The sequence below is a fragment of the Ascaphus truei genome, chromosome 16 (assembly GCF_040206685.1).
Source record: "Ascaphus truei isolate aAscTru1 chromosome 16, aAscTru1.hap1, whole genome shotgun sequence".
NCBI classification, from domain to species: domain Eukaryota; kingdom Metazoa; phylum Chordata; class Amphibia; order Anura; family Ascaphidae; genus Ascaphus; species Ascaphus truei.
In genome coordinates, this window is record NC_134498.1 from 21,350,441 (window position 1) to 21,474,976 (window position 124,536).

The 124,536-nt window shown below is 46.0% G+C and overlaps 1 protein-coding gene across 4 annotated transcripts; it reads left to right on the forward strand.

Moving 5' to 3' along the window:
• Positions 1-5,216: 5,216 nt before the first annotated feature.
• On the forward strand, positions 5,217-71,105 carry XPNPEP2 (X-prolyl aminopeptidase 2). Of its 4 annotated transcripts, XM_075572827.1 has the most exons (25): positions 5,217-5,302; positions 5,828-6,298; positions 7,863-7,929; positions 9,170-9,334; positions 15,508-15,581; positions 17,292-17,359; positions 18,554-18,664; positions 19,912-19,975; positions 22,183-22,287; positions 29,222-29,308; positions 30,142-30,288; positions 31,682-31,783; positions 35,397-35,478; positions 36,522-36,717; positions 40,917-41,006; positions 42,909-43,018; positions 46,514-46,591; positions 48,946-49,017; positions 50,512-50,572; positions 58,886-58,955; positions 60,580-60,684; positions 64,148-64,207; positions 65,019-65,095; positions 65,894-65,992; positions 70,837-71,105. In XM_075572827.1, exons 5-25 carry the CDS (start codon positions 15,533-15,535, stop codon positions 71,035-71,037), a joined length of 2,034 nt encoding a protein of 677 aa, XP_075428942.1. In that variant the 5' UTR covers positions 5,217-5,302; positions 5,828-6,298; positions 7,863-7,929; positions 9,170-9,334; positions 15,508-15,532; the 3' UTR covers positions 71,038-71,105. The 4 variants fall into 4 exon arrangements, 3 of the variants coding, with proteins under 3 accessions (XP_075428942.1, XP_075428941.1, XP_075428943.1); XR_012788358.1 differs by lacking the exon at positions 65,019-65,095 and having other exon boundaries at positions 5,222-5,302; positions 70,837-70,972; XM_075572826.1 differs by lacking the exons at positions 5,217-5,302; positions 5,828-6,298; positions 7,863-7,929 and having other exon boundaries at positions 9,167-9,334.
• Positions 71,106-124,536: the final 53,431 nt, after the last annotated feature.

Here is a 124,536-nt window from a genome sequence, read left to right on the forward strand (position 1 = left end):
TCAGGGCCCCTAGAATACCCCTGTATCTACGCCCTGGCTCCTCTGCTACCTGCTCCTGGCTTCTTCTCCGCCTAAAAAAGGTGAAGCAGCAGATCTGTCCGCACCTCTCGTATTCTCCTACCTGCTCCTGGGGTCTTCTCCTCCGCCTAAAAAAGGTGAAGCAGCAGATCCGGCCACACCTGTCGTATGCTCCATGGTCATCGTACACCACGTCTGCGTCATCGGCCGCCTTGTAGCCCACCTCATTGTTCCACTTGACGCCCGCTTTGTCGTATGCCTCGTCGTCCGCCTCGTAGCCCGCCTCGTCGTATGGTGGCACAAAGGGCACCACCTTCGTGCGTGTCCTGATCTGCAGGAGACATGAAGTGTTTGTAACCAGGGACAGTGATACTCTGTATCGCAAGAACTCCTGTGCCACTTATACCCCATCCCCAATACCACGTTATACCGCCCTCCACAGGGCAAATACCCGTTATACCCACCTCCCCAGGCCCAGTACCCAGTTATACAACCCTCCCAAGGCCCAGTACCCTGTTATACGCCCCTCCCCAGGCCCAGTACTCGTTATACCCACCTCACCAGGCCCAGTATCCGTTATATCCACCTCACCAGGCCCAGTACCCATTATATACCCCTCCCCAGAAGGTCATGTTTCTATTTATCAAAAATACATTGAGTTACCTCTGGTTTTCAGGCATGTCCTGGGGGAGTTATCACAGAGACACAGAAACGTCGCTGAGTTTGGGTTAGTAACTCCCTTAACCTCTCAGCAGTTGAATTCCCCATTAGGCGCTTAGCACGTTAAAAACAAGCGTTGCTATTTCTCTGCATGAAGTTGCAGGTAATTGGAAGAGTTACACAGTGACGGCTATTTCATCACTCACCTTCTTCCCCCGAAACGGTCTTTTCTGTCTTATTTCCGGCTTCACATCGGATATCCATATCCATTCTTGGCCTCTGATCTGTATGCAAGGCAATGCTTTAAGACAGGGTTGCACAACCTTTTCCCCCTGCTCCCCCCTCCACCTTCCCCACCTTGTCTCCGACGTTCTGATGTAACGACGTCATGTGATATCACGTTGCTATGGCAATGCCACATCATGTGACGCCATGTTGCTGTCGCCAGAAGCCGCCGGAGACAAGGAAAGGGAACTTACAGAGGCCTTGCGCGCGATCTCCAGCATTTAATTTAAATGCTGTGGGGAAGAGCGAGGGGCCTCTGTAAGCGCCGAGCCCCTCCTCCCAAGAAAATGTCGTGCCCCTCGATTTGCGCACCCCTGCTTTAAGAAATATTCTGGGACCCTCCAACTCCTCCATCGGACCCTTCCTCATATTGACTGACCTTGCAGTGCTCTGCACTGACTTGCACTGACCTGCTATGGTGCCTCTCAAAATACCATGCTAACTTATTCTGAACATATATGTGTCCTTTCTACATGTTACTCAGCTTGTATGAACCACAGACAGCTTTCCCTGGGTCCAGGACTAGTTTCCACCGGAGACACTCACCCATGGGTCCGCGACTTTGCGAGAACCCACCCCCCCATCCTGTTTTCTCTTGCACTGCCATAGACAACAACATTTCGGCCTGCTGGTCTTTCTCAGGTAAAGTGGCTAAACCCACTAAATCCAGCAAATAAAGGCCAGCAGCCGAAACATTGTAGTCTGTGGCACAATAAATTATCTTTTTTTATTCAAATCCATGTGCCCTTTCCCATCAATCATATTGTATCCATTGGACGAAATGCCGGTCTTCCCTGAGACTAAGGGGCACCGGTTAAAGTATCACTACTTATTGTTTTTTTTTGGTGTGCAGCAAATCCCCATCATTTTTGCGTTCTCTTGCTCTGCCCCAATCTGACACACCACCTTGCTCTCTCACCCCCCTCTTAGACTCCCCCGTCACCCTTTCCTTCCTCAAAGGTTGTCCTTTAATCAGATCTTACCCAAATTGTCTCCATCTCCCTTGGAAATGTTCTGTCTTTAAGCTGTGCGGCTCCTCTTGATCCGAACTTTCTTAGCTGACCCCTTTAGGTTTCGGCTCCGAGGGTCTAAAAATAAGCGACTCCGAAAAGATGTGAAATATGCGCACGGGTCCTAATGGGGCACTGAGGGGGAGACTTAAATACTAGTAAATATAATCTACTGTGCTAACAAATATAATCTATTAACTAACAAATATAACTTATTAAACTAAGAAATATAATTTATTAAACTAACAAATATAACTTATTAAACTAAGAAATATAACTTATTAAACTAAGAAATATAATTTATTAAACTAAGAAATATAACTTATTAAACTAAGAAATATAATTTATTAAACTAAGAAATATAACTTATTAAACTAAGAAATATAACTTATTAAACTTAGAAATATAATCTATTAAACTAAATAAATATCTATTCAACTAAATAAATATCTATTCAACTAAATAAATATAATCTATTTAAAAACAATACAATAAAAAGCTGGAGAAATGATACGTCAACCAAGCCACAGATGTGATGCCAATGAGCGTTGAACTCCTTGCAGATCCACCGTCAGCTGGTTGTGGCAGAAAGTGGTGACATACAGTAGAACAGAGTGGTTGAGCTGTAACCACGGCAGTCAGGTCAGAAATCAACACAATATTTTTTGAAATTTAGAATGAGAATGTTCTGTATGTCACATTCTGGGCTCAGACTCTGAGCCCTGTCACATGTTAGCAGCTTGTGATAATAGAAAGTATCCATATACTGGGATGTGATAAGAAACATGAAGGTCATTTTATACTGGGTCCCATAACCTGCTTTATATGAAGTATCATTTTACACTAATTAGTAGAGATGTTACATTTTGAAAAATAGCACTTCTGGTGACATTGTTCATTTTCTCTACAAATGATAAATGAAAAAGTTGGATTAAACGTTATATGTGTGTGTGTGTGTGTGTGTGCGCGCGCAATATATATATATAGAGGTATCAGTACCATGTTAGCCGAGCTTCAATAATCAAAAAATAAATAGATGATACCGTTCTGTGGCTAACGAAATGCTTTTATTTGTGCGAGCTTTCGAGATACACTGATCTCTTCTTCCGGCGATGTTACAATGAATGAAGCAAGCAAAAGGTATACTTAAAAACAGTGTCTCTTGGAATGTTATCTGTGCTGGTCCTTCCCCCGGTGTGGATGTGTTTTATGCCTAGAGGTGTCAAAAGGTTCCTGAAAGCAAGTGATGAAAGAGTGTGTATGTGTATCAGTGTGAATGAAAATGAATGGAGAGCCCACAGTATATACAGTGCTTTACAAAAGGTGTGTGTGGAGTGGGAGTGGATATAAATGGTGTGGGTGGGTGTGGAAATGTGAGAGTTTGTAGCACAACTAAAAGTGTGTGTGGATACTTTGTGGTCCCTATTGGTATATAGGGATGGAAAAACAGTATTTGTATGTGTAAGAGACAGCTGTGTGTTCATACATATAGAACAGTATGTTAAATTACGCCGCGGGGTCATGTGACGTCACCCTCGTCAAATGCCGCTGCAGGTCACGTGACGCCGCATCAAGGTAAGGGGGGGGGGGCGCGAGCACCAGCAGAGGGAAGGCAGGGGGGCGAGCTGCAAAAGTTTGTGCTCCCCTGGTATAACCAATAAATAATATAGCTGATATAACAATTTGGTTGTGGCTAGAGAGAGATTATAATGGCAGTGAGAATTAGTGGTCAGAATTAATAACAGTGCAATTACTAAAAAGTAGCTGTAATAAAATAATAATAAACACTATGCCTAAACACAATAAAAGTCCAGAAACGTAGCTCTAATAGCTATGTTATAACTCAATCATAAAAGGATCCAATTCGGGCGTCCTCTGGAGCCCTGGCAGCTCTCTTCAGGGAAACAACCACCTCCTCGACAGATATCTAAACAAAAAAAAGAAGAGAAAGCGCCCGCTCCAAGTGTAAATTCGGTTTAACAATTTCATTTCCTGGACAAGATAAAAATAGCAAACTCACAAACATCCGTTTGGTAAAAGCATTGTGTGAGACAGGCTCGTGCTCCGTGGTAATCCGGTGGTCAATCCGCAGCTCCAGACTTTGGACGATGACCGGGAAACTCGATAGGCTGCGCCCCTCGCAGTGTGGTCCTCCAGCAATCTGTGGTATGTTGTGGTTCCACTGTAAATCCGGTGTCTCGTCTTGGTCGCGTACCAACTTCCCTTCCGGCGTCAGGACGTATAGTGTGGCAATAGCAACGAGAAGAAAGTACTGAGGTGGGGTTGGATCCCCCTCGGTTATTTCTTGTTTTATTAATAAATAATTTACTATATTTTAATCTCTGGTGCGCATTGTGTGCATTTTTCTTCTTGTCTGCACAGTGCTTCAGATGCTGCATCTGAAAAAATGCCGGTGGATCGGGATGTGAGGTAGGGAAGTGACGTCCGCGCCGGAACGTTATTGCCACGCCTCCATATATTTATTGCCACGCCCCCAATCGCACCCGCTGCATACCCTGCAAAGCCATAAAAAAGCTCAGGCTTCAGCAAGTGTATTGCAGCGTGTGTGCCTTCCCTCCGTCTGAAATACTATAGACGCAGCCTTATCGACGCTTACTAAATAGGCCCGTGTCTCTCTCTCTCTCTCTCTGTGTCTCTGTCTCTCTCTGTGTGTCTCTGTCTCTCTCTGTGTGTCTCTGTCTCTCTCTGTGTCTCTGTCTCTCTGTGTCTCTGTCTCTCTCTGTGTGTCTCTGTCTCTCTCTGTGTGTCTCTGTTTCTCTCTGTGTGTCTCTGTGTGTGTCTCTGTATCTCTGTCTCTCTGTGTCTCTGTGTGTGTCTCTGTGTCTCTCAAATCAAATCAGCTTTATTGGCATGTCAAAAGAACATTTCAGTATTGCCAAAGCGTGAGTAATAGGGGGTGTGGGACAATGATTACACGAATACTAGGGGGTACGGTATAATGGTTATAAAGTATATTACTTTTGTCTCTCTCTCTCTCTGTGTCTGTCTCTCTCTCTGTGTCTCTCTCTCCCTATGTCCCTCTCTGTCTCTCTCTCATTCTCTGTCTCTCTCTCTCTGTGTCTCTCTCTCATTCTCTGTCTCTCTCTCTCATTCTCTGTCTCTCTCTCATTCTCTGTCTCTCTCTCATTCTCTGTCTCTCTCTCTCATCCCTGTATGATAGGTATGTTCCAACTCTATTATTTGCTCTTCTTTTCCGTTTGAGAGGAGGGAGTCCCTCACCTCTTCAGCCACACACCAGGAACGCTGGATTGCTTTCAGACGCTCGGAGAGGCGGATACAGTCGTGGATTGCAGGCACTGATTTATCTGGTAAGTACCGCAAACATGCTTGAACAAGGGCCGTAGACATTTTATTTGACGGTTTAGATTATCATTGTCTGTGGTTGTTAGTTATTGGTATTACAGTTTTTTGATGTTGTTACGAATCAAATACATTTTGAAGTAGTAATCCCCTCCGAACTGGGCATTCCTGGCCAATAATGCCCTGGCTGTAAGAGTTGAAGGGCCCAAGCAAAGCCCCCACTTCTATACACACTAACACTGCAGGGGCATCAGAGTGTCTTGTTGTCATGGCAACGAGGAGCGTCGCGTGATGTCATTTGTTTAATAAATAATTTTTTAAGGTGTCTCGGTTTTTAATTTTTGAAATCTGGTCACCCTATATATATACACACACAGTATATATACACACAGTATATATACACACACACACAGTATATATGCACACAGTATATATACACACATATGCACACAGTATATATACACACATATCCCTGACGAAGAAACCTTCTATTTGGAGTCTCGAAACGCGTTGGAGGTTTTTTGGCATCGCAGGGACACCGTAGCAGTGAAATCTGAGTGGTGACGTCAGCAGAGGAGTTGATCGACCAGACTCTGGCAGCAAGCAGACTCCGAGCATAGAAGGTGATCCTCCTTCAGTGACTGGCGTAATTCACCCCACGGCGAGCGGTTTACCTGGCGAAAAGACCCCAAAACAAATGCGCATGTCCTAGTCACTTTTGGTGAGTAGGATTCTAATTTTTATTGAGGCGGAGCAAGTTTCAAGATTCATTGTGCAAGTGCAGAGGCACATGGAAGTTTTTATTGTAGTTATTGTGTTTTTTATAATGTATGGTCCAATTGTCTCATATTAAACTGCTCTCTTTATTTATAATCCATTGTTGTCCCTGGGTAATGCACCATTGCAGTGTTGTCTGCATGTTTTGTCATTTTTTCTTGAGGTAATCATCCAAGAGAAGAACTCTGTCTACAATTCTATCCTTATCCGCGCGTCAGCCACAGAAGGTTTTTTTCTTCCACACATATGCACACAGTATATATACACACATATGCACACAGTATATATACACACTTATGCACACAGTATATATACACACTTATGCACACAGTATATATACACACAGTATATATACACACACATATGCAACACAGTATATATACACACTTATGCACACAGTATATATACACACTTATGCACACAGTATATATACACACATATGCACACAGTATATATACACACTTATGCACACAGTATATATACACACTTATGCACACAGTATATATACACACAGTATATATACACACACATATGCACACAGTATATATACACACTTATGCACACAGTATATATACACACAGTATATATACACACTTATGCACACAGTATATATACACACTTATGCACACAGTATATATACACACAGTATATATACACACATATGCACACAGTATATATACACACTTATGCATACAGTATATATACACACAGTATATATACACACATATGCACACAGTATATATACACACTTATGCACACAGTATATATGCACACTTATGCACACAGTATATATACACACAGTATATATACACACATATGCACACAGTATATATACACACTTATGCACACAGTATATATACACACTTATGCACACAGTATATATGCACACTTATGCACACAGTATATATACACACAGTATATATACACACATATGCACACAGTATATATACACACTTATGCACACAGTATATATACACACAGTATATATACACACGTATGCACACAGTATCTATACACACATATGCACATAGTATATATACACACACATTTACACACAGTATATATACACACAGTATATATATACACATACACACAGTATATATACACACACAGTATATACAGTACACACACACACACACACACACACACAAAGTATATACACACACACACACAGTATATATACACACAGTATATATATACACACACACACACACACACATACATATATATCAAATAGATTTAAAAAAAAATCCCAATACATATAAAAATTCCCCCAAGCCCCCCAATACATATAAAAATTCCCCCAAGCCCCCCAATACATATTAAAAAAAAAAGACTTACCTTGTGGATGATCAGGCCGGTAGGGGTGGGGGGAGGAAGGTTGGATGCCGGTGGGGGTGTTGTGAGGAGCCGGCTGCATGAGGCTGGGGAGGGCCGCTGCTGCAGGGAGTGGCCTGGTGCTGCAGGGGGGGCCATATTGCAGGGGGTGGCACAGTCCTGCAGGTATGGGGGGGGGGCATCTCATTGGACTGAGGTGGAGTGACGGGCCAAAGGTCCAATGTGATTGCCCCTAGACACAGGGACATACAATGTTTTCAAAAATATTTATATATACAGTAGATAGATATTACACTTACAAATAAAGTCTTCCAGTAATCCTTCCGTTTTCCTAACATTCTTGATGCCTACGTATGAATACAATGGGTATCCACACATTTTCACAAGATGACTTAATGTAAATTGCGTTGGCCTCTTGACAAAATATATCTCCCCCCCCCCCCCCCCCCCCAGATTCTTCATGTATATTCGCCGGGAGCGGCTTGCAGAATCGCAGGCCAGGGGAGAGCGTGGGAGCTTGGTAAGCGAGGGGACCAGTGCAGTCGCAACTGATGGAACTGCCATCAAGCCAGCCCTGGAGGCCTTCTATACTATGAATCCATACAGTATATACAGTAAACGCTAAGCTGTTGTCTAACATTCCTATTTCTAAGATCGGCAATAAGCGATGCTGAGCTGGTTCGTGGTTTTTATTATAAGTCAGGTTAGTAACTGGTAAATTTGTTCTAGGAATCGCTTAAAGCAGGGGTCTCAACGCCAGTCCTCAAGGGCCACCAACAGGACAGGTTTTCAGGATATCCCTGCTCCAGCACAGGTGGCTCAATCAGTGACTAAGCCACCTGTGCTGAAGCAGGGATATCCTTAACTGCTTGTTGGCCATAGTATAGACGTTTGAATGTAGGATAACAGATGGGGAACTGTTGTATAAAGTAACCTCTATTCACAAGCCCGAGTCACCTCATGGAATTAAGAGCGTCTCCGCAAATGAAGACGGGCGAAGATTACATTTCGTATACATATATAATCTCTGTATTCAGTTGGACCTTTATTTTATTTAATGTTACTTTCTCTGTGTTTTCTCTATAAAAAATAAACCAAGAATGTATTTTTCTTTCACTCCTATTATGTGAAGTCCACTAATTTGAGCAGCGTAGAGATTGGTGACATAATATAGAATGCAGCTTGCAATACAAACAGAAGCGCAAATATGTATATTACATGATGGGGGAAAAGGCCCCTATACAATATCACATCAAACTGCTTCTTCGTGTCCGGAAAATCTGCGAGCCCCATTCAGTCTTTGACTGAGCCACAGATTGAGCCACCTGTGCTGAAGCAGGGATATCCTGGAAACTTGACTTGTTGGTAGCTGTTGTGGACTGGAGTTGGATATCCCCGATCTAGAATATGAAAACCAGTGATTAATGTATTTAATAACAAGTTATACACACACGAATGTATTAAAATAATGTTGATTTTCATTTCAATAAGAAAAACCAGTTTTCCCTGAAACCGATACAGGGCCTTTAATATCTAATGGTTAACGTGGCAGAAAGGCCGTTACATGTTATTTCTGCCCTGAGCGGCCTTGTTTCAACTGCAGTTTCCCAAGTAATCCTGCTGTAGTTTACTTATTAAAAATGTAATTTACAGAGCATTTCGTTGTCTTAACGCAGTGCCCTGGCTGTGCCAGCAGCAGTTGCTTTTTGGCGTTAAACTCTCTCTGACTAGTTCAGTTATTATTATTATTCTTTAAGCAGGAATATTCACTGCGGACACAGAAAACAAGACTTCTTTCAAAGTAATGAGATCAGGATTTCTAGTCGAAATGCACAGTCTGTCGCTCCGCGCCAGTGTGCAGCTTTTGGCACCGAGAAGTGAGCCGTCTCTCAGCTGTCGGGTCAAGCGAATGCTGGCCAATCGAGGTAATTTAACCCCTGCCACGCCAGAGGGACCCACAACGCATTACAAAGCAATGTCCTACTTTCTCTCATTAACTGCCCATGTAGCAGTTTCATTAAGTTGCACTTTGGCCTGTCTGTGTTGATAGTTTTCTAATGCTAAGCAAAGTGTGTTGATCTGTTACAGATACATGTGAAAGGGTTCCTACTGAAAATATTAAGATTAATACCAAATGATATATCTGTCTCTCGCTCTCTCGCTCTCTCTCGCTCTCGTGTAACATGGAAACAACACACAGTGTGAGGACATTCATATGCAGGGCAATATGACCAATCTTAATGATGCACGACTGTTCTGTTTCATGGCTAATTGTATGATCTGTTTAATGCAGGCTAAAGCTTTGGGACAATACCTGTAAAAGGGGATACATGTAATGTGCACATTTGCTGCTCAACATCTGCAATTTAAAGGAGCATTCAATGCACTAGCCTACGTGTTTTTTTTTTTTTAATAAATCAGTTCAGTAGTATTAGATAATACATACTAACTTTTTAAAAATGATTATGCAACTCTTAATGCCATTTTTAATGTGTTTTAATATACTGTGCATCCTTTGCTTTCTATAAAAGGGTTTAGCCACCTCGCCAGCAGTGCAAGAGCTTTGCAACATGTTCCTGTTGCCAATCTTCCCAGCAGTGTGAGCTGCAAACTGTAACAATAGATAATGTTACCGTAGTAATATAAGAATACATTGTAGCTGTTGAGTTGTACTGACTGAAGGATTGATTGAAACTGAAAGGTGGATATTTTAGTGAACCTTGGGGAAGCAGGATCTTTGCTGATCGACCACGGGAGAACAAATCGATCGGCAGCTTGGTAATTTGTTTTCAATAAAGGTAATCAAATGCTGCACATGTTAAAACCAAATATATATATTTTGTTAAAGTGCCGCTTGGTTGCCTCTTTAAACACTTGTATGAAGTTGAGGAGCTTTGGGCAGTTTTAGGGCACATTCAATATTGATTTGAATGGGGGCCGCTGCTTAGAATTAGGCTGCGGTCCCAGTCACTGCCTCAGCGTGCTCAGTGCGTGTAAGCACCGCCCCTCAATGGAGAAGGGCCCAGTACTCACCTTCCCGCTGAAGGTGCAGCCGCGCCGTACTGCAAGGTTTTTTAAACTCAATTGAAATTGAAATCCCCGACCACGCCCCCTCCCGTCGCAAGCTCCCTCTCTCCCGGAGATCGCGGTTAGCGCTGTGCACGCGCCGCCCCCCCCCCCCGCGGGCGCGCTTGTCACAGTCATGACTGGGACCGCAGCCTTAGGCCTAGGACATAGTAAAATCAGCATCGCTGAGGCGGGCTGAACAGATGCACAAATCCCCTGCATCTGTAATCAGTGCAGCTATAGTTTCTCCCTCCGCATGCGTGCTGATGCGTGCGGAGGCTGAGAAAATCAGAAGAGACAGGCAAGTTTGAAATGTTGCCGCTTGGGGGAGCGGAGGAGCGGTCACGTGACTGCTCCCATCCAATGGGGCTGCAGCCGGCATTTTACCTACTGTGTCGGTGAGATAGCAGAGCCACCAGACCAGACAGAGTAGAGGCAGCACAGAGGTGGGTGTGTGTGTCACTGTGTGTGTGTCACTGTGTGTGTGTCACTGTGTGTGTGTGTGTCACTGTGTGTGTGTGTCACTGTGTGTGTGTGTGTGTCACTGTATGTGTGTGTGTGTCACTGTGTGTGTGTGTGTGTCACTGTATGTGTGTGTGTGTCACTGTATGTGTGTGTCACTGTGTGTGTGTGTCACTGTGTGTGTGTGTGTGTGTGTGTGTGTGTGTGTGTGTGTGTGTGTGTGTGTGTGTGTGTGTGTGTGTGTGTGTGTGTGTGTGTGTGTCACTGTATGTGTGTGTGTCACTGTGTGTGTGTGTCACTGTGTGTGTGTGTGTGTGTGTGTCACTGTATGTGTGTGTGTCACTGTGTGTGTGTGTGTGTGTGTGTGTGTCACTGTGTGTGTCACTGTGTCACTGTGTGTGTGTGTGTGTATGTGTGTGAATATATTTATCAAAGTTGCACAATGTTAATAAAAAATTTATTCTCACAAAATGTCTTTTTTTTAATTTTTTAAATATTATATAATATACACACACACACACATACACAGACACAGGTTCCCCAGTGACACACAAACACACAGACCACTTCAAAGTGACACACACAGTTACCCAATGACACACACACACACACTGACAGCTACCAAGTGACACACACACAGACAGTGATACCCGCCTCCCAAGCGCGCTTGCTGTCTCCTCTGCCAGGACAGCAAAAAGCTCCTGGTAGAGCGAGCGGCAGCAAGCGAGAGTGAGCAGCAGCACCACCAAATTCTTTACTATGTCCCAGGTCTTAGATTGAATTAACTCCTTAGAGATCATACATGGAACATGGTGTCTTAAGTGTTCTACTGTGGAATGTTTTGATACCTTTTTACCCATCTCCACCTTTTCGTCTGGTTGGTATATCTCCTCTGAGATGTATTAATGATTATTCTTTTATGGCAGGCATGTAGTTTGAACATTTGACATCAGAACTTTATTATCCAGCTGTTATTAAAGCCATAGGGCTATTAAAAGTTAATCAGTCAGTGGTGAGAAGTGCTTGAACTTTACCTGAAAGGTGGATCTTTGAACTTTGTAACAAGAAAATACCCCCCCCCCCTTATAATCAGTAAGTAATACAATCGTGGAATCTGCTGAAAGAGATGATGGGGATTGCTGATTCCACCTGGATCGTAGGACTGAATTGTGTTCCTTGAGGAAAGTGTTATAATCAAGTTTAAAATACGTATATAAATATATAGATTTGTTTAATGTTCTTCTATATCAGGGGTGGCCAACTCCAGTTCTCAACTGCCACCAACAGGTCAGGTTTTAAGGATATCCCTGCTTCAGAGGCTGTCATTGACTGAGTCACCTGTGCTGAAGCAGGGATATCCTTAAACTCTAACCTGTTGGTTTCTCTGGAGGACTGGAGTTGGTCACTCCTGCTCTACTGTATATGAATGCATACATGTTTCTTAGGGTAAAAGAAAGGCTTACAAATAGGGTGACCAGGTCGGGACAGTCCCGTTTTTTAATGGCTGTCCCGGTTTTTTAGTCTTTGTCCCGGCTGCCCCGCATTCTGTAACATTTCCTGTTTTTTTGTGGCTGTCCCGCTTTTGACCATCAAAGCAGGAGGGGGGGGGGGGAGGCAGCAGAGAGCAGACAATGCAGGGAGGAGAGCGAGGGGCGGGTCTGAGCTGCGGAGCCCCAGCAGTGAGAACTTCCGGTGTTTGCTGCCAGGGCTCAAGATGGCTTCCCCCACCCATGCAGGTATGGTCCAGAATGGGAGACACAGACACAGAGAGAGGCACAGGCACAGCATTGGGAGAGACACAGAGAGAGGCACAGGCACAGCATGGGGAGAGGCACAGGCACAGCATGGGGAGAGACAGAGAGAGGCACAAGCACAGCATGGGGAGAGACAGAGAGAGAGGCACAGGCACAGCATGGGGAGAGGCACAAGCACAGCATGGGGAGAGGCACAGGCACAGTATGGGGAGAGGCACAAGCACAGCATGGGGAGAGACAGAGAGAGAGGCACAGGCACAGCATGGGGAGAGGCACAGGCACAGTATGGGGAGAGGCACAAGCACAGCATGGGGAGAGACAGAGAGAGAGGCACAGGCACAGCATGGGGGAGGCAGAGAGAGAGAGGCACAGGCACAGCATGGGGAGAGGCAGAGAGAGAGAGGCACAGGCACAGCATGGGGAGAGGCAGAGAGAGAGGCACAGGCACAGCATGGAGAGAGGCACAGGCACAGCATGGGGAGAGACAGGCACAGCATGGGGAGAGACAGAGAGAGAGGCACAGGCACAGGATGGGGAGAGGCACAGGCACAGCATGGGGAGGCACAGGCACAGCATGGAGAGAGAGAGAGAGAGGCACAGGCACAGCATGGGGAGAGAGAGAGGCACAGCATGGGGAGAGACAGAGAGAGGCACAGGCACAGCATGGGGAGAGGCACAGGCACAGCATGGGGAGAGACAGAGAGGCACAAGCATAGCATGGAGAGAGACACAGAGAGAGGCACAGGCACAGCATGGGGAGAGGCACAGCATGGGGAGAGGCACAGGCACAGCATGGGGAGAGGCACAGGCACAGCATGGGGAGAGACACAGGCACAGCATGGGGAGAGGCACAGGCACAGCATGGGGAGAGGCACAGGCACAGCATGGGGAGAGAGAGGCACAGCATGGGGAGAGGCACAGGAACAGCATGGGGAGAGGCACAGCATGGGGAGGGACAGAGAGAGGCACAGGCACAGCATGGGGAGAGACAGGCACAGCATGGGGAGAGGCACAGAGAGAGGCACAGGTACAGGTACAGCGTGGGGAGAGGGGCACAGCATGGGGAGAGGCACAGCATGGGGAGAGGCACAGGTACAGCGTGGGGAGAGGGGCACAGCATGGGGAGAGGCACAGAGAGAGGCACAGCATGGGGAGAGGCACAGAGAGAGGCACAGGCACAGCATGGGGAGAGACACAGAGAGAGGCACAGGTACAGTGTGGGGAGAGGGGCACAGCGTGGGGAGAGGGGCACAGAGTGGGGGGGGAGAGAGATGGGGGAGAGAGAGAGACACAGAATAGGGGGAGACAGAGACACAAAGAATGGGAGGAGAGAGAGACACACAAACAATGGGGGGAGAGAGAGACACACAAACAATGGGGGGAGAGAGAGACACACAAACAATGGGGGGAGAGAGACAGAGAATGGGGGGAGAGAGACAGAGAATGGGGGGAGAGAGACAGAATGGGGGAGAGAGACAGAGAATGGGGGAGAGACACAGAAAATGGGGGAGAGAGACAGAGAATGGGGGAGAGAGACAGAATGGTGGGGAGAGAGAGAGAGAGACAGAGAATGGGGGGGGGAGAGACAAAGAATGGGGCAGAGAGAGACACACAGAATGGGGGGAGAGAGAGACAAAGAATGGGGAGAGAGAGAGACAGAATGGGATGGGGGAGAGAGAGAGAGACAGACAGAGAATGGGGGGGAGAGAGAGACGAGAATAGGGGGTGGGGGAGAGAGACAGAAAATAGAGGAGACAGAGAATGGGGGGGGGAGAGAGAGAGAATGCGGGGGGGGAGAGCATGGAGAGTAGGAAGAGAGAATGGGGGAGGAGAGAGAGAATGGGGGGGGGGAGAGAGAGACGAGAATGGGGGGGGAGAGAGAGACGAGAATGGGGGTGGAGAGAGAGCCAGGGAATGGGGGGGGGAGAGAGACAGAGAATGGGGGGGGGAGAGACAGAAAATGGAGGAGAGACACAGAGAATGGGAGAGGGAGAGGGGAGGGGAGAGGAGGAGGGGGAGAGAAGGAGAAAATGGGAGGAGAGGGAGAGAATGAGAGGGAGAGAGAGAGAGAGAGAGAGAGGGAGAGAGAGAGAGAATATGGGGGAGGGAGAATGGGGGGGGAGAGAGAGAGAAGGGTGGAATGAGAATGTATTGGTGGGGGGAGGGAGAACGAGAATAGAGGGATATGGGAAGAGGGAGAGAGAAAGGGGTGTGTGTGTGAGAGAGGGGGGGACAGAGCGGGGCAGAGAGACATAAAGGAGAAGGGGCGCAGTTGGTGATATCATTTGTTTTATAAAAAATTTTTTTAATGTGTCCCGGTTTTTACTTTTGTAAATCTGGTCCCCCTACTTACAAATGCTTTCTTTCAATACAAATATTTGGGTGTTAGCAAATTATTCTAGGTTTTCTATTCACTGTTCAATGAGCATAGATTGGATTTGGATCAATATAATCGCATTATAGCGCAAACAGACCAAAATGTAACTTCATGGATCCAGATTCTATTTATGCAGCACAACAGTATCATTTTGGGACCTCAAGTTGTCCCCTTGAAATATACTCTTTGTAACATCTGGCACCGGGGAAGAAAATGCAACAAACCTTTCACCAGATCTCCCTCTGGGAAATGGAATAAATGAATGCTAAAATGAAAATATATGTTTATGTGAAACACCTTCCTGCTGGAGACGGGTTGTTAGAGGTCATTAAGCTGGGTGGTGCTGGCTGCGGAATGAGTGGGAGGGTTGGACTGAGATAGAGGGATGAGTTGATATCTAAAGCAGATACCGGAGTTACTTTTTGTCTCTCTGCTGCAGGCTTCTGACCAGATTTGGGGTTGACATGGCGATATTCCTCTGGACCTTTGGCACATGGATCTTCCTGCACTATGGTATGTTCAGTTTGTCATGCGGGCTGAAAGAAGTCTGCTCTTCAGCCAACAGTGGGCAATCTATGGAGAAAGGACCTTATTTAACCCTTTGAGAGCCACAATCCCTCCACCACATTGGGCTCACCTGACCACTCCTCGCGTCACTGACGATGGGAATGGAAGAGGAGAAGTCCTCTCCGGCCAGCTAGATCGCGCTCCGCGATCTCCTCTAGAAAACGGTCCGGAAAAGCCCTTAATGCAACTACATCATCCCAGTGGCCCCCGGCAGTGCCAAACCCCATGAGGTGGAGACAAAGTTATTGAGTCACTCAAAGGGTTAATATTTTCTGTGAAGCTGATTATCAAAGTCAGGGTAGCTCTGTGCTTCCTTGATGTTAATGGAGCGCAGAGCTTCCATGACATGGATAAGTGTCTTCATAGCATATTGAATTAAAGGGTTGTGCCCAACGACCATGTGGAAAACCTGTTTTTTCAATATGTTCTTTTCTTTCTTTGTTTATTTTGAAATCAAACATTCATGGTGCCACAGTTTGTGCTGTATTCCTTTTTTTAATGTGAGTGTAGTATTTTGGTTTGTTCTTTGTGGTATTTAAGGATTGCTCCAGGATCCGTTAAAGAGGGAATCCAAGCGTTTTTTTTGTTTTACATTCGTTGTAATTTTTTTTTTTTAACACCGAATTGAAGCAGGGGGTCTCCGGAGCTGAACCCCTGAATTTTAGCTCTGGGGCTCCCTGCTACTAGAGATACAGACCTTAGTAGTGGGTGCTACTAAGCCCCTCCAGCTGGGTTCACATTATGGCCGCTTTTCAAAGCTCCCACATCCTGCGGTCCAATAGTAAACCGTGATGTCATCCGGTGCTGCTTCCTATTGGTCCATGTGACGTGGGAGCTTTAAAAAGACGAGAGATACTGACGTCCCCTTTTGGAGGTAAGTATCTCGGGAAGCAGTGGGTCCCCACAGCTGATATTAATAGGGTTCAGCTCCGGAGACCACCTGCTTCAATCATGTGTAAAAAAATAAGCACTTGACTTGCTCCTTTAAAGGACCAGTTCCCCGCACATTTATTTTAAAGTATTTCTTCACAATACTGCATTGTAGTTTTTTTTCTGCTCGCTGTTTTTTGTTTTTTTTTCCCTTCAAACTGTGTAATTTACTCCTCAAGCAATTAGCCCCAAACTTTCATTTAGTATGGCTGACCATTACGCTGAATCCACGGGTTGTATCCAATGGGGGATTTTGATGAATCCTCGTGGATTAAAACAGCCGAAATCCGTTTGCGGATTTTACACTGCGAAACGAATTTTGGGGGGGACAATGCGAGAAAATCTGGGAAGCGGATTTGGGCGGGTTCGTCATCTACTCATGGATCCTCTTTCACATTTAATTTAGGTATAAGTCCCTGTTACAACGACTTAGTGATCTTACTATTAGTGATGGGTCAATTTTGGGGGGCAGATTCAGATCCGCAGCGGAACGGCCGGTTCCTTTGGTCTGCGGATTTCAGCGGATCAATGTCAAAAAGGGCGATTCGCGTTTTGCAGATTTTTTTTCTTTATCTGGGAAATGGATTAAGGCGGATTCACCCATCTTTACTTACTACCTATACATGGGCTGATATGCAGTAGGATAGCCACACCAGCACAGCATCATAATCTGATAAACCAGTTTTAAATGGATTCCACTTAACTATTAACACCCTCTGATTACAGGATACACGGCCGGATTTCCCAAGGAGCCCCGAGACATGACTGTGCGGAACTGTACCATTAACCCACCGGTGAGACCCTATTGCATAGATACAATAAACAAAGACACCCAAATGCACATCCAATAGGATAAATTATTTAGTACATTAGTATATGTTTTTTCTTTATTTGTTCTTCTCATTAGTACGGGTCATTTAGTGCAATTGTTTCGCCAAAACATTTCAAGCCTGCAACCATGTCAAGGTGACCCTATCAGCAAGGTGACCCTATCAGGAAGGTGACCCTATCAGCAAGGTGACCCTATCAGCAAGGTGACCCTATCAGCAAGGTGACCCTATCAGCAAGGTGACCCTATCAGCAAGGTGACCCTATCAGCAAGGTAGACCCTATCGTGCTAGTCCTCCTGAATAGATATGCATATTCGAGACAAGTCATCTTCTTGACGGCATTCCATTGAATATTGATCTGGAAGACATTTTTATATGAACTTAATTTCTCCACGGGGGTCCCCAAATCCTATTTACCCTGGAAAAGGAATTCTACAAAAATAAACCACGTACAGTATTTCAAATGGTAGAGTTTGTTGTTATATTGGTTATGGAGTTATTCATCTTGAGCAAACAAAGAAGAACAGAACCCATAGTCTGCACCATATCTAAACGCCACAAATCAGAAAGAGGTGTGTTAAAGCATGTAAGATTAAGGTTTGTGTGTGTACAAATTAGTGATTTATCTATTCCTGCTATGCTTCAGTAAGAGAAAAAAAAACAAAAGAAAATGGATAGTTCCATTTTGGACTTAATGATTTGTAAATGCATGTGGAGTTTTCCGCTCCTTGCTGTGAATGCTGGCTATGTGTTTTTTTACTTATTTTAGTGTAAGAGATCCGTTCTTTCCCTATTCCAACGCTGTTTTTATATTTGAAATCCAATGCTTCCTTTAGGACATATAAGGGTGAAATATTAAGTGTCTGGGTGGTTAAAATGGAGCTCTCCTTGGAGCCCAGTCTGAAATTGCCATGACAATCTCAGATGCTGCAAATGAGGAAAATTATTATTTTTAACAGACACCGGTGTTTTTGTTATTATTTTTAGAGCAGGACACGTTTAAGGGGGCAAGATACATATACTGTATAGGCATCAGGGAGGGTGTTGCTGCTTTTGAATGAATACACCAATCACGTAATATTGTTGTTGTCCCAGAATGGTTTTGTTTTAGGGGTCTCTCTTTTATAAGTATTCTTATGTATTCTTCTGTGCCATCAGTATATTCCATCCACTGCAAAAATTACCACCCAACTACTGAACAGTATTCGACAGCAGATGACAGATTACAACATCAGCGCATACATTATTCCTGCTACAGATGCACATTTGGTAAGAGTTTTATTCAAACTGTTGGCCGCATGTTGTTGATGTGTATTCCAGTTGCTGTTCTCGTGTGCTTCTTCAGAGTAACGAGCAAGACGTTAAACAGTAAGAATTTAAACAGTCGCGAAAATATCTAAGGAGAGATTTCTCAGATATAGCCAACGTTGGTGGTGACGCAGGATATCATTCCCAGGGCCACCGTTACTACCATTAACTTGAATGGCTGTTAATACCAGATTGGGGTATGATAACCCACATTGCGACTTAGTGCCACTCTCAATTCACCAGTCCTGAGCTTGTGTGTCAAGTGACAAATTTCATGCATTTGCCGCTAACGCAGATAGGAGCAAAAGAAAATGTTTCCACCTCCTAATGGTGGAAATTGATATAATCTCAATACAGTTCTTATCTTCTCCTGCAGAGAAAGGATTTGGAGGTTTTTAGGAGAAGAATTCATCTTCTTAAAATAGAAAATCAGACAATGAAACTTGAGCCTGACTTTAAAAAACACATGTGTATATCACAGGCACATAAAAGGAAACATGGATTTATAACAACATTTCCAACGCTCCTGATAAAAAAAAAAATAGATGGCAAATGGCTGAAGTGATTGAACTGGGACTAAATGTAAAGCTTTTTGTATGTATGCAAGTCTTTATTTATATAACGCCATTAGAGTACATAGCGCTTCACCGTAGTAATACACGTGACAATCATATAAATAACAAATAATACAAATAACAGATCATGGGAATAAGGGCTTCAGACATAAAAGTAAACTTTCAGAAGAGGAGTCCCTGCTCCGAGGAGCTTACAATCAATTGGTGGGGAGAACGTACAAAGACAGTAGGAGGGCATTCAGGTAAGTGCGTCTGCAGAGGGCCAAGCTTTATGTATGGTGTATAGTATTAGCCACGGGGCTACTCATATGCTTTTTTAAGCAGGTGGGTCTTAAGGTGGGTCTTAAAGGTGGATAGAGAGGGTGCTAGGCGGGTATTGATGGGAAGGGCATTCCAGAGGTGCGGGGCAGTCAGTGAGAAAGGTTTAAGGCGGGAGAGGGCTTTAGATACAAAGTGGGTAGAGAGAAGACATCCTTGAGCAGAACGCAAAAGTTCAAATAGAAGGCTGAATTTCAGTGTTCCCATTCAATGAAAAATAAAATAGCATTTTTCATGGCAGTTTGACAGATCTGATAATGACAGTGTATTTGATCTCAGCTGCTCTCTTAATCTATTATCGTTCTGTATAATCAGGGTGAATACATTGCCGAACGGGAAAAAAGGAGAGTATGGTTGACTGGCTTCACAGGATCCTCAGGTACAAAATCCTTCTAATGAATAAATACAATGGCTACATAACAATTCTCTCCATTCCAATAACTTTTGATTCATTCGGCAGGCTATTGATATTTGAGGTTTAATGTTCTTTTGAATCCCAGATAACTTTCTTGGTATTGGCTTCTGAGGTTTAGGACAACATATTATCTTACAAATAGAGATTGGCGAATTATCCGCCAAAGTTTGAATTAGCTGAAAAAACAGCATTTGTTGGCATATGCAGATATTCGGGAATTCGGCCAAAAAAATTAACTTCAAAGAACTACTGGAGGAACCACGGAGATTGTAGAATCTAACGTAAGATTTGAGCACATTTACAGATATATATTCATACAGGGAACTCTGGTCTTATTAAAAAAAATGGCATCAGCTTGGAACAAATTGAACCTTTGATGGTAGACTGATAAACCGTATCACTATAAAATAAAGGGTATTATTTTCCCTGGTGTTTATACAAAGTGCAATTGTATGACAACCAAGGACCCAAACTCCATCAATGATTTACAGAGCAGCTGCGTGATCAGTGCTTTTAGGGTTATATTTGTATGTAAAGGTTTGATTTTGCGTATCACAAAGGCAATCATGTTGTCTATAAAGATAATAGTATAGATAAACAGTTTGTATTTAACTAAAGTGATAAGAATTATTTTGGCCTTGCTTGTATAAGTACTGTAGGACATTTAAAGAGAAGTCTATGATTAGTTTATTCTCTTTCGGATCATCTATTGCTGGATTTTGTGCATGTCTGAAGCCAATAATGTTTTTCCAGTTTCACCTTGAGATTAACAGGATGGTTTCCAGAAGTACAGCCTGTTCGTAAGTGTTAGATAATAATAAAAAAACATTAAATTACGATCTACGCACTGATACCAGGTAATCTGGCTCATACATTCAATCTGAGCAATTATACTGCTTAGCATTTCAGTTGCTTGTCATTGTGTCTCATCTTCCCTGTGCTTTTCAAAATGAGGTCTTCGGGATCCGTGACAACTGTCTTAACAATGTTATGTGAAAACGTCACTAATGTACCTTACTTTTGGTTCTTAGTTCTGTACAGTAACTGTTTATTTATTTTTTTACCATTAAACAGAAATGATCTTGTAGCTCCCAATTTCATTTATATGTATATATCACGCCCCTGACTAGTTAACTGCTGTCTTCATTTTGGCCAACCACGTTCCAATAGTGGGAATTGTGTGTAGCACCCTGTGGGAGTCTACTCAGTTAAGGATTAAATAGGAAGGTACTATAAGAGATAATTTCCTGCAGTAACCCTCTGCTACAATGTTGCAGAGTAGTCAGGCAAGGGCTTGTTGACTTCTAGAAAGTGCGGGAATAGTCGCATGTCTAAGTGACTTAGCATCTAGGCTATTCTGCCCAGTGATAGGGAAAGGGAGTAGGTTATACATAAGAAGAACAGAAAAAGTGACAGAGGTCACAGCAGTCCCTTATTAATTGCATTCTAGCAGAATGATGGGATACCTAACTCATTGGAAGGAAACACATAAAATGTAATGTGTATATATGATAACCCCTAAAACGTGTCACGTTCAAGACACATCAAATTAGCTAATCCTAACAGATATGTGCCTTCCTAAATATATCAGGAAACGAGTCAATAGTACCACTCATCAATAATTAACAGACCTATTGAAGATCTATGGCACACAAAGGCGTTAACCTCCAAAAAGATATAGGTATCCTCAGTAAGAAGTAAGTAGCAACATACAATTAAGTACCATGAAGTCCGTGGATCGCAGTTCACTGTGCCTTCAATCAGAAGAGACGCTAGGGTGATGTGATGTCCGCGCGCTAGGACTGGTTTGGTGTTTGTCGGCGATTCTCCACTTCCGGGTTGTGTCTCAGCGCGGAGGCTCGAACATTTCTGGTTCATCATCATCAGGGAACCCCTAACGAAGAACGGAAATGTTCTAAACGCTTAGCGGACATAGCACAGCTGATCTTTGATCACTCTCTGCCACAGTGTCTGACGGAGCCTTTCTGGAGACATGCCTGTCTCCTACATGCTGAGCCTCCCACTGAGATACAACTCGGAGGTGCAGAATCACTAGTGTATGTTACATACGTTTCCATAAATCCAGATAAGCAATCGGGGACTCGTATAAAGTGAATAGTTGATTCTTGTATCTCTCTAACATAAATAACAAATGAATGGTTTGTTTCTAGGGACGGCTGTGGTGACACTGACTCGAGCAGCTGTGTGGACAGATAGTCGATACTGGATTCAAGCAGAGCGAGAAATGGACTGCAATTGGGAGTTGCAAAAGACACGTTAGTGGACCACTTGTTATACAACTAGAGATACCTTTTAGAGTTTGACAAAGATGTAAAAATGTAGATAGGCATTTCTACTAAATCAGCCCATGTGCAGGTGAATATAAGAAGGATTCTGCCACAAACACTTTGCTGACATTACAAATCTGTTTGCAAGGACATCCAGTTCTCAGATATCAACGTGGATCCCAAATAGTATGCACTCCTCCAAACTCTGTATGATAATTTGCCAGATACCAATGTGGCAGCCGTCATTGCTCACAATGGCTCGTAATAGCGGGCAGATACAACACCGTTCCAGCAGGAACAGACGTCAATGTGTTTTAATTAGGTGTGTGCAAAAGAGGGACGGGGTTAATGCATTATTGCACCCGCAAACCCACTAACGCTGCTACACCTGTACATTAACAGTTTCCTTGGTAGCTCCAAATGTGTATTACATTAACATTTTTCCCACAGGAAATCATTTTCCCAAATTCATGATTTATACAAAAAATATTCACATTGATTAATTGGTTACAGTACAGAAAAAAAGTATTTTTTTTATCTCTAGTGCTCCCTACAATCGCTATCAGCTGTTTAATTCAGCAGGCAAAAGCTCCAGAAAATCCATGCAATATACAGTGAATCGGAAGCTAAAAGTGACCTGGTTACTGAGTGCTCAGTTGCATGTCACTAGCCAGAATCCTTTTCTGCAGCCAAACCACTGTATGAAGTAATGATGTCAATTAATCAGGTTTGAGGTTCTGTGCAAAGTACAGTATGCAAACACTCTCATTTTATATAATATCTTTACCTTATAATACAATAAAGCTCATTCTTAAAAAAATATATTAGTTAAAAAAATAAAAAAGCACTGCTGACTTCCAAAGCCGTTTATTCTTCCTGAATGTTTTTTTTACCAACCCATATGAGTTGAAATTGGCAAATACAGTAATATGTTTTCACACAATCCTCAAGCTCAGTTCTCATACAATAGTACCAAATTAGCTACCCCAAATCTTCACCATTTTTTCCAGTAAAGGATTTAACATAGTAATCGAAGTAATCTGTCATTTATAATAATGTCCTGTCACTTTAATACCGCTTGTATTAAACTGGTAAGCTAAAGATTTTCCAACACCAGGTCACTATAAGCTTTCAAACCCCACTAGTGTTCAGAAGTTTGTTTGATATAGATGTAGAGTTGGCGCGGATTGTATCCACGTTCAATGAGTTTCATTCCAAAAATAGCCAAACTGAACAACTGCTTGGCCTTGCTTTTTCTAGAATTGCCTTTATGGATCATATCAGATATTTTCTTTCAAAAAAACATAGATGTATTTGCTGCAAAATTAAAGAGAAAGAGGTCTCGTGTGTGTGTGGGGGGGGGGGGGGGAAGGTTTACTGGCTATGCATCTTAACCCAGGCTGTGCTCAAAGCTGAGAAATGCAGCAAGCATAAGCTTATAGGGGACGATGTTAAATGATTTTGAAGCAAACGGTGGCACTGTGTGCTCATTTGCATGTAATTTCCCAGAATCCGTTGCTGCAGTGGAAGTGCTGGGTGATAATGGTGAAAGGCGGGGTTGCAGACCTGTCTAAGACATGCAAATGAGCATGCAGTAATATTTCCATTTGCTATATTTACAGTATATATAGACAGTGGTAGACAAATCACCCAAAAATCTGCTCGCCACCTAGTCCCGACCCCGCCCTAGTCCCGCTCCCAACCCTGCCCTAGTCCCGCCCCCAACCCCGCCCTAGTCCCGCTCCCAACCCTGCCCTAGTCCCGCCCCCGCCCTAGTCCCGCTCCCAACCCTGCCTAGTCCCGCCCCCAGGCCCGCTTTAAAAAAAATTAATTGAATAAATTCCTAGTAGAACAACATTCGTTTTTGACATAAGTTTTTTTATTGTATTACATTATACTACAATTAGTCCTGGTTACGTGGGTGTGTGCGCACGCATGCGTGTGTGTGTGTGTGTGCGTGCGTGCGTGCGTGTGTGTGCGTGTGTATGTAAATGTCGGATTTACAAAAAAAAGTCAGGTGTGAATGACTAGTTTCCTGCACCCTTTATCCAGTGTCTGGATGCCCCCGCTTCACAATATCTAAAGCAGCAATCCAAGCTGGGATCTTACCTGATCCGCAGTCCCTCTATGTCCAGGTACCTCATTCCCGCAATGTTATATGTTGGAGGGGAGGTGATCCCTACCTGTCTTCTGGGTTAGGGGGGATTCCGATGCCTCCCATCTGAAGCTTGAGAGTCAGATCTGGAAGAAAGCAGTATAGTTATTTCGGTGTAGGTATAGGGCAGTTAAGATATACAGGGTAAATAAGATATCCAGAAACAGAGAGGAGGGAGGGGAGACAGACAGAGAGAGGATGGAGGGGAGACAGAGAGACAGAGAGAGGAGGGAGGGGCGACAGAGAGAAGGGAGGGGAGACAGAGAGGATGGAGGGGAGACAGAGAGACAGAGGAGGGTGGGGAGACAGAGAGACAGAGGAGGGTGGGGAGACAGAGAGAGGAGGGAGGGGAGACAGAGAGGAGGGAGGGGAGACAGAGAGGAGGGAGGGGAGACAGAGAGGAGGGAGGGGAGACAGAGAGGAGGGAGGGGAGACTGAGAGAGGAGGGTGGGGAGACAGAGAGGAGGGAGGGGAGACAGAGAGAGGAGGGAGGGGAGACAGAGAGAGGAGGGAGGGGAGACAGAGAGAGGAGGGAGGGGAGACAGAGAGGAGGGAGGGGAGACAGAGAGGAGGGAGGGGAGACAGAGGGGCGGGAGAGGCCTGGGGTGGAAGCGGGGCCTGGGGGGGAACACTCCCGCTACCATCTCCCACCTTGCGGGTAGACACGGGAACCTGGAGGGAAGCAAGGACTGGGGGGGGGAGGGGGAACACCCCCGCGAACCATCACGCACCCCGCGGGCAGAAACGGGGACAGGGAGGGGAAGCGGGGACCGGGAGACGCAGTGGAATACTGTACTAACCTCTTCAAGCAGCAGGAAGAGGATGCGCCTGCGTGGCCTTAGCATGGATGGGGGAAAAAACTTGGCAGCCCGCCAAGTCCTGTCAGCCAATCAGGCTGCTGGATTTAAAAAAATTTTTTTTTAGCGCGAGCAGGGAAAATGAAAAAAAAAAACACGTGCGCTGCTTGGGCGGCCATAAGGAGCTCGCCACGAGGTCAAATCCACTCGCCCCGGGCGTGCGGGGGAATAGGTTTGTCGAACACTGTATATAGATATATCTATATATATCACTAGCTGAGAGCCCCGGCGTTGCCCGGGATGTTTGTGGTGTGGGTGTGGCATTTGGGTGAGGAGTGGTCAACGCGGCCCATGTGCGGTGGTAGTGCTGCTGTGGCTGTACTGATGGTGATTGTATCGGTGTGCTGATTTTGGAGGGTTTGGTGCTGATGTGGGGGTGCGGATGTGGGGGTGCGGATGTGGGTGTGCCGATGGGGGAGGTGCAAAGGTGCCGATGTGTGGGTGCTGATGGTGTTGATGGGGGCTGGGAATGGCGGGGAGCCGAGAATGCCAGTGTGCTGGGGGGGCATGGGATAGCGGTGTGCTGATGTGGTTTTGCTGGGGATAGTGTGTGTGTGTGTATACGTGTGTGTGTATACACACGTGTGTGTGTATACACGTGTGTGTGTATACATGTTTGTGTGTGTGTATACATGTTTGTGTGTATACATTGTATGTGTGTGTACGTGTGTGTGTGTATACGTGTGTGTATACGTGTGTGTATACACATGTGTGTGTATACACATGTGTGTATAGACGTGTATACACATGTGTGTGTAGACATTGTGTGTATGTATATATTGTGTGTGTGTGTATACATGTGTACGTGTGTGTATACACATGTGTGTATACACATGTGTATACACATGTGTGTATACATGTTTGTGTGTGTCTATACATGTTTGTGTGTATACATAGTATGTGTGTGTGTGTGTGTGTACATGTGTGTGTGTGTACATTTGTGTGTGTGTACATTTGTGTGTGTATACATTTGTGTGTGTGTATACATGTTTGTGTGTGTGTATACATGTTTGTGTGTGTGTATACGTGTGTGTATACATGTGTGTGTATACACGTGTGTGTGTGTGTATACATGTGTGTGTGTATACAGTATGTGTACATGTGCGTGTGTGTATGTCTCCATGTGTGTGTATACACATGTGTATACATGTTTGTGTGTATACATAGTATGTGTGTGTGTGTGTATACATGTGTGTGTGTACATTTGTGTGTATACATGTTTGTGTGTGTATACACGTGTGTATGTGTGTGTGTGTGTGTGTGTGTGTGTATACATGTGTGTGTGTATACATGTGTGTGTGTATACATTATGTGTATGTATACATGTGTGTGTGTGTGTACGTGTGTGTGTGTGTACATGTGCGTGTGTGTATGTCTCCATGTGTGTGTGTATGTCTCCATGTGTGTGTGTACGTGTACATGTGTGTGAGTATACGTGTACATGTGTGTGTGTGTACGTGTCTACGTGTACATGTGTGTGTGTGTGTCTACGTGTACATGTGTGTGTGTCTACGTGCGTGTGTATACGTGTGTGTGTGTCTACGTGTGTGTGTACGTGTGTGTGTGTATACGTGTGTGTGCGTATACGTGTGTATGTGTGTCTACGTGTGTGTGTGTGTCTACGTGTGTGTGCGTATACGTGTGTGTGTGTGTCTACGTCTGTGTGTGTGTCTACGTGTGTGTGTACACGTGTGTCTACGTGTGTGTTTGTACGTGTGTGTTTGTACGTGTGTGTATGTCTACGTGTGTGTGTGTGTGTGTGTGTGTGTGTGTATACGTGTGTGTACGTGTGTGTGTGTGTAAACGTGTGTGTCTGTGTGTATACGTGTGTGTCTGTGTGTATAGGTGTGTGTGTGTGTGTATAGGTGTGTGTGTGTGTGTGTATAGGTGTGTGTCTGTGTGTATAGGTGTGTCTGTGTGTCTACGTGTGTCTGTGTGTCTACGTGTTTCTTTGTGTCTACGTGTGTCTGTGTGTCTACGTGTGCCTGTGTGTATACGTGTGTGTGTGTATACGTGTGTCTGTATAGGTGTGTGTGTGTGTGTGTGCGTGTGTGTCTGTCTACGTGTGTGTGTGTGTGTCTGTCTACATGTGTGTGTGTGTCTACATGTGTGTGTCTGTGGACGTGTGTGTGTGCCTACATGTGTGTGTGTGTGTGTGTGTGTGTGCCTACATGTGTGTGTGTGCGCCTACATGTGTGTGTGTGTGTGTGGTCTCTGTGTGTGTGTGTCTCTGTGTATGTGTATGTATATATATATATATATATATATATATATATATATATATATATATATATATATATATAGTGTGTGTGTGTGTGTGTATGGAGGGTTGAGGCTGGCAATGAAGGAATGGGGGGGTGTGGGGGGAGAGCTGCTTACCTTGCAGTCGGCAGCATGTTCCTCGAGGTGAGGCCTCCTGCAGGGCGGGAGCCCCCCCGGCAGGGCGGGAGCCCCCCCACTGCCCTCCGGCTCGAGGTGAGGCCTCCTGCAGGGCGGGAGCCCCCCCGCTGCCTCCGGCTCGAGGTGAGGCCTCCTGCAGGGCGGGAGCCCCCCCGCTGCCCTCTGGCTCGAGGTGAGGCCTCCTGCAGGGCGGGAGCCCCCCCGCTGGCCTCCGGCTCGAGGTGAGGCCTCCTGCAGGGCGGGAGCCCCCCCCGCAGCCCCCCGGCTCGAGGTGAGGCCTCCTGCAGGGCGGGAGCCCCCCCCGCTGCCTCCGGCTCGAGGTGAGGCCTCCTGCAGGGCGGGAGCCCCCCCGCTGCCCACCGGCTCGAGGTGAAGCCTCCTGCAGGGCGGGAGCCCCCCCGCTCGAGGTGAGGCCTCCTGCAGGGCGGGAGCCCCCCCGCTGCCCTCCGGCTCGAGGTGAGGCGGCGGTGCCGAGGAGCGTTGCAGGCGGCGCCGGGTAGGCTGGTCTTTGCTGTGAGGGGGGTGGGAGAGGTGAGCCGGTGCCGAGGAGCGTGCGGCGAGGCCCGTGGGTATGCTGCCTCACCCATCCGGCCGCTCCCACGTGGATGTGAGGCGGGAGGCAGCGTGTTGTGGCCGCTCCCCCGCGTGTGTCCCGGGCGCTCGCTCCGCTCCCCCGCTGACTGTAGCGGCGCCGGGGTGTGAGCTTGGGGGGGGGGGGGGGTGAGCTTGGGGGGGGGGGTAAGCTTGGGGGGGGGTGAGGTGTGTGTGAGCTTGGGGGGGTGGGAATGTGTGTGTGTGTGTGTGTTTTTTTTTTTTTTTTTTTTGTGGACCTTTGGCCCGTCACTCCGCCTCAGGGGCGGGCCAAGGGGGTGGTGTGAGTGTGTGAGGCCAATGAGAGGTGTGCGGGGGCGGGCGGCCCAAGGGACCAATGAGATTGCCGCTAGGGACACCGGACATCCAGGCAGGCAAACATACAGTGCTTTCACTAATATACTATAGTATAAGATATAAGATATAAGATTAACTCCAGCCGTTGTCGATCCACTGCTGGATGAAGGCCTCCCCCATGATCTTTTAGCACCCACTGCCTTCTTCCTGAATGCTGTGACGGCCAAAGACAATCCAACCTCCAGGGAATGAGGGCCGTTGCTTTTTGGTGCATTCCATATTTGAGGGTTGAGGTCTTACTTGACATGCCAGCCTCATTTGCATGTTTGCACGTACCTTTCCCACTTTACTGTAGCTGGGTATATAAGTGGCACTATACATCTTCTTGAACACCTGGTGCTACCTTTCTCCACTATGAGGCAGTGAGTAAGGATAGGAGGGAAATATATATATATATATATATATATATATATATATATATATATATATATATATATATACTATATACTATATACTATATACATATATACACACACATACACATACATACACATCTATGAAAATGTATGTTATAGAGGAAACATTCCCAAGAAATTCATTGTGATTAATTCTTTCTCTACAGTGTCAGGGAGTGCGATTGTAGAGTGGATTCTGGAAGAGTTAAACACAGGAGATGTAATCGGCTTTGATCCCTTCCTCTTCTCAATTGGTACGTTTCATTTTGACTCAACATATGACAAGATACTCTAGCGTTTGCCATTACTTTTGCCCTAAAAAAATATTTATGATCATTATTTATGGTTTTTGCTTGGTGATTTATTTCTTGCAACAGCATGGATAATTACAATAGAATTTGTTCTGTCTTATACACATTCTGGCTTACAGTATGCTGGGAAACACTAAGGTGTGATACAGGTTATCCTACTGTGATCCTGTGTTAACGTCCATTATTTGAATGCTAGTTAAGGCAGGATAACTGTGCGATAACCTACATTGTGTCACAGCATGCCTCCTTAGTTACATGTCATTTAATGACAGGTAGCAGTCATTAAACTCAGTGGAGTTGTAATATATTAAGAGTTTCAGCAAGGTACATGAAGGAAGCATATTTTAGACAATAAAGTGCTTGAGCAAGAGGTCATAGGCTGAAACTGGAGAGTGGCAGGCTCAGGGGAATGGTGAGAAAAGTACTTCTACATAAAAAGAGTGGGGGGCTAGTGGAATAGTCTCCCAACCTGGGAGCTAGAGGCTGATACAGTAAAGGAGTCACAAAATGCTTGTGATAGATATAAGCGTCTCCTGAACATGAAAGAAAGCCAATGATCAACAGGCAGGAAATGGGCATACTAAGTGGGCAAGTGGTTTTAACAACAATCAAATTCTATGGTTTCTGCGTTTCTATTTCATAGAATCCGATCCATAATATATTAGGGAATAGACCTAAAGTACAACAAAGGTTTCTTAACAGCTTGCTATATATTTATTCATTTATATGTATATACAGTATATATCATAATTTTTTTTATTTCATTTTTTTTACAGATGACTGGGAGATGTATTCCAAATTATTGCAAGATTCTGGGAGGATTTTGCATTCCATACCTAACAACCTGGTAGACTTGGTATGGGGTAATCAGCGCCCCGCTCTGCCTGACACTGACATTTATTCACTAAGCAATGAATTCATCGGTAATGTATGTCTTGTCTGTGTCCACAATCAAACTTTGAAGCTTAAGTAATTATGAGATGAAGAAAAAAACAATCCTGTGCTGAAAATGGAAGATGAAGGCCTTTCTGCTCTCGTCATTCCTATGTTATGGGTGTATGTAACAGTTACAAACAAGATTAAAATGTGAGACTGTTGAAGTCTTGAGGAACTCAGCTCTGCTCCAAAAAACTGCATGAAAACATACCTTTCTCTGCATTGATAATTTCTTTAGACAGGTAGTAAAAAATAAAAAGTTAAAAAACGAGTGAACTTATTAACAGGGCAAAGTTATTCCTAAAAATGTGATGATGTTGGAGAGACAAATTACACAGTTATCTACAACTTATCAGAAAGCATTCTTCCTAACACTGGATATAAAACCATTAAAGAGGAAAGAGAGCTGCAATAAATAGGAGGTGGGTTTTTAAACTGCTGGTAGCATGTGGATGTAGCTATTTGTAGTGCTATGGTGATATACGTTGGCTGGAGAGGTTTGCCTGACAAGTTCTAGCGCAGCAACAGAGTCCAGTTATGGTAGCTGAAGAAAGTTGTGGTCGTACCAGGTAGTCACAAGGTTGAGGTCCAAAGGGCAAAGAAGGTACATGGTCAGAAAGCAAGCGGAAGTCAAATGTCTAGGAGGTCACAGGAAAACAGGAACAGCGCAAGAACCAAACAGGACAAGTAATATGGGAGATGGAAACAAGATTCAGAGGTAACTTTAGTACACAGTAGAGATGGGCAAATTGTTTTAGCGAATTTGGATCCGCAGCAGATCGGCTGGTTCCTTTGGTCCACGAATTTCAGCGAATCAATGTCAAAAAAGACGATTTGCAGGTTTTTTATTATTACCAATTCACTGCGCGGATTCCGCAAGCCTTGGCGGATTCTTAAGGCGGATTGCTGAATCCGCAGAGTGAATTCTACAAATCTATCCACGGGTTGTATCCAATGGCTTTTTGTTTATGAATCCGCACGAATTAAAAACTGTCCAAATACGTTTTGCGAATTTTACACCGCAGAACGGATTTTGGGGGGAACATCGGCGAAAAATCTGGGAAACGGATTTCGGCAGATACACCCATCTCTACTAAGCAGGACAGCTGTCACTGAGAACCGAAATCCTGGGTTCAATTCCCAGAGTCCTTACAATAAGACTTGGTATAATCATTTAGCTTACACCTTAAATGTATTTTGCATTATGTAATAAACATATTATTTTACTGTTCACCATCACTGTTCCTATTTACTTGTTTTCATTTGCATTGTGTGTACTGTTCGAGTCACCAATGTTTTAATGTAATTGATCCAGGCTGATGGCATACAGTCTGGTCCCTTCCTTAACCTCTTTACCCTACCTCTCTCCTTACAATTCAGGCAGCACCTGGCAGGAGAAAGTGTCTGATATCCGTAGCCAGATGAATAAACATTCCCAAAAACCAACTGCTGTGCTACTATCTGCTCTGGAAGAAACCGCATGTAAGTAGCAATACATTTATTGAAACACAGTATTACAGCTTCATGACACATGCAGAGAAGACATTCAACATGCTCTGTACAGGCAGTCCTCGGTTATCCGACACAATGCGTTACTCAAAATGGCGTTGTAAAGCGAAACGTTGTAAAGCGAAACACGTTTTCCCATAGGAACACTGTTTAAATGAAAGGTTCCGTTCCTGAAGGCATTTTTAACACTAAAATACACCAAATATTTTATGCCGGCAATAAGATATGCAGCACACACATAAATTATATACTGTATATACTGTATTATATATATAATATAACATAATAAATAATATATTATATAGTATAATATAATATTATATAGTATAATATTATATATATATACGCTCTTACGACGCTTTGCAACGTTGTTTATGTGAATGTGTATATATATATACACACATACACAACGTTGCAAAGCATCTTAAGAGCGTTGGATAAGCCATTTTGGCGTTGTAAAAATGAATATAGGTATGCATTGCATAGCGTTGGATAAGCCATTCGTTGTAAAGTGAAGCGTTGTAAAACGAGGACTGTCTGTACTTCTAGGAATGAACCTTGGTAAGTCACTAAATTACAATAAAGGACAGCTAGAAAATAAGTGAAGGGAAATAAAAATATCTAGGGATGAAAATAAGCCTTATAAAGAGTATTTAAAGAGGCAACAAGCGGCACTTTGAATAAATCGGCAGTTTTTTTTGTTTAATTTTTTTATTCTCCCATGATCGATCAGTAAAAATCCTGCTTCCCCGGGTTCACTAAATGGCTGCCTTTCAGTTTCAATCAATTCTTCATTGAGTGCACCTCAGCAGCTACAATCTATTCTTATATTACAAAGATAACATTATCTATTGGTACAGTTGGTAGCTCAAACTGCTGGAAACATTAGCAACACATTATCACAAACAGGAAAGTGTTGCAAAGATCTTGCACTGCTGGGGAAGTGTGTTTAACCCTGCTATAGAAATCATAGGGTGCTCAGTATAAGAAAATTCATAAAAAAAATGGCATTAACAGTTGAATATTTGTTTTTAGTAAAACACCACATGTAGGATATTGCATGGATTGCACCTTAAAAAATGTTATTCACTAGGTTCATCCTCACAGTGTAAATATGAAATCCTCTTATTTCTATACTAAATCCAAGTTACACAGTGCCGTGCATTGGTAAATATAGTGCCTGGGTATAAAGATTGATCTTTAATTTTGGTATTTTCAGTCAAACTTTCCCCACTGTCCTGAAATATCTGCTGTTGACATATTGTATCTTTGTCGGCTTCATCAAACGGACTTACTTTCCTGTGTTCAGTCTCATTAATCCAATTTGTTGTGGGGGAAATAGCTTGAGGAAGTAGAACATCCCTGTATAAATCTATGCTCTGTGGTTATTCTGTGGCATATTTTACATACAGTATGAAATGAAATGTTTTGCAAGACATGATTAATAATAGAGATATGCAAACTTCTCGTCTAACTTTGCTAACCTGTCAACATTTTTTGTTTTTGTTAAACTTCGAAAATATAACTATTTCGCAAATTAAAATCTCCACCGTGGATGGGAGAAGAAGAGAAAGACCTATTTAGTAGGTGGCCCATTAACTTCTACACCTCCCCAAACCCTTCTCTATACAACACTTGGAGAGTTATCTGAGACCTGGCAAATATGCTCATTTAAAGCATTTGAATATACTTTGCATATTCAAATTCACTTATGTCCCCTGTATCTCAGGAGGATGTGTTCATAGGTACCTCTCCACTTGTTGGTTTGGGAGGTATACGTCCATGATTACTCTCCTCCCTCTTTTCTAGAAAAACCCATATGTCTGGGTATTTTCTATTTTTGCGAAATTCAAAAACGTTGTTCAAGATTTTGCTTCCACTTGTGAATTTCAGCCCTAGTTTTTTCTGTGAAAAAGTTGTATTGAATTTTTGGGGTGAATTATTGAATATTTGAGTGAAACAGGCAAAGTTAATTTGGACAAGTAAGCACATCTCTAATCAGTAACCCTCTGCGCAAACACTTTATCTGAACTCAGTAGACACATGCTTATCTTACACGTGTCATAAACAATATAAGATAAATACCATAGTGTTCTTGCGGCAGTATGATGAGTTTTAAAATTCAAGTAGTGATCCAGCTTCTTACGATAAATATGAAACTGTAGTGGTATTTTTGTAGGGGAAAAGGTGTCTGGACTCTAAGCAAACATTATTCATCTGAACTAAATAAATAATGCATTTTTATATCAAGAAATGTGGTGGCAAATAGAGACGGGTGAAAGTGTCAAAAATCCATTTTGCAGAATTTCCCGAGCATTCCATTCAAAATCCGTTCCGCGGTGTGAAATCAGTCCATGGATTGTTCCAATTTCAATTCATGCCGATTATTAAAAAACCGCCATTTGATACAATCTGCAGATTCCGCAATTCTTAAAATCCACCAGCGGATTGTGCAATCCGCGGATTGGTTTGTCAATGATATTTAAAAATTCCGGAAAAGGCGGATCGCCCCTTTTGTTCGAGATTGATCCGCGGACCAAAGGAACAGTCCGATTCCTGGCAGATGCAAATCCGCCCCCAAAATTCACCCATCTCTAGCACAACATTTATCCACCCCTATGAATTAGTTTTGCAGCCTCATTCCTAATAACTCATAATCAATCACTATATGGATTTTGTTATTGATTAGGTACATGTGAAACGTTTGCACAGCTGAACAAATGCTGTCAAATTTACCAATTTAAAATTTTCACATGGAACATTTAGCAAGAAAAAACATTCATTTTGCCCCAGTAAATTTGTAAGAGGTTTTACAATTGTGAAAAAATTCAGGAAAAGAAGTAGGGGGAAATGTACATTTGGATCAGATCGCACATGTGTATTGTTGACCCCTATTAATAAGTGCAAGAACATTGGGGATCCATAGTTCTCCCGAGTGAGTTCCCCAAAAAGATGGCTCTGAGGAAAAAATAAAGAAAATAAGGGAATCGTCTCAGTATCAGGGATTGGACTTCGGCTCGAGTGGCTCCCAGTGGCAGGAACAGCAGTGAGCGTGGTAGGGGTCTCAAGCAGAGGTCAGAGGCAGGCGGCAGATAGCGTAGTCAGGTAACAAGCAGAGGTCAGAGGCAGGCGGCAGGTAGCGTAGTCAGGTAACAAGCAGAGGTCAGAGGCCGGCGGCAGATAGCGTAGTCAGGTAACAAGCAGAGTTCGGCAACGAGGAGACTGGAACAGGACAATAGCAAAAGCTAGCACAGCAGTAAACACAGGAAGCTTGCAGGAGCTAAGGAACCAGTATAAACAGGCAAGGGAGGAACAGGAAAGGGAGGTTTATATATGCAGACTGAGAGGTGGAGCACAGGTGCAATGGTGTCAGGTTTCAAGGTCTGGAATGTTCCTTAGTTTAGCAGCAGCAATCCCGGTGGACAAGTATAGGCACTGCAGGCTAGAACAAGACATTGAGAGAGCCGCAGCAATCCCGGTGGCCAAGCATGGGTACAGCAGGCTAGAATATGACACTCAGAAAGTTATAATATGAAACCAACAGAAACACAATTATTACAATTTACTGACACTTTATATCTCTTAGGGCTTTTCAATCTTCGTGGACAGGACATTCCTTATAACCCTTTCTTCTACTCTTACACCTTGCTGACTGTGGACTCCATCAGGTATGTTGTGTCTCCATGATGTCCCTTTGGAAGCCCAAAGGCATACATAGCTACTATGGGCTCTAGCACTCGACATGTTCCCTGTTGTAGTAGCTACTTCAATCAATAAATTCATTTACTAATTGCTTCTTTTTGTAGGACTCCTCTTTTCTTCCAACATCGGTGACAAAGAGATCACGGGATTGGTAGTGCTGGAGGGGCTGTAGCACTCTATTACCACGGGCCCTCTGGCACTCAAAGGGTTAAAGCTTTAGGTACCAGAGGGGCTCTGCAATGCATAGCGGGTCCCTCTGACAGCAAAAGGGTTAGGCTTGGACCCCACTGGCTGCAACAGCGCTCGCTATGGTAGCGGCGCTGCGGGGACAAGAGCCGCCTCTCAATGGGGCCGGGCCCGCTGCGAGGGGGGGGCGCCGCGTTGCACGGCTAATTTTTTTTCCAGACCCGAAAATTGAGATGGGCGACGGAGCGCCAGGCCACGCCTCCCGACGGTTCAGCTAATGAGGGCGAACCTGCCGGGTGATGTCATGGCCGTGCCCCCGTCACTCCTCCGCCACGCCCTCCCCGTCTTTCCCCTGCACCTCACTGCAGACCTGGGAATTCGGCTGCACGCACTGCCAGCCTCGCAGGCGTGCGTGCAGCGCAGGCAGCGGGGCCGTAGCCTTAGAGTTTGAAGCGCAGGTCCCAAGTTGTGCATTCGATGCCATAAAGAGTAAAAAAATTATTTTGTTTTTACATAAAAAGAATAGCCATATTGCAGCAATAATGGTAGCGAGACCTGATCTTTGCTTCAGTGTTTTGTCTATTTGTCTGTAGTTCAATGCATACCAGACCATATAACTCATTATTAAAAAAATATATAAGAACTTGCAGATGGAATTTGTGGGAGCCTAAGCCTATAAGACTTGGTAGCGATCCTTGGATCAAAACGTACTGTACATATGCAGAGCAGAAAAGATGACAGAGTTCAAAGTTCAAATTAATATGGCTGTATACCTACTTGAAGACGATGTATGCATCTTGTGTAACTCATGTCTCCAATGTAGGTTGTTTGTTAATGTGAGCCGAATAACCCCTGAGGTTCGTGGGTATCTGAACACAAACTGCCCAGAGTCAACATGTGTCCAGATTCTGGAATACCATCAGGTCCGGGACAATGTGATAAACTATGTGACGGGAAGCGTGAAAATCTGGATTGGGACAAAATACACCAATTATGGAATATATGACGTGATACCGAAGGTAAAAATAATATGGACTTTTGTATTGTTTTGAAGTGAAACTTCTTTGGTGGCACTGGCATCCAGAAAAATCTGCTAGGGAAAAAACTCAAAACTGGAACACAAATAATAACGGAAATGAATGACTGCGCATGCGCAAAATTGTCCTGCACAAGTAACCAATGCTGCCTTCACATGCGTACCAGTAATATTGAGATGTATAAAAAAAAGGGGATGGTGCTCAAGTGCTAGGTCTCTGTTATAAATTCCTTATTCCAATGCATAATCAAGGAAGAAAACCATTTGTGGGGTCTATGAATAATAATCTAATGAGTCCAGTGATACCAAAGCACGTAGTGAGGGCAAAACACTCCCTGAAGGTAGAGGATGGAATATGAAATACCCTCCCCTTTCCTCATTGGGATAGCCTGTTCAATAAAGCAATAGGTTTAACTCGCGTATCTTCACCCCACCTGTATCTTCAGGCGTGCAGCCGTACCAGGGTCCAGAGATATTCAAAAAAGAGTAGTGTATTCAGCGCACAGCAACAGAGAGCCAGGTCATAGGAAAATGAAAACTTTATTTGAGCTGGATACAACAATTTTTTGGGTACCAGTAAAATTACCTGTCGGCAGTCTGCCCATGCGCACATGGGTCCGTTCCTCATTTATGAGCGCATGCGCAGAACAGTGCGCATGCATAGATGGCTCCATTCATCATTCATGGCCGCATGCATATACACTCTGCACAATGGTCAGTTCCTTCTTCAAGGATGCCTACGCAACACTCAGCGCATGCGTGGAAGACTCCGCTCGTCAGTCATGGCAGCATGCACAGCTATGGCCATTTACTGTTCTGAATGCATACACATCTGTGCATGCGCAGATTAATCCATTCCAAATAAATGAACACTTGCACATAACGTGGCGCATGCGTAGATTACTCCATTCAACATTTTTGTGTGCTTGCGCATCCAAGGTCTTTCACCGTACTATATGCATACGCAGATGGCTACGTCTATCATTACTTCCCACATGCGCAGACTCGTCCATTTGAAGCATTTTCTCTATGGGCAGCTACACCTCATTACGTCATATCACTACACATCTCAATGTAACTCCTCCACAACTCTGTAAAGCCATGGTTCCAGTCTGCACTGTGCATGTGTTTGTAACGATCGTGCTCACCACAAAATGGTACCGGACCGTGGGGCTGAGGTGGGGATGTATAAACACCGACCTTAGGCCACAAAGTCAGGTCCTGAGTGTGGATTCCATGGTCAGACATAGCCAGGTCAGGATTGGAGAAAACAGGGTTAACGTTATCCAGGCAGAGGTCAAGGCAGGCGGCACAGGAGCGGTGGTTGAGGAAACAAGCTGAGGTCATCAACGGGCAATCTTGGGTGAAGCACTTCAGTGGAGACACTTCAGCGAAGGTGCTGCAGCGCGTTGGGGAAAAGGCCAGGATTCACAGGGACAAGAAGCTTAGGCATAGCAGGCCAAACAGAGAGTCTGTAACAAGCACAGTTACTTGCAACAGAGATTGCAAAGTCTATGTCCAGCAACTTCCTGAGGGCGGGGCAGGAACTAAATAGCACAGGAGGCCAATCAGGCCAGAGCTGCACAGGAGGCAGCAAGAGGCAGGTGATTGCAGAAGCAGGGAATAGTTTGTTTGGAACCTGCAAAGCTCCGGATGGTTGAGCACCAGCCAAACCCAGGAGTGGATTCCTGACAATGTTGAAACCGCGACCTTCGGTTTCACCTATGAAGGAAGACTTTTGACTGAACGTGCGTTGAGGGGCGTGGCTAAAATAAGCAGCGCTATGATTGGCTGCTAGTTCCTGTGGTCTGATTGGCTAGGGAAAGCTGCAATATGATTGGTCCTCCCGGACACACATGACGCTTCGCTAGGGCTAAACACAATTCTCTTGCCTGCTTGTAAATCTGTCGTGCATCGCAGGGGGAATTTGCGCGCCAAAGTATGTATTAGGCCCGGCCATATTGAGGGGAGGTACTTGTTCATGCAGCGCACGCTGAGCTGCAAGCTGTAGAACGTACTGGGGACATAGCCTAACCACTCGAGACAGGCAGAAATAGATAGGGGCGTATCACTACTGTTGCCTGCCAAGACGTGTGCCATAAACACTACAGCAACTAAACTGCCCACAACATTCAAACCTGTGTCCTAACTATGTGGACCCAGACACACTGTACACTATGCATTTTATAGTCAACATGTATCCAACCTCACATATTACAATCCTTACACACTAAAACTCAAACTACACACATCTTTAATACTTACCCTCCATATTACAAAACTTTTTATTTCAATTACACAAGTCAGAGAAGTTTCATTTGCATCACATGTGCTTGCCACACACTGCGCTTGGTTTATTTACTCATACGCAGACAGAAGATCATATGGCTTTAGGATTCAAGTTTTGAATTTGTATAACACTTAATTACAGTAAATATTGGAAGGCCCACTAGGCTGTCCAAGACCCTTAGTCAATATGCTGCTGAACTGATTCCTGGTGCTACGGAAGAGATCAGCTCCAATCAAATGAATAGGATGAACATTTTCTTTGGAATGGTGAAGTAGCTTCAGTACATACCATATTGAATAATGCAGAGGTTCCCAACTCCAGCCCTCAAGGACCCTAACCTAACAGTACAGGTTTTAAGGATGGATATCCCTGCTTGAGCAAGGGTGGTTCAGTCAAAATGATTGGACGTCCTGTGCTAATGAGAGGATACCCTTAAAACCTGCAGTGTTAGTCTTCCTTGAGGACGAGTTGGGGACCTCTGAAATAATGGGATGAAACTACATTTGACTTGGTTCTTAAGAACCATGATCACTGGTGTAAAAGAGACACGAGGATGTAAAAGAAGATTGTGTTTCCCACTGGATATGACCAGAGTTAGAAGATCAGAAATGAATAAGATGTGAATGAAGAGTATGCAATGAGAGATCGCACTTACAATGCAGAAGGGCAGAGGCGTTGGGGTATGTACCACCTTCCCACAGTGACAAACACATACAGTAGATCACAAATAATAAGTCCTCCACCACTTTGTATGAGGAATACATTTTACTGGACCGTAGTAAAAGTAATGCAATCAGTAGTCAGAATTTAAGTCACCCAAGTACACCCAATATACAGCAAGCCTTTTATTTACATCGGATAACGTGTGTTAAGCCCAGACTAGTCCTTCTTCCAGTCTCTTTGCTGTCTGATTTAAATGTATGGTTTGGTTTTACCATGGCTACTTCTGCCTATTGACTGAGATACTCTCCCTACAGTACAAATTAATGCTGAATGTGTAAGACTTTCTTGTTTGAGACATACACTTTCATTTCACATGTATTAAACGTATGCCAAGAAGACAAATATCCATGTTAAAAACAAAAAAACATTTGACCACTTACAGTACATGATTAAATAAGATTGATTTAGATAAAAGTAAAAAATCAGAACACAGTCGTCTTCCTGAACTGGATGAAATACATTTGCGGATAGAAAGGAATGCATCCAGCGCCACAGCAATCCGTCAAAGTTAACTTCCACTCCGGTGATACAAAAGGCTTTATTGAGAAATTACACACACTAAAAACAACAGGCTACACCACAACCTCCTCTACCTTCGTCTTGGAGAAGCGCTGTTATAGCGTGAAACGCGTAGAGGAGGAGGTTGTGGCGTAGCCTGTTGTTTTTAGTGTGTGTAACTTCTCAATAAAGCCTTTTGTATCCCCGGAGTGGAAGTTAACTTTGACGGATTGCTGTGGCACCGGATGCATTCCTTTCTATCCGCATATCTCCCCTGCCGGACGCACGATGTGGGAACTGGAACCTAGGAGAGGCAGGATCCAAGACGGATGAGCTGACAGAGGTAAGCTACGTGCCCCTGAGCCCCGGCTGTTACTGTGGTCCCTTCACACTCTCCGTTTGCTGTTTCCCTCTTGTCATTATACTTACTGTACACCTTTGGTGTTAACATATCCAGCCTCACGCCTGAGCGCATGACAGTAATAGATCTCTTAAATACATTTGCGGCACAATTAAAACATTTAAAGGACAGTGTTTTAAGTTCCTCAAATGGTTGTTAGAATTGTTCTTTCCATAATACACTGCATTGGTCCATCCAGTAGTTATAAATGCAGGCCATTTCATTGATAAATACTGACCCAGGTATTCTAATTGTATTTCTCTGTTTGTAGGAAAAACTTTTAACCGAGGACTACTCTCCAGCCATAAAGGCTAAGGCAGTGAAAAGTGCCAAAGATCAGGAATTGCTAAAGAAATGTCACGTGAGTGCATGTATTTGAAAATATTGCCTTCACACCAAACAATTAGGATTTTTTTTTTGTTTATATAAGCAGACACAAGATAAGATAAGGAGAGTAAAAAAGTGACAAAAGCCCTCCACGCATACATTGGGCAGCAAATACAAATCCCACGTGTGAGCACATTCACATGTCTCAGACAGGTCTGCAACCCTGCCCTTCCTCATTATCTCTTAGCGTATACAATTGCAAAAATGTGTATAAAGCAAACTGCAAGATATTCACACATCTCTGCTAGCACCATCACACTAACCATTGCGTATGCAGCATACACAACCAGTTGTGTTTCTAAGTAATTGTTGATATCTGAGAAACAAGTTATTGTGACTTTGTGGAACCCCAGCCAACTTATCTTATGAGATACAAATAATATTATTGTGGTATGGCTCTTATTTTTATTTTAATACACTTTCAACGTTCACTACACACAGAAACATAGAATGTGACGGTAGATAAGAACCAGTTGGCGCCCTGTGTCTGCCACTTTTCCTATTTGTTGACCCTATTTGATCCTTGGCTTTCTTTTATTTTTGGAATTGCCTTTTGTCTATCCCAAGCATGTTTGCATTCCCTTACCCTATTAGCCCTTACCTCCTATGCTGGGAGGCTGTGCCACTAATCCACCACCCTTTCCATCGAGACATACTTCTACTCTTTAGCCTGCCACCCTCCTACTTCAGAGCATGATCGCTTGTTCTAGAACTACTGTATATATCATTTATAACAATATACTCAGGGGCATAGCTATAGCCCGGGTTATGCCCGGGGGCCCGGCTCTTGGGGTCCCACTCTGCAAACTCCGGTCGGCAAGTGCTTGTCGCACATGCGCACTAGCAGCGAACAAGTTCCGATCGCGCATGCGTTCTAGCAGCCAGAAAGAGACGATCACGTATGCGCACTAGCAGACGGAAAGGGCAGATCGCGTATGCGCCGTCGCCAAGTGCATGAGCAGCCAGTATGCTGATTGTGCATGAGCAAAATGAGAAGTGGTTGTGCATGGACAATCTTACCTGGGAAGAGGAGAGAAGGGCCAGGGCGTATGAAATTAGCTTTCCTGGGGAGGAGGATGTAGACATCGTGCCAAGAGAGAGAGGATGGCTCTCTTTTGGTAAACAAATTGCACTATTGTTTTTTTTTTGTTCTCTTCTCACCCCTTTTTTATTTTGATCTCTATCATTTCTGTTACATGTGAGTTTGTCGGTATGTCAACTCTACCAGCAGAAAGCGCACTCATATGAACTTTTATGGACTTATTTACCTAACAGTGGATGGTAGATTTTTGATTTGCTGCACCAGCTGATCATGATTGAAAGCCATCAATTGGTGTTTTATATACAGTAGCTGTGTTTTTTTAGTTGTGGTATTCACATCACACATATTCACTATCACATTAATGTATTTATATTATACATATTATTATTGCACTTTATAATTTAGTGGAATAGCGCTCTTTGAATAGTTTTATATAGTTATAGGAGAGAAAAGCTGTCTGGAGGGATAGCGTGCCCGTAGCTAAGAGGGAGGAGGAGGGGGAGGAACCAGGTGTGGGCCCGGGGAAAGGGCAGCAGGCAGCACGCCCAACCCAGTAAGGCAACACGGTCAGATACAGACCCAAGCCAACTAGCAGCCATAAATGTTTCAGCGCTGAAGCTTAACGCGTGCGCTGAGTGTGCGTGAGCATTCTGATTGTACAGTTAGCAAACGTTACTAGGAAGTGTGATATTTGCAGGCGCAGATCAGCGGGGATTAGTTCATTGGTGCCCATGTCACATACAGGAATAGTCTTCCAATTATTGTTTTTTTTACTTCATTCATAGGATACAACTTCAGTTCCTTATTCACTTCCCTCATTCCCATGTTTCCCAGATCCGTGATGCGGTGGCGGTAATTCAGTACTTAGTTTGGCTGGAGAAGAATGTACCCAAAGGAACGGTCAGTGAAGCAACTGGAGCACAATATGTAGATGGACTCAGGGAGTAAGTATTACTTTAAATATTCTGTTTGTTTTAAAAAAAAAAAATATATATATATATATATGGGACCATGTTAATGGTTTTGAAGCAAAAGGTGGCACTGTGTGCTCATTTGCATGTCATTTCCCAGAATCCCTTGCTGCGGTGGAAGCATTGTAAGCTGGGTGATAATGGTGAAAGGCAGGGTTGCAGACCTGTCTATGACATGCAAATGAGCACACAGTAATATTTACAGTTGCTATAAGCTTTGCTGTGGAGGGTTTTTGTCACTATTTTACCCACCATAACTTACATATACATGTATGTATGTGTGCGTGCGTGCGTGCGTATATATATATTTGCCACAGAACGGTATCATCTATTCATTTTTGATTATTAAGCTCAGCTAACATGGTAGAGATACCTCTACACACACACAATATATATATATATATATATATATATATATATATATATATAAAATATATATATTGTGTGTGTGTAGAGGTATCTCTTCCATGTTAGCTGAGCCGTTCTGTGGCTAACGAAATGCTTTTATTTGTGCGAGCTTTCGAGATACACTGATTTCTTCTGGCGGTGTTAATGTCAGGATCGCCGCCAGGCTCCGCCCCCAGCACGCGTCACGCGGCTGTACCTCTGACATTCACAGACCGCTCGGTGCGCACGCAACTGCGCAATGCTTCATCCGCGGAGGCGCGCTCCCGCAGTATCACCACGGCACCCACTCTGCGTCGCACTCCTCGTACGCGCGCACACCAACGAACACTAGCAGCATCACCTGTGTTACACCAGCAGCCAATCCTGCACTACCCTATCGGCTCTTGGCTTATGTGTGAGGTCATTGTCTGCTAGTTCCTGATTGGTGCATTCCCCTTTAAATACCTTCCTGTTTCACTTTCACTTTGCTGAACATAAACACTGTTGTGCTGTGCTTGCTGCTTCTTGGATCTTGCCTGTTCCTGTGCCTTGCCTGACTCGTGTTGTGACCCCTGCTCGTACCTGGACCTGTCTCTTCTCTACCCCTGGACTTCGGCTTGTTATTGGACCCCCGCTTTCTCCTCTCCTCGATCACGGCTTCGGATAACGACCATTCTTCTCTCTCCAACCCCGGATCACGGCTTCGGATAACGACCATTCTTCTCTCTCCAACCCCGGATCACTGCAAGTACCACGACTTCCCCGAACTCTCCTACCCCGACCCAGCTCCACGACTCCGACTACGCATTCCGGACCTGGCTCCGTGGTTGTAGGGCGGCGGTTATATACATCCCCACCTCAGCCCCGCGGTCTAGTCCTGTTTGTGGTGGGCGCAGCGTGACAGTTACAATGAATAAAGCAAGGTTTAACTTAAAAACAGTGCATCTTTAAACCGATGTAAACAAAAGATCAGAATGTGTGGATGACAACCTCCTATGGCGCTGAGGAAAGAATGGACGCTGATTCTTGTGCAACAGTTCTTTTCTTTGTGCTGGAAAAACCTCAGAAAAGAAAGACAAAGAAAGGCAAAAAACACTGCAATAGTGTGTTACCCAGGGATATGCTATGGTTTACAAATTGAGAGCATTTATTAAAATTAAACAATTATAACATAATTATAACATGGAATATGAATCAATTAATAGATCAATCGAATAAGAATGATAACACTTCCAAGCACTGAAGCTATAGGAAGGTGTGCTGCTCCGCCGTAGGTAAAATTGAAATCCTACTCACCGGACATGAGTAGGGCATGTGCAAAGGTTTAGGGTCTTTTCCTCCAGAAGACACCGCTCGCTGTGGGGTGTGGGGTGCACACACGCCTACTGATGCCTGCCCCATAGAGACCTGTACTTGGTGTGCGGCGTACCCGCCGTCGCATGCGCAGCTGTAGCCACCAGGGAATCAGCCTTAAACTGCACCACCTGTGCTGAAGCAGGGATATCCTGCAGACCTGATCTGTTGGTGGCCCTTGAGGACTGGAGTTGTCCTTCCTTACTCTAATCCCTTGAACATCAAAAAGGAATTGCATCCTGCATGTGCAGGTTATCAGAATACACTATGGCCTCTTTCCAAGATGGCTGAAATAATCAATCATGTCTAACACCAAATTAGCACCGGGTATATTATTAAATAATTTGTGTTATAATTTGCCCTAGTTTTGGGCCAGGAGACCTAACCCACAATGTCCTTATACACCACATGACGTCAAGAAATAATCTACATTAAAGCATATACAAATTTATGTCTGGTTGTGGTTGCACTCTATTATGCACACAATAATTAGTGAATAGAAAATTATCATTTGGAAAATATGCCTACAGATCTGCCTTATGTTACATTACCAACATTTTATTTCTGTTAAGTGAGACGCAGAATTCATACGGACACACACAATTAAAACTGTAATCATAGTTTAGATTGTAATCTCTCCGGGGCAGGGATTTATTTTCCTATTGTCTGACTTTGATTATAATTCCCTGTAACGTATTGCGTTTGTAAAGCCCTGCGTACACTGTGGGCGCTGTATAAATAAAGATATACATACATCACACGTGCCCAGTTCACGTGGCCTAATCTCATAAGAACTGTCATCTCAGAGCTCATACTCCACCTTCTGGTCAAAATGTAGCACCATTTCATATACTCCACAAATATAAATGTGTATTGTTCGTAACATGATATACCTGTGTCTCAGTATACATGAAATGAGGATTATTAATTCATATTAAAATGTATGATCAAAGCGGAAGTTTAGCTGAAAGAGATGACTCCATCTAAGCTGTGATAGCGAAATCCAAATGATTGTGCATTGTCCACCACTGCATGTGATCTACTGTGTATTATCATCTGAATAGAGTAGTAACAAAGGAGGGAGAGGGAGTTGGGGATATGATACCTTTTATTGGACCAACAAATGTTAGAAGCTTTCCAACCTCTCTGGGTCAGGGTCACCCAATGAAGGACCCTGAGAGGTTGGAAAGCTTGTAGGATCTCAACTACTTGTTGGTCCTCCTCCCTCTCCCTCCTTTGTTACTACACGGAAGAAAGGACCAACACGCCCCCCCCCCCTTCTTTGCTGAATAGAGTAGACACTTTTTAAGCCACTTTAGGTTTAAACGTCAGTTATATCTAATTATCAGAAGAAGAAAAATGCAGCAATGTGATACTGTACATACTTTAGGAAACAGTTCACTTTATTCATTTGTTCCTTTAAAGTAGTTTCACGTCTTTCAAACAGAGCTATCCAAAGCCAGAAGTCATTGCAGTAATCGTAATAACTACTTTTGTACATTAATAATTGTTCATATATATTACAATAACTAAGATTTCAGTTTAATGGTATCTTTATAATCCTAACGTAAAGAAGACTACATTGGAATAGACTTATATTTCCAATTCATGCTTTTCTGGAAATATATGAATATTGTGTTCTTTATGGATTCATATATTATTTTATCTTTGTCCCACTCAAAAGCAAAGGAAAAATAATCAAAACACATTTTCCTTCCCATTTTTTAGGAAACAGGAATATTTTAAAGGACCGAGTTTTGCTACTATTTCGGCCAGTGGCTTGAATGCAGCTCTTGCTCACTACAGGTAGTATCATTTTGCAGTAACACAGTATTTGTTTCCTATACAATCAGTGATTTACTACTGGTTACATATGAAGTTAAACATTTTAGGGATCATTTAGAAGGTGTAGAGGCTCTAGAACAGCAGTGGGCAATTCCGGTCCTCAAGGGCCACCAACTGGTCAGGTTTCAATGATATCCATGCTTCAGCACAGGTGGCTCAATCAGTGGCTCCATCAACAACTGAGCCCCCTGTGCTGAAGCAGGGCTATCCAGAAAACCTGACCTTTTGGTGGTCCTTGGGGACTGGAGTTATTGCCACCCTGGTGTAGAGGGTATGCGATTAGAAGAATGTAATGTTCTATGTAGCACATTATCAAGTCCGGCACTGGGGAAGTTCTGTAACTTTACCTTACTGTGTCATCAAAACGCTCTTTACAAAGGATATATTCCATTCACTTTACTGAAGGTATTTATCAGTTATTATTACCAATAGTTTATTGGTAAACCAGACCTGTATCCTCAAAGTAATACATTCTTCATACAAAATGACTTCATCTTGTCTCTGTAGAGCAGTGTTTCTCAACCAGGGTCTCAACCAGTCCCAGGGGTTCCGCCTAGCCGCCCGCACTCACTGTGTGGCCCGCTGCGGCTTTCCTGGCTCTCCCTTGGGCTCTCCCCCTCCTCCCCCCAGCTCTCCCCCTCCTCCCCCCAGCTCTCCCCCTCCCCCCCCCCCCCAGAAGCCGCTCACAGGACTGCACTTCCGCTGCCTGCTGTTAGCTAGAGTGCGCGCGTGCATGCAGTCCTGCATGCCCTGTAGTTAGCTACCACCTCATCCTGCCCACCGCCTCCCGCCGCTGCATGTGCTGCCACCGCCTCCTGCCCACCGTTGCCTGAGGTAGGCATATGGGGGGGAGGGAGTTGGGGGGGGAGGTAGATGTGAGATATAGTGGGGGGGGTAGTGATGTGAGATGCATGGGGTGGGTATATGATGATGATGAAGGTTGCGGGGGGAAATATATGGAGGATGATGATGAAAGGTGCTGGTGGAGATATATGAGGAGGAGGATGATGATGAAGGGTGCTGGGGGAGATATATAAGTGCTGATGAGGGGTACATTTTTTTTAAATATGTATTGGGGGTGGGGATCTTTTAAAAATGTATTGGGGCGGTGGGGTCTTTTTAATATGTATTGGGGTGGGGGTCTTTTTAAAATGTATTGGGGCGGCGGGGGTCTTTTTAAAATGTTTTGGGACAGTGGGGGGTCTTTTTAAAATGTATTGGGGCGGTGGGGGTCTTTTTAAAATGTATTGGGGTGATGGGGGTCTTTAAAATGTATTGGGACAGTGGGGGGTCTTTTTAAAATGTATTGGGGCGGCGGGGGTCTTTTTAAAATGTTTTGGGACAGTGGGGGGTCTTTTTAAAATGTATTGGGGCTGTGGGGGTCTTTTAAAAATGTATTGGGACAGTGGGGGGTCTTTTTAAAATGTATTGGGGCGGCGGGGGTCTTTTTAAAATGTATTGGGGCGGCGGGGTCTTTTTAAAATTTATTGGGGCGGCGGGGTCTTTTTAAAATGTATTGGGGCGGCGGGGTCTTTTTAAAATTTATTGGGGCGGCGGGGTCTTTTTAAAATGTATTGGGGCGGCGGGGTCTTTTTAAAATGTATTGGGGCGGCGGGGTCTTTTTAAAATGTATTGGGGTGGAGGAGGTCTTTTTAAATTGTATTGAGGCGTGGGGGCATTTTTAATATGTATTGGCGGGAGTAAGAGTGAGACGTAGGAGAGAGAAATACATGTGAGGCGGGAGATTGAGTGAGACGGAGGGGAGAGAAATACATGGGTAGAGGGTGAGAAATAGAGGGGGCTCGTGAGGTGTGAAATTAACCTAATATGTGTCGGCCATTTAGGGGTTCCCAGAGATTTTTCAAAAAACTTCAAGGGTTCCTCCAAACAAAAAAGGTTGGGAATCACTGCTGTAGAAAGTTACATGTAAATATCAACACCATTATCCTTCTCTTTTTTTTTTTTTTTTCAAAAATGGTGATGGTGTTTTTAATGGTTATTTAAGATATACAGCGTGCCCTATACAACATAAGCACTTAGCAGCGGGAGCTCCTGTAATCAATGCAATACAGCTCAAACTGTACTGTACATAGACAAAAAGAGTCGATATAAAGGCATGTATTGTACCATCTTGTTAGGTGTAGCAGAGTGTATACGTGAATGCATTTGGTGTAGGAGAGTGGATTATGTCTCCATTTGAATGTTATTGAAATGCTTTCTCGAAGGCGGTTTTTGTTCTTTGGAGACTTCCGAGAGACTGGGGGTGGCACTCTCATTGTTACCATGTTAATCTCAATGCCTGTTTTGTTTCACAGACCAACGAATGAAACCAACCGTAAACTAACCGTGACTGAAATGTACCTTGTTGATTCAGGAGGCCAATATCTGTGAGTAGGCACAGATTGTACTGTAGCTTGTTTATTGATCTCTCCTTACTTTTAATGAGTTGAAGTATATGATAGGTTGGGTATTTATCTAATGTTTACTTTAGTACATTTGATTTATTAAACAAATTATATTTAACCAGTAACAATATGTTTGACACTTTCAAGTACAGTATGTCTTCAATATCAGATTTATTTATTACACACAAGACAATGCACATTCTATTCTAACAGGCAAACCGTGCCCATGATTTTCTCTAACATATTACCACTTCGCCAAGTTATAAAGCCCCAATTCAATAAGCTCCATTAAAGCAGCGGTCCAAGCTGCCAATTTCCTTAATATGTGCATCAATACAATCCACACAATGATAAGAAATTAGCTAAGTTGCTGATCGATCCGTTCTCCTGTGATCACTCGGCAAAGATTCGGCCGGGGGGTTCACTAAATGGCTGTCAGTGCAACAGAAGAGGACCAAAGATGCAAAGTTCTGTGAGAAAGATCATGTGATCAGGTAGTCACTAGATACATTTGGTGCACTGCTAGAGAGAGGGCAGTGTTCAACAAAGGGTGTGCTAGAGTCTGTTTCAGAAGAGGAAGGGGATGTGACTTTGTAAATAGTCACTATAGAAATAAAAATGCTTGTTACACTATAATACATTACAAATGTAATTCAGAGTTGTTTTTAAAAAAAATGCTACAAGTGTATTTTCTCATAGTACAGAACTGATTTATTAGAAAAAACACATAATAATGTAGGATATTGCTTGGTCTGCATCTTTAAGCTATTTAATCCAGACCCTGAAAATAGGGCTTTTAAGAGGAGAGAAGTGGCAGAGAGATAGATCGTATTACAGTAGCTTGTTTCCCAGGTCTCTGTTGTGTTCTCAGGTATCTCACCCAGTGAAGTATAGTTGACTATTTGGAGATAGATAAGTAAATAGTGCAAACAAGAATAAGCAAAAGGGCTTCACGAATAAAAAGTGATAAATATATACGTATGAAATATACAACCCCTGTGGAATGCTGCTCCAGTTATAAAACTTTCCAAGGTGGGCCTAAAGGACTATGGAACAGGGCGAATGTGCTCACAAGTGATATTTTTATTTGCTGTACACTGTACGGTGTAGGGTGTTTGTCACTTTTTTACCCACCATAACTTATATAAAGTATGGTTGAAACCTATTCCAACTTCACATTCAAACAAACCTCACATTGATGAGACCCCAAATAGCTGTCTGTGAGTAGGGTTACTGGTTTTGCACTTCTTTAACCCAGGCTTTGCTGAAAAGCTGTGTAATACGGCAGGCATAAGTTTATAGGGATGAATTTTAAAATGGACACAAAATAAACAGGTGATACTGTGTGTCATTTCCCAGAATCCCTGGCTGCAGTGGAAGTATTGTATGCTAAGAGATAATGGTGAAAATCGTGGCTGCTGACCTGTCTGAGACGTGCAAATCTGCTCACAAGTGATATTTTTATTTGCTTTTCAGTGATGGAACAACAGACATTACAAGGACTGTTCACTGGGGTACACCATCTGACTTTGAAAAGGTGAGTGTGTATCCTATAGTCTTATGGTCAGAATCTACCTATAAATAGAGATGAGCGGACTGTCCTTAATTCCCTTCCCGAATGTTGCCAGGTTTTTCATTCAAAATCTGATCAGTCCGTTTAAATCTGACTTCAGATTGTACCAGCTTTTATCCACGCAGATTATTTACAATCCGTCCTTAAAGCTTGTATTCTCCGATTTTAAGTAATTCAGCATCTGATTTAACATTAATCCAGTACTCTGAATGTGTTAATATCGAATCCGACGTTGGATTGCAAGGAAAAAAAGCCATCGGATTAATCTCCAGCCAAACATCCAAACCGGAGGTATACAATATAATTATTACTGTAAATATAGGTTAGTGCACAAAATAAAGCAAATTGGACTCAGTAAAAATACTTGCACCTGGATTTAAAACTGGTTAAAGGACAGACAACAGAGAGTTGTAATAAATGGAACTTTTTCAGGTTGAGCTAAAGTTGTGAGTGGAATACATCAGGGATCGGTACTGGGACCCCTGCTTTTTAACTTGTATTGTATTGTATGTCTTTATTTATATAGCGCCATAAATGTACATAGCGCTTCACAGTAGTAATACATATCATATAAATAACAAATAATATAAATAACAGATCATGGGAATAATCCGAGGAGCTTACAATCTAATTGGTAGGTAGGGAGAACGTACAGAGACAGTAGGAGGGAATTCTAGTAAGTGCGTCTGCAGGGGGCCAAACTTTATGTATCATGTGTCCATGATTATCCAGTGCTATTCATATGCTTCTTTAAGCAGATGTGTCTTAAGGTGAGTCTTAAAGGTGGATAGCGAGGGGGCTAGTCGGGTATTGAGAGGAAGGGCATTCCAGAGGTGTGGGGCAGAAAGTGAGAAAGGTTTAAGGCGGGAGAGAGCTTTAGATACAAAGCGGGTAGAAAGAAGACATCCTTGAGAAGAACGCAAGAGTCGGGATGGTGCATAGCGAGAAATTAGGGCTGAGATGTAAGGAGGGGCAGAAGAATGTAAAGCTTTAAAAGTGAGCAGGAGAATTGAGTGTGAGATACGGGATTTAATCGGAAGCCAGGAGAGGGATTTCAGGAGGGAAGATGCGGAGACAGATTTAGGAAAGAGTAGAGTGATTCTGGCAGCAGCGTATAGGATAGATTGTAGGGGAGACAGGTGAGAGGTAGGAAGGCCGGACAGCAGGAGGTTGCAGTAATCGAGACGGGAGAGAATGAGGGCCTGAGTCAGAGTTTTAGCAGTCGAGTAACAGAGGAAAGGGCATATCTTTGTGATATTGCGGAGGAAAAAACGACAAGTTTTAGAAACGTTTTGAATATGAGAGGAGAATGTGAGAGAGGAAACAAGTGTAACCCCTAGGCAGCGTGCTTGGGCTACTGGGTGAATGATCGTATTTCCAATAGCAATGTGGAAGGAGGTAGTAGGGCCAGGTTTGGGAGGAAGTATAAGGAGCTCTGTTTTTGCCATGTTAAGTTTCAGTCGGCGGATGGCCATCCAGGATGATATTCCAGAGAGGCATTCAGAAACTTTGGTCTGTATAGCAGTGTAAGGTCAGGGGTTGAAAGGTAAATTTGTGTGTCGTCAGCATAGAGGTGATATTTAAACCCAAAAGATGTGATTAGGTCACCAAGAGAGAGTGTGTAAAGAGAAAAGAGAAGGGGTCCCAGGACAGAGCCCTGGGGTACCCCCACAGAGAGATCAATAGAGGAGGAGGAGGTGTTAGCAAAAGAGACACTGAAAGTACGATGGGAGAGGTAAGAGGAGATCCAGGATAAAGCTTTGTTCCGAATACCAAGAGTATGGAGAAGGTGAAGGAAAAGAGTGTGGTCCACGGTATCGAATGCTGCAGAGAGGTCGAGTAATATGAGCAGAGTGTAATGACCTCTGTCTTTGGCAGCATGGAGGTCGTCAGTTATTTTAGTGAGGGCTGTTTCAGTAGAGTGAGCAGTGCGGAAGCCAGATTGTAGAGGGTCTAGGACAGAATAGGTGTTGAGAAAGTGTAGCAATCGAGAGAATACAAGACGTTCAAGGAGTTTGGAGGCAAAAGGCAGGAGGGAGACAGGTCGAGAGTTAGAAGGACAGGTAGGGTCAAGCTTGCTGTTTTTGAGTAATGGTATAACTGTTGCATGCTTGAAGGAGGATGGAAAGGTACCAGAGTAGAGGGAAGAGTTAAAGATCTGTGTGAGCATAGGGATTATAGAAGGAGCAAGAGGTTTTAGGAGATGGGAGGGAATGGGATCAAGAGGGCAAGTGGTAGAGGGAGAAGAGGAGATCAGCAGTGACACATCCTCCTCCGAGATAGCGGAAAAAGAGTCAAGAAAGGCAGGAGGAGAGTTGGGAAGCATTGTGGGATGAGAGGAGGCAGCAGATGGGATGTTCTGCCATATGGATTCCATCTTTTCCTTAAAAAAGTCAGCAAAGTCCTGAGGTGAGATGGAGGAAGAAGAGGAGGCAGCTGAGGGTGGTCTGAGTAGACAGAAAAGAGACGGCGTGGGTTAGACTTGTGTGTGTTGATTAGTGATGAAAAGCAGGTTTGTTTAGCCTGAGAGAGGGCAGAGTTGAAACAGGATAGCATAAATGTGTAGTGAATGAAGTCTGCGAGCGTATGAGATTTCCTCCAGAGGCGTTCAGAGGAACGAGTGGATTAACGCAGCATGCGTGTGTGGGAGTTTAGCCAGGGTCTGGGGTTAGAAGGGCGAGGACGGCAGAGAGAAAGCGGGGCATGAAGATCAAGAGAGGAAGATAAGGCAGAGTTGTAGTTCCTGACCAGGTTGTCAGGGTGTGAAGCAGAACTGAGAGAGGAGAGGGAGGAGCGTAAAGTGGAATCAAGAGCTGGTAGGTTAATAGAGCGCAGGTTTCTGCAAAAACGAGGGCAAGATGGAGATGGAGAGAAGCGAGAGAGAGAAAATGAGATGAGGTGATGGTCAGAGAGAGGAAAAGGGGAAATGGAGAAATCGGAGAGAGAGAAGTTTTTAGTGAAAACCAGGTCTAGGTAGTGTCCATCCTTGTGGGTGCTGGCTTCAGTCCACTGTTGAAGGCCAAAAGAAGAGGTTAGAGAAAGAAAGCGGGAAGCCCAAGGGAGAGAGGGGTCATCAATGTGGCAATTGAAGTCCCCAAGGAGAAGAACAGGGGAGTCTGAGGAGAGAAAGAAAGAGAGCCAGGATTCAAAGTGAGAGAGAAAGGCAGAAGGGGGATGAGTAGAGGAAGGTGGGCGATAGATGACGCCACATGGACCGGGAGAGGAGAGAAGATCTGGACTGTGAACCTCAAAGGAGGGAAAAGCAAGAGAGGGAGGAATAGGAACGGTTCGGTAGCAGCAGAGAGAGGAGAGCAGGAGCCCCACGCCTCCACCCCTGCCATCAGGGCGTGGAGTGTGGGAGAAGGAAAGGCCACCATAAGAGAGGGCAGCTTCCAGAGCAGAGTCAGACTGAGTGAGCCAGGTTTCAGTTATGGCAAATAGGAGCAGAGAGTGAGAGAGAAATAAGTCATGCACAGAGAGGAACTTGTTAGAGAGGGAGCGAGCCTTCCAACGGGCACAGGAGAAAGGGAGAGAGGAGGGAGGGTGGCAGGGGATGGGTATGAGGTTGGAGGGGTTTACACCACAAGGAGTAGAAGTTGCATGTGGAAGGCGAGGACGAGAGCAAGTAGAAATAAGGCAGGGACCAGGATTGGGAGAGATATCCCCAGAAGCGAGGAGGAGAAGCATGGACAGAAAGAGAATGTGTGAGGATGATTTGTAGGGGTGTGTTTTAGTGCAGGAGGTAAAGCTGTGTGGTGACAGAGGGCGCAGATAAGAGAGGAGTTCATGTGAACTGAGAAGTGGTGAAGTAAGGAGAGATGGCGAAATATGAATAGAGTTAGAGACATGATGAGGCTGGTGGAAGGAAGTGCATAAATTGAAAATAAGTGAGGTTACAGCAAATATAAAAAGTAAAGGCGGCATCACAGCAATAGTAATGTGTTGAGATGTGCAGTATGGGATGACTTGTTTATTAATGACCTTTAGGTTGGCAGAGAGAGCAAAGTCTCCATCTTTGCTGATGACACTAAATTGTTAAAGGTAATAGAATCAGAGCAGGATGTAATTTCTCTCCAGAAGGACTTGGAGAGACTGGAAACGTGGGCAGGTAAATGACAGATGAGGTTTAATAAAGATAAATGTAAGGTTAAAACAGGCGATTTACAAATTAAATGGGGATAATTTGGGAAATCCTTGATGGAGAAGGATTTAGGAGTGCTTGTAGACAGCAGGCTTAGCAATAGTACCCAAAGTCATGCAGAAGCTGCAAAGGCAAACAAGATCTAATCGTGCATTAAACGGGCAACAGATGGAATGGAAGTAAACATAATTATGCCCCTTTATAAAGTATTAGTAAGACCACACCTTGAATATGGAATACAATTTTGGGCACCAATGCTTAGAAAATACATTATGAAACTAGAGAGAGTGCAGAGAAGAGCCACAAAACTAATAAAGGGAATGGACAACCTGGCTTATGAGAAGAGGCTAGCTAAATTAGATTTATTTACATTAGAAAAGAGGCGTCTAAGAGGGGATATGATAACTATATACACCTATATTCGGGAACAGTACAAGGAGCTTTCAAAATAACTATTCATTCCAAGGGCAGTACAAAGGACACAAGTTCATCCCTTAAGGTTGGAGGAAAGGACATTTCACCAGCAACAAAGGAAAGGTTTCTTTACAGTAAGGGCAGTTAAAATGTGGAATCCATTACCCATTGAGACTGTGATGGCAGATACAATAGATTTGTTCAAAAAAATGTTGGACATCTTTTTAGAAAAGAAAGGTATACAGGGATATACCAAATAAGTAAACATGGGAAGGGTGTTGATACAGGGAGTAATCTGATTGCCAATTCTTAGAGTCAGGAAGGAATTTATTTTCCCCTTATATGTCGTCTAAATTTAGCATACTGTAGGTTGAATTTGATGGTCGCATCTTTTTTCAACCTCATCTACTATTTAACTATGTAATATACTGCTATTTACAAGATAATAATGTGTACAAGTTAATACCTGTCCCTGCAAATAATTCACCATAGTAAATGTTCTGGAATATTAAGATTATTTAAGATTAATATTAATAAACTGCTATATACAAGTTCATATACTACAACCAAAAACATGTACAGGACGGAGCCCAAAGGCCCAGGCAAGTGTCACTCACTAGTAGTACTACGGTACTCCAGTAAATCACAGGTTAATGGCTCAGCATAAAGAAGACAAAGCAGCGATTTATGATTGGGAATAAGCAAATCATTGCACTCAAACAAGACGATGTATCAACAATAAAAGACAGTGCACTTATAGAGGGTTAGGACTTCTACATGAAATTGTACGAGAACATAGATGACACAGGACATAATCCATTAGATGAAGAATAATGTACCATGCATGCTTCCATAATAAGTGGCATGGCTGATAAAATTCACGAAGAATGGGAAGGCTCCCGGGGAAGATGGAATTACGACTGAAATATTGAAAAATATTGGGGAAGAAAGAAGTAGAGAAAATGCTTGCAAAACTCTTTACATGCTGCTTTAACAGGAAAATCCCAGAGCAATGATGTAATGCCATAGTTATCCTCAGCCACAAGATTGAGACAGAGAAGACATCAAGAACTACAGACCAATCAGTCTACTTCCCATGACTTTTATGAAGATATTGGCTAATCGACTGAAACAGACCCTGGACTTTGACCAACCTAGAGAACAAGCAGGATTTCGCAGGGGATATAATACAGTGGACCACATCCAAGTCATACAAGAAGTGATTTTATGAAGTAATGAATATGATTTACCACTAGGATTCGTAGATTACAAAAAAAGCATTTGATTCTGTGCACACCTCTGCAGTTTTAATTGTAAGGAATCGGGGAACACGTCCTTTGCAACATGTTTCCTCCTTACTTGTCATATCTCAGACCTCCGCTCGGCACCAGCGCGTGCACGCACCCCCGCTCTGCTTACAGAGCGCACGTGCAGCTCTTCTCAAGTGCCACAGAGCTTAGCTCCGCCCCGTCAGACAGGCCGCGCTACTCTCACGCACACGGCGCGCACACGTGACGACGTGCACCGCTCCCCAGCTGCGTGGCAAGTACTCGTTTAGCCCACTTGTCTCCTGCAGCCAATCCTTGCCTTTGCGGAGGCCGCGCCTCCGCTCCACCCTGCAGTTCCTTTCCTACCTTGCTGAGCATAACTTGTTGTAGCCTTGAGCTCCTGCGTCTGTTGTGCCTTGCTCCTTGTCCTGTGTTCTTTCCTGCAGTTTGACTCTTCGTGTACCGACCCGGCTTGACTTTGGAACCCCTCTGGTTATTGACCCCGGCTTACCCTCGACTCTGCGGACCCCTCCAACCCAGACCACGGCTATACGGACTTTGACTATTCTGACCTCTCCATTCCAAGACCTTGGCAAGTATCAACTAACCCACTCTCTCCAACCCAGACCAGCTACGTTTGACAATCCGCCTGCCAGGCACGCTTCCACTGCTGTGGGTGCGTGGTTTACTACTTCCCCACCTCAGTACCGGGGTCTGGTCTTGCTCGTGGGCAGCGCAAGGGTTACATAAATGCATTAAGGAAACAAAATGTTGAAGAAGCGTACTGTACATTGATATTATAAAGAACATTTTCGAGAATGTCACAACCATTAGATTAAATGAACATATAAACAAGATAAATCTCAACAAGGGAGTGCGGCAGGGAGACGCCATGTCACAAAAACCTTTCACGGCAGCTTGAAGAATTGTTCAAGTCATTAGCTTGGGAAGAAAAAGGAATTAAAGTCAGCGGTGAAAACTTTAGTCACCTGCGAATTGCAGTTGACTGTTATTTTGCCACAAGTCCAGAAGACCTCCAGCTACAAATCAGGGAACTCACCAAAGCAAGTTAGAAAGTGGGCCTCCGTATGAATCTCAGCAAAACCAAACTGATGTTCAACAAATGTGTCAACTCTGCAAAGAGTTTCACTCCTATGTATCAAGTAGATCCCAACGTGTGCCAATCTCGGTCTCTAACTCCAACCCCATGGATGTAACCTGCAGTTTCCTGTAAGCCTCTGTTCTGAGGCCCCTACTCTATTCAGTTTTCATCAATGATCTACCTACAGCTTGTAAGGGAGCTTCAATGTACATGTATTCGGATGACACAATCTTGTATGCACACAGCGCTAGCCTCTCTGACCTTGGACATGTACTGTAATATGATTTTTCTAGACTTTAGAAACTGGAATTCACAAAACAAGCTGTTTTTAAACACTGACAAATCTGTAACAATGGTATTTGGGACCAACGCTAAATCTCTTAAGCTACCAATGACGGAGCTACAGATCACAATCAACTAACACTATTCCAGCCCCTGTTTTAAATATCTGGACATATGGTTTGACTTCCATTTAACATTTGGGTTGCACATTGATACCCTGACATCCAAAACTATGCCAAACTAGGTGTACTTTATAAGAACAAATCCTCCCTATGTCTGCTGGTCAGAAAGCGCAAGAGAGAGGAAAATGAATGAATGGGTTAAAAATCAAACAAAATGTGTGTGATGTTATCACACTGGTGAAGAAATTAAAATAGTGTGGGTCAGAAATATCACAAGAAGAAATAACCATAATTGGACAAAGATCGTACTCGACTCTATTCCACAGAAAAATAATATACCACAATGAGAGGAATGCCTGGAATATTATTGGGGAGGCCTTCATCCAGCAGTGGACCAAAAAGGGTGGGATATATATATATCAGAAAGAAGTGAAAGAATCCCACCAAAAGCACACTAGCAATAATAAATGATGATAGAATTTATTCAATGAAAACACATGAATTATACAGAAAAATTAAAACAGTCCCCTTGGAACCTCAAAAAACATAAATTCTGGTTGATACACAAAATTGTAATACATACTGCAATGAATGATAGTCAAAATGAAAGGGTTAATGGAATGAGGACACTAAATCTATCTAGATAGATAGTACCACTAAACAACCAGCAGCAAATTGGTAATGTGTGAGGTAAACACAATACATGAAGCTTATTTGTGTGTTCAATATTATATATTTATATTTTTATCTACATAGAGAGAGCTTGCTAAACATTTTAGCATATCACTGCAATTGGTTCAATTTTATTCTACTGTATCTGTCTGCATCCTAGTTGAATGAGAGATGTTTAGCTCATTGTTATACGTGTGTACTGATGTAATCTAATGAATACAGTATATTAATGCTCCACAGTTTAGTTTTCTGATGTTATGCCATTTATTTTAATAGGAAGCATACACCCGCGTTCTGATGGGAAATATTGACCTTACCAGACTAATTTTTCCTTCACAAACCTCTGGTATGTTAATATTGTTGATCATATTTATGTTCTAGTGGTAAACCTAATTATGTGTTTCTAGTCCTAATAATACAGTGCATACAAGTTTTTGGACGGCCCAGATGTTGATATTACCAAACCATATGTTTGCATGATCATTGATCTTATACAGTAGCAATGCATGCTTTTGATAGTTAAGCCTTACATACTGAATGGTTAACTGCAGCCTTTACTAAAGCTGCAAGCACATATCCTGTATTCCTGTGTTTTATTTTAATAATGTAATTTTGGGGTATGGCTGAGTTCTGAGCATTTACATTGTGCTAAACGTCCTAGCTGAAAAGTAGACACATTAAATAAAAATTAAAATAAAAACATTGTTGGATATGTTTAAAAAGATTTCTCTCACTTCTCCCTCTCTCTCTCTCTCTAACTCCCCCCTCTCTCTCTCTAACTCCCACCCCCTCTCTCTCTAACTCCCCCCTCTCTCTCTCTAACTCCCCCCTCTCTCTCTCTCTAACTCCCCCCTCTCTCTCGCGCTCACCCCTCACTCTCTCTCGCTCCCCTCTCACTCTCTCTCGCTCCCCCTCACTCTATCTCTATTTCTCACACCACCCTCTCTCACTCCCCCCTCTCTTTTGCCCCACTCTCACTCACTCCACCCTCTGTCTCTTTTTCTCCCACCCTCTCTTTTGCTCCCACCGTCTCTCTCTTTTGCTCCCACATTCTCTCTCTGGCTCCCAAGCTCTCTCTCTCTCTGGCTCCCACCATCTCTCTATCTCTGCTCCCACCCTCTCTTTCTCTCTCTCCCGCCCTCTCTAGCTCTCACTCTGATCCTCTCCCTCTCTCTTGCTTCCACCCTCTCTCGCTCCCATCCTCTCTCTCTCGCTCCCTTTGTCTTTCACTCTCTCAAACTAACTTACCCACTCTCACACTCCCCCTCCCCCCACTCTTTCACTCTCTCCACTATCCCCCTACTCTCTAATATTTGCCCCCTCTCTCTCACACTCTTGTCCCTTCTCTTTTGCACTCCTCCCTATATCGCTCTAATTTCCCCTTTCTCTCTCGTTCTCCCCTCTCTCTCACTCCCCTACTTTCACTGTTCCCAGCTCTCATTCACTGTCCCTCACTCTCTCTTTTCCCCACCTCTTCCCAAGCCCTAACTGTTGAGCAGGCGTGAGGGTTCCAGTCCCTACCTGTTAGCAAGGCAGAGGCTCACCCAGGCTGCTGATAGTAGAAGATGGGCCTAACTTCTAACGTTGGATAGCCGGGGGTTGGTCCTCATCCGCTGCCAAGCCAGGGACAGTTGTGCCACTGCGACCCCCATTCCCTGTCGGCAGCCTTGCTTACTAGTGAAGTTTGCAGCTCAAACTGCTAGGAATATTGTCAACAAAGTATCACAAACAGCAAAGTTTTACAAATATTTTGCACTGCTGGGGAGGTGGGCTAAAGCCTGCTATAGAAATCAAAGGATGCTCAGCATATTAAAACTAATTTAAAATGGCAATAAGAGTTGAATTTAAAAAAAAAAGTAGTATTATCTAATACTACAGACTGATTTATTAAAAAAAAAAACAGTAAGAAGAGTGCTGCTTTAAGTCTGATGTTGTGATGGGAACTTCTTTCTTTTCTCCTCCTTCCCTAGGAAGAGCAGTAGAGTCATTTGCCAGGAAAGCCCTATGGGAATCAGGACTGAATTATGGTCACGGCACCGGTCATGGGATAGGCAACTTCTTCTCAGTCCATGAATGTAGGTAGCTCTACTCTAACCGCAAGTGCCCCTGTGCGTTCTGCATAAACTCCAGTATTCAGATTTCTCTGTATCTGGTGGGTTTCAAGGCTTCATTGTGTTTGTACTGTATATATTGTCATCTACAAGCCAGGAATCGTGGGGAAGTGATTCACATTGCTGCAGTTTATCAATAATCTTAATTTTAATAATGAAAGATAGTTATTGCAGTGATCTAGGCAAAAAAAAAACAACCCAATAAATAATTATGTAGGTTCTTGTTCATTGCGACTTGATGGATATTTACGATTTGGAAGGACATGGGATGTTAAAGGGATTTAATATATATTTTTTACTCTTATATTGCCCTGACACTATGCAGCACTGTACGAATACTGGCCTCAAAGAGCGTGCAATCTAATTTTGCTGCCTGGAATACACAGAGATAAAGTGTCAAGGTCACAAGGTGTCAGACACCAGACACAATGTGCTGTCAGGCACTGGATCGCAGCGCTTTCCACGTCAGGGAGTGGACTCTGATAGTTGGTCTGGACCCGAGGCATAATGTAGCAGGAGAGGCCAATCAGAATCGACAGGCAAGCACAGTACCACAAGAGGAAGTGGGAGCAAAGTCAGGCAGGCCAAAGACAAGGCAAAGGGCAGGCCAAAGGCAAGGCCAAGGTCAGGCAGGCCAAAGACAAGGCTGCGGTGAGGCAGGACAAAGACAAGGCAAAGGTGAGGCAGGCCAAAGACAAGGTCACGGTGGCAGGCTGAAGAAAAGGCAAAAGGACAGACAGGCCAAGGTCAGGCAGGCCAAAGACAAGGCAAAGATCAGGCAGGCCAAAGACCAGGTCAAGATCAGGCTGACCAAAGACCAGGCCAAGGTCAGGCCGGCCAAAGACAAGGTCAAGGTGAGGCAGGTCAAGGTGAGGCAGGTCAAAGACAAGGCAAAGGTCAGACAGGCTAAAGACAAGGCAAAGGTCAGGCAGGCCAAAGACAAGGCCATGGTCAGGCAGGCCAAAGATCAGGCCAAGGTCAGGCTGTCCGAAGACAAGGCCAAGGTCAGGCAGGCCAAGGTCTGGGCAGGCAGCAAGTCAGATAAGTCTGGAAACTATGCACATTGAGGAAAGAGAGCAGTCTGCTTACATAGGAAACTAATGGGTTTGTCTACAGAGCTAAGTGGAAACAGGTTCCAGCAGCAGCAGGCTGTCCAGGTAGAGTTTAGAAGTGTAATGGAGCTATCCAGCAGCCACTTATAGTTTGGCTCACTGCCAGAGCTACTGTCCTTTATCACTGAGGTCGTGGGTTCACGTCACTTATGACCTGACACAAGGGAGAGCTGACATTGGAATGCGAACGGAGTTCCACCATGCAATTTGCAAAACTAGCCAGTACTATTGTAGATTTGTACTATGAGATTGCTAAGGAAATGAATATGTTTGAAAAGAGTGGAAAATATGATCATGGCCTTTATCTTTCCCCTTGGACTTTCTAGACTACATCATTTAATCCAACGACTCCATCTGTCCTTAGTATTGTTAGTATGTTTTATCTCTTGGATGTGCTTTTTCTCTTTGTCCTTTGCTCTGCCACTGATTCCCTCCCTGAGTATACTTTTGAAGTGAAACTTCTTTAGTGGCACCTATTCTGATGGGGTAAAACTGGAGAGTTGGAGACGAAATGTGAAACGGAAGTGACGTCACGGCTCCCTCTCCCCTCCCCCCCCCCCCCCACAGCGCCGCTCCTAACGGCCGCTGCTCCCCCCACACACCCGCTGTGACATGCCGGCGCTGCTCCTAACAGCAGCCGTTACCTCCACACGTCCGCTGCCATGGGTATTCCAAGATGGCTGGCGCAGAGCTTCTGGTGCTTCGGGTTTAGTAAGATGGCGGAAGCCCCGCAAGTCCTCCGGCTGTGAGAGGAGGAGCCGCTGCTCAGCCTCTCTCCTCCCTCTTCTCTACCTCTGCTTCCCCTTCCCTGTGTCCCGCTGACTGAGCGCCGCCGGAGGAGGGGAGGAGCCCCGGGATCATGGAGGGTAACCGGGACGATATCGCCGCCGGCGCCGCTCCTAACCCGTTGCGGGCGCAGCGACTTCGCTCTCTGCCAGAGCTGCCGTGAGCCGCTGCTTGCGGGAGATCGGGGCGTTGCCCGGGGTCACTCATGAACGTGCCGGGCACATGTCCCCTGCGGCTCAGGAGGGGGTGGGAGGTGGTGCGCAGAATTTGTGGAGGGGAGTGTGGTGACCCGGCCGGGTGTGACCCTCCGCCCCGGGGGGGTCCCGTGATATGCTGGGTCCCAGAGCCGTGAGCCCACTACGGGCTGCGCTGTGTACAGGGGCCGGTTGCAATGTTACACCCCGCCCCTGGGCAGAGCGCATGGAGCAGCACACCCCTCTGTCTGACCCCTCCCCTGCCATGCGGGGCTGTGCAGTGATGCCGAGTATCTCCCCTCCCCTGAGTGGGTATGCTGCACTGGAAAGTGACACTGAGTATCTCCCCTCCCCTGAGGGCAGGACAAGGGTGCTGGGGGCAGGACAAGGGTGCTGGGGGCAGGACAAAGACAGAGACATACACATCACACACAAAGAGACACACACACATACACACACACACACATACACACACTGACACGCGCACGCACACACTGACACGCGCACGCACACTGACTGACACACACACACCCCAGTGATGCGCCAAACACCGCCCCTGCATGATGTGCCTATTTCCCCCCCCCCTGTGAGCTCCCCCACCCGCTCAACATCCATGATGCCGGTACTGCTGCCACTGCACTCCTGCCAATAAACATGACCCCGCCAATCAAATTTACTCATGCTCTAAGCAGTAATAATATTATTGTTACTTTATATGTTGCTGACAACACACAAAGAAGTTTCACTTACTATGCACGTGCACAGCACACACACACAGAAGTCTCACTTACTATGCGCGTGCACAGCACACACACACAGAAGTTTCACTTACTATGCGCGTGCACAGCACACACAGCTTTTCTTTTTTTCCTGAGTCATTCATTCTAAGAAGTAAATTTTTATCTACAGTACGTACAATTGTGTTTGGGTTTAACTGAGAAGATATTAACAGAGATCTACAGAAGTTCCCTCAACGTTTTCAAGGAATTTGTGAAGACAAACTCGATTTGCAGGGTTACAAATGCATACAGCACTTACATATATTTTTTTCTATGCCATTTTGTGTGAAATGTGCAAATTGTAGCTATTATTTGTTAAATTATGATTACTTTTGCAAAAACAAATTCACAAAAGTTGCGGTGTAATGATTTATAACAAATGTTCAGATCTTTACTACTTTAAATATTATCTGCATGATGTTGTATCTTTTACAATCTCCTATTTGCCTTTTCTCATAGATATATTACGTTTACACTACACATTCAATATTTTTTTTGTTAAAATATAAATAAAGCGGCTGACTTTTCTCGATTAACATATTTTTGTTCTGTTCAGGGCCCGTTGGTTTTCAGTCCAACAATATTCCGTTGACCAAGGGGATGTTCACGTCTATAGGTACGTGCTCAGATACTGTATGTAACAACATAAAGATAAGGGGGAATAGAAGTTTGTCTTGGCGCACTGCTCCATTTTCTGTGTGCATACATGTAACAAATGGGGTTTCTTTATAAACAATTGATAAGCAGGAAAGTTTACGCTGCTTTAGACGCGGTGGATTTTGTGGACGCCAACACAAGATAAATAAATGACGCATAGAGACGTAGATGATGATACATCTCATTATAATCTGTGACGTGAAATAAGCGCAAATTAATTATAAACCGTGCAATAAGTGAATAAATATAAACGTAATTTGTTGTGGTGCAGCTCCCAAAAGACAAGGTGTATTTTGTCTGTGTAAATACAAAAAATCAAAAAATTCGGGCACCAACACGAACAAAAAAATTGTGTAACGGTGCGTGTTCAAAAAAGCTGATAAATGTGGGAAAAAAAGCAGGTGTCTCAAACTCTGTCCTCAAGGGCCACCCTTGACTGAGCCACTGATTGAACCTCCTGTGCTGAAGCATGGAATATCCATAAAGGCTGGCCTGTTGGTGGCCCTTAAGGGCTGAGTTTAAGACCCCAGGATTAAAGGGTCACTCTCTCTTAGTCCAAAGTGACCTAATGACTAAAGTTTAAAGTGAAGACACAGACCACCAGAAACAGACGGACTTTGGACTTTTGGGAGCTTCCTCAACTTTGGAACATGTTTTGCTGTACACGGGAAATCCCAGTGCAACGGACTTTAAATGCACTTGTTTAATAATGCCTAGAATTAACTGTTGACCCTGAATGACTAGGTGTTTCTTATTGGTTTCCTCTGTAGAACCGGGATACTATCATGATGGATACTTTGGGATTCGTATTGAGGATATAGCATTGGTAGTGGAAGCAGAGACGGGGGTACTTCTCTTCTTATGTTATAATTGCCTACATTTTTTGAGTGAGCAGTTGTATAATAAAACCAATAATGTCTCTTGGTAGATTAGATTAAAGTGTGCAGAGCTTTGAAAACCTCATAGATGTTTATAACTAAAATTGTATCTATGAAGAAACCTAATATTGGTCCCGGAAAAGGTAGCAAAACCTACGACTAATCTACATTTTGGGCTGTGAACAACATCTTTTGTTGTTTTAAAATACGTGCTTTTAAATATATTCTTCACATATATTGAAGAAAACATAACGTGTTACCAAACATGTATTATAAGGCCACTTATGCAAGAACACAGGTTCTTTTCTATACCTCTTTGCTCGTTTCACATGGGCTCTTAACGTGTCTTTGACACCAGCAGTATGTACTGTATAGCGCAGGACTGGCCAACTCCAGTCCTCAAGGACTATCAACAGGTCTGGTTTTCAGGATATCACTGCTTCAGCAAAGGCAGCTCAATCAGTGATTGAGCCACCTGTGCTGAAGCAGGGATATCATGAAAACCAGACCTGTTGGTGGACCTTGAGGGCTACAGTTGGCCACCCCTGGTATAGTGCAATTCAGAATTGGGTGTTTGTGTGTACACTTGTAAGCTGTTAAAAAGCTATTAGACAGCCTATATTGTTGAACAGAGAGGTTGTTACACGGCTGGTTGCTATTACTGTCCATTATTGCTAACCCAATACATGTTCCATTGCAATTATCTTTCTTTATTCCCTGTCCGTAATCTTCGCTACCTCTAATTCTCTCTCTCCCTCTGGATGTAGCATACATTTGGAGGTCAGCCCTATCTCACTTTTGAGACCGTCTCCTTAGTCCCCTATGACAAAAATCTGATTGATATCGGTATCATGACAGGGATTCAGGTGAGTAATCAGACAGCACATGTCACAACAATTCCTTGTTGCAGGCTATGCGTCTATTCCAGCCTTTATCCGCTGTCAGCATCCAGATAGATTACTTGTAAAGAAATATGATGTTTTGAAATGTTCAGTAATGCACTCAGTCCTACCCTGATACAGTATGTGCAAACATTTTACCCAAATTGGAGAACTTTGCAAAATGTGATTTAAAAAATAAATGTTTACTTCCAAAAATCTAACTTTGTAGATGTACAGCTCAACCCCCCCTTATAACGCTCTGCTTGGGGTCCAAAGAATCACATCACGTTATAAGCGGATCACGTTAGAAATAATGTACAATTGTATGCATTGTACAATAAAGTATTTAAGACACCAATAATCGTGTTGTAAAGTATCCATAAATACGAAAATTGGGAGCCGCGCCTGCATCGCGTTATAAGCGGATTCGCGTTTTAACGGATCACGTTATAATGGGGTTGAGCTGTATCTCTACAATATAGGCTTTGCTGGAGAGGTGGAACTTATTAGAGAATCCCTGGAACCTATATGCAGGTACCTCCCAAAACACTAATCTATACCTCATTTGAAAATGCAAAGAGTATTCAAATGATTTAATGCGCATATTCGCCAGGTCCTTCGGGGATGTCCTCGGGTATCTCTCTATATCTCATATACATTAGTGCAGGGGGCGGGGGGGAACTCGAGTCCTCAAAGGCCACCAACAGGTCAGGTTTTCAGGATATCCCTGCTTCAGCACAGGTGGCTCAGTCAAAGACTGAGCCACTGATTGAGCCATGTGCGTTGAAGCAGGGATATTCTGAAAGCCTGACCTGTTGGTGGCCCTTGAGGACTGAAGTTTGCCACTCTTGGATTGGTGTATTGAAAGCTTTATGTCAATGGGTACTCTGTTAAATAGGACATTCTCCCTCTCACTTTACCCTTATCTTCCCCCCTATTGTAAGTCTCCTCTCTATCCCCCCTCTTTCCTCCTTTTCTCTCTCACCCCCAGCCCCTCTCTCTACCTCCCCCCTTTCTCTCCCCTTCCTAGATCTTTCCCTCTCTCTCCCAAAACCCATATTTAGCATATAATATTCTCTGTTGAAATGTAACCATCACAAATTTTGTTGCGACTTGTCAATTTCGCGCCACCTTTTGGGGCTAAAACATTCTATTGAACTATTTCATGAATTTGAAAACTTTTTTTGTGGTAAAGTGAATTTGAATACGTTCTCATATCTCTGTACCTACTTCTTGTTCTGCTCATGTTTCACTTCATTCTTCATGTGGATTTTTATTTGCTTCCTGTTTGAAAGTGAAAGAGTGATGTTGAAGCGCAAATAGACACCTCTGTGAAAGATCAATAAATTGACTATATTTTTTTTGGGGGGGGGGGGAGAAGTGTTGAAGGAATATATTACAAAATATGTAGCCTTATTCCAAAAGGCAATGGAAATGGACATCAGAGAACAGAGTCCTGAAGAGTAACATGAAACTATGAAACTTTGGAGTTACATCTGATTGGGCACACACACACACACACACACACACACACACACACACACACACTCCCCTCCCGGTGCCCCTCACTCTCCCCCGTCAGCTGGACCGCACCTCAACTTCCACACCCCCTCCACCCTCCCTGTGCCCGAACTTACCCGGAGTCCCGTGTACACACACACACACACATGTAGGCACACACACACACACATGTAGGCACACACACACACACATGTAGGCACACACACACACATGTAGGCACACACACACACACACACATGTAGGCACACACACACACGTCCACAGACACATACATGTAGACACACACACACATGTAGACAGACACACACACACACGTCCACAGACACACACATGTAGACACACACACACATGTAGACACACACACATGTAGACAGACACACACACACACATGTAGACAGACACACACACACACACGTAGACAGACACACACACACACACGTACACAGACACACACACACACACACACACCTATACATACACACACCTATACAGACACACGTATACACACAGACACACACGTATACACACACACACACGTATACACACACACACACGTATACACACACACGTATACACACAGACACACGTAGACACACAGACACACGTAGACACACAGACACACGTATACACACAGACACACGTATACACACAGACACACGTATACACACAGACACACGTAAACACACAGACACACGTATACACACAGACACACGTATACACACAGACACACGTATACACACAGACACACGTTTACACACACACGTATACACACGTATACACACAGACACACGTATATACACACACGTACACACACACGTACACACACACACACGTACACACACGTATACACACACACACACACGTAGGCGCATGCATACACACACACGTAGACACACGTATACACACACACATGTAGACACACACACGTAGACACACGTAGACACACGTGTAGACACACACGTACACACACGTATACACACACACACACACGTAGGCGCATGCATACACACACACGTAGACACACGTATACACACACACATGTAGACACACACACGTAGACACACGTAGACACACGTGTAGACACACACGTAGACACACGTATATACACAGGCACACGTAGACACGCAGACACACGTAGACACGCAGACACACGTAGACACGCAGACACACGTAGACACGCAGACACACGTAGACACGTAGACACGCAGACACACACACACGCAGACACACACACACACGTAGACACACACACGTAGACACACACACACGTAGACACACACACACACACACACACACACGTAGACACACACACACACGTAGACACACACACACACGTAGACACACACACACGTAGACACACACACACACACACGTAGACACACACACACACGTAGACACACACACACATAGACACACACACACACATAGACACACACACGTAGACACACACACATGTAGACACACACACGTAGACACACACACACGTAGACACACACACACACACACGTAGACACACACACACACACGTAGACACACACACACACGTAGACACACACACACACACGTAGACACACACACACGTACACACACACACGTAGACACACACACACACAGACGTAGACACACACACGTATACACACACACACGTAGACACACACACACACGTAGACACACACACACACACACGTAGACACACACACACACGTAGACACACACACACACGTAGACACACACACACGTAGACACACACACACACACACGTAGACACACACACACACGTAGACACACACACACATAGACACACACACACACATAGACACACACACGTAGACACACACACATGTAGACACACACACGTAGACACACACACACGTAGACACACACACGTATACACACATGTATACACACACACACACACGTATACGCACACACACGTATACACACACGTATACACACACACACATAGACACACACACACACATTGACACACACACACACGTAGACACACACACACATAGACACACACACACGTAGACACACACACACACACGTACACACACACACACGTACACACACGTAGACACACACACACGCGTACACACACGCACGTAGACACACACATGTACACGTAGACACACACACACATGTACACGTAGACACGTACACACACACATGTACACGTATACTCACACACATGTACACGTACACACACACATGTAGACATACACACACACACATGTAGACATACACACACACGTATACACACACACACACACACACGTATACATACACATAATATATACACAAACACATGTATACACACACGTATACACACACTCACACGTGTATTTACACACACATGTATACACACACATGTATACACACGCATACACACACACACACACACACACGTGTATACACACACACAAACATGTATACACACACATGTATACACACACAAATGTACACATACACACACACACATGTATACACACACATACTATGTATACACACAAACATGTATACACACACACAAACATGTATACACACACGTGTATACACACACGTGTATACACACATGTGTATACACACATGTGTATACACACACATGTATACACACACACACACATGTATACACACACACACAATATATACATACACACAATGTCTACACACACATGTGTATACACACACATGTGTATACACACACACGTACACACACACACGTACACATGTATACACACACACACACACATACAATGTATACACACAAACATGTATACACACACACACAAACATGTATACACACACACACACGTGTGTATACACACACACGTGTGTATACACACACACGTATTCACACACACACACACACTATCCCCAGCACCACCACATCAGCACACCGCTATCCCATGCCCCCCAGCACACTGGCATTCTCGGCTCCCCGTCATTCCCAGCCCCCATCAACACCATCAGCACCCACACATCGGCACCTTTGCACCTCCCCCATCGGCACACCCACATCCGCACCCCCACATCAGCACCAAACCCTCCCAAATCAGCACCCCGATACAATCACCATCAGTACAGCCACAGCAGCACTACCACCGCACATGGGCGCGTTGACCACTCCTCACCCAAATGCCACACCCACACCACAAACATCCCGGGCAACGCCGGGGCTCTCAGCTAGTAAATAATATAAGTCAAAACTAACAGAGTTTTGAAATGTCTGAATAATCAAATTAATCAGCCATACCAAGACACATTTTACAGCCTAACTTTCTTTGTCGCCTGTGCCCTATTAGATCAACCATGTGGACAGACACTACAAGAACATCAGAAATACCATTGGGCCTGAATTACAGAAACAAAATTTTCATGAAGAATACAACTGGTTGATGAAGAACACAGAACCATTATCACATGGGACATTCACGACCGCTTCCTTGGGCATGTTGATCATAACTTTTTTAGCAAATCGGTTCCTACAGCAGATATCCATGTGAACAATGATTTCCAATGTGAATAGTCCATGTATAACCAGTCAAATAAATTCCAATTTGTTTATTAAGAAGATTCTGATTGACTATAAATATGAGAAAAACAACTCTACAGTTGAACTACTTCAAAACCCACTCTTGTCTGTATTTCTTTAACTTGTACCGTCACAAAGACTGATAAGAATCTTCTTCTTCATGGTGTATATCACGCTTTCTGTGCAATGTGTGGGAGTGACACTCATTTGATAGCTATCAGCATATTTAGTGTTGCTACAGGAAATATCCATAGTTGATGCTACAGTATATCATAACTTTTTTAAACTACTTTACTAGAACTACATGCCGTTTCCCTCTTTGTTCATTCCACGGTACCTCGGTGGGAGAGGGAAACGAAAGATGGTGAATACTTGTAGTCATTTCTTTTTGACTGTTCCAATCATAGCCTCGTAATATCGCAGTGAGGATTACTTTGAATAATCAGGCTGTTGAAGAGTCTTTTATGGCCCTGTCAGACATACGCATTATACATTGTTAGATAATGTTTTTGTAAGTAATTTCATTGGTGAATACTGACGTAATGTGTAGAACAGGGGTGGCCAACTCCAGTCCTCAAGGGCCACCAACCGGTAAGGTTTTCAGGATATGCCTGCTTCAGCACAGGTGGCTCAGTCGAAGATGATAATGGCATGCAATTTATATGCAAATTAAGTGTTATTATCAGAGCATCGCCAATCATATAACGTTTGTTAAGGTGAACACAGTGGCTTTACATTATGCTAGTGAGGTCACAACTTAATCCAGACACTGAAATACGACAGTTGTCGTGTTTTCTTGCAGTTAATCTCCAAGCCACCAGATTTGTAACACTGGCTCCATTTGTTAGCATTGCGGACAGGGTTTTTGCATAGAAATACAGTAGCTTTGAGAACACCATGTTAACTCAGGGAACATAACATCCAATTCTAGTTTCTTAACATCGCGTTATATTCTCTGACTTAATAGAGCTTTGTGGATCAAGGCCTAAAATGACTATAAGGGAATTATTCTATACGCTTTGAAGCCATGTCCTGTGAAGATTACCAAATTGGCATAGTAAACCAAGCCGTTTGTCACCTTATAATAACATAGAAATTCAACGGAAATCAAGAGGGGTTTTTTTTTTCCTTGAAGCCTATGTGGTTTACATAAAAGTATTTTTTATAACTGTAATGTGACCTGAAAAACAGTATGAAGTAAAAGAACATTTCCTGTAATTTAATCTACATGTGAACAGAGGCCATGTAGGCCATTCCATTAAAAGCATTTAAAAAACTAGAAATAACAAAGGAGTTATCCCATCTATTATAAGGAGACCCGTCTGTCACGGTGGAACAGAACTTATATATAATAACCGGGCCAGATTGAACAAGATTAGAATATAGTAAACTGAATGAGTTTATTTCTTATGAGCAGAACAAACAATACGTTAAGCAAATAACATTACAGAAATATTTACACTTACTGGGTTGGATAATGAGATATTCAGTCGAGTAGTATTTACAGTCGAGTAGCTCCTTAGTTACAGTCATGACAAGCACAGGAATAAGGGGTGCAATCAATTATATAGATGCAGGACCCCATTCCTAACATGGCAGTTCAGTTATTGGTGAACAATTACCTGGTCCCAATCACAAGTTGACAGGTAACGCGAGAAGCAGGGTTTACCCAGCCCCTCATTAATACACCCCTCCCCTGGTCCTACTTGGCCAGACCATTTATAAAAAAATATGACAAGAGGCCTGGGTGCCATTATGTCTAGTAAAATGCTTATTGGGGCAGGAACCCTTCCTGTAGGGGTGTTACATTTAACAGGTCACAATGGTTAGTGTCCATCCGTGATACTTGGCTGCATATGCAATGAGGGCGAGTCACCTCCATTGATGTACAGGTCTTTCTCACCTCTGGCTAACTTCTCTACAGGGCACCGGAGGAGTACAGTACATCACAAAGCCTTTCAAGGAGCTACCTTTGATTGTACAATTACATATCAAAGCTGCCATTTGGCAAGCTATCAAACCTATATCCAAACTTATTGGAAAACCAGAGATAACTCATAACTATATTTCCCAGGTAGTGATCAGATTAATGATATGTATGCAACATGTGTTCTTGGCATAGTAAAACATATCCTAATGTCACCTTTCTAGCATACAGTAAACACATACGGAGATATGATTCTATGAGGTTTACATTCTAACAAATACACGGTTAACCCCTATCTCCACAATGACTCGCCTTGATTGCCTCATTAACACATCAGAGGACTCATGTAACTCGCACTGCCTTTTTGAATAAAAATATGGCATAAACTATTACATGGTGAAATCATACTTTCTATTAGTATGAAGGGGTTAACAATCCCTGGGCCGCCTGCTATAGGTGGGATTTAACGTGTGTCCAAATATCACCTTTGTTCCATGTTTACAGCAAAAGTTATAATGTTTACACATTATCCATTGTCAGGGATACAATACCATTCTCCCCCTCTCCATGTTAATACATAACATAGCAATTAACACACAGTACTGCTGGGAAAATACATCTAAGACCTGTGACAATTCTGCTGAAGCGGGGGAATGCAGCTCAACATATACACAGTTCCCATTAATCCCTCGTGTCCCGCATGATTGCATGGACTGCCGGCTGGGTGTGACCCCTTTACACCCCAGACTGCCGGCTGGGTGTGACCCCTTTACACCCCAGACTGCCGGCTGGGTGTGACCGCAGCCTGGCAGCTGCTCTCATGACACCGTCTGTAATACTTAATTCACTGACAAACATGCCAACAGAGATGAAGACAATGACCTGGGTAAAAAGGTAAATAACAGGTGTATCCTAGGGTTATCTAGTTTATTTTAAGAACGTCTTCTTGTTGAGCATATACATAAATATCATGTACAATGTCCACACGTATTGATGTGTATTTGTAAATCACCCCCATATGCACATGGTTAATATTGCACTTCCTCATGTAGAATAAAAAGATGAAAGGAAAAGTACACACTTGGACAATACTATATTTGCAGGCTATATGAAGTGAATATGGCTAATTGATACATTCACGGAGGTTGATGTGAGGTATTGCGTGCCGATCCTACGTTGGCTGCCATTCCAGTCCATTGAGGTTAATACCGGATGAGGGTGCGATACCTCTCATTGACTCTTTGTGAATCCTGGAGATAGAGGACATGTCACCTATAAGTACTTTATTTAAGCTCCCAGTGGAGGAAGTGGGAACCTGCTCTCTGAGGAAGTGGCAAATGGCCATGAAACACAACTCTGTGGTTTGAGCGATGAACCGAAGTTTGTAATGAAATTTAAAAAAGGATCAAGTTTAAAAGTATTACTGCAATTTTCAAGGCTGTAGGATTTACCATCACATTGTAAATTATGGTTGGTGAAAAAGGCAAGAAGAAACCTCCACAGTATGGGATATACAGATGTAGCCTGTTTGTGTCCAGGGTTTTCCTGAACCGAGCCTGTCCCTTATGTGAGATGCCCCAAAAAATGTACGCGAGTTATCTGTGATTTAACCTTCGCAAGTTAGTGTGTCCCCTCCCGTCTAGCGTGTGTAATCTCCTAATCTGTTCCACTTCGCAATTGAATGTTATCTTGTTTCGAAGGCTAATCCTGTCTTGGTGATAATGCACATGTGTGCGTGCGAGGTATGCAGTGTTACAAACCTCACAAACCTCACATTTTGTTCTCTCAGGTACGGGGGAGGGAGTTTGGCTGGCTGGTGATGGGGGTTGGTGGTTTGTGGATGTCATTTAATTGTGTATACAGTATGCAGAGTAGGCTAAAGAGGTTCAAGTACTGTAGGCATCACGGAAGGAGACAATGTGGAGGCTATGCACAGCTTGATCCATGAACCTTAACATCAAAAAGAAAGATGGAGCACAAACAATGCAATAAAAAAAAATGTTAAAGTATATGTGTACACTTTGACTTTAGTCAGACTTGTATACGTGTGTACTGGATACACACAGATTGCAGTAAGTTTTCATATAATGAAAAATACGTTTTGTTTAATAAAATGTTCACTGGTTTTATTGTTTTAAGATGTTTTTACTCTTTAGCAGTACATTGAATACACTTACAATAGTACTGGACATAGGGCCTTATTCAGAGAGTGTTCATAAAAAAAATCGCCAGGGAATTGAAAATTGCGTTATTTTGGGCGTTGCTATCACGGTATTCAGAAAGGCTCGAATACCAGTGATAGCAAAATGCCCAAAACTGGCGAGTTGCTGCCAGCGAGAGCATCGAGCCTCTGAAAAGGCAAAAACCAGCGATTCATTTCTGCTGCAGAGAGAGCGGCTCTGAGAGAGGTGCCGCTCCCAGCTGAAATGTCGCACAAAAAATATTTATTTTAATATATATTTCTTTAATAGTGTAGAGGTGCAGGGGGTCTCCGGAGCTGAACCACGTTGGTTGTATGTCCGGGGACCCCCTGCTTCCCGAGATACAGGCCCCTTTATGGGGTGCTGGTATCTTCTATGCAAGGAAATGTCCCAGTCACGTGACACGAGACACAAGAGAGCCAAGCCGAAGCAGACAGCACCAAGGTACAGGAGCTATGCAGAGCATTGTGGGAATGGAGAGACCAGGCTAAATAGTGGGCTGGGACCTATCAGGGGAAAGGGAGGAGCGGAGGTGCGGTCCAGGGGTTAGCCCTGATAGGGGAGAGAAGCCTGGGGGCGGACCAGGTGGAGCAGGGGCAGGAAATGGAGGAGGCGGGACCAGGCTCCTGGCACCATGAAATAGAAGCCTGGGTCCACGGTGACCCGGAAGTGAGGAGACAGCCGCGGAGGATATGCCGAGGGCCGGGGGTTAGAGGCAGCGGGAAAGAGAGGTAAGGAAGCGCCGATAGCGGGAGTCCCCGCAGCGCGGGCCCTTACAGTACCCCCACCCCCTTGAGGGTAGGACTCTGGACGATCCATCCAAGGTCTGAGGGGAAATTTTTGGTGGAATCGTTTGAGTAGGGACGGAGCGTGGAGATCAGCATGCGAGACCCAAGAATGATCCTGAGGTCCGTATCCTTTCCAGTGGACCAAAAACTGGAGTTTGCCCCTGGAGATGCGAGAGTCAATGATGGACTGAACTTCAAATTCCTGTTGTCCTGGTACAATGGCGGGAGGAGGTCGAAGGGAAGGATGAGCAAATCGTGTGCCTTGGATGAACGGTTTCAAGAGTGAGACATGGAAGACGGGTGAAATCTTCATAGAGGGGGGCAACCAAAGCTGATAGGCCACAGGATTAATTTGTCTCAGAATGGAGAAAGGGCCCAGGAACCTGGGAGACAGTTTAGGGGTTGGGGCCTTCAGTTTAATGTTTTTTGAAGAAAGCCAGACCTTCTCTCCAGGTACGAACTTGTGAGCCTCCCGACGAAGCCTATCTGCTTGTCTCTTCTGTCTTAGGACAGATTCCTGTAAAGCAGTTTGAATCCTCCTCCATGACTCCTGTAAGGTGGTTACCCTATCATCTGCTGCAGGAACTCCGGACCTGGATGAATGCATAGGTAGGCGGGTGGGATGAAATCCATAGTTTACAAAAAACGGTGATTCTTGAGTGGACTCATTCTTGAGAGAGTTAATCGCAAATTCCGCCCAAGGAAGTAATTCTGCCCAATTATCCTGACAATCGGAAGAAAAACAACGCAAATACTGTTCGAGGGACTGGTTCATGCGTTCAGTCTGCCCATTAGTTTGGGGATGATAGCCTGAGGAATAAAGAAGAGTAATGCCCAGCCTCTGAAAATGCACGCCAGAACTTCGAAACAAATTGAGTACCATGAATACGCAAAAATTATTTTACAAATATATCAGCTAGAGTACTAGAATTGGGTAGACCCTTGAGTTGAACAAAATGAGCTTGCTTGGAGAATCTGTCAATGACCACTAGAATAGTAGTCATACCGTTAGAAGGGGAAGGTTCACGATGAAGTCCATGGCAATGTGACTCCAAGGACGGTCCGGGACCGGGAGAGGTTGTAGTAGACCGGAAGGCTTTTGACAGACTGATTTATTTTGGGCGCAGACTGGGCAAGAGGAGATGAAAGCTCTAATGTCCTTTACCATATTGGGCCACCAAAAAGATCGCCGGATCAGGTCCGTAGTCTTCTTAAAGCCGGTATTGGCCGGCAGATCTGGAGAAGTGACCCCATTCAAGAATTTTAAGATGAAAACGTGGGGGTGCGTAAAGACGTCCATCAGTGACCTCTAGTCCTTCTGGGACCTGTGCTTGAGACTCCAAAATTTTATCCAGTATGTCAAAGGAAGCGGCAGAGATAAACAATCGGGGGGACAGAATACTCTCCGGGATGTCCTGTGACCTCTCCTCAATGTTGAACTGACGAGACAATGCATCAGCTTTGATATTCTTTGTCCCAGGAATATAAGAGATGATGAAGTTAAACCTTGAGAAGAACAACGCCCAACGGGCCTGACGGGGCCCAAGGGGACGAGCACCCCCAATGTAAGAAAGATTTTTGTGATCCGTGAGGATCAGAATGGGTTCCTTGGTTCCTTCTAGAAGATGTCTCCATTCTTGTAATGCCATCTTGATGGCCAACAACTCCCTATTCCCCACGTCGTAATTTCTTTCTGCTGAAGAAAACTTCTTGGAACAAAACCCACAGGGGTGAAGTTTATCTTCGGGGTGGTTCTTTGAGAGAGAACCGCACCGGCTCCCACGTCGGAAGCGTCAACTTCTAGTGTAAAGGGGAGGGTGGGGACGGGATGTCGCAGAATTGGGGCAGAGACAAAGGTTCTTTTGAGAGACTCAAAGGCACGACTGGCCTCCAATGGCCAAGAGGAAGGATCAGCCCCTTTTTTGGTAAGGGCTGTAATGTGTGGTACCAAAGTAGAAAAACCAGCAATGAATTTCCTATAATAATTTGCAAAGCCAAGGAAGCGCTGAATCGCCTTTAAGGAGTTGGGTTGTGGCCATTTGAGTATAGAATAGAGCAGGGCTGCACAACATGCGGCCCCCTGGCCTCTCTGTGCGGCCCTCGATGAGATTTAAAAAAAAAAAAAAAACTTTAAAAAAAAAACTTTGAAAACATAAAATGGCGGCGATTCCCCGCGGTCCCGGCGCGCATGCGCAGGGCCTGCTCCCGCTCCTTGCTCCCTTTCCCCCCCCACCCCCCGCTCGCAACGTGGGACGGAGGGGGAAGTCACAGCCAGCTGAGCTCTTCTGCGGCCGTTCCCCCCCTGATCCCAACGTGGATATGTGCAGGGGGGTGCATTGAGGTGAGGTGCAGGGGGGTGAGGTGCATTGAGGTGAGGTGCAGGGGGGTGAGCTGCAGGGGGGTGAGGTGAGGTGCATTGAGGTGAGGTGCAGGGGTGATTGGAGGTGTAGGGGGGTGATTGGAGGTGCAGGGGGGTGATTGGAGGTGCAGGGGGGTGAGGTGCAGGGGATGTGATGTGCAGGAGGGGGGAGGTGATGTGCAGGAGGGGTGATGTGAGGTGCAGGGGGTGAGGTGCAGGGGTGATTGGAGGTGCAGGGGTGATTGGAGGTGCAAGGGGGTGATTGGAGGTGCAGGGGGGTGATTGGAGGTGCAGGGGGGTGATTCGAGGTGCATGGTGGTGATTGGAGGTGCAGGGGGGTGAGGTGCATTGAGGTGAGGTGCATGGGGGTGAGCTGCATTGAGGTGAGCTGCAGGGGGGTGAGGTGAGGTGCATTGAGGTGAGGTGCAGGGGGGGGTGAGGTGCAGGGGTGATTGGAGGTGTAGGGGGGTGATTGGAGGTGCAGGGGGGTGATTGGAGGTGCAGGGGGGTGAGGTGCAGGGGATGTGATGTGCAGGAGGGGGGAGGTGATGTGCAGGAGGGGTGAGGTGCAGGGGGTGAGGTGCAGGGGTGATTGGAGGTGCAGGGGTGATTGGAGGTGCAAGGGGGTGATTGGAGGTGCAGGGGGGTGATTGGAGGTGCAGGGGGGTGATTCGAGGTGCATGGGGGTGATTGGAGGTGCAGGGGGGTGAGGTGCAGGGGATGTGATGTGCAGGAGGGGGGAGGTGATGTGCAGGAGGGGTGATGTGAGGTGCAGGGGGTGAGGTGCAGGCTTGATTGGAGGTGCAGGGGTGATTGGAGGTGCAGGAGAGAGTGATGTGAGGTGCAAGGGGAGAGAGTGATGTGAGGTGCAAGGGGGGAGAGTGATGTGAGGTGCAAGGGGAGAGAGTGATGTGAGGTGAAGGGGGGGAGAGTGATGTGAGGTGCAGGGGGGGGAGAGTGATGTGAGGTGCAGGGGGGGAGAATGATGTGAGCTGCAGGGGGGCAGAGTGGTGTGAGGTGCAGTGGGGGAGAGTGGTGTGAGGTGCAGGGGGGAAGAGTGGTGTGAGGTGCAGGGGGGCAGAGTGGTGTGAAGTGCAGGGGGAGAGTGGTGTGAGGTGCAGGGGGGGAGAGTGGTGTGAGGTGCAGGGGGAGAGTGGTGTGTGGTGCAGGGGGGGAGAGTGGTGTGAGGTGCAGGGGGGAGAGTGGTGTGAGGTGCAGGGGGGGAGAGTGGTGTGAGGTGCAGGGGGGAGAGTGGTGTGAGGTGCAGGGGGGGGAGAGTGGTGTGAGGTGGAGGGGGGGAGAGTGGTGTGAGGTGCAGGGGGGGAGAGTGGTGTGAGGTGCAGGGGGGTAGAGTGGTGTGAGGTGCTGGGGGGGAGAAGGATGTGAGGTGCAGGGGGGTGGGATGTGTGTGGTGTGCAGGGGGGTATTGTGTGTTTGATGTGAAGAGGGAGTATTATGTGTGTGGGTGAGGGGGAGATGGGGGTATGGGAGATAGATGGGGAGTATCGCAAAGGTTGATAGTGAGGGGTTCTGGGGGAGATATAAAGATGATGAGGGGTGCTGGAGGAGATATATGAGGATGATGATGATGATGGTGAGAGGTGCTGGAGGAGAGATGATGATGATGATGATGATTTTACCCGTGCGGCCCAATTTTTTTTTCCTTGGAGCAGTTCGGCCCTTCTCGCTTTACGAGTTGTGCAGGCCTGGAATAGAGCTTCTCCAGATCCATGGTGAACCCCTGGTCCGAGACAATGTATCCCAGGAAAGTGGTTGAGGATTGATGAAAGACACACTTCTCCATCTTGGCGTAGAGCTTGTTGGCCCGTAGACGAGAGAGCACCATCTTGGTATGGAGAATGTGTTCCTCGAGGGTCTTGGAAAAGATCAGGATATCATCCAAATAGATAATCATAAATAAATTCGACAGATCATGGAAAACCTAATTCATAAAGTCTTGGAAAACTGCAGGGGCATTGCACAACCCAAACGGCATCACCAGGTACTCATAGTGACCACTGCGCATGTTGAACGCGGTCTTCCACTCGTCTCCACTGCGGATGCGTATAAGGTTATAGGCCCCCGTAAATCAAGTTTAGAAAAGATCGTTGAGCCTTGCAACCTATCGAAGAGCTCATGGATAAGAGGCAAAGGGTAGCAATTCTTGATGGTAATCTTATTTAGCCCATGGAAATCGATACACGGGCGAAGCGTCCCATCTTTCTTTTTTACAAAAAAAAAGTCCTGCTCCAGCGGGGGCGGTGGATTTCCGGATAAAGCCTTTTTGAAGGTTCTCCGTGATATACTCGGCCATGGCCTCCGTCTCAGGCAAAGATAGTGGATATGACCTGGCTTTGGGAAAAGGGGCACCCGGAATTAAGTCAATCGGGCAGTCGGAAGGTCGAGGAGGTGGGAGCTCCTTGGATTTCGCCTTACTGAAGACGTCCAGGAACTCCGAATAAACCTCCGGTAGGGTGGCGTCTTGTGGGGGGAAAGTTTCCAAGACGGCCAATACCGTAGAGGACGGAGGAGGCACTTCCACATGGGGTATCTCCATTGGACGGGGAACTCGGCAGTCCAATCGATAATGGGATTGTGAAGTTGTAGCCACGGTAGGCCCAGGATGAGTTGAACCGAAGGGGAATGGATGACATCAAAAGAAATGAATTCCAAATGTCCATCCTTCATAGAAAGTTCAATGGGAAGTGTCTCCAAGGAGATAAAGGCTGGCTGAAGAGGTCGACCATCGATATCCTCCAACCCGACCGGAATGGCCTTCTCCCGGAGAGGAAAGTTGTACTGGATAGCAAAAGCATGATTCATGAAGTTCCCTCCGGATCCAGAACCGAGGAAGGCCAGGGCAGGGATTTGGATGCTGACGTACTTAAGGAGGACAGGAAGTAAGATGCGCTTGGGGAGATCCTGTGCGGGAGAGGGGAAAGAAGAGATAGTACCCCGTGAAATCCCCTCATACCTCACTGGGTGTTGGTGTTTCCCGGCCTCAAGGGACAACGCGGCAAGATGTGCCCAGGAGATCCGCAATAGAAGCACAGGCCCTCATTCCTCCGACGTAGTCGCTCCGTAGAAGAAAGTTGATGGCTGCCCAGTTGAATGGGTTCAGGAGCGTCCAATGCCGGTAAGGCAGGAGCAGGATACCTGGAAGCGGAAGGCATAGAAACAGGAGTACGAGGACGTTAACGTTCAGCCCGCCTTTCTAGAAGTCGTTGATCCACCCTGATGCACAAAGCAATCAAGGCCTCCAATGAGGATGGCCTTTCACGAGCTGCCAGTTCATCCTTTAAGGATTCCAAAAGGCCCTGCCAGAAAGCCGCGGAAAGTGCACCATCGTTCCAGTCAGTCTCAGCCACGATTGTCCGGAATTCCAGAGCGTACCGTGCCACAGATTTCCGACCATGTGAAATGTGGAACAAGGAGGAAGCAGCCATATCACTACGTCCAGGGTGTCAAAGACTAAACGAAATTCTCTCTTAAAGTTGGGGAAGCTGTAAGTGAGTTCAGGTTTTAGCTCCCAGATTGGTGAAGCCCAGGCCAAGGCGTCCCCGGTGAGAAGGGAGAAAGTATAAGCTACTTTGGTTCGGTCCGTGGGGAAGCGAGAAGGTGACAATTCGAATTGTATCTCGCACTGATTTAAAAACCCACGGCAAGTAAGCGGGTCTCCAGCGTATTTACTAGGCGTAGGGATTCGCAACTCCGAAGAGCCTGTTCCTTCTCGGGAAACAGTGGGAGGGATAACGGAACTGGAGACATTAACCTTGGGAATCTGAGAGGTTAAGTTAGCAACCTGTTGGTTAAGAGCAGTAACCTGGTTGTCCAAAAAGGTAAAGTGTTTGGAGATAGTGGTCAGGGTATCTTCCACCTCAGGGGGGTCTGGGTCTGATGGGCTCTGCATAATGTATCGCTCGGCGTGCCCACAAGCCAGACGAGACCCCGGGACTGAGATGGAAAGGACAAATACCACACACCTAACAGTAAACGGGGGCGCGGCCGGAGTGTGGAAGTAGCGTAGCTGATCCAGGGAACAAAAATAGAAAGAGTTCAGTACTTGCCAAATCCAGCATTGAAGGGTTAAGTCCGTAAGCCAATGGTCAAGGTGTTGGGAGAGCAGCGTGGTAGAGTGTCCGTAAGCCTGGGTCGTGGGGAGGAGAGAGCTGCGTTGTAGGGGTCCGTTTGCCGAGTCCAAGGGATATAGAAGACCGCGAGGTAGAGAGTCCAAAGCCAAATCCAAGGGGGTCCAGAGAGCAGCGTGGTCAAAGTCCAAGGCCAAGGTCGAAATCCAGGGAGGTTAGCAGAGAATCCAGGAACAGGGACTGAAACACAAGAGAGCCAAGCAGAAGCAGACAGCACCAAGGTACAGGAGCTATGCAGAGCACTGTGGGAATGGAGAGACCAGGCTAAATAGTGGGCTGGGACCTATCAGGGGAAAGGGAGGAGCGGAGGTGCGGTCCAGGGGTTAGCCCTGATTGGGGAGAGAAGCCTGGGGGCGGACCTGGTAGAGCAGGGGCAGGAAATGGAGGAGGCGGGACCAGGCTCCTGGCGCCATGAAATAGAAGCCTGGGTCTGCGCGCGCGCCCGTAAGGGTGACGCGCGTGACCTGGAAGTGAGGAGTCAGCCGCGGGGGAAATGCCAAGGACCGGGCAACGCCGCCGGGAGTTAGAGGCAGCGGGGAAGAGAGGTATGAAGCGCCGATAGCGGAAGTCCCCGCAGCTCGGGCCCTTACACTAACTTGGCACAGTGAATGTGCCATCTGGCGGATAGACGATGGATTACAAACAAACAAATCAGAAATCTGGCTGCATAACCTGTTTAAATCAGGTGTGAATAGCAAAACGAAGGCTCCCTACAGTTGCCTCAAATTAAATGTGATGTATATTGATTACATTTCCGAAACAAAAGAGTTTATGTTGGGACTTAAGGAAAACTGAACATACAGATAGGCTATATCTGTAGCAGATAAAAAGATCACTTGTGAACACATTCACATGTCTTAGACAGGTCTGCAACTCCACCTTTCACCATTATCACCTAGCATATAGTGCTTCCACTGCAGCAAGGGATTCTTGGAAATTACATGCAAATGAGCACACATTGTCACCTTTTGCCCGAAATCCATTTTTACATGGAACTCTTATGAGCTAATGCTCGCTGTTCACACAGCTTTTAAGCACAGCATGGGAATCAGATGCAAAGCCAGAGAAACCACTCACAGACATGTTTCGACCTTAAGGGTATCATCAGTGTGAAGTTGGTTGTACTGGTTTTGCAAATTTCAAGACGTCTTGAATGTATTCACAAGTGATCTTTTTACTTGCGTGATCTGCACTTACCGGACAGTTGAACTACGTATTAAAAATCTGTAACCAACAGGTTCACAAATAAAAGAAAATACTTACTTTGTATTGTTGTAGCTATGAAAAATGCGGGGATACTGCATAACCCAGCGAACCCCCAGAAACAAAAGCCCTGTATGTATCCATACACTTACTTTATAATGTATACACAGTATCCCTCATAATACATTTTGTATTGAAAGTAAAGGGCTGGGGAATCTGAAATGTAATGCAGTTTCATGATGATGTGGAGTGAGGTTAGCAATACTGTATAGTCATAGTCCGAAGCTTTTATTTTGTACATGGTGAATGTTTATAAATGGACATGGCGTTCCCAGACAATATAACAACTGGAGTGCATTTGTTGTGCAGGACTTTATTTTATAGAGATTGTTATTTCAATCTGCCTGATGAGAAGTGTTGAGAAGCACAGCTGGGATCTTTGTCTACCTCTAATGGTGCTGTTACTGAACCAACTGTGTTATTAAATATTATCACTCATGACATGAAAACATATTTGTCATCAACTGAGACACTTATTGAGCCACCTGTGCTGAAGCAGGAATATTATTAATCCTGTTGGTTGCCCACCAAATGCCTTAGCTGCTGCTCTAATTCTTGTGATTGAAAACGCTTCTGTCATGTTCTCTTGGATGTATAAATATTCATGTTTCCCAGTTGTAGGTGACAATGCAAGTAGCCATAGTCTATAGCAAGCATTAGTCGCTGTGAAATCAGTGTAAGGCAGACACAGACGTCACCCTAAGCAACAGAAAAACAGCTTCACAGCATTTTGAATAAGTGCCGGGAAAGAGAGAGGACAAAAAGACGACATTTGTCTTTCTTTTTCACAGCTTTCTTGGTAGACATAAGCCCTGCATATAGGCAGTGGCAGGTTAAGACCCTCTGGGGCCCCTTGACGCAGCCTTCCTTTGCAAGTGTTGCGGCATCATGGCGTTGCAGCACCATGGTAATGCTTCGCCATAGGATGGGTTGCCATGATAACACAACGCTGCAGGAGAATGTAAGAGACATCCCTCTCCCTCTCTTACACACACACCTTACCTTGGGTGAGGCTCGGGGACTCCGGCGCCAACAGGAGGAGGAGTATGGCAGGCAGTGACTGCCGGGCTGCATGGGGAGCTGGGGAGCTGCAGCACCAGCCCACCACACTATACGGGGGCCACCTACCCATGGGGGCCCCTAAGCACATGCCTAGTGGGTAATCCAGCACTGTTTTCTGGGCTATATGAAGTTTATAGAAATACAGCCTTGTCTGCATCTGTACATTGCTATGGAGACCAGAAAATATATTTCCTGTGACCTAGCAAATAAGAGCTATGTTCTACTCCCAAAATGTCTATTCCTATTGCCTTCCATGGTTCAGTTTTTTGCCCCAGAATTGCTTCAGTTTTGCCTTGATACATATGCCCCATAGAGTGCAAATAATGGTCCCAGAACACGCCCGTGTAAACAACTTTCCAACAAACCACTTAAGTATTCTATCCTAAACTTCACTGAGGCAGCAAAAAGTTATATTGTATATACACACTTCAGAAGAGTCCCCTCACTCACTGCTACTGGTTATCCAATCCACACACACTTCAAGATATCATTAGTTTAACACCGCTATTTCCACAGTCTACATGTGCTGTGGCGGGGCCAGAGTCCTTCCTCCCTTAGGCTGAGGACCCGCTGCACGCGTCCGCACGGCTGCCTGGCTTGCCGGCGGTACGTGCAAGTCACCGCACTATGATCTGCGGACTAGTGGAGAGAATCCAGTCTAGCAAGGAATGGTTGTGAGATATCTGGTTTGTCCGTGTGGGTTTGGAGATGAGTTGCGTTAGGTTCAGTGACTTGAGTTGTAACTGGATTTTGTGGTTTTTAGGGTCGAGTCAATTGTAGTTGAAATCCCCGAGAACTAGCAGCTCACTCTTCTCGTTCAGAGAGGAAATTGAGTCAATAAACTGGGGGATATCAGTCAGGGATTGTAGAGGGGCTTTAGTGGGCCGTTAGATGCCAGCATTCAAGACGGGCTTAGAAAAGGGGAGGCAGATTTTGCCAACTAGGATTTCAAAAGAGGGTGGGCTTGAGGGGCAATTTAACAGTGTAAATTGTAAGGTGTCTGCAATATAAAATAACACCCCTCCTCCACTCTTTGACCTGTCTTTCCTTGAAATGGAGTATCCCTGAATGGTGATAGTTACATTGAGGGTTTTAGGAGTTAGCCATTTTTCTGTGAGAATGATGACTTTGGGTTTATGCATAAGGCACCATGCCCTTAGTTAGGATGACCAGATTTACAAAAGTAAAAACCGCGACACATTAAAAAAATATTTATAAAACAAATGACATCATCAACTGCGTTTTGTCTCCTTTCTGTCTCTCCGCCCCTCTCACACATACAGCCTGTTCTCTCCCCCCCATCCCTACATTCTTCTTCCCATCCCTCCATTCTCGTTCCACGAGTCCCATTCTGTCGCTCTCCACATTTTCTGTCTCTCCCCCATGCTCTGTTTGTCTCTCTCTTTCTCTCTCCCCCATTCTCTGTGTCTCTTTCCCCCATTATCTGTCTTTTTCCCCCATGGTCTGTGTCTCTCTCCCCTATTCTCTGTGTGTCTCTCTCTCCCCTCCATTCCCTGTCTCTCTCACCCCCATTCTGTGTGTATCTCGCTCCCTTTCTCTGTGTGTCTCTCTCCCCATGCTGTGTCTCTCTCTCCCCATGCTGTCTGTGTGTCTCTCTCTTCCCATGCTGTGTGAATGTCTCTCTCTTCCCATGCTGTGTGTCTGTTTCCCCATAGTGAGTGTGTGTGTGTGTCCCTACCTGTCACTGTGGAACATGGGGGGGAGGGGAAGCCATCTTGAGCCCTGGCAGCAGGCATCTAAAGTTCTCACTGCTGGGGCTCCACTGACACTAACCCCGTCCCCACCCTCTGCAGTTAACCCCGCCCTCTGTAGCTAACCCCACCCTCTGCAGCTAACCCCATCCCACCCTCTGCAGCTCAGACCATGCCCCCACCCTCTGCTGCTAAACCCGCCCCCACCCTCTGCAGATAACCCCGCCACCACCCTCTGCAGTTCAGTCCCGCCTCCGCTCTCCTCCCTGCATTCTCTGCTCTCTGCTGCCTCCCCTGCTCTGATGGTCAAAACCGGGACAGACACACAAAAATGGGACATTTTAAAGAATGTCAGGCAGCCGGGACAAGCATTAAAATAAAAACGGGAATTCTGGTCACCCTACCCTTAGTTCATCCAGTTTGGGCAGCAGGCTCCGGATATTTATATGGGTGACAGACCTTTATGGAATTTGAAGAGGGTATTCTCAGGGGTATGGGACAGAGTTGAAAAGGCAGGGCCTGGGTTACATGCCACCTGCTAAAGAGAGTAACAATACAAATAGGAATTTGTGTAGTTTGCAAGTTGTAAATTTGTGGTGTTTGCCATTAGAGTGAGCAGTGGTTGGTGTGTTGGTTTTCAGAGTTCTCCACCAACATTCAGTAGATAGTGCAAGGCTTTTGAGTAATCCAGGTTGTATGTTTGATGTTGGGTGTGGGCCAGGAGGGAGGAGTTTGTAGTGGATAGAGAGAGTAACATTTCCATGAGGCCACAAGAAAGAACAAAGTTGATATAACAAGTCAAATTGGAGGCCTGTTAAGGGTGAAGTGTGTGTGTGTGTGTGTGTATCTGGATCTAGCTTACTGTGGACTCTTTTCCTCTTAACACACTTCTCTATGTGTGTAAGAGATGTGTTTCTGCAGCTGTCTCTCACTTTATCTCTCCTTGGCTAGCATTCTCCTACAAGCCTCCTCTTTCACCATCTGTCAGTCTCAGGCTGTCTCTTAAGCCCCTCTCACTGCTGGCTGGGCTGTCTCTCTGTGTGCCTCTCAGACTGGCAGTTGGACTCTCTCTGTCTCTCTCAAGATGACAGTTTGTTTCAACATTCTCTGTTTTTCTTCTTATCTAATCCCATATCTCCTGTCGTGTTGCCAGGCAGATCAGGGAGAGTGTCTCTTATTCCTTATCGCCCTCAGGGGGGGGGCGGGAGAATTTGCAAGGGGGGTGCGGGCTGTTACAGAGTCCCTGCGCTCTTCCCCCAGGCATTTAATGTAATGCCGGGGGAGGCGTGGGCCTCTGTAACCTCACTTACCTACTGGCAGCCGGGTCTTCGGCGACCCATCACCATGGCAACGCACGTCAAATGACGCGGTGGGGTCACGTGACGTAACCCGCAGCGTAATTTGAAGCCGTGAAAGGTAATGTCCTCCTAAATTAGGGATTCCCTATCCCCGCAGGGATATCTTATTCTGTGCCAGGTCCCTGGTCACAGTCTCCTTTTTCAGCTACTATAACATAACTCTTGAACTGCTCCTTCTCTTACTCCTCCTCCTACCGAACCTAACTTTTGACACAGTGCTGTGCCTTATGTATCCTTTGGGGGCTGGCACAACTCTGACATCACTAACCATGGAGTCAGAACCTGTGACCACTCCCATCCATACATAGGGCACCTCACCAGGGTGTGAGGGCAAACCTCCATGATTACTGCTGGCATGCCCATAACTTACCAGGCCTTACTGTCAGCAGGAGAGATGACTGCAACCATTTTACAATCATGGTTACATTCTCCCCCTGGTGAATCCCACCGTCCCCGGCTGGGACCTAAATTTGAAGTACCTTTCTCCAGGAAGCACTGTAAAATGGAACACACACATCATTAGTGAACATATAACATTTTCATAATTGACATCCCATTGCGCCAAGCCCGCCCCGTCCAGCAGCCGCGAACTTGCACGACAATAGGTCTAATACCACCTAAAAATAGTGACTAGGGTCAGGCTTTTTGACCTCCCGACCACCCATGTCCAGAACAGTAACATGATAGTTGCGCGGCAATCCCCTCTCAGGTCTATAGGTCACCCTGTGTTTATGAATATTACGCCCAATACTCCAAACCCTCATCAGGTGATCTATCCTATCCTCGGCCTTGCGCCCAGTGATTGCACCCCCTTTATTTATCATGTACATCTCTATCGTTTCCCTTAACCACCTATCCCTATTCTCCTCAATCTCCTCCATGAGGGGTTCTGGGACATACGGGTACTCCAACCCATGGGACGCCTTGTACTTGGCTACAATGGCCCTCTCAGCCCTGCTTATCCTGGTCAGCTCTGCATTCCCTGCTCGTCCAGGCAGCACCCATGATAGGGGTTCATCAGGGTCTACGGGGTCTGAGATGATATCAGGTCCCATTGGCTCTATTTCCCTGCGCTCGATTTTGAACCACCTCTCCTGTAGTTCCCTATCCCTCTGCACAGGTGTGAATTCCCCTACGGCCCAGGGCTGTGTGGACACCATGGTGGTCACAGTCGAGGAACAGGCCATGTTTTTAGTGGGAGCCACTCTTTGTACAGGTCTGTCCTGGAAGCTGGTTCCTCGCGACTGACTAGTAGAAGTTGCAGGGTCAGCCACTCCCTGGTTCGGCTCCTCCTTGCTCTGACACAGTTGAAACCCGCCCCCAATGGTAGTAATTATGGGCGGGTCCCACAAGGCAATAGGATGCCCCTTAATTAAGGCCGCGCCCTTCTCAGTCCTAGCGGGCGCGGTCAGAGTTTTCGCGCCCTTGTCCCCAACAGGGTGGGGTTCTTCTTTTGCCGCCAATTCCAGCCTTTTCCTTGCAGCTGCCTTGCGTGCAAAATATCCCTCCTTTTTGCACGCTACCTCCACGGCCGGAACTACTTCAGGTAGTTGCGCCGTCCGTACATCAGTCCCTGGGCCCAACGGATGCATACCCACAGGCCATAGTTGAAAGCCACTCCCCCTGGTGGAAATCAGGGGAGGGTCCCACAGACTAATTGGTTGGCTCAGCACTGGGGCTGAGTGAGTCACTGTCCATGAAGGCGCGGCCACAGCTTTCGCGCCATACCCCCCATCAGGGCGGGGCTCTCCTGTTCGCGCTGCTCCCGGCCAACTCTCTGCAAGTCCCAAACTAGCAGAATTTTCTGCAACTGTCCCACGCGGTCTCCCAGGGAAGCGGGAGCCGCCATTTTGGGTAGCACTGTCAGTTCGAGCTATGAATGAGGTAGCGTTCATCTGTTTGCAAGTTAACTGACATTCACTCTCACTGTGTTCTTCTCCGGTTACGACAATGTCCTCAACACAGTTCTCCAGGGGGCGCCTCGGTGTCCTAGGCAGGACCAAAACGGTGCGGCCACAGCTTTCGCTCCACTCCAGAGCAGGCTTGAAAAATACATTTCAGCAACAGTTTGCTCTTCAGTGGGGCGCATGCCACGTGTGCTTTCCCCATAAGCCTCCGGTCGCCATTTTGGACTATCCGCACCGCGCGGATCCTCCATTCTTGGGGTCAACATCCTCTCGTAACAGTTATCGTACATGGGGGCTCCGTTCTGCGGGGCAGCCACCACACCGGTACAATAAAGATTTGCCCTGATGCACCACCACATGTGTACCTAATGTAGGCTGGACTCATGTTGCACTACCTCAGGCTAGGCTCACTCTCTCAGTGTCTGCTGTGACTCCTTCCTCCCAGTCTGTGCTCCCTTCGGTGAGTGGTCTGGAATGGGCTAGAGTACTCTGGCTCTTCCATGCAGTACTTGGGCGTCTACCTGTCTTGGTTAGCCTAGCGCAGACCCTCTCCAGGATTCCTGACCACGTTAACAGGCTATCCCTTCTGGCATCCTACCAACTAGCACTGCCTCAAGGTGACTCGGTCAGCTATAGCCTGGCTCCAAACCCCTCACTCCTTTCCAGCCCCTAGGTCGTCCCTGCGAACTGACAAACACCATCAGCCGCCTGACTACCCCTAGGCACCGTCCCAACGCAGCACAAAGTGGCAGCAGACACTTCTCCCTGTTTCCAAGTGACATAGCTAAAAGCCTGTCCTGTTGACAGGTCTGGTATCTCAGCAGCGCCTCCAAATGTAACGGGTTTTCTGAACTGGCCTGACCCCCCCAATCTCATATTGGCCCCTGTGGTCTAACCAGTCCCCATTACAGTGTGATTGTGTCTGGTGGTGCACCTGTTGGCTACAGGACTCCTGAGTCTCCCCATGATAGTGTGTGGGGATGACCCGTCCAGACAGGCAGCTGAGGTAGTGTGCTGAGTCCTACCTATATCCAGTGCAGCGCCTCCACCTCATCAGGGTCCCTGCGTCCGCATGGGGATGGTCCTGGTGAGGAACTCCTCTGTGGTGCCCATCTCTGTGCAATAACTTCACAGTTGCACACGAGATTGTTGATACTCAGGAACATCTTTATTGTACGGTGGGCCATGCTGCCCTCCACAATGGGGTGTAATCAGCCCTCCATCGTTCACCGCACTTCCCTTTGAAAGGTAATGTCCTCCTAAATTAGGGATTCCCTATCCCCGCAGGGATATCTTATTCTGTGCCAGGTCCCTGGTCACAGTCTCCTTTTTCAGCTACTATAACATAACTCTTGAACTGCTCCTTCTCTTACTCCTCCTCCTACCGAACCTAACTTTTGACACAGTGCTGTGCCTTATGTATCCTTTGGGGGCTGGCACAACTCTGACATCACTAACCATGGAGTCAGAACCTGTGACCACTCCCATCCATACATAGGGCACCTCACCAGGGTGTGAGGGCAAACCTCCATGATTACTGCTGGCATGCCCATAACTTACCAGGCCTTACTGTCAGCAGGAGAGATGACTGCAACTATTTTACATCATGGTTACACATACAATACATTTGTAGCAGGGGCTGCATACATTCGCTTGAAGGGAAGCACAGTATCTGTCTTTTTACTTGGAAGAGGAAGCTTTCCAAGCTGAGATCGTTCCCTAAGAGGAACCCTCGCAATTACAGAATGAAAATAGAATGTGGTCAGAGTAATAAATAAGCGAAAGGTTAAACTTTTATGTTTGCAAAGTGAGCACCTGTCTCTTAGTCATGGAGGCTGCTGCCAATGTGAAAAGCCAGTTTCTTGGCAGCATCTTGTAGCAGGTGATGATGAAAAGCGCTGTGGTTTTCCTAGCCGGATAGTTACTCATAAAATAAGATAGTATCAGTTCTTGTAAAGAGCAAACAGAACAGTAACGTGTGTAGTTCAGGCACATATACAGTATAGAAATATAAGTGATGGTTGGAATGTTGCTCTTTCTATTTTTACGGCATTTCTTTCTATTATTAAATTAAAACTCAACATAAATAACACTTCTATATAACTCAGGCTAATCCTCTTCCTCTCACTCCATCACCCTCTTCGTCCTCCTCTCCCTCCTCCCCCTTTTCTTCTTCTCCTCCCCCTTTCTCTTCCTCCCCTCTTTCTCCCCCCTCTCCACATCCCCTCTTTCTCCCCCCCTCTCCTCTTCCAAACCTTTCCCCCTCACCTTTTCCCCATATCTCCCCATCTCCACACCTCCCCTCTTCCCTGCCTCCTCCCCTCTCCCCCACACCCTCTTCACTCGCCCCCTTTCACCCGCCCCCTCTTCACCATCCTCTTCCCCTCTCTCTATTGCCCCCCCCCTTTCTTCCTCCCCTGTACCACACGCACTGTATACCAACCTAAGGCTAAGGCCCCGCTGGCTCAGACCACGCGCCCACACTGCAGACAGGCGGCGCGTGGAGAGGCACTTGACCGCTATATGCGGTCTGTAGTGAGCGGAAGCGGCGGCCGGGGGGCGTGGTTTCAGCAGAGGGCTGCATCGGGGGTCTCCCGGGCTGCAGGAGGGACCCCTCCACATGCCCTCTACTGCTCCCGTCCGATAGCACAGCATCCTCCCTCCCTCCCCCCCTCTCCTCCCCTCCCGCGGGTGGCTGCAGCGGGGGTCGGTCTCCCGGGCTGCAGGAGAGAGCTGCTGCCGGCTGTATCCTGGAAGGTAAGCAGCTCCCCCCCCCCACAAATGCCCTCCTTTCCGTGCTTATCCCTCCCCCCCGGTACACACAATACCCCCCTACCTTGTGGAGGAAGCTCTGTGACAGCTCCCGCCCCCGCCGCTGATAGGCTCATCAGCGCACCACGTGATGCGTCACCGCTCGGGATCGAAATTTTCTTGCATCCCCTGGCGGCTGACGCGTCAATTCTAGCTCAGTCATTATTTTGTCTCAACCCGAACTAAAATATACCTGCGCAATGCTGCGTCAAAGTATTAATTGTTATGGAACAGGAATACCCCTGTCTGCACTTCTGTCTCACCCCCCCTTGTCCTTGCAGCCCTGCTTGTCAGCCTGCTTAGTGGCAGCTGTATGTGTTTGGTTCTACATGCAAATCCAATGCTTGTGTGATAATACAGAGCCATTTCCCCCTTCCCAGCAGTTTGCTGCATTAAGATGCTACATTTTGCTATATGTTGCAGCTTCCCCAGGCACTCCTGTGAGTTGCCATGGCAGCCCCAGCCTTTCTCCCAAATGGGTTAGTCTGCTGTCTCCCCCTCTGTTCTGCCCACAGATGGTCTGTCCCCAGACTATCTCACCACCCAGCATACACTGCTTCTTCCTTTTCCACTATTTTCCCTGGATTCGTGAGTACCTCTCTGTAACCCCTGTAATGGTGCTGAAGGAGAATCTTTTCACCTCCCTTGAATACTGAGCACACACAGAGACACCTACACCTCTACACAAGAGACTGTACCTTATCCTGTTTTCCCTCAATAAAACTAAGAAAAGAAACAGATCTTGTCGTGCTTAGGAAAGAGGGCGAGTTGGCACTATCTGAGCTAAGTCATAACCACGTGATCCTCTGGCTTCCAGAATAGTGAAAAGATAATCGTGTGCCTTACAGACACTTACAGGAGCTGCCACTCCAGACTCCATTATACACAGAGCAGCCTCTAAAGCAGTACATGCAAGCAGCATACACAGCCATACAGAGCAGCCTCTACAGCAGACAAAGGAAGCACCTAGTAACTCAAACTGCTCACAGCCTGCAGCCTTAACAGACAAGCAGCAGCTCAAACTGCACAGCAGCCTTGCAACAAAAAGTGCTTCTCTCACAATACCTAACTGCCTTTTTCTCTGTCTGAGTCCACCCGCTGCTCAGCCCCACAGTGAGGAGCCACCTTCCCACCTACCCCTGCGCACGTCCCCACGGCCAGCGCCATCAAGGGCCATGCCACCGGACACCCGCCAGGACAAGGGCCACGCCACCGGACACCTGTGAGTACAGCTACCCCCACGCTGCATGCTGCAGGACACCGCTCGGCATCATCTGAGACAGACGCCCATCGCTGACAAGGTAAAAAGACCGCACGCCACACGCACTGGCAAAAGGCCTACACACACCTACAGCATGGCAGAACTCAGAGCCTCACCAGATATCACGCAGGAAAGCGATCACTCAGACACAGAGACCGCTGCGCAAGTGCAACAGGCGCGGGCAGGCGCAAGGCCCAAACGGACAGTCACACTGACACAAAAGGCCCGTGAAAAATATGAGACTGACATTGAAGCACATCGCGAAAAGTTAGAGAAGGCCTGGGAGGACACTGGTCGTGAAATATGTAACGTTGCAAGCACTAGTGATCAGGAGAAACAAATAAGGCAAGCTATAGCCCAATTGAGGTCAAGTCACAAACGTTACCAAATGCTGTCACAAACATATCTCGCATACCTAAAAAAGAATTAACATGGAGGAAAGCCTCAGCGAACGTGACCAGCAGGAGGCAACTGACCGGGAGCGCGACGGCTTCGTGCAGACCACTGTCACTGAGGCCGAAGACCAGAGAAAGGACCTTTTGCTGGAAACTGCATCACAGCGCTCCAACACATCCAGACACTCATCAAGGTCAGCAAGATCAGCGCAATCCAACGCGTCCAGCGCAAGCGCAAGCGCTACCAAGGCGCGAGCCACCGCAGAGGCCGCACGTGCCAGGGCCGAATACGGTCGGAGAGAGGCAGCCGTAAGGGCAGAAAAAGCGCGCGTAGAAGAGGAGGAGCAGAATGCCGCTGCTACCGCTGCTGCTACCGCTGCTGCTACCACCGCCGCTGCCAATGCCGCCGCTGCACGCAGAAAGGCCGAATTGGACACGGATCTAGAAGCTCTAAGCAAAGAGGAGGACGCCGCTGCCGCCATAGCCCAAGCCGAAGTCCTAGAAGCAGCCGCGCAACAGGACGGCGGGGAGCAACCGTACAGACGTGTTGCCTCAGAGAATCCAGCCCGACGCACTGAAGACTATGTAAGGAGCCTCTTCAGTGTGAACACCAGCGCACCATCTCAACACGGATGGAGTGACTCCACAGACACCGAAGACTCGCTAGGCCCACGAGGAGCAGATGCTGTTCCTGCAACGGTGCATGCTGCCTGGGATAGCCACAGCCACAATAGTGATCCACACGCCAGCGCGCACACAGATGCACCACGACAGGCTCGCAATCCAGGTACACCCACGCGGGAGAAAACAGCCCCTCACACTGGCCAGCAGCCATCACGCGTCCACGCCAAGGAAGAGGCGACCGCACAGACCGTCCCAGCAACTACCTCAGAACGGGACAAACGCGCCGATGTCTCAGGTCTGACAGACATAGCCAAATACATGATCCGGCGCGACTTGGTGCACGCAGGACTCATCAGCTTCGACGACCGCCCTGAGAACTACCGGACGTGGAAGTTCACGTTCAAAGACGCAATCGACAGCTTGGACTTCTCAGCAAGGGAAGAGCTCAACCTGTTAGTCAAGTTCCTGGGTAACGTATCTAGGGAGCAAGCGCAGAGACTTCGGGCGGCAAACGCGCACCAACCCCAAGTAGGTCTTGACCTAGTGTGGGAAAGGCTAGAAGAGTCCTATGGCAGCCCCGAAGCAGTCGAGGATTCACTCTTCAAAAGAATCGAGAGCTTCCCCAGGATCACAACTAAAGACTACTCGAAGTTACGAGAGCTCGGGGACCTGCTGCAAGAGATGGAGTTTGTGAGGAAAGACCATTCCTTAATAGGTCTCAACGCCCTAGACTCAGCTCGTGGAGTGAGACCCATCCTGGAGAAGCTACCCTACAACCTCCAAGAAAAATGGATCTCACAAGGCTCCAAATACAAAAGGGAGAAGCAAGTCGCCTTCCCCCCATTCTCATTCTTCGTGAGCTTCATCCGCGAAGCGGCAAGGACAAGGAACGATCCCAGTTTCATCTTAGGTGCGCAAACCACACACAGTGCAAGCAGCCTGAGGAATGAGAGACCAGTGGCGAGATACGGTAACACTCCAACACCCATCTCGGTCCACAGGACGGACGTGCCTCCCACGACCCAAACTACTCCCGATCAGTCGGTCGCCGGAGACAAGGAACCAAGGGACCCAAACAGGGAATGTCCCATACACAAGAAGCCACACCCACTCAACAAGTGCTTTGGGTTCAGGATGAAGTCCCTAGAGGAACGCAAGAGGCTACTTGGAGAATTCGGAGTTTGCTTCAAGTGCTGCGGTTCCACGACTCACCTAGCCAGGGACTGTAAGGAAGAGATCAAATGCACAGTGTGCGAATGTGACAAGCACGTGACAGCGTTACACCCAGAGGCGATGACACTCCACCAACTCAAGAACCCATCCTCCGTAGCGGAGCATGGCGGGGAGAAAGAAGAAGGAGAGTCAACATCCGTCACATCTCAGCACACTGAGGTATGCGGAAAAGAAGGTGACAAAATGTCCTGCTCCAAAATATGCATCGTCGCAGTGCACCCCCAGGGACAACCTGAGAAGGCTATTCGGATGTACGCAATCCTCAACGACCAGAGCAACCGATCGCTGGTCAGGTCAGAGTTCTTCGATATGTTTAACATACAAGACGGTGCTTCTCCTTACACTCTCAGAACGTGCGCAGGGTGAATGGAGACCACAGGGAGAAGAGTGAATGGCTACACCATATGCTCTATAGACGGCAAAGTGAACATGCCCCTTCCCACACTCATCGAGTGCAACCACATGGCCACAAACAGGGACGAGATTCCCACACCAGACGTGGCACTCCATTACCCCCACCTCAAAGGAATAGCCAACCACATCCGGCCGATAGAACAAGGCGCTAAGATCCTGCTGCTGCTCGGTAGGGACATCATGAGGGTACATAAAGTCCGTAAACAGCATAACGGACCCCACAACGCACCATACGCCCAAAGACTTGACCTAGGATGGGTGATAGTGGGCAACGCGTGCACCAACAAAGAGCATGGGCAAGACTACGTTGATGCCCGCAGGACGGTGGTGACAGAATGTGGACACACATCTCTCTCTGAACCATGTCTTGGCCATCTCCAAGTGACCGAAGGGCCAAGTGAAGAGGAAAGACAAGATCATACTCCTGAGACCAACAAAGACATCCTCACGTCGATGGGATGCGACAATGGCTTAGGATGCTCAGCAGTCCAGACAGCTAAGGATGAGGAGTCGATTCCACCGAAGGAAGAAAGTAACCTCCCAAAGGTGACCGACAAAGGGATCATCCAAAAAACAATAAACGATCAAACAATCCTCTCGCGAGCAATGGCACGACTAAAATGTACAGTTGTTCCTCTCCATAGAGTATCAAGCGACAAAGCAACCAGCCGCCACGGCTGGCATAGCCGCAAAAGATTGCGCCTCACAGGTGAAGCCGCAGTGTCAAAAAGACTGTCCTCTCACACGTCTAAAAAGAGACAGCCACAGAGACATTTCACAAAGGGATTTACTAGGGCAAAAGAGACTGTTCTTCGTTACGTCCGGGGAGACAATAACCTCCCGATGGCAGTCAACAAAGAAACACAAAAGCGTTTCACCAAGCCGCGCGGAGATGTTCTCGTGCAAGAGAAATGTACCGATGAACTACGGTGCACAGCGTTCCAGACAACAAGGAACGATGACAAGCAAACACCATCAAGGGAAGATAGAGGATTCCCGAAGTTAACAGTCAAGGAGCCCTCTAAAGACGGACTAAGCAGTTGGGTGACTCCGCTACCAGTCCGTTCACCAAAAGGATGCCTCCTGAACAATAGAGGACCTGTCATCTCTAGGTTCACTTCGCTCCGCCACAACCCACAAAGGGAGCCGGAGATCAAAAGCAACTTTGTGGCCTTCACCCAAAAGACATTCCTTACCAGCCACGCAAAGCCAGCACTGGGGCCTACCACCCTCAGGAACCCGATCAAATCCGGGTAGTGTTCAACCCTAGCGCTCAACTCCAGGGAGTCTCCCTGAACGACACCCTCCTCACTGGACCAGACTTGACGATCAGTCTTCCAGGGACATTAATCCGCTTTCGCAAGGAACCTAAAGCCATCTCCTCCCGCCAAACGCCAGGTGATGGGATGACAAACTACCATGACTGGCACATCCACGAGGTGATGTACTCAGTAGAGAAAGCTACAGAGTCAAAGGGACTGTTCTCTCACAAAGTTGAAAGGAAACAGTGCCAGAGACTTTCACAGAAAGACATTGTGGTGAAACCAGCAAACCTGGAGCGGTTCATCCATCCAACATCCTTTACTAAAAGACTTTGCCAAGGGATTTCAACACCAGTGGTGCCGGCCGGTATCACCTCGTTATGTGGACATGGACTTTGCATTATTATGTTGTTATGTTGTATGCATTGCATATATGTTCCACATAGCCTACCATATAGTGGTATCTACAGATACCAGACGGGGAGTGTTATGGAACAGGAATACCCCTGTCTGCACTTCTGTCTAACCCCCCCCCCCTTGTCCTTGCAGCCCTGCTTGTCAGCCTGCTTAGTGGCAACTGTATGTGTTTGGTTCTACATGCAAATCCAATGCTTGTGTGATAATACAGAGCCATTTCCCCCTTCCCAGCAGTTTGCTGCATTAAGATGCTACATTTTGCTATATGTTGCAGCTTCCCCAGGCACTCCTGTGAGTTGCCATGGCAGCCCCAGCCTTTCTCCCAAATGGGTTAGTCTGCTGTCTCCCCCTCTGTTCTGCCCACAGATGGTCTGTCCCCAGACTATCTCACCACCCAGCATACACTGCTTCTTCCTTTTCCACTATTTTCCCTGGATTCGTGAGTACCTCTCTGTAACCCCTGTAATGGTGCTGAAGGAGAATCTTTTCACCTCCCTTGAATACTGAGCACACACAGAGACACCTACACCTCTACACAAGAGACTGTACCTTATCCTGTTTTCCCTCAATAAAACTAAGAAAAGAAACAGATCTTGTCGTGCTTAGGAAAGAGGGCGAGTTGGCATTATCTGAGCTAAGTCATAACCACGTGATCCTCTGGCTTCCAGAATAGTGAAAAGATAATCGTGTGCCTTACAGACACTTACAGGAGCTGCCACTCCAGACTCCATTATACACAGAGCAGCCTCTAAAGCAGTACATGCAAGCAGCATACACAGCCATACAGAGCAGCCTCTACAGCAGACAAAGGAAGCACCTAGTAACTCAAACTGCTCACAGCCTGCAGCCTTAACAGACAAGCAGCAGCTCAAACTGCACAGCAGCCTTGCAACAAAAAGTGCTTCTCTCACAATACCTAACTGCCTTTTTCTCTGTCTGAGTCCACCCGCTGCTCAGCCCCACAGTGAGGAGCCACCTTCCCACCTACCCCTGCGCACGTCCCCACGGCCAGCGCCATCAAGGGCCACGCCACCGGACACCCGCCAGGACAAGGGCCACGCCACCGGACACCTGTGAGTACAGCTACCCCCACGCTGCATGCTGCAGGACACCGCTCGGCATCATCTGAGACAGACGCCCATCGCTGACAAGGTAAAAAGACCGCACGCCACACGCACTGGCAAAAGGCCTACACACACCTACAGCATGGCAGAACTCAGAGCCTCACCAGATATCACGCAGGAAAGCGATCACTCAGACACAGAGACCGCTGCGCAAGTGCAACAGGCGCGGGCAGGCGCAAGGCCCAAACGGACAGTCACACTGACACAAAAGGCCCGCGAAAAATATGAGACTGACATTGAAGCACATCGCGAAAAGTTAGAGAAGGCCTGGGAGGACACTGGTCGTGAAATATGTAACGTTGCAAGCACTAGTGATCAGGAGAAACAAATAAGGCAAGCTATAGCCCAATTGAGGTCAAGTCACAAACGTTACCAAATGCTGTCACAAACATATCTCGCATACCTAAAAAAGAATTAACATGGAGGAAAGCCTCAGCGAACGTGACCAGCAGGAGGCAACTGACCGGGAGCGCGACGGCTTCGTGCAGACCACTGTCACTGAGGCCGAAGACCAGAGAAAGGACCTTTTGCTGGAAACTGCATCACAGCGCTCCAACACATCCAGACACTCATCAAGGTCAGCAAGATCAGCGCAATCCAACGCGTCCAGCGCAAGCGCAAGCGCTACCAAGGCGCGAGCCACCGCAGAGGCCGCACGTGCCAGGGCCGAATACGGTCGGAGAGAGGCAGCCGTAAGGGCAGAAAAAGCGCGCGTAGAAGAGGAGGAGCAGAATGCCGCTGCTACCGCCGCTGCTACCACTGCTGCTACCACCGCCGCTGCCAATGCCGCCGCTGCACGCAGAAAGGCCGAATTGGACACGGATCTAGAAGCTCTAAGCAAAGAGGAGGACGCCGCTGCCGCCATAGCCCAAGCCGAAGTCCTAGAAGCAGCCGCGCAACAGGACGGCGGGGAGCAACCGTACAGACGTGTTGCCTCAGAGGATCCAGCCCGACGCACTGAAGACTATGTAAGGAGCCTCTTCAGTGTGAACACCAGCGCACCATCTCAACACGGATGGAGTGACTCCACAGACACCGAAGACTCGCTAGGCCCACGAGGAGCAGATGCTGTTCCTGCAACGGTGCATGCTGCCTGGGATAGCCACAGCCACAATAGTGATCCACACGCCAGCGCGCACACAGATGCACCACGACAGGCTCGCAATCCAGGTACACCCACGCGGGAGAAAACAGCCCCTCACACTGGCCAGCAGCCATCACGCGTCCACGCCAAGGAAGAGGCGACCGCACAGACCGTCCCAGCAACTACCTCAGAACGGGACAAACGCGCCGATGTCTCAGGTCTGACAGACATAGCCAAATACATGATCCGGCGCGACTTGGTGCACGCAGGACTCATCAGCTTTGACGACCGCCCTGAGAACTACCGGACGTGGAAGTTCACGTTCAAAGACGCAATCGACAGCTTGGACTTCTCAGCAAGGGAAGAGCTCAACCTGTTAGTCAAGTTCCTGGGTAACGTATCCAGGGAGCAAGCGCAGAGACTTCGGGCGGCAAACGCGCACCAACCCCAAGTAGGTCTTGACCTAGTGTGGGAAAGGCTAGAAGAGTCCTATGGCAGCCCCGAAGCAGTCGAGGATTCACTCTTCAAAAGAATCGAGAGCTTCCCCAGGATCACAACTAAAGACTACTCGAAGTTACGAGAGCTCGGGGACCTGCTGCAAGAGATGGAGTTTGTGAGGAAAGACCATTCCTTAATAGGTCTCAACGCCCTAGACTCAGCTCGTGGAGTGAGACCCATCCTGGAGAAGCTACCCTACAACCTCCAAGAAAAATGGATCTCACAAGGCTCCAAATACAAAAGGGAGAAGCAAGTCGCCTTCCCCCCATTCTCATTCTTCGTGAGCTTCATCCGCGAAGCGGCAAGGACAAGGAACGATCCCAGTTTCATCTTAGGTGCGCAAACCACACACAGTGCAAGCAGCCTGAGGAATGAGAGACCAGTGGCGAGATACGGTAACACTCCAACACCCATCTCGGTCCACAGGACGGACGTGCCTCCCACGACCCAAACTACTCCCGATCAGTCGGTCGCCGGAGACAAGGAACCAAGGGACCCAAACAGGGAATGTCCCATACACAAGAAGCCACACCCACTCAACAAGTGCTTTGGGTTCAGGATGAAGTCCCTAGAGGAACGCAAGAGGCTACTTGGAGAATTCGGAGTTTGCTTCAAGTGCTGCGGTTCCACGACTCACCTAGCCAGGGACTGTAAGGAAGAGATCAAATGCACAGTGTGCGAATGTGACAAGCACGTGACAGCGTTACACCCAGAGGCGATAACACTCCACCAACTCAAGAACCCATCCTCCGTAGCGGAGCATGGCGGGGAGAAAGAAGAAGGAGAGTCAACATCCGTCACATCTCAGCACACTGAGGTATGCGGAAAAGAAGGTGACAAAATGTCCTGCTCCAAAATATGCATCGTCGCAGTGCACCCCCAGGGACAACCTGAGAAGGCTATTCGGATGTACGCAATCCTCAACGACCAGAGCAACCGATCGCTGGTCAGGTCAGAGTTCTTCGATATGTTTAACATACAAGACGGTGCTTCTCCTTACACTCTCAGAACGTGCGCAGGGTGAATGGAGACCACAGGGAGAAGAGTGAATGGCTACACCATATGCTCTATAGACGGCAAAGTGAACATGCCCCTTCCCACACTCATCGAGTGCAACCACATGGCCACAAACAGGGACGAGATTCCCACACCAGACGTGGCACTCCATTACCCCCACCTCAAAGGAATAGCCAACCACATCCGGCCGATAGAACAAGGCGCCAAGATCCTGCTGCTGCTCGGTAGGGACATCATGAGGGTACATAAAGTCCGTAAACAGCATAACGGACCCCACAACGCACCATACGCCCAAAGACTTGACCTAGGATGGGTGATAGTGGGCAACGCGTGCACCAACAAAGAGCATGGGCAAGACTACGTTGATGCCCGCAGGACGGTGGTGACAGAATGTGGACACACATCTCTCTCTGAACCATGTCTTGGCCATCTCCAAGTGACCGAAGGGCCAAGTGAAGAGGAAAGACAAGATCATACTCCTGAGACCAACAAAGACATCCTCACGTCGATGGGATGCGACAATGGCTTAGGATGCTCAGCAGTCCAGACAGCTAAGGATGAGGAGTCGATTCCACCGAAGGAAGAAAGTAACCTCCCAAAGGTGACCGACAAAGGGATCATCCAAAAAACAATAAACGATCAAACAATCCTCTCGCGAGCAATGGCACGACTAAAATGTACAGTTGTTCCTCTCCATAGAGTATCAAGCGACAAAGCAACCAGCCGCCACGGCTGGCATAGCCGCAAAAGATTGCGCCTCACAGGTGAAGCCGCAGTGTCAAAAAGACTGTCCTCTCACACGTCTAAAAAGAGACAGCCACAGAGACATTTCACAAAGGGATTTACTAGGGCAAAAGAGACTGTTCTTCGTTACGTCCGGGGAGACAATAACCTCCCGATGGCAGTCAACAAAGAAACACAAAAGCGTTTCACCAAGCCGCGCGGAGATGTTCTCGTGCAAGAGAAATGTACCGATGAACTACGGTGCACAGCGTTCCAGACAACAAGGAACGATGACAAGCAAACACCATCAAGGGAAGATAGAGGATTCCCGAAGTTAACAGTCAAGGAGCCCTCTAAAGACGGACTAAGCAGTTGGGTGACTCCGCTACCAGTCCGTTCACCAAAAGGATGCCTCCTGAACAATAGAGGACCTGTCATCTCTAGGTTCACTTCGCTCCGCCACAACCCACAAAGGGAGCCGGAGATCAAAAGCAACTTTGTGGCCTTCACCCAAAAGATATTCCTTACCAGCCACGCAAAGCCAGCACTGGGGCCTACCACCCTCAGGAACCCGATCAAATCCGGGTAGTGTTCAACCCTAGCGCTCAACTCCAGGGAGTCTCCCTGAACGACACCCTCCTCACTGGACCAGACTTGACGATCAGTCTTCCAGGGACATTAATCCGCTTTCGCAAGGAACCTAAAGCCATCTCCTCCCGCCAAACGCCAGGTGATGGGATGACAAACTACCATGACTGGCACATCCACGAGGTGATGTACTCAGTAGAGAAAGCTACAGAGTCAAAGGGACTGTTCTCTCACAAAGTTGAAAGGAAACAGTGCCAGAGACTTTCACAGAAAGACATTGTGGTGAAACCAGCAAACCTGGAGCGGTTCATCCATCCAACATCCTTTACTAAAAGACTTTGCCAAGGGATTTCAACACCAGTGGTGCCGGCCGGTATCACCTCGTTATGTGGACATGGACTTTGCATTATTATGTTGTTATGTTGTATGCATTGCATATATGTTCCACATAGCCTACCATATAGTGGTATCTACAGATACCAGACGGGGAGTGTTATGGAACAGGAATACCCCTGTCTGCACTTCTGTCTAACCCCCCCCCCTTGTCCTTGCAGCCCTGCTTGTCAGCCTGCTTAGTGGCAACTGTATGTGTTTGGTTCTACATGCAAATCCAATGCTTGTGTGATAATACAGAGCCATTTCCCCCTTCCCAGCAGTTTGCTGCATTAAGATGCTACATTTTGCTATATGTTGCAGCTTCCCCAGGCACTCCTGTGAGTTGCCATGGCAGCCCCAGCCTTTCTCCCAAATGGGTTAGTCTGCTGTCTCCCCCTCTGTTCTGCCCACAGATGGTCTGTCCCCAGACTATCTCACCACCCAGCATACACTGCTTCTTCCTTTTCCACTATTTTCCCTGGATTCGTGAGTACCTCTCTGTAACCCCTGTAATGGTGCTGAAGGAGAATCTTTTCACCTCCCTTGAATACTGAGCACACACAGAGACACCTACACCTCTACACAAGAGACTGTACCTTATCCTGTTTTCCCTCAATAAAACTAAGAAAAGAAACAGATCTTGTCGTGCTTAGGAAAGAGGGCGAGTTGGCACTATCTGAGCTAAGTCATAACCACGTGATCCTCTGGCTTCCAGAATAGTGAAAAGATAATCGTGTGCCTTACAGACACTTACAGGAGCTGCCACTCCAGACTCCATTATACACAGAGCAGCCTCTAAAGCAGTACATGCAAGCAGCATACACAGCCATACAGAGCAGCCTCTACAGCAGACAAAGGAAGCACCTAGTAACTCAAACTGCTCACAGCCTGCAGCCTTAACAGACAAGCAGCAGCTCAAACTGCACAGCAGCCTTGCAACAAAAAGTGCTTCTCTCACAATACCTAACTGCCTTTTTCTCTGTCTGAGTCCACCCGCTGCTCAGCCCCACAGTGAGGAGCCACCTTCCCACCTACCCCTGCGCACGTCCCCACGGCCAGCGCCATCAAGGGCCATGCCACCGGACACCCGCCAGGACAAGGGCCACGCCACCGGACACCTGTGAGTACAGCTACCCCCACGCTGCATGCTGCAGGACACCGCTCGGCATCATCTGAGACAGACGCCCATCGCTGACAAGGTAAAAAGACCGCACGCCACACGCACTGGCAAAAGGCCTACACACACCTACAGCATGGCAGAACTCAGAGCCTCACCAGATATCACGCAGGAAAGCGATCACTCAGACACAGAGACCGCTGCGCAAGTGCAACAGGCGCGGGCAGGCGCAAGGCCCAAACGGACAGTCACACTGACACAAAAGGCCCGTGAAAAATATGAGACTGACATTGAAGCACATCGCGAAAAGTTAGAGAAGGCCTGGGAGGACACTGGTCGTGAAATATGTAACGTTGCAAGCACTAGTGATCAGGAGAAACAAATAAGGCAAGCTATAGCCCAATTGAGGTCAAGTCACAAACGTTACCAAATGCTGTCACAAACATATCTCGCATACCTAAAAAAGAATTAACATGGAGGAAAGCCTCAGCGAACGTGACCAGCAGGAGGCAACTGACCGGGAGCGCGACGGCTTCGTGCAGACCACTGTCACTGAGGCCGAAGACCAGAGAAAGGACCTTTTGCTGGAAACTGCATCACAGCGCTCCAACACATCCAGACACTCATCAAGGTCAGCAAGATCAGCGCAATCCAACGCGTCCAGCGCAAGCGCAAGCGCTACCAAGGCGCGAGCCACCGCAGAGGCCGCACGTGCCAGGGCCGAATACGGTCGGAGAGAGGCAGCCGTAAGGGCAGAAAAAGCGCGCGTAGAAGAGGAGGAGCAGAATGCCGCTGCTACCGCCGCTGCTACCGCTGCTGCTACCACCGCCGCTGCCAATGCCGCCGCTGCACGCAGAAAGGCCGAATTGGACACGGATCTAGAAGCTCTAAGCAAAGAGGAGGACGCCGCTGCCGCCATAGCCCAAGCCAAAGTCCTAGAAGCAGCCGCGCAACAGGACGGCGGGGAGCAACCGTACAGACGTGTTGCCTCAGAGGATCCAGCCCGACGCACTGAAGACTATGTAAGGAGCCTCTTCAGTGTGAACACCAGCGCACCATCTCAACACGGATGGAGTGACTCCACAGACACCGAAGACTCGCTAGGCCCACGAGGAGCAGATGCTGTTCCTGCAACGGTGCATGCTGCCTGGGATAGCCACAGCCACAATAGTGATCCACACGCCAGCGCGCACACAGATGCACCACGACAGGCTCGCAATCCAGGTACACCCACGCGGGAGAAAACAGCCCCTCACACTGGCCAGCAGCCATCACGCGTCCACGCCAAGGAAGAGGCGACCGCACAGACCGTCCCAGCAACTACCTCAGAACGGGACAAACGCGCCGATGTCTCAGGTCTGACAGACATAGCCAAATACATGATCCGGCGCGACTTGGTGCACGCAGGACTCATCAGCTTCGACGACCGCCCTGAGAACTACCGGACGTGGAAGTTCACGTTCAAAGACGCAATCGACAGCTTGGACTTCTCAGCAAGGGAAGAGCTCAACCTGTTAGTCAAGTTCCTGGGTAACGTATCCAGGGAGCAAGCGCAGAGACTTCGGGCGGCAAACGCGCACCAACCCCAAGTAGGTCTTGACCTAGTGTGGGAAAGGCTAGAAGAGTCCTATGGCAGCCCCGAAGCAGTCGAGGATTCACTCTTCAAAAGAATCGAGAGCTTCCCCAGGATCACAACTAAAGACTACTCGAAGTTACGAGAGCTCGGGGACCTGCTGCAAGAGATGGAGTTTGTGAGGAAAGACCATTCCTTAATAGGTCTCAACGCCCTAGACTCAGCTCGTGGAGTGAGACCCATCCTGGAGAAGCTACCCTACAACCTCCAAGAAAAATGGATCTCACAAGGCTCCAAATACAAAAGGGAGAAGCAAGTCGCCTTCCCCCCATTCTCATTCTTCGTGAGCTTCATCCGCGAAGCGGCAAGGACAAGGAACGATCCCAGTTTCATCTTAGGTGCGCAAACCACACACAGTGCAAGCAGCCTGAGGAATGAGAGACCAGTGGCGAGATACGGTGACACTCCAACACCCATCTCGGTCCACAGGACGGACGTGCCTCCCACGACCCAAACTACTCCCGATCAGTCGGTCGCCGGAGACAAGGAACCAAGGGACCCAAACAGGGAATGTCCCATACACAAGAAGCCACACCCACTCAACAAGTGCTTTGGGTTCAGGATGAAGTCCCTAGAGGAACGCAAGAGGCTACTTGGAGAATTCGGAGTTTGCTTCAAGTGCTGCGGTTCCACGACTCACCTAGCCAGGGACTGTAAGGAAGAGATCAAATGCACAGTGTGCGAATGTGACAAGCACGTGACAGCGTTACACCCAGAGGCGATGACACTCCACCAACTCAAGAACCCATCCTCCGTAGCGGAGCATGGCGGGGAGAAAGAAGAAGGAGAGTCAACATCCGTCACATCTCAGCACACTGAGGTATGCGGAAAAGAAGGTGACAAAATGTCCTGCTCCAAAATATGCATCGTCGCAGTGCACCCCCAGGGACAACCTGAGAAGGCTATTCGGATGTACGCAATCCTCAACGACCAGAGCAACCGATCGCTGGTCAGGTCAGAGTTCTTCGATATGTTTAACATACAAGACGGTGCTTCTCCTTACACTCTCAGAACGTGCGCAGGGTGAATGGAGACCACAGGGAGAAGAGTGAATGGCTACACCATATGCTCTATAGACGGCAAAGTGAACATGCCCCTTCCCACACTCATCGAGTGCAACCACATGGCCACAAACAGGGACGAGATTCCCACACCAGACGTGGCACTCCATTACCCCCACCTCAAAGGAATAGCCAACCACATCCGGCCGATAGAACAAGGCGCCAAGATCCTGCTGCTGCTCGGTAGGGACATCATGAGGGTACATAAAGTCCGTAAACAGCATAACGGACCCCACAACGCACCATACGCCCAAAGACTTGACCTAGGATGGGTGATAGTGGGCAACGCGTGCACCAACAAAGAGCATGGGCAAGACTACGTTGATGCCCGCAGGACGGTGGTGACAGAATGTGGACACACATCTCTCTCTGAACCATGTCTTGGCCATCTCCAAGTGACCGAAGGGCCAAGTGAAGAGGAAAGACAAGATCATACTCCTGAGACCAACAAAGACATCCTCACGTCGATGGGATGCGACAATGGCTTAGGATGCTCAGCAGTCCAGACAGCTAAGGATGAGGAGTCGATTCCACCGAAGGAAGAAAGTAACCTCCCAAAGGTGACCGACAAAGGGATCATCCAAAAAACAATAAACGATCAAACAATCCTCTCACGAGCAATGGCACGACTAAAATGTACAGTTGTTCCTCTCCATAGAGTATCAAGCGACAAAGCAACCAGCCGCCACGGCTGGCATAGCCGCAAAAGATTGCGCCTCACAGGTGAAGCCGCAGTGTCAAAAAGACTGTCCTCTCACACGTCTAAAAAGAGACAGCCACAGAGACATTTCACAAAGGGATTTACTAGGGCAAAAGAGACTGTTCTTCGTTACGTCCGGGGAGACAATAACCTCCCGATGGCAGTCAACAAAGAAACACAAAAGCGTTTCACCAAGCCGCGCGGAGATGTTCTCGTGCAAGAGAAATGTACCGATGAACTACGGTGCACAGCGTTCCAGACAACAAGGAACGATGACAAGCAAACACCATCAAGGGAAGATAGAGGATTCCCGAAGTTAACAGTCAAGGAGCCCTCTAAAGACGGACTAAGCAGTTGGGTGACTCCGCTACCAGTCCGTTCACCAAAAGGATGCCTCCTGAACAATAGAGGACCTGTCATCTCTAGGTTCACTTCGCTCCGCCACAACCCACAAAGGGAGCCGGAGATCAAAAGCAACTTTGTGGCCTTCACCCAAAAGATATTCCTTACCAGCCACGCAAAGCCAGCACTGGGGCCTACCACCCTCAGGAACCCGATCAAATCCGGGTAGTGTTCAACCCTAGCGCTCAACTCCAGGGAGTCTCCCTGAACGACACCCTCCTCACTGGACCAGACTTGACGATCAGTCTTCCAGGGACATTAATCCGCTTTCGCAAGGAACCTAAAGCCATCTCCTCCCGCCAAACGCCAGGTGATGGGATGACAAACTACCATGACTGGCACATCCACGAGGTGATGTACTCAGTAGAGAAAGCTACAGAGTCAAAGGGACTGTTCTCTCACAAAGTTGAAAGGAAACAGTGCCAGAGACTTTCACAGAAAGACATTGTGGTGAAACCAGCAAACCTGGAGCGGTTCATCCATCCAACATCCTTTACTAAAAGACTTTGCCAAGGGATTTCAACACCAGTGGTGCCGGCCGGTATCACCTCGTTATGTGGACATGGACTTTGCATTATTATGTTGTTATGTTGTATGCATTGCATATATGTTCCACATAGCCTACCATATAGTGGTATCTACAGATACCAGACGGGGAGTGTTATGGAACAGGAATACCCCTGTCTGCACTTCTGTCTAACCCCCCCCCTTGTCCTTGCAGCCCTGCTTGTCAGCCTGCTTAGTGGCAACTGTATGTGTTTGGTTCTACATGCAAATCCAATGCTTGTGTGATAATACAGAGCCATTTCCCCCTTCCCAGCAGTTTGCTGCATTAAGATGCTACATTTTGCTATATGTTGCAGCTTCCCCAGGCACTCCTGTGAGTTGCCATGGCAGCCCCAGCCTTTCTCCCAAATGGGTTAGTCTGCTGTCTCCCCCTCTGTTCTGCCCACAGATGGTCTGTCCCCAGACTATCTCACCACCCAGCATACACTGCTTCTTCCTTTTCCACTATTTTCCCTGGATTCGTGAGTACCTCTCTGTAACCCCTGTAATGGTGCTGAAGGAGAATCTTTTCACCTCCCTTGAATACTGAGCACACACAGAGACACCTACACCTCTACACAAGAGACTGTACTTATCCTGTTTTCCCTCAATAAAACTAAGAAAAGAAACAGATCTTGTCGTGCTTAGGAAAGAGGGCGAGTTGGCACTATCTGAGCGAAATCATAACCACGTGATCCTCTGGCTTCCAGAATATTAATCATGCTGCGTCTGGGTATTAATCATGCTGCGTCTGGGTATTAATCATGCTGCGTCTGGGTATTAATCATGCAGCGTCTGGGTATTAATCATGCTGCGTCTGGGTATTAATCATGCTGCGTCTGGGTATTAATCATGCTGCGTCTGGGTATTAATCTTACTTGATTTACTTACTTAATTAATCTTACTTTTCAGGGACAGCTGTGTCTCTGTGATGAGCTGCAGAAAGTGGGGGGAGGTATATTTGCATGTTGCTGCAGGTCTGTGTATTAAGGCAGGGGTGCCCCAACCTTTTTTGTCGCCCCCAACCTCTCCCACCCTGCCTTTTTACCTGCTCTCCGGCATCTTCTCACCTCTGCGGCGTCGTGACACGTCACCATTTGATGTAGTGATTGTCATGGCGACGCGTCATTGCTATCAGAAGATACAGGAGGAGAAGCCGGAGAGAAGGTAAGCGCCAGTTGCAGACGCCCCGTGCTCTCCCCCGGCGCTCACTTTGAATCTTGTGGGCAAGAGCGCCCCCCTTAGAAAAAGTCACGCCCCCCAGTTGGCACACCCCTGTATTAATACAGAGGTTCTCAACTCCAGTCCTCAAGACCCCCCCAACAGGGCAAGTTTTCAGGATATCCCTGCTTCAGCACAGGTGGCCCAGACTGAGCCACTGATTGAGCCACTTGTGCTGAAGAAGGCTCTCGAATGAGCCACCTGTGCTGAATCCAAAGTTGAAGACAGCCACTGATTCAGGCGCTTGTGCTGAAGCAGGCTCTTCGATTGAGCCACCTGCGCTGAAGCAGGGCTATCCTTAAAACCTGACCTGTTGCGGGGTCTTAAGGGCTGGAGTTGAGCGCCCTGTATTAAGGAATGTGCGGCTTGCGTTACTTTTCTTGATGGTTTAATGCGTCTCTTTCTCCGCCTTCTTAATGGTGGCATAAGTCTATCTTTTTTTTGTGCAGAATACTTGCTCAGCATGGTACAAATACGTCATAAATATATCGCGTTTCACATGCACATTTTTGGACGCAGCGGCGTCAGCGCACACGCACACTCTTGATACGTAGAAGCCTTTGAAGAAGAAAAGCGGGTTCAATACCCAGTGCCAATGCCAAGAGAACCATTATCTTACGGTGACACTCCTACATAGCTCATGATAAATGCGGTAAACAACTTATCAAAATAACAGACTTCATTCTCATGTAAAAGTGCCTTATTAGATTTTTGTTACAAAATGAGTTTCTATTGTTACCAGATCGTCTGAAGGAGCGGCTCAGTGAGTGACGGAAAATGATGACTGCGTTAGAACCCGGGGAAACCTGGTTCCAATCCCAGCGTCCGCTCCTTGTGACTTTATCTCCGCGTGTCTCAGTCACCAAAATTAAATTGTAAGCTCAATGGGGCAGGGACTAATTGTGCCTGCGCAATTCTACGTACAGCTCTGCCTATACTGTCAGCTCTATATAAGAGAATACTATTTATTACTATACATATATTGTAATAATGATATTTGCTCTGCAAACAAGGATAAGAAGAGGGAACTAAAAATGTACCTGTTCATTGTTAAACTCACGAGCATCCCGTTTATTAAACAGACGAAGTGGAGTTTGTGAACCTCAGCATGTGGTTACCAGAGATATACTGTACTCAAACTTTTTACAAGTATTTAGCAAATAAAAATACCGCTTGTGAGCACATTCACATGTCTCAGACAGGTCTGCAGCCCTGCCCTTCCCCATTATCTCTTAGCTTCCACTGCAGCCATGGATTCTGGGTAATGCAGTGGTCATTGTGACCGGTCTGAGACAATCTATCACCTATTTTGTCTTTGGTTGTAGCCACTTACAGCTTCATATTGCACAGACAGAATAACCAGCCTCTCACTGAGGAGATCCAAAGGGTCGAAAAAGCTGTCTGTCAATAGGGTTACTGGCTCTGCACTTCTGTAACCCAGGCTGTGCTGAAAAGCTGTGTAAACTCATTTCCCAGAATCCCCAGCTGCAGTGAAAGCACTGTATGCTATGAGATGATGTGGAAAGGCCGGGCTGCAGATTGAGACATGAGAATGTGCTCACCCGGGGTATTTTTATGTGTTGCGGTGGAAGATTTTTGTCACTTCTTTTCCCACCATAACTTGTTTTGTGTACAAGTATTTAAAAATACGTCAACTTTTATTAAGGTCCTTGCCAGGATTCTTCACTTTGATCCATTGAGGGATAACCAATTTAATTCCACCAACACCTAGATTTTACACTTTGAGACAGGGTTTCATTGTATGTGTATGAACTATTATAGAGGTGATTGACACATACATTATTTTGTATATCCCATGTTTAATAAGTTTACTGTGTATAGCATGGGTGGGCAACTCTAGTCCTCAAGGGCAATCAACAGGTCAGTTTTTCAGGATATCCCTGCTTCACCACAGGTGGCTCAATCAGTGGCTCAGTCATGATGACTGAGCCACCTGTGCTAAACAGGGATATCCTTAAAAACAGACCTGCTGGTGGCCTGTGAGGATTGGAGTTGGCCACCCCTGCACTAGGTACTCATTTGCAAGCCACTACCCACAATCCTTGTCTGCAGCTTCCCCACCGTATGACGTAGGACTATGAGTTGTATCAAGCAGGTTTTGAGGTCCCGTGGAAAACACGCAAATACACTCACACGTAATGTGTCTTTACTGTACTTAGAGGGAAAGAGAGAATGTGTTATATACAGGGTTAGCGTTTTCCTCAATAATCACTAAATAGATTACCATCACTGATCTCTCCTCAAACAATTTACCTGGCCCCAATGTTATTTCCGCCGCAGAATGGTTTCGTCTTGGCTTGCCGTAAACAGACATTGTTTTATTGGCAATCACAATAAAAAAAAGCAGAAGAACGAAAACTGGAAGTAAATGACTTTCTCTAAGAAGCAACATACAGAACATACAGTACATAGATTACAGTACAGCTGCCAAGAAGAGCTATTTACACCCTATGCAAAACACGTTGCAAAATGAGGAAATATACAGTCATTTTCCTATTCAGTAGAGATGGGCACATTTTGGGTTCGGATTTGGAGCCTTTGGTCCGCCGATTTCAGCGGATCAGTCTCAAAAATGGCGATTTGTCTTTAACGGATTTCGTTTTTTACACCGACCATCCATCCGTGGATTCCGCAATCCGCTGACGGATTTTAAGAATCCAATCCGCGGTTCCAGTAATCCGCACGTCGGATTATTGAAACCGTGGGTCGGGTTGTTAAACTCCACCAGCGGATTGTATCCAATGGTCGTTTTGGATTCATCCACTCGGATTGAAACTGTAACAATCTGTTGGTTGATTTTACACCGCAAAACGGATTCTGATGGGCAAATTCGGAAAAATCCTCTAAACGGATTTGGACCGGTTCACTCATCTCTACTATTCAGGGAAATAGAAATCCAGTAATAGATCCATTTTTATCTTCTTTGTCTTAATCATTGTAAATCTTTATCAAGCCCATGTCTCCTTTATACAACCTATTTTCTAAGTGGCCTTCCTGTCTAAAGTGCAGCTCTTGCTGTTACAAGACACCTTCGGGTTCCAAAAGACAATTTAGGATTGATTCCCTTGGTTAGGTTAGAACAGTGGTTTCCAGCCATTTTTTGAAACCCTAAGTGAAATTCTGAGGAATCCCCAACCCTCTCTAATAGCGCGTCTGAGATCAGATGCATTGTAAGGAACCCCAACCCTCTCTAATAGTGCGTCTGAGATCAGATGCATTGTAAGGAACCCCGACCCTCTCTAATAGTGCGTCTGAGATCAGATGCATTGTAAATTCTTCTGTATTTAATACAATTTTCAAATGACCAGAAAATTGCAGGGAACCCTTTAGGGAGTCCCAGGGGCTCCTAGGTACTGTGTTGAAAAACACTGGGCTAGAAAGAGCCTTATGGAAAATCACTGTGTCTCTCTTGCTTTCATTCTTTCTCAAAGCTTTAAAGCCTCCTTTTTAATGCTTGTTTTTATTGGATGTGTCATGGGAGACCAATGATTTTAACACCAAAATACCCGGATCCCTTGATTGAGCAAAGCAAGAGATAAAATAAATTATAATTTATTTACAGAATGAACATACACACGATTATTTGCAAAAAACACTTGAAATACACTTACTAGGACGGGGCAAAACGAAATCCTCTATTTCCAAAACGAAATCTTTAGAAACAGACTCTTTAGGCACAATTTCCCAGGAGCCGGAGTTGTGTGCAAACAAAGCCGAAAGAATTGGTTCTGGATTCCTTAGTTCTTACGAACTCTTGACTTGGGTTACGATGTTGCAAAGTTTAAAATCCAGCTTGGATGAATCTGACTACCGATCGGCTGCAGGGATTTTTATGCAGTAAAATCCCTATCTGTGACCTCTGCAGCCAATCTTGTTCGTGGGAATAATATTCCTACCTATCCCAGGGTTGCCCCTACTTGGCAAAATCTGGCAGAAGGCTTCATAGTTTGCTAAGGGCATGTTCGAACCTCGCACCTTTGCGGCTTAGCATACCAGACCAAGCCCCCTTACCTGGCGACATCTGGGCCATTTACTAAGATGGGAGATACTTGAATTACCCCTCCCCACTTCACACTTTTTGTCGGCTAATGCTTTCATGTACGGACTTTTCCATACATTGGGGAACCAAACAGCGGGGTGGCTTAGAAGTCCTAGTTACATATGCATTGCTCATCTCTCAGGAATTTCCTGCCAAACATTTCTAAAGTACCGCAATTACAACTTGAGTGTTTCCCTCTGTTCCGGACGTCTGAATGAAAATCCCCCTGTGCCCATAATGTTGGAACCATTAAAATAGGGGGACTTTCATTCATCAATTTTTATGAAACTGTATAAAAATTGCGTAATAACCTTTTTCAGGATTTTACTCTCCCAGCGCTCACAGCAAATCTCGGCGCGCTATTACCTTTCTAGCAGAAGTTAGCTAAACGCTATGCGCTGTGCTGTGGGCTGCTGGGTTTTAAAACCATTTTTCCTTTGCGCGGTTAAAGGAAAACACTGCTATTGAAATACCTTTCACAGTAGAAATAACAGGATTCTCACCACCTTATACCTGTGGGAGACACACAGACATATTTATTAAAAGCACAGTGTTACTGCCATTACTGGGTTGAAGAGCTGACAATCCCAATTCCCCAATATGGCTAAGGGGCACCCAGCCGGGCATAATACCTTTATTTACTGGCCTGGGTACCCCCTCACCGTCACAGTCTGTCTTGATAATACTTTATTTTCTAGCTTTTCCTTTCTTCACTTGCCTCATTTCTATTCTTATTATTTAATCTGCTTTTTATTGTGCTTTCCACTCCTAGATTCCCACTCTGTCCTTAAAGCAGCATTTCTCTCTGCATTTAAAAAAATATATATACATATATTTTTAATATACAATGTGCAGCATTTGATTACCTCTAACAAAAAGTAATTACCTATGCTGCCGATCGATCAGTTCTCCTGTGATTGATCTGCAAAGATCCTGCTTATCTGGGTTCACCTAATCGCTGCCTTTCAGTTACAATGGATCCTTCTGTAAGTGGGACTCAGCAGCTACAATGTAACCTTATATTTACTAAGGTTGTTACAGCTTGCAGCTCAGACAGTCTCCTGTTGCTCGCATTGGCAACAAATGGTCACAAACAGGAAAGTGTTGCAAATATCTTACCCTGCTGGGGAGGTGGGCTAAACCCTGCTGTAGCAAACAAAGGATGCTCAGTATAATAAAGCAGCAAAATATGTATCACTGCATGATTTCCTTTATTACAGGATATAAACAGGGGGTCTCTGGAGCTGAGCTGTTTTAATTTCAGCTCCAGGGACCCCTGATTGCAGAAATACTTACGTCTGTAGGGGGTGCCGGTATCTCTGTAGCCAAAAAACTGTGTGCCTAACAAAATGGCAGCTTTAAATGTCCCGCATCACGTGGGCCAATAGGAAAAGGTGAGCGAGGCGACTGCTTTGGGCCCTGCGCCTTTGGGGGCCCAGCGCTCCTTCCTCGCCCTCCTGTCGGCGTCAGGATCCAACTTTCACCCGACTGGAGGAGGGAAAGTGCTTTATTACCCCGTTAAAGCAAAATACAGTGTGTGTTCTCCCCTTAACCATTGTTTTGAGTAGCGCTACTGTTCAATAACACACCAGCATTGATTAGCACAACGTACCGTGATGTCTGCTACATCTGTCATCTGCAACCAACTCCAACGCAGCAAGGCAAAGACGGTCTAGAACATTTGGTCGCAGTCACCTCACCGCCGGAAACTGTCATCGCCTAAATTTAGCATACTGTATGTTGAACTTGATGGACGCGTCTTTTTTCAACCACATCTACTATGTAACTATGTAACGGCTGCAGTGGAGGGTCTCTCTATGGTGACACGCCAGCGGGGACTTGGTCATGACCAAATGCCCCATACCAAGGCATTGAGGGGTCACATGATGTATAAAGTAGCTGGAGTCTTTTGATACATTTGGCAGGCAGGATCAAAGGCTTAGTGAATAAAACAGATAATGCGCTCATTAGTGGTAAATATAGGTTAAGTGATATTGTGAACAGATTAATATACAACCTTAATAGGGAGGTTTTATGCTGCAGTTTCTGGGGGATGGCTCAGCTGTCCAACTAATACAGAAAAAAGAGAAAAACAGCGCAAAAAAACCTCATGGTGTAGTATTTAAAGAATATTTATAGAATAAAAAAGGTGATTATTGCACGTACATCAGGATAAAGCATATAACAACAGGACATGTTTTGGACATGTTACCACTCTAGGAAACTGCTCCGTGTAGGCTCACTGTCTCTCTGGATGGTCCTCTTATCTTCAATAACCGTCCCAGCAAGGGGTGCGCACCTCATTAGGAATTCACCCCACAGTATGAGTCTCTGGTCCCGCCGAGTGACCCGCTGGAGACCAGAGACTCACACTGTGGGGTGAATTCCTAATGAGGTGCGCACCCCTTGCTGGGACGGTTATTGAAGATAAGAGGACCATCCAGAGAGACAGTGAGCCTACACGGAGCAGTTTCCTAGAGTGGTAACATGTCCAAAACATGTCCTGTTGTTATATGCTTTATCCTGATGTACGTGCAATAATCACCTTTTTTATTCTATAAATATTCTTTAAATACTACACCATGAGGATCAAAGGCTTGTCAGCAACTCTGACTTCCACTCATTTTACTTCTGAGAAGGCAATTACATGTTTTCTGAGCATCAATATATTCATTGACTCGAATTACTGCATCTACAATCTAAATGCCCAAATCTGCTTTAATGCCAGGGATTTCTATAATTATTATCCAGATGTAGTGACCGGAGTCCCGCTCCACTCCCTCTCCTCCTATTGGGTGTAGGGATGGTGAGGGTTAAGGTCTAACCCCAGCTCTGTTTCCCCTTTTTGGGGTAAACATAAAAGCTACCCACACATAACCCCAGTTCCTGTTACCTTGCGGAGGTACAGTAGGCAAGCTTATCATACTTTGGCCAAAATATTAGCAACTTGCATTAGCATAATAACATGCTTCTCACATGAGATCACACTTTAAGTGTATCCCACACTAACTCATTTAGTTTAATTATAAAGATCCACCACTCTGGTTTCAATTTAATATTAATTTTCATGTTAACTATTATCTCCCCCTCCTCTATTATATTATATTTGGATTCCTAATCCCAAACTGATGACGGTTTATGATTTTAATTATGTATGTTATATCTTTGTGATTGCGAGTATTTAACTATTGATTAGAGCAGCCTTGTTTAATTAATCAGCACTATAGCGCCAGGGACATTGTTTTTAGTTAATTGGATTGATAGGGTATATATAGACACACTTTGCTCCAAGAACCCACACTCCTGACGAAGCCGGAAGCAGTAACTCTTGTACTGGGCAAAACGCGTAGAGTGGAGCTTCTTGGAACAGTGGGCGACCCGTAGTCCTCAGCCGCACCTCAGAGCCGTGACGTCAGACGCATACTGGGACGCAAAGCCGAGAGTGAAGCTACGATTCAAACTGCAGGCGAAGGACATTGGGAACCTCCAGGGGAAGGCGGTGAGAGCTGCGACGAACCCACTACACATATTATATTGTGTGAAATGCCTGATTTTAATTAGCACATTGTAAGTGCACATTTTATACTCGTTTTTTATAAAGTTGTTACACACCTGATCGCGCTATGTAGTGCTTTTCCCTTTTTCTATATATACCATCCCACGGATGAGACGAGCCTGGGGAGATATCTACACACCACAAGCACTTCATGGGTAGCAGCCCAATCTGCAAAACGCCCTTTTTTTATCTTACATCTTGTGAGTAGGCACACCTATAGAGCCAAGATTTCCATGCATTTGTTATCCAATTGTCAATACATCTACACTTATATTTTTGCACTGTTTTTTCTTTGTGTTTCCCTTATATGCTCCTCCTGGATTGTATGAGATAAAAAGAGCTTTGATCAGGTCTCGGTCAAGTTCACGTCCAATTGGCGTGGGAACTTTTGTTCTAGGGCACCCAAAAATAAAATTTGTTATGCCCCTGGCCCCTAGGAACCCCCTCACTTGACCCCAACCGGGTTCGACAGTTAATGGTGGCGAGAAAGGGTCGCACCATTGTCCGCAATGGCCGAGAAAGCTGCGTGGCTTTCAAACACTAAGTCCAAAACAGTGTAAACTGAAAACCCATAATTCCGGTTCCGTGGGGACCAAAGGGCTGGGATTTGGCCAGGATGTAGTCACTGCTCTGGCATGACTGCATGGCAATTTCCAGCCCTCTCCCCTCAACCGAACGGAGTAGGGTTAACTGTAAAAAAGTGTGTGTTTCCCATTGACTTCAATGGTAGCGGAGGTCCCATTGAAACCTATGGCAGCGCCGGCCCTATTGATTTTAATGGAGGAAAGCCACGTGGTTTTGAAACGGCTAGGTCCAAAAGTGTGTAAAGTGAAAACCCATATCTCCGGTTCTGTGAGTACCAGAGGGATGGGATTTGGGTAGCATGCAGTCACTGCTCCGGCATGACTGCATGGCAATTTCCAGCCCTCTCCAATCAACCAAACGGAGTATGGGTAAATGTGAAAAATTAGGTTTTCCCATTGACTTCAATGGCGGAGTTGCTCCATTAAAAGCCTATAGCGGCGGAGCCCATTGATTTCAATGGAAGAGTGAAATGCAATTATTTCTTTTAGCATAGCGGAGAATCCTGCATTAAAGTTAATAGGGGATTTTAACTTGGTTTTGGTATCTCCGGTTCTGGGGGTCATGGAGGGCTGATATTTGGCCACTATGGCAAGGGTCAAGTAGAAAATTGTCTCCCCCCACAGCACGTGATACCAAACGGAAGTGCCGCCGAAATCTATGTGAAAGTCTGTGTAGCTGCCCTGAACTCCCATCAGGCAATACTTCTGAACAAAGGGCTTGTGTATGCTAGGACAAAGAAGAGCAGAACATGGGTACTTGGGTAAAGTGTTGTGTTTCACACCTTGAGACAAAGGCTTTCCTGTAAAAGGCAGACTAGGCGACGCCAGTCTTGTGGGAGGGGGGCTATGGAATTGATCCCCTGATTAGAATAATGCCCACCCCTGTGGGCAGGTACTACCTTGCTTCTCACGTGAGGTGACAAGGGGTAATTGTGTGGTGGTAATTGATAACCAATGCCTGGCACCCAATGTTAAGGGATAGGGCTGAAACCCCATATAAACACGTGTAAGCCCTATGCCCAGTGTCTTCGTTTGAACATCTGAAAGAATCCTGATTACCTTGATGAATTTCTAATCCTGTCTTTGATTACTTCATTGCCCCATCCCACGTAAGTGCCATATTCTGTATGTTATTTGTGCAATCTTGTGTGTTCACCTTCTTTAAGGAATAAACTTAATTTATCATATCTTAGTCGTGTTCAATTCAACCCAGTGATATTTGTGTATATTATAACCCTTCACAAGTTACCGTGACACTGCCCCAAAGAGTTTACAATCTAAGTGGTAAGTAGGGAGAACACAGACAGTAGGAGGGTGTTCTGGTAAGTGTGCATGCAGGACACATCCAATGTTTCTCCTATAACAGGTGTGATTTTCATCTCTTTGCGCCAGATATATCCTCGAAGATTAGGTGGCGTTGGCCTCCACGCCAAAGAGATCTGCGCCAAATGTAAGCAGCAAGATCTGAAAAATTCATACATATGTTGCTGATCACAATCTGACGCCGATGCTGCGTGTTTGCTGTGTGTTTGCTCGGTGCTTGCTCTGTGTTTAGCATGAATTGCACCATTTTTTCTAAATATGCCTTAAAGCATTTTATGTGGAGGTGGAGGGTTGGTCAGCGCACGGGATTTTGCTCAAACGTAGAGATAAGAGGATAGGAAGATATGGAACACGGTATTAGTGTTTTAGTAATCGAACGGTACAATACAGCCAAAAGAACTTTGGAATTAAAAATGTATGAAAAATATATTTTTAAAATAGCTTAAAACTCTTTGGAATTAAAGAACCTTGGTAATTAAAAGTAAATATATGAAAAAATATATATTCTAAAATAGCTTAAAAATCCTTAAATAAAATTTAAATGGAATTGTGTGGTTTTTTTGTGAACAAAAAAAAAAAACCACACAATTCCATTTAAATTTTATTTAAGGATTTTTAAGCTATTTTAGAATATATATTTTTTCATATATTTACTTTTAATTACCAAGGTTCTTTAATTCCAAAGAGTTTTAAGCTATTTTAAAAATATATTTTTCATACATTTTTAATTCCAAAGTTCTTTTGGCTGTATTGTACCGTTCGATTACTAAAACACTAATACCGTGTTCCATATCTTCCTATCCTCTTATCTCTACGTTTGAGCAAAATCCCGTGCGCTGACCAACCCTCCACCTCCACTGCAACTACAAGAAGATTCCGGGCTTTATCTTCTCTACTGGTCCAGCTGCAGAAAACAACAAGGGCAAGTATACACTACCCTTTCTTTGGTTACACACTACCACACAGGCAACATCACAAGCCTATACAAATAGGGAGCGCCCCAACCTCTTTTCTTTTTGTCACATTAAAGCATTTTATGCCATAAATATAAAAAAGGGAATATCAGCCCAAAAAATAAGGTAAACATTATTTAATTGACAGTTAGGAAAGAGAGAGAGGCCACATAGGTACTGTACTGTTTGACATAGAAACATTAAAAACAAAGTTGCCAAAACAACAGAAATACAGTATATATGTTGGAGCAGTATTTCACAATTCTAATTTTAAAAACATTTGGCAATAATGGGTGGGTAGCACTAAAAATGGGGAAGTTGCAGTCCAGTCAGTTTAAGAATGTCATTAATCATCAATACCACACACAAGGTATAGAAGAATATCTGCTTGCATACTAAAAATTATAATAAGCCATGGTCACTCCAGTTAGGATGTATTTGGATCAGATGATAATTTTTGCTATGTTTGATTTTGTGCAAGTTTGGTGACAGGAAAGGGAGCGCATCCCCTGGTTATGACACCGGCACTGGAGTTAAACTTATTTTAAATACCAGTACAGGTGGGCATATCATTCACACAACTTCGAATCCACCAGAAATATTGCATTTATTCGTATGCGCGAATATTAGCAGACGAATCCAAGACTGGACAAATTCACAACTTCTACTCATTTTTATAAACCTACGTCGGATCGAAGGTAAAAACGAATGATTTTTTCAAGTGAAAACAAGCTAAATAAAATCTTTCTTGGATTTCTATGCTTCTGCCCCGGTTTTTATTGGATAACTGCAACAAAAATACGTGGATACAGATCTCTAAATACCTGCTTAAGTTTTATGTGACCTTGAACACTAGCTTAAGTTCCATGTGACTGTGGCCAAGTAATTTGTATCTCAGACACAATACTTAGATTGTAAGCTCTTTGGTGACACCATTGAGATGCAAGACATTTTTATTCAAAATAAAGGCCATTCTGAGACCTCAACTTAAGGTGACATTTTGACCTATTTTCTCCAGCATTTTCATGATGATAATTGTCGTAATAATGGCCTCCTTGTTAACAGGTTCAACAACCATGGCATTGCCAGCCATCATTTTTTTCACCACCATGCCAAGTCAACGGGCAAGTGATCTGGAGGCCAAAAATGTTGTACAATCTTAGGAATAAGGTCATGAGTCACGTGAATGTGTGGGCTCAAGACACAGCCACGGGCAGTCTGGCACGGTTTGTTCACGGGTTATATATAATCTTTATATATGTTGCAGTTTAATCAAAGTTGTGGTCTTTATACCCTAGATGCAGTGTGAGGTTCTATGTGTCTGTGTCTGTTATTGTGGGAGGGGGAGGAGGGAAATGGGTCATCCTTGGGTCAGGGGGAAAGAGTAGCCCCTGGGCTAAATAACATGAAGCCTGGGGGGTTGTACCTTCTCTCCCGTGGCACAGCTGCAGACGTCTCAGGAATAAGTATCAAACAAATGCAAAATTCTTATTTAGGAACAGAATATCGTTAAAGGTGCATAATTAGTTTATGGATGGGAAATTAAAATAAGTATATTGCTCAACCCCAAACTATGGTGTTGAAGCCAGTGGGGTCACTGCCCTATTAGCAGACTATGCTGCCACTTAGGGTCCCGATCAGTTTTGGGGGTCCCCAATCTAGCTTTTGATCACTACAGGTAGCAGTGTTCAGAAAGTAACAAGAAAAAAAAAATATTTATATATGTAAGCGCTAATTTCCTATAGATTATAAATGTGAAAAAGGGCACAGTAATGAGTATCAAATGTGCACAAAATACTACAGGCATACCCCGCTTTAAGTACACTCACTTTAAGTACACTCGCGAGTAAGTACATACAGTACTGACACACTTTATTCGAGTGTGGCCGGTACCGCAAGCCGGGAGATTTCCCGGCTTGCTAGTGGCCGCCCCTCGGCGTGCCGCGCGTCATAGACGCGCGGTCACGCGTCTTCGGGAGCGTGCGCCCCCTGCACGCGCGTCCAGGGGCTCCCCGAGGGAGCCCTGGTGTCCCGCGATGTGGGGGACGGCGGCAGGGGGTTCCGGGGACCCGGCGGACCCGGCAGCGGTAGGGAGAGCGCCCCGATCGGAGGGCGCTCTTCCGCTGCTTCGGCGCGCGCCCGTCACTCTCGGGCGCGCGCCAGGCTACTGCTGCGGCCAAGAACGGGCAAATGCTCGAATAAACTTGGCCGCAGCAGTATCGCCCAATAGGCAAATGCCAGCTCACGCATGCGCCTGTCATCACGTCCTGAACAGCAATACCGGCTTCCTACCTGTACCGAAGCTATGCGCAAGCGGGGAGACTATAGAGCCTGTTACAAATGCCTTATTTACATCAGTTATGCACGTATATAACGATTGCAGTACAGTACCTGCATCGATAAGTGGGAAAAGGTAGTGCTTCACTTTAAGTACATTTTCGCTTTACATACATGCTCCGGTCCCATTGCGTATGTTAATGCGGGGTATGCCTGTATAGTAATATGTATGCATGAAATAGGAAATGTATTAAGATGAGTACATTTGTGTTAACATGATTAAAAGTGTATGAAACATTGTTTAGTACAATTAATAAAAGTGACCACAATGGGTTAATAGAAAGTCCACAAAACCAGTCCATTAAAAAAAAGGTTGTGTTCCTCTACATACTGGTCACGTGTGTCTGTGGTCCCCACCACGCTCAAACAATTGGTGACCACGCCTACTCATCTTTGCTTAACAACTCACCAGAGCTGAAGTCTGCTGGTCAGGGACCCCAAAAACATAGAGCCCCGCTGGAAACCCCCCATGTATTACACACACAGATCTGCATCTAATGGGGCTTTTCACTGAAACTGCTCTCACCTACTTGTGAAACTATTTGAATGTGTTTGAATTGTTGATTTAAAGGTAGTTTTAACATCTTAGCATTCACAGTTCTGGCTTGACACCCAGATAAGTGAAATATCTGAACAGAAACACACTGTTGAGACATTTCTTTAGAATACACTAGTTTGTTTATTTTTGTAAGGTAATTGCGTCATCAAAATCATTGTGAAAATGTGGAGGGTTGCAGAGCAAACGATTACATTCCCACACCTTGCATGCAGTTGCCAATTGAATTTATATTCACTGAGGATATTCTCTGATAGTGAAAGCATTGGATGAAAAACATGGAGCTGACTTATATTTTGTTTGTTATGATCAGAAGCAGATTTTTATTATTTTTATAATAAACTAAACGTGTGCACCTGGGCAAACCACAGACAGACCAAAGTGTTATGTATAAAATGATATAGAAATGAATCAGCAAGCAATACCCATCAACATAGCAACTATTGAAGGACATTGAGAGCACCTAACTGCATACTGCAAAGTGCCTGGTGTCATTGTGAGTGAAAATGTGCAAACGCTGCAACGTTTGTTCTGCAAAAAAACAGCAATGTTCACAGTAACACATTTACAAGCACAGGGACGTGAGCAATGTCTGTGTCACTTTAGTTATGTGGTTTTTAAATTGTAATGAACAATACAATGGGCAAAATGTCACAATTTTTCATCAAATGTTATTTAAAAAAGCAGCATAATGTTGGCTAAATTTGAGAAATAACGTGTTTTATATAAAGTGTAGTATATTCAATATCTTACTGTGTGTAGGACAACATGAACTTTTAAGTAGTGTGCCTAAAATAACCAAGAGTATGACTACCCCATTCTGAGCTGCAATATAAGCCTGTAATTACAGCATATCACTTGTGTGGGCAC

Coding starts and splice junctions, on each gene's coding strand:
- XPNPEP2 (XM_075572827.1), top strand. CDS start 15,533: ATGGCGATATTCCTCTGGACCTTTGGCACATGGATCTTCCTGCACTAT. Junction 15,582..17,291: donor ATGGATCTTCCTGCACTATG/GTATGTTCAGTT, acceptor CTCTGATTACAG/GATACACGGCCGGATTTCCC. Junction 43,019..46,513: donor TATGTAGATGGACTCAGGGA/GTAAGTATTACT, acceptor CCCATTTTTTAG/GAAACAGGAATATTTTAAAG.